At 47.8% G+C, this 130,787-nt stretch overlaps 8 protein-coding genes, 1 long non-coding RNA gene, 1 other non-coding gene and 1 pseudogene across 15 annotated transcripts; 5 read left to right on the top strand and 6 right to left on the bottom strand.

The window, feature by feature from the left end:
- Nucleotides 1-26,636: 26,636 nt before the first annotated feature.
- LOC120706194 (formin-like protein 3) lies at nucleotides 26,637-28,821 on the top strand. Its single transcript, XM_039990779.1, has 3 exons — nucleotides 26,637-26,862; nucleotides 27,790-27,922; nucleotides 28,017-28,821. Exons 2-3 carry the CDS (start codon nucleotides 27,850-27,852, stop codon nucleotides 28,634-28,636), a joined length of 693 nt encoding a protein of 230 aa, XP_039846713.1. The 5' UTR covers nucleotides 26,637-26,862; nucleotides 27,790-27,849; the 3' UTR covers nucleotides 28,637-28,821.
- Nucleotides 28,822-32,255: 3,434 nt separating this feature from the next.
- LOC120709674 (protein FAR1-RELATED SEQUENCE 5-like) lies at nucleotides 32,256-32,833 on the bottom strand. Its single transcript, XM_039995346.1, has 2 exons — nucleotides 32,743-32,833; nucleotides 32,256-32,653 (listed from the first exon to the last, which is right to left on the bottom strand). Exons 1-2 carry the CDS (start codon nucleotides 32,831-32,833, stop codon nucleotides 32,256-32,258), a joined length of 489 nt encoding a protein of 162 aa, XP_039851280.1.
- Nucleotides 32,834-34,932: 2,099 nt separating this feature from the next.
- On the bottom strand, nucleotides 34,933-38,386 carry LOC120709673. Its single transcript, XM_039995345.1, has 6 exons — nucleotides 38,051-38,386; nucleotides 36,654-37,103; nucleotides 36,434-36,557; nucleotides 35,574-36,156; nucleotides 35,189-35,458; nucleotides 34,933-35,063 (listed from the first exon to the last, which is right to left on the bottom strand). Exons 1-5 carry the CDS (start codon nucleotides 38,384-38,386, stop codon nucleotides 35,212-35,214), a joined length of 1,740 nt encoding a protein of 579 aa, XP_039851279.1. The 3' UTR covers nucleotides 34,933-35,063; nucleotides 35,189-35,211.
- LOC120706192 lies at nucleotides 37,698-64,748 on the bottom strand. Its single transcript, XM_039990778.1, has 3 exons — nucleotides 64,361-64,748; nucleotides 39,270-41,148; nucleotides 37,698-39,145 (listed from the first exon to the last, which is right to left on the bottom strand). The coding sequence occupies exons 1-3, from the start codon at nucleotides 64,675-64,677 to the stop codon at nucleotides 38,831-38,833; spliced, it is 2,511 nt and encodes an 836-aa protein (XP_039846712.1). The 5' UTR covers nucleotides 64,678-64,748; the 3' UTR covers nucleotides 37,698-38,830.
- Nucleotides 64,749-65,871: 1,123 nt separating this feature from the next.
- Nucleotides 65,872-69,487, top strand: LOC120706193 (annotated as a pseudogene).
- On the bottom strand, nucleotides 67,518-70,207 carry LOC120706195. The gene is made up of 2 exons (XR_005688222.1): nucleotides 69,819-70,207; nucleotides 67,518-67,715 (listed from the first exon to the last, which is right to left on the bottom strand). It is a non-coding gene; the product is annotated as an uncharacterized LOC120706195 (long non-coding RNA).
- A 1,840-nt stretch (nucleotides 70,208-72,047) lies between these two features.
- On the top strand, nucleotides 72,048-88,983 carry LOC120706190 (formin-like protein 3). 3 transcript variants are annotated; one of them, XM_039990776.1, is made up of 21 exons: nucleotides 72,051-72,339; nucleotides 72,731-72,788; nucleotides 73,254-73,386; nucleotides 73,481-74,181; nucleotides 74,273-74,494; nucleotides 74,568-74,994; nucleotides 75,212-76,295; nucleotides 76,550-76,673; nucleotides 77,738-77,809; nucleotides 78,540-78,638; nucleotides 78,742-78,783; nucleotides 78,854-78,934; nucleotides 79,036-79,086; nucleotides 79,158-79,239; nucleotides 79,468-79,562; nucleotides 86,327-86,398; nucleotides 86,496-86,612; nucleotides 87,207-87,275; nucleotides 87,349-87,415; nucleotides 88,204-88,492; nucleotides 88,663-88,983. In XM_039990776.1, exons 3-20 carry the CDS (start codon nucleotides 73,314-73,316, stop codon nucleotides 88,323-88,325), a joined length of 3,600 nt encoding a protein of 1,199 aa, XP_039846710.1. In that variant the 5' UTR covers nucleotides 72,051-72,339; nucleotides 72,731-72,788; nucleotides 73,254-73,313; the 3' UTR covers nucleotides 88,326-88,492; nucleotides 88,663-88,983. The 3 variants fall into 3 exon arrangements, with proteins under 3 accessions (XP_039846711.1, XP_039846710.1, XP_039846709.1); XM_039990775.1 differs by lacking the exon at nucleotides 72,731-72,788; XM_039990777.1 differs by lacking the exons at nucleotides 72,731-72,788; nucleotides 86,327-86,398; nucleotides 86,496-86,612; ... (2 more) ...; nucleotides 88,204-88,492; nucleotides 88,663-88,983 and having other exon boundaries at nucleotides 72,048-72,339; nucleotides 79,017-79,086; nucleotides 79,468-79,490.
- An 874-nt stretch (nucleotides 88,984-89,857) lies between these two features.
- On the bottom strand, nucleotides 89,858-95,053 carry LOC120706189. 4 transcript variants are annotated; one of them, XM_039990774.1, is made up of 5 exons: nucleotides 94,465-95,041; nucleotides 94,183-94,357; nucleotides 90,631-90,862; nucleotides 90,454-90,525; nucleotides 89,858-90,360 (listed from the first exon to the last, which is right to left on the bottom strand). In XM_039990774.1, the coding sequence occupies exons 1-5, from the start codon at nucleotides 94,924-94,926 to the stop codon at nucleotides 90,201-90,203; spliced, it is 1,101 nt and encodes a 366-aa protein (XP_039846708.1). In that variant the 5' UTR covers nucleotides 94,927-95,041; the 3' UTR covers nucleotides 89,858-90,200. The 4 variants fall into 4 exon arrangements, 2 of the variants coding, with proteins under 2 accessions (XP_039846708.1, XP_039846707.1); XM_039990773.1 differs by having other exon boundaries at nucleotides 94,177-94,357; nucleotides 94,465-95,039; XR_005688221.1 differs by lacking the exons at nucleotides 94,183-94,357; nucleotides 94,465-95,041 and adding an exon at nucleotides 90,977-92,885 and having other exon boundaries at nucleotides 89,871-90,360.
- A 6,071-nt stretch (nucleotides 95,054-101,124) lies between these two features.
- On the bottom strand, nucleotides 101,125-101,263 carry LOC120710884. Its single transcript, XR_005690053.1, has one exon. It is a non-coding gene; the product is annotated as a small nucleolar RNA Z247 (small nucleolar RNA).
- Nucleotides 101,264-111,740: 10,477 nt separating this feature from the next.
- On the top strand, nucleotides 111,741-118,179 carry LOC120706188 (homeobox-leucine zipper protein ROC5-like). Its single transcript, XM_039990772.1, has 9 exons — nucleotides 111,741-112,155; nucleotides 112,305-112,549; nucleotides 112,670-112,787; nucleotides 112,905-113,627; nucleotides 113,733-113,834; nucleotides 113,944-114,171; nucleotides 115,530-115,707; nucleotides 116,272-116,645; nucleotides 117,325-118,179. The coding sequence occupies exons 1-9, from the start codon at nucleotides 112,042-112,044 to the stop codon at nucleotides 117,676-117,678; spliced, it is 2,436 nt and encodes an 811-aa protein (XP_039846706.1). The 5' UTR covers nucleotides 111,741-112,041; the 3' UTR covers nucleotides 117,679-118,179.
- Nucleotides 118,180-124,607: 6,428 nt separating this feature from the next.
- On the top strand, nucleotides 124,608-126,804 carry LOC120706187 (protein WALLS ARE THIN 1-like). The gene is made up of 7 exons (XM_039990771.1): nucleotides 124,608-124,877; nucleotides 124,986-125,048; nucleotides 125,152-125,268; nucleotides 125,386-125,623; nucleotides 125,724-125,882; nucleotides 126,009-126,160; nucleotides 126,326-126,804. The coding sequence occupies exons 1-7, from the start codon at nucleotides 124,693-124,695 to the stop codon at nucleotides 126,522-126,524; spliced, it is 1,113 nt and encodes a 370-aa protein (XP_039846705.1). The 5' UTR covers nucleotides 124,608-124,692; the 3' UTR covers nucleotides 126,525-126,804.
- The last annotated feature ends 3,983 nt before the right edge of the window (nucleotides 126,805-130,787 follow it).

The raw sequence follows: 130,787 nt of genomic DNA, 5'->3' as shown, positions 1-130,787 counted from the left end.
TCAGCAGTCAGTGGTCAGTCGGTCATATCCCAAACTGTCTTTCAAGTTCTTTGGCCCCTTCGAAGTCCTGGAGAAGATTGGTTCGGCAGCTTACCGCTTGGCACTACCTGATCACAGCTTGCTCCATCCGGTATTTCATGTTTCTCAACTTAAACCTTTTACTCCTAACTACTCACCAGTTTACTCTGATTTGCCTAAGCTAGTGGACCTTAGTGTTCACGATCTTCAACCAGAACGAATCCTTAATCGCCGCCTGGTCAAAAAGGGCAATCAAGCGGTTCCACAGGTACTGATCAAGTGGAGTCATCTACCGGAAGCATCAACTACATGGGAAGATCTTTATGTTGTCAAAGAGCATTTTCCAGACGCTGTTGCTTGGGGACAAGCAACTTCTTCGGCCGGGGGAGGTGTAACGCACACGGAGGAAGCGGGAACCTACACTACGCCATCGAATGTGTGATTGGCATTTGTGTTACTTTACCAGTGCTGTCGTCTGTAATGGGACCGGAGTGTCAGTGTCCGGACTCGCGCATATAGGCCGAGCTCCTTGTATCGTGAATGAGCATTGACCTTCTTGAGAAACAAGTTGCTGGGCTCAGGGCTCGCCGCCCGCCCCCTCTCCCACCTCTGTGCCACTACTGGATCTTCTCACGCCACGGCGATCGCCGGCGGCCACGGGTCGTGACATGCAGCCACCGCAGCATGCAGTCGGTGGAGCCGCTCGCGCGAGGAGAGCACCCACAGGATCTTGATTGGATCGAGAGGAAATCATTGGCGCCGTCAAGAGAGAGAGCGAGCAAATCGGAGGGCGGTGGGGAGAGAGGCAGCGTCAGATGGATTGGAATAGAAAAAAGGAGAAACAAGCAACGGGGCTGGGAATCGAGCCATGGCCACGACGACTTCGCGGGGTGCCGAGGGCGGTGCGAGCGCGCGCGTTGAAGGCTCCTGTGGGGCGCGTTGAAGCCTCCTCCGATCCATAGCCATCGGATCATTTGTTAGAGGAAAAAGTCCATTTTTGACCGTCTAATTCTGGCCTCAGTTTGGTTTTGACCATCGAACTCTAAAACCAGATACTTTTGGTCATCCAACTATCAAAACCATTCAAATTTGACCATCGGACTGTTTTGATGGGTGGTTTTAATTTTTTTATCTACAATTAAGTCATTAGATCTTAAAATGATTATTACTTTTTGCCCGTACCTCCGATTTTAGTCATTCTTGCGGTCACGCATTCATAACGATGAGCTTTATCTTTCAAAATGTTCTTCATACTATTTAATCACTATTTGTTATATTATTATTATATTTTTGTGTAAAAACAATAATATAAAAAGAGTAAAATAAACAGTTACAAAATAAAATAAAAAATATTTTAAAAGACAAAACTCATCGTTACGAAGGCATGAGCACAAGAATCACTTAAATCGGAGATACGATAAAAAAATAAATCTTAAAATGATTACTAATTTTTCCTCATATCTCCAATTTAAGTGATTTTCGTGGTCATGAGTTCGTAACAATAAGGTTTATCTTTTAAAATGTTGTTTATATTATTTTGTAATTGTTTGTTTTACTTTTTTTATATTGTTGTCTTTACACAACAATATAAGAATAACATAACAAATAGTGATAAAATAGTATAAAGAATATTTTAAAAGATAAAGCTCACTGTTACAAATGCGTGACCGCAGGAATGACCGAAATCGGAGGTACATGCAAAAAATAATAATTATTTTAAGATCTAAGGACTTAGTTGTAAATAAAAAAATTAAAATCATCCACCAAAACAGTCTGATGGTCAAATTTAAACGGTTTTAAAAGTTGGATGGCTAAAAATACCCGGTTTTGGAGTTCAATGGCCAAAATCAAACCGAGGCCAGAGTTGGATGGTCAAAAATAAACTTTTTTTGTTAGATGGTTGCTAGCCATTGATTTCAATATAGTTGGTTTTCTGGGTACGTATTGCTGGGTACACAAATTTTAGTTGTCTCAACGTGGGCAGTCTGCGAGGTGGGCGCAGCATAATTCGCATCCGTGCTTTAGTGGATGGTTGAAGCCTCCTCTGATCCATAGCCATCGGATCATTTGTTAGATGGTTGCTAGCCATTGATTTCAATATAGTTGGTTTTCTGGGTACGTATTGCTGGGTACACAAATTTTAGTTGTCTCAACGGGGGCAGTCTGCGAGGTGGATGCAGCATAATTCGCATCCGTGCTTTAGTGGATGGAGGAGGATGGATGGATTGAGCTCGTGTTCCTTTCCCTCCCTGTCCGTAAGGTCACGGCCGCGTTGCGAGAACCGTCCAATTTGTACTCGGTTTAGGTGAAAATTATTGATTAATCTATTAAGATAAGAGTTAACACGTGTCCGTCTCTCAACACGTCATGTATTAATCTACATCTTAGAGGCACTTAATCAACACAATTCACCTAAAACAATTGCAAATCTGGTAGTCCCGGTACGTGTTTGCAACATGCTCAGGATTAAACACACATACCGTTTTACAAACACGCACATTGCTGATGATCCACAAAGAGCAGTTTTACATTACCAGAGTTCAACACTCATTATTACAAGTTCAACATAGGAGGGTTCAAAGTTCTATTACAAACCTTAGACTCACAGAAGGCATATTTACAGAAACTTTAAAGTTTATTGATATTGACATGCTCTCACGGGGTTTCACTACGGTACAAACATACTAAGATAATGGTGACTTGCTCAAGGACACCATCACAGCCACAACGATCTACTCCTCCCCCGCATTTGGATCAGCGGAGTAGAAGTGGCCGAACGCCACTTCTGGCTCACCTGCAACTAGGTTTAGAAAGCACCCTGAGTACAAAAGTTATTCGCAAGACTTACGCGATTAAATAAATAAGGATCATGTAAGGGCTCAAGTAGAAACTTTAAGGTTAAGTAGTTATTGCATAAGCATGAACTCTCTACACTATTACCTATCAGAATTAATTAATATTGCCCAAACCCCACTAAATTTTTAGTTGAATAAGTTAAGGATAACATAACTACTCTTAATGGTGCCATAAACCATTTCCAGCCGAACCGAACTTTCTACGAAGAGTTCATGGGATAATGAGCTTGCTCATAATCGAGAGCGCGGTAATTCGAATTGACTAAAACCTTGCAATGGTGTACTACTTTACCCACACGACGCAAGGACCATGCGGCTCACCCAACCGGCCAGAGTTGGATAAGAGGATACTCGGGTCAACCATTCCCAACGAGGCTCGACCATTGAACTTCACGCCTAGCTTACGCGGAGAGTCACTTAGGTCCACCGGGGACACCCCTAAGCCTCTATACATAGCCCCTTGGCCACGTATCTAGGACCGCACATCAATGATCAAGTCAAAAAAGGTAATTGGCTCATCCGTACCATTATATTGGATATGTGGTAGCACAGAAAGTTGCTCAAAACAGATGTCATCCACGGACGGTCCTTAAACGATCCAAGCGGACTATGCCCATGTGACTTCATTCTCTAGGCCCTACCATTCCGCTCGAATCTCGATACTACCAAACCAACACCACCCAGCCAAACCTGTGCAATCAAGGAAAACCGGTAAGTGTGATGACTCCAACCATTCCTATCTAGTGAGCAATATAAGTATTCTAAGTAGGGCTAAGCATCTAGTCAAGTTAAGTAATCGATTGACTACTGGTGGCAAGGACAGGGATAGCAATTCAAGGAAAAATAATGCTTGAAAGTAGGTACAAGAATGCGATACATACATAATATATATATATAACCCAATATTACCCGGTGAGATAACTAACTAACTCAGATTAAATAGGAGCAAGGAATCATGCTTAACTAACTTCAGGCTCGACCACGAACTGGATTTCGGGTTCAGACTCAACGGACTCAGTGCGCTCCACGGGTTCGACCTCCAACAATTCAGTCACTATAATGCATGAAGTGATGCGTATGCATTAGTGTGATGCCATGGATTATGCAAGAGTGATATGACTATCGGTGTTTTACCGTCGGGTTTTCCGAGAGGTATCCCGAGGAGAGTGGTTATGAGTAGGGACTCGCTGAGATCAGAACGCGATGCTGCAAGGAACACAAGGATTTAGACAGGTTCGGGCCGCCGTAGCGTAATAACCTACATCATGTGTGGTGGTTTGTATTCCCCCTGGTATTGTTCGATGTTTTGGAGGGGTCCCTACTCGCCCTTATATAGCTTGGGAGAACAGAGTTACATGGAAAGTCCTAGCCGAGTACGTTTAGAGTCCTACTCCGAGTGGGTCGGGTAGTTTTCTTGTACTTAGGCTAGTTCTACTGCTGTATGAGTAGTCATAGTGGAGGTAGAGCGTATCCATGCAGTACTCCCTACTCTAGAATATTCCGCGCCCGCGAGCAGTCTTGCTGCCCTGGGTCTGACAAGCTCCCGAGCTCTCGTAGTCGAGTCCTGCAGGCGTCAAGTACTTCTGAAGGCGATCATCGAGTGCTTTCGGGTGCTTCTGGATTCCGTTGCTCAGGCTTGGAGTCTTTCTAGCGCTTCGAGTAGTCTTCCGAGTACTTTCCTGGATGTGTCGAGGCTATGAGGTGCCCTTGACCTCGAATCTCTTCTTCTGATATGGTGCGCGATGTACTCGCGCTCCATATGGAGTAGCCCCTGAGCCTTAGGTTGAACCGAAGGATCAGGTTGAGGATCATTTTTGTCTTCGGATTTGTTTTTAAAAAAGTTCACCATTTATGACGCCTATCTTGCAGCCCCTGAGCCTTGACTTGAAATCTCTCGATTTAGGGTTAAGATTCCCAAACCGAGGCATTCTTTGTGACCTTTTGTTTTCCTGATATTCCTAGAAATGCCATTGTCCTATGTATTTAACAGCGGAGATCCGATCTGTAATTTCATCTTCTCTTGCCTCTGGCCGTTTCCTTAGCCTTCTGTGCTAGGCTTCGTCTTCTATGTTCCTTTGATTTCTCAGCCCCCAAGCTTATGCGTGAGAAGAGACTCGTGACCTTCCGGATGGCGCCGAAGAAGTCCAAGCGCCAAATGTCCGAGAAGGAGACGACGATGGCTGATGGGTGGAAGAAGAGTAAGTTGTCTGAAGTTGCGATCTCTTCTCTTGTTACCCACCATCTCTTGCAATCCAGAACTTTGATTCAGTGGCAGTCGGCTGAGGGTCATGGGAGGCCATTTGAAAAAACTTCTGAAATTGTTCTCTTCAAAGCCTTTGTTGAGCGTGGCCTTGTCATCCCTGCTTGCGATTTTTTGTGGGGTCTTCTTTTCTTCTAGGGTATTCAGCTTCGTCACTTAACCCCTGACTCAGTCCTGCACATAGCTATTTTTGTCCAGCTATGTGAGGCATTTTTTGGGGTTCATCCCCATTTTGTTCTTTTCAAAAGTCTCTTTTCCTTGAATCTGTATCCCAATCTTAGGAATATTGCGAGGGTGGGGGTGCTGATCTCCAGGTTCGCCCTGGCATGGCGGAGAAGTATATCCGGTATTCTCTGCGCTGTCAGATTGGGGATTAGAAAACAGAGTGGTTTTATATCGATAACCATACTCCTGCTCTTCCGGAGAGGACTCCTGGACCTCCAAAGTAGCGTCACGAATGGTGTGTGCCTGCTGGTAATGCTGATCAGGTGGGAGAGCTTCTCACGCGGCTTGCGAAGCGGCGAAGCGAGGGAGTGACTGGTGCTACAGTTGTGTCGTCTTGGCTTAGGAGACAAATCCAGCCCTTGCAGAGCCGTATCCACTCTGGGTTCGAGTATACGGGATTGTATGATCCCTCTAGATTTTCGTCGGAGAAGACTGGTCAAGATGAGGCTATGGTGCTCCTTTACATGGTTTATTTTATCGGACGATATCGGCCGAAATTGCCGATATTTCCCTTTTATCTTTAGCGCCCGATAAAATTTGATATCGGTCAATTTTTTCCTTTTTATCCTGCTTCTGTACAGACAACCCAAATTCACCCGCGCGACAATCCCGCATTTATAGTATTCTATTCTTATTTTATCTATGAACAAGTGATGCTTAATAGCTTAGAAATAGTTTCAAGTCAAATTCTACAAAATTTTTTGAAAAAAATTGAATTTTTTTTTGAATTTGGTCCGATATTTCCGATATATCTTGTTTATCCTATTTGTCTACGACCTCCGATAAATTTTAAATTCCGATAACGAAAACCTTGCTCCTTTATAACCTCTTTGAGGGTGTCAGCACAATTCCTGTCCTTCCAGAATTATTCCATGTGAATAATCCTCCGAATCAGCTAGGGTTCTGTGTTATCGAGTACTTTTCTGGGTTGCTCTTCTGGTTTAGTAGCAGATCTTGAGTCTTTTTGTAGGATGACTTGTTGATCTTTCAGAGTGATCCTCCATTGCCAGAGGTTCATCAGCCGAGCCATGTGACGCCTAGCGCTCATTTGCAGCCTCATGAATATCGGCCGGATTTGGATCCAACTATTTTGGAGACTCTGTCGAGTTCTGACTCCGATGATCGTTCTACCCTTGCAGACCTGATGAAGGGTAAGACGGGAGGAGTCGGACCTTTGGCTTGTGAGCGGAGTCCGGGACCTGAAGTCGGCACTAATTGTCCCAAGAAGCCGAGGACGACTGTGCGGAAGAGGAGGGCTAGCGATGATGTCAGGTAACCAGTCGGGTGGTTTTTATCTCACTCTGAGTTCTTGGTGTTTGACATATTCGCCTTTGTTTGTAGCCCTAGTGTTACGCCTAAGCAGAGGCGAGTGGTTGAGGATGAGGTTCCTGCAGCCGCTGCCCCTTCTGATATGGCGGAATCTTCGAGGAGGGTTGGTGGGACGAGGCTGCAATCTCCGGAGGAGATTCCAGTTGGTGAGCCCATTGTTTCTCCTTACAATGGTTCGAAGATTGTCGGTACCCTGAAGCAGGGATACCCACTCTTACTGCAGCGAGGCAGGACCTGCGTAGTTATCCGTAACTGCGTGGAAAGAACAGAGTAGCCAGGCCCCACGGGCCAGGCTCTTCCCTCACCAGGCCAACGGCCCCGGACCCATTCCCCGCCTGGGGATGGGTCCGGAGATGCCACGTGCCTCTAAGCAAGGGAAGATCCGAGCTGACAGCCGAGACCGCGGACCCCATAGGGGTCCGGGACCTCCTGCACCCGGCCGGACCCCCCTTTTACCGCGTAGGGGTCCGGAGCCGCCACGTAGCCCGGAGGAACGGGCATGCGCGCGAGCCTTCCGCTCGAAGACTCGCGCGCCTACCGCATTTAATGCAGATGGACAAGGCGTGCTCTGCCGCCTGGGCACGCGAGACAGCCTTTGTCAGGCCTCGCTGTACACCGCGTATTACCAAGGAGCACAGTGCAGCCGCCTGTGCCGCGGCCGCGCAGAGCACGCCTGCAGCATTAAATGGATACGACAGCACGGCCCTTTTCCATCATGCCGCCTACGCCGCAAGCTACACCGCCCGCTTAAGCAACGTGGCGGGCGATGCCACTAGCTATGTCAGGCTCCGTCCCGACAAGACAGCGCCAGGACATGATGGACGAAGGGCTCCGGGAGCACGCAAGGGAATCCAGAGAGAGATCTCCTTTGCCTACGACGCCATAATGTATGAACAGTATGTTATTTTATACTACAAATGTCGTGGTGCTGCAAACCACAGCCGGGTGGCGGAAGGCACCCGCCCTGGCCCCAGAGGGTGTGTACTCAGGGGTTAGCTAGTCTTAGATCGATCTCACTCAAGAACACGATGAACACAGCAAGATTTAGAGTGGTTCGGGCCGCCGGAGCGTAATACCCTACGTTCACTATGTGTTGTATTGCCTTCCCACGAGAGTGAGTGAGTTGCGAGAGCTTGTGTTCGTCTGTGTTCTAGCGGGCGTGCTCTCCCTTTTATATGTCCAAGGGGAGCACGTACACTGAGCGGGGCCCTGACATGTGGACCCGGCGATGTATTATAAACTACACTTTGGCCTTCAATGCCTCAGATTCGGAGATCTTGTCGTCGGCTTCCGTGCGTAGCTTCTGACCAGGGATGGTCTTGAGTTGTCCTGTAAGAGTAGAGTCTAGCCTCTGCAGCCGCGCGCCGAGGTCATGATGAAGCGCCGAACTACTGACTCAGTCCACTGTAGCAGCGTGCACTGTTGCTCCAGTCAGTAGCTGGTCATCATGACTCGTCGCCCATGGGCGCGGCGCTGCGTCTTTAATGCTTGCCTTGGTAACTGACGAGCTGCCTCGGTAACTGGCGATCCACAGTGTGGACTGACAAAAGTTGCCCCGTGCCCAGCAGCAGTAGAGCCTGCCTCAACCACTCACACTTAATGCGGGTGGGCGAGGGAGCTTCCAGAGGAAGGCTTGCGCCCACATCCGCATCTGCGTGACACGAGGCGGCTTCGGACCCCTCCCGAGCAGCTAGCTGAGCCGAGAGCTCACGGGGGTCCGGATAGGCACGTGGAGGTCCCGGACCCACCTGCGGGGGTCCGGGTCCACGGTCACAAGTGCCGAGCATTTTCACCTCTGGGACACGTGGTGACACCGGACCCGTCCCCGAGCGGGAAGCGGGTCCGGGACCGTTGGTCCGGTGAGATGGAGTCAGACCCCAAGGGTCCGGCTGCTCAACTCCTTAGGGCGTAGTTACGGATAACTATGCGAGTCTTGGCATAGTAGGAGTGGGTACCCCAGCTGCAGGGTACCGACAAAGATTCTTCCAGTTGCTCGACTGCTTTCGTGGATAAGACGACAGGTGTCTCACCAGATGCTGAGGAGGTGGAGGAGTCAAGTGATAGCCTGCTGGAGGAGATTAGGGTATCGCCTCCTCTTTTTGAATGCTATTATGGCGAGCAGCTTGAGGATGACCCGCAGTTGACATCTGAGAACATGAAGAAGTTTCAGTTCGTTGTGCGGGAAATCACCAAGTTTTCTGTGGTAAGTACTGTTTGTCGAGTACTTTTTTCTTTTTGTGGGATTTATCTGTAGACTGACTGTGTTGTTGCAGTAAATGGCCAATAGGTCATATTTGAAGTCACAGAAGTTGAAATCGACTGAGGCGGATCGCCAGAAGATCGCTCTGCTAGAGGCGGAGAATGCTATTTTGAAGAAAGACAAAGCCGCACTCGAGTAGAGGGTCAGGATGCTAAAGGAGGTGATTCAGAAGAACCGTAGTAACCTCTTGATCTGTGTTCTAAGGCTTTCCTTTTAGGTCATATGGGTGCTCATGTCTTTTTTGTTGTGGCTGCAGACGGTACTGAGGAGCACCAGAAGTAGTTGCAGGAACTTCGGGTGGCGGCTCAGACTGTGGTCGAGTCCGTAGGTTCTGTCGAGGAATCTGATGGCAGTTTGGCTGATCGGCTGCAGAAGGTTCCTCAGAAATTTGTCGAGTACTTGGCTGAAGTTTCTAGGAATTGTGTAGCACAGGCTCTTGGTCTTATCAAATCATATTGGCCTTGGGCCAAGATAAGTGTCCTTGGCGATGGCATGTGTTCGACTTGTAACCATGACCAATTTGTCAAGTTTGTAGAGGAGGCGGAACCTGTGGCCGACCAAATTGTAAAGTTGATAGACCAGTATGATGTACTGTATCTTCTCTTTGCCATGTAGATATGACTTTTTGGTCAATGAGTTGGCAAGTTCTTTTTTGTAAGGACTTTTCTTGATTGACCATCTTGTGTGGATGTAGAGATCATGTCTCTTCCTTAATTTCCATCTTGTGGATGAGTAGATCATATTGAGATGTTGTCTCTTTTCAGGTCGGATACCGTAGTAGTCGATTAATTGATGTCTCATGGACGAGTAGGCCTTGTAGGTGGGGGACTTATCCTCCAGAGGTCCAGTACCATAGTAGTCGACTAGATGTTGTATCATGGGTGATAATTTTCTTTTGAGATATAGGGAGCTTGTCCTATCCGAAGATCGAGTACCGAAGAAGTCCATAGTTGTCGTCTCATGGACGTGAAAATCCTCTTGGGAGATAGGGAGCTTGTCCCATCCAAAGATCGAGTACCAGAGTAGTCGATTAATGTCGTCTCGTGGACGATGAAGTCATCTTGGGGGATAGGGAACTTGTCCCGTCCAAAAGTCGAGTACCGGAGTAATCGACAAGTTGATGGAGGTGCGATTTGTTGAAGAAGGTAGAGAGCTTGTCTCTAGGGCCGCAAGGCTCATGGCCCTTAGCCCCGACTACTCGATTCGCCGTGCCTTTGACTTTGAGTGAACAAAGAAAGGTTGGTATTCGAGGTAGCCGATGGAGTTACGACTCCTAAATAGGGTAGAGAACTTGTCTCTAGGGCCGCAAGGTTCATGGCCCTTAGCCCCGATTACTCGATTTGCTATGCCTTTGACTTTGAGTGAACAAATAAAGGTTGGTATTCGAGGTAGCCGATGGAGTTACGACTCCTGAATAGGATAGAGAACTTGTCTCTAGGGACGCAAGGCTCATGGCCCTTAGCCCCGACTACTCGATTCGCCGTGCCTTTGACTTTGAGTAAACAAAGAAAGGTTGGTATTCGAGGTAGCCGATGGAGTTACGACTCCTGAAGAGGGTAGAGAACTTATCTCTAGGGCCACAAGGCTCATGACCCTTAGCCCCAACTACTCGATTCGTCGTGCCTTTGACTTTGAGTGAACAAAGAAAGGTTGGTATTCGAGGTAGCCGATGGAGTTACAACTCTTGAAGTTGTCTTGGATGCTTGAATTGAACTCCGAATGACCATGTTTCTTTATTGAAATTTGAAATCCGGGGGCTGGCCTCTGACAGCTTACGGATAGAACTTCCGAAGATGTTCGATGTTCCAAGAGTTGGGGACTTTCAGTCCATCCGCGTAGACCAGTCGATAGGATCCTGGTCCTGTGAATTTGGTTATGATGAAAGGTCCTTCCCATCTTGAGTTGAGTTTGTGGAGGCCTGTCTCATCTTGGATTCTACGGAGGACCATGTCTCCAACGTTGAAAGATCTTGTCTGGATGTTGCAATCGTGATATCTTCGCATGTTTTGGAGATATCGAGTTGATCGTAGCAGTGCATTGCATCTTATCTCATCCAGTGAGTTTAGTTCTAGTTGACGGCTTCCATCGGTTTCTGCTGAGTCATACATCTCTAGTCGAGGTGACTTCCACATGATGTCTGCCGGCAGTATTGCTTCGGAGCCGTATACCAGGAAGAAAGGTGTTTGACCTGTGGCTTTGCTAGGTTGGGTGCGTAGCCTCCAGATTAACATTGGTAGTTCTGCTAGCCATTTACCTCCCTTTTTGCTTGTAGAATCGAAGATTCTTTTCTTTAAGCCATCAATTATCAGTCCGTTGATGCGTTCCACTTGGCCGTTGGCTCTTGGGTATGCAATAGATACGTACTTGATCTCAATGCTAGAGTTCTCACAGTAATCCCAGAATTCTTGCAAAGTGAAGTTTGATCCAAGATCGGTTATGATTGTATTTGGAAAACCGAATCTGTGGAGTATTTCACTTATGAACTCGACTGCCCGATCTGATAATAATTTCTTGATTGGCTTGACTTCGATCCATTTAGTAAACCTGTCGACTGCTACCAATACGTGTGTGAAACCTCCTGGCGCTGTTGGAAATGGTCCTGTCATGTCAAGGCTCCAGCAAGCGAACGACCACGATGGAGGTATGGTTATCAAGTTGTGAGCAGGCAAGTGACTCTGTTTGGCGAAGTACTGGCATCCTGGGCATCATTTGACGAGTAGTTCTGCGTCTGATAATGCTGTGGGCCAGTAGAATCCTGATCTGAAGACTTTGCCGACCAGCGTGCGTGAAGCCGCGTGGTTTCCACATGTGCCTTTATGAGCTTCTTGTAGGATTCCATTTCCTTTTTCTGTTGTGACGCATTTCATGAGGATTCCTGATCCTGCGCCTCGCTTGTAGAGTTTGTTGTCGACGAGGACATAATTCTTGCTGCGACGCATGATGCGTACTGCTTATGTGTCCTCTTTTTTGATTCCCGGTGGGAGTACTTTGTCCTTGATGTAGTTGATAAACGTAGTGCGCCAATCAGCTTCGATCATCATTACCTCTTGACTGGTTTCTTGGGGAACAGAGTCGACTTTCATTGGGGTGGAAATATTGATTGAGGGGTGATGAAGCTCATGGACAAAAATTCCTGGAGGGACTTCTGCTCGGTCGGAATCGAGTTTTGAAAGGACGTCTGCTGCCACATTGTTGTCACGGACGACATGATGGATCTCCAGTCTTGAAAACTTATTTTCAAATTTCCTAATTTCTGCCACGTAGGCATCCATTGTTTCTTTGTTGATGTCCCACTCCTTGTTTACTTGTTGGACTACAAAGAGGGAGTCTCCGTAGACGAGGAGTCGTTTGATGCTGAGAGATATGGCCAGCTGTAAACCATGTAAGAAGGCTTCGTATTCTACTTCATTGTTGGAGACTTCGAAGAGAATTTGAAAAACGTACTTGAGTTGCTCGCCTTTTGGGGAGATAAAGAGTATGCCTGCTCCTCCTCCACCCAATTTCAGTGAGCCATAGAAGTACATGGTCCAGTGATCTGATATGGATGGTGGGGTAGGTACTTGGTTTTCTCTCCATTCAGCCAAGAAGTCGACTAGAACCTAGGACTTGATTGCTGTTTTTGGCATGAATTTCAGCTTGAGTACTCCTAGTTCGACTGCCCACTTAGAGATGTGACCCGTCGCATCTCGATTGTGTAATATATCTCCCAGTGGGAAGTCTGTGACGATTGATATCTTGTACTCGTCGAAGTAATGTCGCAACTTCCTTGAAGTACTTAAGATTGCTTAGAGGAGTTTCTGAACTGGTGGATATCGCACTTTCGATTCGGAGAGTACTTCCCTGATGAAGTAGACTGGTCTTTGGACGCCATAGGCGTGACCTTCTTCTTTGCGTTCCACCACAATTGCCGTGCTGACGACGTGTGTGGTGGTTGCAATATAGAGGAATAACTCCTCTCCTGGCAATAGAGTTGTGAGGATGGAGGGACTGGAGGTGCTGCTTAAGGTCTTCGAGAGCATCGTCTGCTTCTTGGGACCATCTGAATGTGTCATGTTTCTTGAGCAGCTTAAAAAAAGGAAGGCCTCTTTCTCCGAGTTTAATAAGAATCTGTTTAGGGCAGCCATGCATCCTATGAGCTTCTGAACGTCTTTGATGGACACCGGAGCTTCCATGTTCATGATGGCGTTGATTTTCTCCGGGTTTGCTTCAATTCCTCTGTGGCTGACAATGAAGCCGAGTAGTTTTCCGGATGGTACACCGAAGATGCACTTAGTCGGGTTCAATTTCCACCTGAAGCTTCGCAAACTGTTGAAGGTTTCTTCTAGGTTAGGGATAAAAGAATCGAATTCCTTTGTTTTCACGACCACGTCATCGACGTAAGCTTCGACATTGCGATGAAACTGGTTGGTGAAGCACAACTATATGGCGTGCTGATAAGTTGCTCCAGCGTTCTTTAGTCCGAAGGACATGGTTTTGTAGGCGTATGCACCAAACGGAGTGATGAACACAGTCTTTATCTGATCTTCTTCCTTGATAGCGATTTGATGGTAGCCCGAGTAGCAGTCCAGGAAGGATAACAGAACGCAGTCTGCCATTGAGTCGATGACTTGATTGATTAGAGGGAGTCCGAAAGGATCTTTTGGACAGTGTTTGTTGAGGTCAGTGTAGTCGACGCACATTCTCCACTCGTTGTTGTTCTTTTTAAGAACGAGGACAGGATTTGCCAGCCACTCAGGATGGTAAACTTCCTTTATGAATCCGGCCGCGAGTAGTTTGGCGAGTTCTTTCTTGATGGCTTCTCTCTTCTCTGCTGAGAATCTTCGTAGCCGCTGTTTCTTTGGAGTGGCAGTGGGGTTGACATTTAGGGAGTGCTCGATAAACTCCTTTGGGACACAGGGCATATCGGCTGGTTTCCATGCAAATACGTCGCGGTTGGCCTTAAGGAAGTTGACGAGCGCACTTTCCTATTTGTCAGTAAGCCCTGTTCCAATCAAGGCTGTCCTTGACTCCGATGTTGTCGGGTGGCTTTGGAGCAGAGCGATTTATCTTCTTTGTAGGGATTTCTGATCCCGATGCTGAGTATTGCTAGGCTCTTGCTAGTACTTCTCTTGCGGTGTCCGGGAGTCGATTGGTGGAAGCATAGGTTATAGCTTCCTTTTCACATTCAATGGACTTTTGAAGGTCTCCACGGAAGGTGAGGACTCCTGTTTTTCCTGGCATCTTCAGTAGAAGGTAGACGTAGTGGGGAACTGCTATGAATTTGGCCAAGGCTGGCCGTCCGAGTATGGCGTGATATGAGGACTCGAAGTCTGCTACTTCGAATTAGATGAGTTTCGTTCGGTAGTTATCTGGTGTACCGAAGGTGACTGGGAGTACTACGGTTCCGACTGGGAAGGAAGCGTTTCCCGGGACGATGCCGTAGAAGGGTGTGCTTTGCTTGGTTTCAATTTGTCGCATATATCGAGTCCCATCTTGGTGATTGTACTTATGAAGATGAGGTTTAGGCCACTGCCTCCGTCGATTATTACCCGAGTGAGGATAGAGCCGGCTACCACTGGGTCCAAAACGAGTGGAAATTTTCCGGGTTCCGAAAAGCTGGTCCATTGATCTTTCCTTGAGAAGGTTATGAGTGTTTCACTGTGCCTTAGTGGTTTTTGGATGGCTGGTTCCATCTTCAATATTTCACACCAGACCAGTTTCTGGTTTCTCTTATTGAAAGAAGAGTCTCCTCAGTAGATCATGTTGACCCTGTTAGCGGGTTGCTGGAATCCCATGGTTCTGTCTTTGTCGTCATCTTCGTCGTCTTGTTTATCTTTCTTCTTTGTGTCTTCTTCCAATTGACGTTGTTGGAGAGACTTGCGAAGGTTAATGCACTCGAGGATCGTGCACTTTCCTTTAGGATGTAGGGGGCAAGGTCTTTCGAGTAGTTTTTGGAAATCGTCTTGCTGGTTTCCCTTCTTGCCTTTTTGTCCCCGTTCCATTGTAGCCACTGTATCCTCCGATTTTCGCTTCTTGTCAAATTTGCATTGGCCTTTTTCTGATCGTGGATCTCCATTTCGTTTCTGATTGTTATCTTCACAGTGGGGGAAACGATCGCGTTCTTGCTCTTCTTGGTCGGCCCATGCGAGCATCATGTCCCGTAGTGCTACAACTGAGCGGGGACTGTTTCTCCCGAAGTCTCAATACAGTTGTTGTGCGGCAAGACCATTGTGAAAGCAGTCGATCACATCGTCATCTGCTATGTTGGTAATGGTAGCTCGGGTATCAAAGAATCTTTTTATGTACGATCTCAGGGCTTCGCCTTGCTCCTGTTTGCACAATTGTAGGTCATGGAGAGTGGCTGGGCGATGAATGGAGCCTTGGAAGTTATCGACGAAGATTTTGTTCAAGTCCTCCCATGAGTGGATCGAGTCATGTCTCAAGCTCTCGAGCCATGTCAAGGGGGCGGATTCCAGAGCCATCGGGAAATATATGACTTTAGTGGAGTTTGTGCCTCCTGCTACTTCGATAGCGGTCGAGTAAATCCGTAGCCATTGTCTGGGATCCTGCTTGCCATTATACTTCTTTAGGTTCTGCATGTTTACTGGGTTGAAATCTGTCGGGTACTCGGCGTAATTTATGTTCTGGCTGAAGACCGGGAATCGATCAGTTTCATCTGCAGTTCATCCATGATGTTTGGCGTTGATGATATCCCGTGCGTCGTTAGGGTATCGGTCATAGCTTCTCGAAGGACCAGCATGATAGCTCTCATCCTGGTACCTAGGCCGGGGTTGGCCACGCGGGTGGTTGCCTTGATTTGCTTCCTGATGGCCCTTCTGTTTAGCAGGGGTTCGGCTGTTGTGGAAAATAGATGGAGACGGGTTCTGTCTCCCAATCTGACGTATGGCATCTCTGGTCAAGTGTTGGATTTCATGAATTTGAGGAGTGTCTGCCAAGGCTTGCATCAATATAACTGCTTCAGCCAAGTTGATCAGAGGAATGTCGAATGCGTTGTCGGCTGCTTCATCTAGGTCTTGTTGCAGATTTCGCGGTCCATGTAGAGCTGGAGCGCGCTGAGCTCGAGCAGTCGTGTTTTTTCTGTGAGTAGCGCGGCAGCGGTTGCGTCGTCGCCGACTTTCTCTATCTTGTTGGGATTCATCTTGTGGTGCATTGACTGATAGCTCATCGTCTGATATTTGGTCCAGGTTTTCATTGGCGTATTGGTCAGCCTGAGAGCCAAGTGCACTCTCTTCTCCGTGAAGCAAGACGTACACCTGTCTGTCTGGGGTCAAATGAGTTGTGCTGTAATCGACCAGGGCAGTGTCGCCAACTTCTTCTCTTCTGATCGGGGAAAGAGGTCTGCCGGACTGGAAGGGTAAATCCTGTAGGCAGGCCACGATCCGTGTGTTGTTGGGCTTGTTGGTAAGTTTTGAATCCTTTCAGAAGACAATCCGGCTTTGCGGTGTGGCCAGGATGGTCAAGTTCCGACAGCCGAGTAAATCCGAGTCGAAGCCGAAGTCGTTGTCTGAGTCCGGGTAGGAGTCGAAAAGGGGAGAAGTCCGAATCCTAGTCTGGTCCCTTTGGTGAAGGAGTGCGGAGTACGACGTGGCTGAATTCTTCAGTCCGAAAGGAAAGCGAGTTGGTGTCAGGTCCGATAAGGACAAGTTCTCGATTTCCTTAGCGATTCTGGGGAGAAAGATTTCGGCGGAAGTGATTTCGCCGAGTTGTTCTCGCTGGGGTGTCTCCGTGCTCGTGGGGCTGGTCAGATGGCTTGAAAAACCTCCTAATCCGTTGGCGATGCAGACCCACGAGCCGAAAACAAAAGCGGTTCTGGCATCGATCGCCGGGAAGCTGAATTTGAAGGATGCCATCGAATTCTTCTGTCGATCTTTGGCGAGCGGCCCCACGGTGGGCACCAGCTATTGGTGTTTTACTGTCGGGTTCTCCGAGAGGTATCCCGAGGAGAGTGGTTGTGAGTAGGGACTTGCCGAGATCAGAACGCGATGGTGCAAGGAACACAAGGATTTATAGAGGTTCGAGCCGCCGGAGTGTAATACCCTACGTCCTGTGTGGTGGTTTGTATTCTCTCTGGTATTGTTCGATGTTTTGGAGGGGTCCCTGCTCGCCCTTATATAGCCTGGGGGAACAGGGTTACATGGAAAGTCCTAGCTGAGTACGTTTAGAGTCCTACTCCGAGTGGGTCGGGTAGTTTTCTTGTACTTAGGCTAGTTCTACTGATGTACGAGTAGTCATAGTGGAGGTAGAGCGTACCCATGCAGTACTCCCTACTCTAGAATATTCCACGCCCGCGAGCAGTCCTGCTGTCCCGGGTCTGACAATGACATGAATAATGAATGGCACACATGAGATGATGCACAAACATAACACACGCGATGACAACGATCCCCATTGAACATGCAAGCAACGAACTAATGCGAGAATTAAGAAAATAACTATTACAGCAAGCATAATTCATAAATTTAATTGAGCATGCAGAGAACATTACAAGGAACCTATGAAACTTGGATTTGCGGCAAAATCATTTTTCTAGAATTACTTAAGAAAATCACAAGTGACAGCTGTTTTATACAAGTTAATTCAGCAAAGGCATACAAACTTAACTGAACAAATCTAAGAAAATTATCATAGATACTATGCATGAATACAAAACTAACAAAACTAGTTTCACAATTTTATCATTTTTCAGCAAAGAGTTATGCAATAAATAATATTTTAGACAGCAAGCATGAAAACATACTAAAACTTTAACAAACAGTAGATAAACATTAAAACAAGTTGCACTATCGGAAAGAGCATTTCACAAGATAAACTTTGGTTTGGCATTTTTAGAGTAGTACACAAATAACTAAGCATTTATCTCACTTTTTTAACATTAAAGCGTAAGTAAATCTATAGCAAAGTAACATGCAAAACAACATTTTTCTTGAGTAGATCTAAGCTAGAAGAATCCAACAAATTTTAGTTTGCATTTTTCTGATTTTTCTATGATTTTATATGAATTTTAGAAGCTAACAGCTAATTTATGCATAAAAGAAAAAGATACTTTACACCAAAGCCCCTGGACTTTTCTAGAACTGTGTAGCATTATTTAGACTATTCATATGAGTCACGAACTTTGCAAAAAGGCCCCAAGAATTGTTTCTATTCTTGCGCAGGGTCCCTGGCCCAGTCAACCATGGCCGACCGGTCTTTGACCGGCCATGGCTCGCCGGCGGCTCGCCGGCCGGCGACGGGGCCGTCGCAGGTGGCACCAGCGGGGCCGAGCGCACCCGCAGCGCACCATGGCACGGCACAGAGCCGCGCAGGGGCGGTCCGCGGCAAGCAGAGACATGGCGGCGGCGTCATGGCCCAAAAACGAGCGTGGAAACGATGCGAACGTGATGGAACGTGAAGAGCACGAGCTTTAGAAGATTACTTACATCCGATTTGAGTCGTTGGGTGGGCGAAACGATGGCCGGAGGATGAAGTTTGACGGTGAGGGGTGGAGCTACTGTTCATGGTGGTCTGGAGCTTCGATTCCCGTCGATTGGGCCGAAGAGGAGTTCGGCTGGGGGTTGGGGAAGCTGGAGGAGGTGGTGGGGAACGTCTGGGCACAAGGAATCGAAGCAGGGCGGCCAGAGGGAGGAGATCGATGAGAGGGGCGGCGGCGGGTCTGCTCTGCTCGAGCTCTTGCACGGGAGGAGGAAGAAGAAAAAGGCAAGTCGAGGACGGCGCCAGGAAGGGATAAAGGAGGCGAGGGAGGCGAGCGTGGCACTTCCCGGTGCAGGCAGCTTGCCGGCGCGTCGAAGCTGACGCGCGGACGCCAAGATGCGTGCGTAGTGGTCAGGGGTGTTACACTCATGGTACGCAATCCATGTAAATTCTAATGATGTCCAAACCTACTCCCCGTCACCCCGTCCCAGATATTGGTACTAAGCTGGAGTAGCTTAGAACAAAAACGAAAGACTTTGCTCACTACTAAGACCAACACAGTCAATGGTCAGCGTCAGTTTCAATGAAAATTTCATAAAAAGTTTCATAACATTAAATACTATTATTTTTTATAAGAAAAAATAAAGATGGAGTTTTAGACCAGACTCAGTGGGAGTTTCATGAGCACAGTTACCTAGACTGAGAACTAGATAACTGTGCCAGATGAGTTTTACAGTGATGAACTCCACTCTTCTCCCTCTTTACCATGTGAGCAAAAATGATGATATTTAATGTCATGAAATTCTTCATAAAACTTCCATTGAGACTGGTCTTATGAAATATGAGTAGAGTTTTATCACTATAAAATTTATCTGACACGGTTATCTAATTCTCAATTTAGATAATTGTGCCCATGAAACTTTCACCGAAACCGACTAAAAAACGATGCAGGTTGTTGGGGCTCGCCTCCATGACGCGTTGATGCCAACTTCCGCGCTGACTCGCCGCCGCCGACCTCCATGCTTCCTTTATTTATGGTCAATCAATGATCATCGCCGAACTCGATGCTGAAATCACCAGCAGCCAGCGTCATCGCGCTCGAGCGCTGTTGCAACTTCAATGTTCTTGCTTGGCTGCATTCCTACTTCAATTCAGATCACTGTTGTTATGAAAATTTTCTTGTGGGGTTTTATAACAGGACTTCAGATCAGAACACATCACTCCGTTTTCTCTTGAATAGGAATTTTCCCAACAGCTACAAATATTCATCAGATCACCACCACGGCCATAAAAATCATGTGGATTCCCTTTTTTATATTATTGTTGTCAATACCTTCTCTAAACATAAAAAGAATATGAGATATAAAACACACGTGCTAAGGATAATTGCCACGTTAGCATTTACATTGTAAAAAATTGAAAAACCTTTGTATAGCCGCTTAGGTACTAATTTTTTTAGGACAAGGTAAGAATTTTTTTAGACAACTATCAATATAGCTCACACAACTCAGCAGTCACCCGGAGCATCCGTAGTGTTATTATGTTATCGTGGTTTGAAATGGCAAATTAATAACACATTATAACATGCTTCATCCTATCTTCTATTGCAATGTTCAGAATGTACGCTGAAAGCATCACGGGGCCATCTTATAATAAAACATGAGAGCTTTACTCAACCAAATTTCTTCCACCCCTCATCAGCCCGTGATAAATTATTGTACCAAACCAATATTCTATTCACTTATGGTAACTCAGCATTAAGGAAAGTCTAATCTTTAATTTCTACGGTTTCTATCTCAATATGAGATCAAGCAACGTAACGTGTCTGCTCTCAGCTACCACAATTTGAAACTCCCATTTTCTGCTTTTCATAAAAAAGAGAAACTCTCATTTTTTTCTAGTGCTTTGCCATGTCAACTTCGCGACAGTTTATTTCACCAGCAAGAATGACACAACACGGCCACGTCCCGACATCCGATCGAGCTCGGCCACATCGCCCGCGTCCAACAAACTGAAAAGCACAGTCCGCTCCGACATTCGACCCGATGCCGCTCCACAGCCACCACTCCACCACCCACCCGTCAGTCCGTCACCAGCTGAAAACCCCTCGGCGACGCTGCACCCGCCGCCACGCGGGCCCGCCCGGACGCGCCGCCCTCCACGCTTCCACCCCCATCCACAAGCCCAAAACCGAGACCGACCAAAACACCAAACCCCAGATCCCTTGTCTCGTCCTTGCCCCGATTCAAAGTTGCGGCGCCGCACAACACAACGCCAAGAGAGAAGCGAACCCCCTCAACTCCCGCTGGCTGGGACGCGGCGACTCAGAGGTCCGTCTCTGGTTTGACCAACTCCAGCTGGCTGGGACGCGGCGACTCAGATGTCTGTACCGAACCCTAGGGTTTCGGGTCTGTTTTCTTCCCCAAAATCCCACTACATTTTCCACAAATCGAGTGTGGTGCTGTTCTTCCCTGCTCTACGCCAATGGAGCGGGCTGGGGGTGCTTGGGGGTGGCTCTGTGTGGCGGCGGGTGGAGGTGGTGTTGGGGTGAGTGAGCTTTGGGGCTGGTGTGGGCGGTGGCTGGTGGACGGGGTACGGTCACTGAGTTTTGATGGGGAAGGGGAGGAAGAAGGGGGAGGTGGACCTGGAGGGGCTCATGGGTGGGCTCAAGCTTTCGGAGGAGGAGCGGAGGGCGGTCAAGGGGGCGTGGCAGGCAGGAGCGCGGGAGGCGAGCGGGAATCCTCAAGCTGTTGGTAAGCTGTTCTCAACGAAAGCTGGTTATGCAGAAGGGATGGTGCAAGCTTTGGGCAAAATTTGGTGTCCGGTAAAAGGAATCAGGTGCAAGGAATTGGGGGAGAATTTATTCTTATTTACGTTCCTTCAACCGAGGGGCAAAAGAAGAGCTGTTACTGAGGGACCTTGGGAATTCAGCGGTGACTTACTTATTGTGGTCGATTTTGATGAGACAAAAAGGTTGAAGGACTTGGAGTTCACTCATATTCCGGTGTGGATCCGAGTCTTTAACCTCCCTCTGGGTCTGATGAATGAGGAAACTAGCCGGTTGATAGGAGACAAGGTGGGCAAATCGTTGGAGGTGGACACTGATGAAGATGGGTCAGCTGTGGGGAGTTTCTTGAGAATAAAATCTCTAATTGATGTTCGGAAACCGTTACTAAGGGGAGTGATGATGGAGAATGAAAAAGGGGAGCAGAACTGCTGGTGCAATTTCAGATATGAATTCCTTCCCAATTTTTGTTATTCCTGTGGGTTACTTGGTCACGTTGAGAGGGAGTGTGATGACATTGTCTGGAAGGAGACCGGCCCACAGTTTGGAGACTGGATGAGGGCAACCCCGGCAAAGAAGCGGGACCAGCGAAGCCACTGGTCGGGAGGGAGCAGCGCAGGTGACAGTTTGCAAAAGAAATCGTCGGGATCCTGGAGAAGGGAGGATTCGGGGAAAAAAGCTCAACAGTTGGAGGATAGTAGGAGAGGAAAGAGTGTGGAGGATCTGGAGCTCCGGGATGATGGGTCCAGCCCTTTGAAGCTGATGCCCGGGAGCACTAAAGAAGGTGCAGTTCCGAAAAAATTATCTTTTGGAGATAGTACGAGCACGGGAAAAGAAAGCAGGGTGGAGCCGGTGGTGGGGCAAGGGGACCAGCTTAGTCCAGTGGGGGAGAAGGAGTAGGCTCATAGCATAAGAGATGGGGGAGAAAAAGAGAATAACCAGCAGGTTTGTGGTCAGGTAGAGGACACAGGTTTGGCAGGGATGGAAGTGGATGGGATGGCAGGGTTACAGGCGGGTGATGAGGTGGGTAAAGGGTCTTTTTTGGCCGACCAGTCTAAGGAGGAGGTGCCAGATCAGGTTTTGGAGGAGGGCCAAAAGCCTAAGGGGAAGAGGACTTCAACCTTCAAGAGGCGGCCACGGGACCGGGAGGCAGCAAAGGAAGGGAACATTAGCCTCCCCTCGGGGTTGCGAAAAAGAGTGAATGAGGGAGATAATATAGATGGTGAATCTCAGAAAAGGGCTAAGATCCAGGATGTGATGGTGGGTGTGGAGACGGAGGAAAATCAGTCTTTGATGGCTGGGCTGCCTGGTCAGCCTGGCCGGTCCCAATGAGGATTGTGGCATGGAACTGCCGAGGGTTGGGGAATGGCCCGGCAGTTCGTGGTCTTCTGGATGTCCAGAAGAAGGAGGACCCCGATGTCTTGTTTCTCTCCGAAACAAAGCATGGTAAGAAATGGATGGAGGGCTTTAGGTGGAGGCTGAAGATGACAAATATGGTAGTGAAGGATAGTGAAGGGATGAGAGGCGGTTTGGCACTATTTTGGAAAAAGGAGGTGAATTTGAGGGTGTTGAGCTGGTCCAGATATCATGTTGATACTATAATTAAGGAGGGGGATGGGAGTGCTTGGAGGTTTACTGGAATATATGGCGAGTCCCGTTGTGAAGAGAAGGAGAAAACTTGGAGACTACTACGTATCTTACAGCATCACAGTAAGCTTCCATGGCTGTGTTGTAGTGATTTTAATGAGATCCTATTTAATTGTGAAAAGGAAGGAGGTCCCCCTAGAGCGGAGAGCAGTATGCTGAAATTCAGAGAAGCGCTAGAGGAGTGTGATTTGCATGATTTGGGATTTGTTGGAGGTGGGTTCACATGGAGGAATCATCACCATTGGGCAGCCAGTTATGTCAGGGAAAGGCTGGACAGGGCGGTGGCAAATAGTGTGTGGCGGGCTCGCTTCCCTTTGGTCCGTGTTATTAATGGTGACCCTCGTCATTCAGATCATAGACCCATCATTGTGGAACCAGGTGTGAAGGAAACATCTCACTGGAGGGAACCACTAGAGTTTATGAAGAAATTTGAGGCGAGGTGGTTGGAGGAGGAGGAGTGTAGTGAAAGGGTGAAGGAGGCATGAGAAAATGCTATCAGTAATAGCAGTGTAAGTCTCATGGAAATCCAAGCCCAAGTGCTTGGGGAATTATGGAAGTGGGATCGGGAGGTCCTAGGGGCATTGGACAGAAGAATCAAAAGTGCCAAGAGGGAGTTGGAGAGGTGCGGGAGGGCTGCTATATCCCAAGAGCAAATAAATCGAGAACATTTGCTGCGGTACAAGCTAGAGCGCCTGTTGGATCAACAGCATGTCTATTGGCAGCAGCGAGCTCACTCGTCTTGGCTGATTAAGGGGGACCGTAACACAAAGTTTTTCCATGCTCAAGCATCTGAAAGGAAAAGGAGGAATACAATTATTAAACTGAAGGATGAGGGCGGAGGAGAGGTGGCGGGGAAATACTTGAAATCTTTTATTGCTAACTAGTATCAACAACTTTTTATGTCCTCTGCAGGTAGCCAAATTGAGGAAGTTCTTGACTGTTTGCAACATAAGATTACTCGGGATATGAATGACAACTTGACAGCACCTTTCTCAAGTGATGAAGTTTGGGCAGCGCTAAAGGATATGGGTGAACTCAAAGCGCCAGGGGCTGATGGCATGCCAGTGGTTTTCTATAAGAAACTCTGGTCACTAGTGGGAGAAAAGGTTAAGGAGGAAGTGCTTGCTGTGCTAAACGGGGCTGTCATGCCGAAAGGATGGAATGACACTATCATTGTTCTAGTTCCAAAAACCAAGTCACCAGAGAAATTGAAGGACTTAAGGCCAATTAGCCTGTGCAATGTAGTGTACAAACTCATCTCAAAAGTCTTAGCAAACAGGTTAAAAGTGGTGCTGCCGGAGACCATCTCGCCATCTCAAAGTGCGTTTGTACCAGGGAGACTAATTACTGATAATGTCTTACTAGCTTATGAGCTCACACACTATCTAAATCAAAGGAGGTGGGGCAAAAATGGAGTGGCTGCTATCAAATTGGATATGATTAAAGCTTATGACCGAGTCGAATGGTGCTTCCTAGAGAAAATGATGCTGAAATTGGGATTTGCAGTGCAGTGGGTGGAAAGGGTGATGAAGTGTGTTTCGACAGTGAGCTATCGCATTAAAGTCAATGGGGATTACTCCAACAAAATCTATCCACAGAGAGGGTTGCGCCAAGGGGATCCCTTGTCTCCTTATCTTTTCATCTTGTGTGCAGAGGGTCTTTCAGCATTGCTGCAGAAAGCAGAGGAGCAGGGCCGAATTGAGGGGATAAGAGTGTGCAGGGAAGCCCCGAGAATTAACCACCTTTTCTGTGCAGATGATTCACTGATTTTGATGCGAGCCTATAAGGGGGATGCACAAGAGTTAAAGAGGATTTTACAAGTTTATGAGACTGCCTCGGGACAGGTGATCAATAGAGATAAATCTGCTGTCTTGTTCAGTCCAAATACTAGCTCTGATGACAAGGAGGAGGTGAGACAAGCACTCAATATTGCCCTAGAAGCGAAGAATGAGAAATACCTGGGATTGCCGGTCTCAATTGGGAAATCAAGGAAAAAAGCTTTTGAATACATAAAGAAAAAAGTTTGGTTGCGGATTCAGGGGTGGCAGGAGAAATTGTTGTCCAAGGCAGGAAAGGAAATTTTAGTAAAAGCAGTGGCTTAAGCTATTCCAACCTATGCTATGTCCTGTTTCGAGCTGACTAAAGGGCTTTGTGATGAGCTGAGTTCCATGATTGGTAGATGGTGGTGGAGCCAGAACAAGGAGGATAATAAAATTCATTGGCTGGCATGGGACAAGCTGACCCTCCCAAAAAACAAGGGAGGCCTGGGTTTCCGAGATCTCTATTTGTTTAACCAGGCCATGCTAGCTAGACAAGCATGGAGACTATTGGTTTCCCCAGATACTTTATGTGGTCAGGTGCTAAAGGCCAAATATTTTCCCAATGGTACTATCTTGCAATGTGAGGCACGTGATGGGATCTCTTACACATGGAGAAGTATCTTGAAAGGAGTGGACTTGATTAAGGAGGGGGTCATCTAGCGGATAGGGAATGGTGAATCAGTGAATATTTGGACGGATCCATGGATTCCACATGGCAAAACGAGAAGACCAGCTACTTATAGAGGGGCTGCTGTATTGACAAGGGTAGTGGATTTATTGGACCCAGTTTCCGGGTCATGGGATGAGACCTTAGTGAAGGACACCTTTTCAGAGTTTGATGCTGAAGCTATTCTAAAATTGAGAGTTAATCCAGATATGGAGGACAGGCATGCCTGGCATTTTGATAAAAAGGGGTTGTTCTCGGTAAAATCAGCATATAAACTGGCCGTACAGAGAAGAGAAAATGAGATGGGCAGGAATGCAGCAAGATCTGAGTCATTGCCAGTGGGAAACTCGGGGTTTAGGTGGGACAAAATATGGGGGATGGAGGTCCCAAACAAGGTGAAAATGTTTATTTGGCGCTTAGTGCATAATAGTTTGGCGGTGCGGCGAAATTTGCTCCACAGAGGTATGAAGGTGGACACCCTCTGTCCCATGTGTCAAAGGTTAGATGAGGACCCCGGGCATCTTTTTTTCAAATGCAAAGGAGTGAAGGAGTGCTGGAGGAGGCTAAATCTAGAGGAATACCGGATCATTTTAGCTGCTTGTCACTGTGGAAAAGGATATGATGCAGACAATCTGGTCTCTCCCATCACAGATTCAATTGCAAATTATTGTCCTCTTGTGGAGATGGTGGTCAGCAAGGAATAAGGCAAATGCGGGGGATAAAAGACCCACAGGTCCTGAGGTATGCTCGCTGGTGACTTTTTATGTTGTGAGTTTGAGAAAGGTCGCAAGTCAGACAATATATTTCAGCAAGTCAAACAACAGAGATGGGAGCCGCCTCCCGAAGATGTGTATAAGATCAACACTGATGGGGCTTTTAGAGCAGTTACAAATCAAGGAGGTTGGGGTTTTGTTGTGAGAAACAGAGTGGGTGATTTTCTAGAAGGTGGTTGTGGTAATCTGCGCAGGGTGGCCTCTTCTTTTCAAGCTGAAGCTCTTGCTGTCTTACATAGTGTGGTGAGAGTTTCGCAGCTGGGAATATCAAGAATCATCCTTGAGACTGATGCATCTGACTTGGTCAGGGGTCTGACTTCTACTGATCTTGATCAAAGTGTGGATGGCAGCCTACTCAAGCAAATCAGGGATTTCATTGATTCATCTTTTGATCAGTGTGTCATTCGGCATTGTCCGAGAAATTGCAACAAAGTGGCAGATTGCCTTGCAATGTATGGGGCGAGTGACGTTAGCTCTGGTTCAGCTGTGTTCATGAGCCAAGTCCCCTCTTTTGTTGCCAACTTGGTCCTGGGTGATAGGTTGGATTTGTTGTTTAATGGAAACTAGCTTTCCGAGTCTCAAAAAAAAAAGAGAGAGAGAAGCGAAGCGGAGGGGAAAATCACACTCCCCAGCTCAAAAATTCCCCCCTCCGCTACTGCTCCAAACCCTAGGCTTCTCGGCGCCGTGCGCCCCGGTCCCCTCCCTCTCAGCCGCTTCCGGTCTGCTGCGGCGCGGCGGCGGCGCTCCTCGCTCGACCCAGCGGAGGGGAGAGATCCGCGCGGGCGTGGATTGGTGTCGTCTCATTTTTGCGGGTAAGTAATCCTGGAGCTCGCCTGGATGGAATCCCGTATCCTAAGAGTTGCCTGGGCTCGCGCATCAGTCTCTACCCGCTCCATTCACTTTAGTCGTGGATTCGTGCGCTGCGCAGTGGTTTGGTTGGCGGGTTCGATTCAGTTCTTATTTAGCGCGTGAGATCGACATTGGTTGACGCCATATGACTTATCGGTACCCATTAAGTTGCTGGTGTGTAGTTTATTTTCCGACATGTTTTGGGGGTTCAACTGAATCCCCATGCCCGACCAAGTGCGCCACTGCACTAGAACAAGGCATCAATAGAGGGACTTCGCTGGAACTTCCATTAGTATTTCGTCTAATTCGCTTGGCAGCAACACTGAACACTCATAAGTCATAACTAAGTCTAATTTGCTTGACAGCAACACTGAACACTCATGTGAGAGGGGTGGTTGGTAACAGGTGGACGGATGCCGGAAGGTACAGTTTTAGAATACCTTAGCATACATGTAAACTGGCAGTTCTGGACTCTTTTTCACGTTTGGATTGTGCAGCTCTGGTTCTGGAGTTGGCTTGTACCTAGATGTTTTAAGTTGTCGTCATAATGGAAACCAGCACTATTGACTGACATGGCTACATCCCTGCTTAGAAATGTGTGGTGTCACAATCCATGGTGATGAGACTTGGACTGTGTGGTTTTTTCTGAATCAGTAGCCTGAGTGCTGTTTTAAGTAACATAATGGACCTATAGGAGTTGACTAATTGGACCTCTATTGTCAAGATGACTAACCAGACGTACTCCACTCCAATGTTTAGATATGATCATCATCTTCTACATCTGATAGTTAAAGTGATTAACCAGACATACTTCATTCCAATTTTTAGAAATGATAATCAGATGCTTACACCTTATAGATGGTTCTTCTGAAATTGATTTACTTTTGCAGTGCTGTGAGCAAACACTTAAATCCTGAGCAGTTGTCACAACATTTCTTCATTCCCATGAAATGTCACTGCTTAGTAGATTCTTCTACAAGAGGCCTCCTGATGGACTACTGGAGTTTATTGACAGGATCTATGGTATGCATAGAGAGTTTTCCTATATTGATCACTTCTTAGATCGGTTTATTATTTATGATTGCTTCAACTGATCATATCTTTTGGCATTGTACAGTTTTTTATTCATGCTTCAGCACTGAAGTTTTGCCTCAGGGAATGTATCCAGTCTATTTAAATGAGATTCTCACGGAGTTGCATGAGGAACATGTAGAATCCTCATTCCTGGCGATTAATTTTAGAGATGGAGATAAGAGAAGCCAGTTTGCTGATATACTGCGTGAATATAACATTCCAGTCATTGATTATCCACGTCATTTTGAAGGCTGCCCTGTGCTTCCTTTATCTCTTATTCAGCATTTCCTTCGTGTCTGTGAGCACTGGTTATCTAGTGGGAAAAATAAGAACATTATATTACTCCATTGTGAAAGAGGGACCTGGCCATTGTTGGCTTTTTTGTTATCTTGTCTTCTCATATACAAGGAATTGCACGGAGCTGAGCATAAAATTCCGGACATTATTTACCGTGAGGCACCTAAAGGGTTCCTACCACTCTTTTCTGCACTCAATCCAATTCCATCTCAGCTCCGTTACATGCAGTATGTAGCTAGAAGAAATATCTCTCCAGAGTGGCCTCCAATGGAAAGAGCACTCTTTTTGGATTGCCTGATTCTTCGAGCCATTCCAAGTTTTGATTCTGATAATGGATGCAGGCCATTAGTCCGCATTTTTGGGTGAAATCTTCTTGGGAAGAATGGTAGCATGGCTAACATGCATGATTTTTTTTCATGCCAAAGAAGAAATCTCTGCGGCTATGGATGCAAGTTATATTTATTTTGGGTCAATGGGTGGATCCAAAACTTTGATAAAATGAATTAGGATAGTATATGCGTAATTAATTTAGGAGGAGAAATGAATTAGAATGGCATGCCATCGTAATTATTTAGTTGACCCATAAAACATCTTTGGCTACCCATTTGCATCCTTATCTGCGGCACTATCGGCAGGTAGGTGGTACGTGGAATTCAACATGAACAATTAAGTTGCTTTCTATGACTCTATTTTCGGTTGACATCATTGAGGAATCATATTGTGTAGGAGGATTGTGATGTAATAAAAATTGATATACAGTGTCTAGTCCAGGGAGATATTGTTCTGGAGTGTGTACATCTCGATCTGGATCCAGAGAAGGAAGTTTGATGTTCCGGATAGTGTGCAATACTGCTTTTATACGTTCAAATTGTCGGGCACCCTAATTATGGACTAAAACGCCCCAAAAAAATACAAAACACAAACAAGCACATGGCCACAAATCCTCCCGGTGTAAAAGTCCCAAATGCACACTCGGCCCACGGCCCAACACCACGATACGGCCCTTCCGAGGCCTCACCTGCTGTGGAGCAAACTCCGTCTCGCTTGAGGGCTCCACGCTGAGGCCCCTCAAAGCGCAGGCAATCTCCGCCTCGCCCGAGGCCCCCTCAGCCGAGCCCTCCGCAGAGCCTCGGCGCGGGGAAAACTCCGCCTCATTCGAGACCCCCCTCGGCAGACTGGAGCTGCGTCCCAACCACCTGATGGGACTGGCTCATTTACTGCTAACCACTCCGCGGCATGGAGCGGGGTCAGACGGCGTCAGCCACCACGCCGCACACCGGACGTGACCGGCGTCCCGTCCGCCTGCTCCGATCACTGTGCCGCTATTCCCGGCGCGGTGTGGATCAGCGGAACACTGTGCGGACATGTCTGACACCGCCCCGCCACTGTGCCACCTGCTCCTTGTACTCTTTTCCCCTGCAGGACCCTCGACGGGCATGGGCGGCAACCCTCGAACGCAGTACGGCCTTTGACTGTAATGGAGCCACCCTCGGCAACACCCTCGACGCCTCGCCTCGTCAACGCAGAGCACAGCGCACCTCTACAACAATCGCCACGCCGCCAACTGGCGCCACGGGACAAGGACACGACCCGAGCACAGTCAAAGGGTTCCCAAGGACAACGTCCACACCCGACGCCATGCTCCACAGTGCCCGGCGCCAGGGGCCCTCAACTGTTCTCCCTCGATTCAGGGAGAAGAGAACGAATCTAGAGATCTCCCACACATGTAACCCTTCCCTCCTTGAGTCTATAAAAGGAGGGACGGGAACACGGACGCGGACATACGCAGACAGCCACTCGCACTCGCCTCTCCTCACATATTGGCACTTGCCTCAATCAACTCTAGCGCATCTAGAGGCTTGGGAGCTTCTCTCGCTCTCTCGCTCAAGCTTGTACCCCCTACTACAAGGACCCCGGTGCAAGATAATACAGTGCTCCCCTCTCTACTGGACGTACGGTCTCGTCGGCCGGAACCAGGATAAATCCGGGGTCATTGTGTTTCTTCTTGTATCAACCATCTAAGGACTGGGACACGCAGCATCATTACTAGTTGGTGCTAGACCGCGAGGTCCGGACACCGACACAAATGTATTGATGCTGAATAGCGATGATGTGGATATACTTTGGGGTTGAAAAGAGCGGTACCCAAGGAATTTTAAAGCAGAGGTAAAAATTGATGCACATACTTTGAAATTGCCCTGGACTAAAATGGATCACTAACACGATTTTGAGAATGTAGGTGCTATTTTGTGAAATCCCACAAGAGCTCCAACAGTAACACTGAATGGTGATATGAAGGGTGGTTTACCAATTGAAGCCTTTTCAGCTGTTCAAGAACTCTTCAATGGAGTTGAGGCTAAACCCAGACCCCTTGTCTCGTCCTTCCCTCGGTCATCCACCAGCTGCACATCTCTCGTCAAGTTCCACGAAAAGATAATCCAAGATGACCTGCACGGCTCAGCTCTAAGAATACTGAGACTTTGGGGGCAAGAGGCTCCCCAAATACATATGGCAATAAAATATATGATACGTATATCTGCAACGACCAAATATACTCAAGCACTCCTGACTTCAGCCGACCGATCAGCTCATCGTAAGACACCTCATTTAGTTCGAGGAGTGTCTCGATCAACATTGTGATTTGAGTGTACCTTGCCGGGAGTGCCTGCAGAAACTTGTGGACGATCTCCTCCTCGATCGGTGCACGCGTTGTTGGGGACCTTGAGCTGATGCGCAATCTTGTTGATGCGGATGCCGAAGTCATCCACGGACTTGCTGTCGCAGAACTTCAGCGCGTCGAACTCGCGCTGGAGCATGTTCGCCTTCGCCTTTTGCACACGTCGACGCTGACGTACATGGTTCTGATCGCGTCCCATGCTCGCGATCGTCTCCGCCGTTACAGCTTTTGCGATGACCTCAAGTGCCATACGGTCCTCGACGTAGTCGTAGGGGCCAATGCTCAACGCGATCTAGAGAAGCCGCCGCCGCTGCCGCTGATCTCCTTTGTGGCCCGATGGATCACAAGGCTGCCGCTGTTGCCGCCGGAAAAGCAGACCCGCATGTATATGTGCACACATGGGTCATCCGGGCCGTGAGATCGTGGATTGTGGACCCGGCATGGTTGTGGTTTGGTGGACATTCATTGGGTGGTTTCAGTCCTGCGGGTATTGACCGGTGAGGGCAGTTTGGGAATGGGAAATGTGGCACTGCTGCTCCAATTATTGACCATGCTCGGTGCAGCAGGCTGCAGCTGGCTCTCTCCTTTCTCTAGCTGCTCTCTCTCCTTCCTCTCGCTGCTCTCTTCTTCTCCAGCTCATTTCCCCATTGTTCCTCAGCTTTCCCTTTCCTTCTCTAGTGGTTGGCGCTGCCATGGACGGAAGCCGGAAACAGCCCCCGGTGTCCCCGTGCGCCACGGTGAAGTTCCGCACCGATCTCACATTTTCGCCTTGCAGCTAGTCATCCGCATCTGGTGGCCTGGAGTTACCGGGGGACATGCTGCATGAAGAGATGGTGGGCCTGTGTCTCTCCCCACCGAAACAAGGCATTAACTCCGAGGCTGACCGCGGCTCCCGTGTCTCAAAGGTAATCCCTTCCTTCTAGATTCTCCACCATTTACTTTTATTACTTCAAATTCAGACCTTTTGTACCTCTCCACATATTCAGCAGCTGTGTGCCTCACTGTGAACATTGTGAAGTCACTGTTTGGTAACACATCATAACTTTTAGATTTGTCAATCTCCTCACAGAACAAGTCATACACCTTGCTTGTATATATCTGTAATGCATGCCTTTCTACAGGCCACAACCTTTTCTTAATGCGTGCCTCCTGCAACACAGACCAGCTTAATTTTTTTAGTCCTGAACTGCATAACTAAACCATACAAAAAAGAATGTTTTTCCGCACACTGTAGTGCTAAAAAACTCACCTGTTTTGTGTCGTGCTCTGCCTTCTCCTCCTCCGTGTACATTGTATAGAGTAGCTTGTTCAAATTTCTACAAACCTATTCATTGATGAATTCCTTGGGACAACCCCTTTCAACATATGGTTTGCACTCTCTGACCTTTGTGTGCTTGTCATTCGTGCACAAAACTTCCCTTTGTTATACGCCTTTGCCCACTTTTTCCTCTTGTCATAAGCCTTCACCATGTAGTGATGATCTTTCAGCCCATACTTTTCCACCATCTGACCCCAAGCATTTTCAAATTCATCAACAGTGTACATCTCAGTAATAACCTTGTGGAACTCATCCTGAAAAGCTGCATTCTTCCTGTACAATGGGCCTAGCTCTATCCTTGCATCCTTAAACACATGCCATTTGCACCAAAGATGTGTAATCCCTGGCATTATTGCATTGATAGCAATCTCCATCGCCTTGCATTGATCTAAAAACACATGAATAAATAAAATACAACCGGTGGTTTGCAAAATTAACTGACAAATCAAATACCTAGTGTCCAGCAGCAAAACATACCTGTCAGTATTGTCTGCGGCTGCACCCCACCCATTAGTGCCAAGAACTCCTTGAATACCCATTTGAAGCTCTCAGCCTTTTCATCACGCATCAGTACCCTTGCAAATATGGAGCTTTGGAAGTGGTTGTTTACACCCACAAATAATCCGAATGGCATCTTGTATAGGTTTGTGCTGTTGGTGGTGTCAAATGTTACCACATTACCAAAACAACTGCAATTACTTCGACTCCTTCCTGATGCCCAGATCAATGTTTCAATCTGGTCTTTCTCATCAAGGTCTACACTGAACTGAAATACCGGGTCTTCAGCCCGCATCTTCCTAAATAGCTCCAATGTTTTCCTAATGTCATCATCCCTTTGTTCACGTGCTATTTGTGCACATATAGTCCGCAACAACCTTCTAGTGAAAGGAATGTTATCCATGCTACCAAATAAGCTTCCCATAATGAGGAATGTTGAGTACTCTATCCTGCTTGTGATGAGTGAATTGTCAACCGTGCGGTGTGATCGTGCGCTTGGTCTTTGGATTGCAGGTACACGGGCATCGAGTGTCGACGGGGAGCTGCCGTGGAGGTGCTGTGGCCGATGGACCGTGCGGTGGACGGCGGTGAAGGGTAGCCGGGACCGGAGCTCGGACCGGGCGGCAGCTGTGGCGTCCACTCCTGGATCGAGGGCGCAAGCGGCGACGGAATGCGGGTTTCTTGGTTTGCGCCACAAAACCAAGGAGGCAGACGGCGGTTGAAGACGCCAAGTCGTGGAGGTGACGGGCGTCGGTCTCAGTACTGACGGAGGCGACGGGCGTCGACGGCGTCTAGGGCCTCGCTGCGGGCGAGGAGGTGACGGGCGTCGGGCGGCGTCTAGGGCCGTCAGAAGGCCGAGGCGGGAACGGCGTCTAGGGCCACGACGTGGAGGCGGGAATCTTCCCGCGCGTGAGGTTTTGGCGGTTTTCTCAAAACCGGCCACCTACCCGGGTTTCGCGGACCCTCCAAAACCGCGGACCGGATCTTCGTCGACGTGGCGGCATCGCAGCAAAGACTTCGAGTCGAAGAAAGAAGCTCCGCCGTCGATTGAAGCTGTTCAGCAGGGTGCTGCTGACCCGACCGGTCTGACCGGTCCCCTGGACCGGTCTGACCGGTCTGGCCGCAGCAGCCGGGTATAAATACCCCCCCACCAGCCTGTGGGTGGGTGAGTCTCTTGAGTCTTTTGTTTTCTCTGGGTTTTTCCTTCTCCCTGCCCCTGCTCTAGGTTAGGGCCAAGAACTCCAACGCAAAAGAGGGTTAGGTATAGCTAATCTCTCAAATTTAGAGGGTGGATGATGGGCGGATGGCTCTAGCTTTGTATAGGTGAATTCCTCCGAAATTTATGAATGAAATCCTGTTGAGATTCACCTTGGTGTGCTGAGTACTCGTCCTCTCCCTTCTCCTTTGCGTTTTGGTCTTGATTTCTCCTCTTTTGGGATGTTTCGTGTTTAGAGGAATCAAGCTCGTGGATTCGTGGTTTGATGGACTCGTTGTGACGATTCTAATCTATCTAGCCTAGTGCCAAATCTGCAGGAATCGCGAGTTCTCACGGATTGCGATTTTTGGGTTCTTGATAAAACCCCAATTCTCTTTGATCTTGCCTTAATTTCTCACGATCTGTTAATCTTTTGGGAATATGTTCATGGGGTATATGCGAAGCTTTCCTCCAAGTTTCGTTGGATTTGGACTTCGTTTGCTCGAGATTTGACATTTGGAGCTTTGTTGGCGGGCTGTCTAGGAGCGACCGGTCTGTGCAACCGGTCTGACCGGTCTGCAGTTTGAATTCCCAGCCCGACCGGTCTGACCGGTCTGTGCAACCGGTCTGACCAGTCTCTGCAGTTCAGTTCTGCGATTTGCATCGTGTTGACTTTTTTGCTTCCGCGCAGTTACCTAGGGCTTTTCACTAGGAGATAGCTAGTCCATAGCTACTCTCTCATATCCTAGGTTCAAGGGCTTGCGGTGATTTTGGGATATAGGCCGACAGATCGATTTCGGAAGAAATTTTGATCGGCTCCCATTCACCCCCCCTCTGGTCGCCGGTTTCGGTCCCTCACATAATGCAATGTACCTTGCTTAGTGTGATGTTATTCTCACATAAGTACTTTATCATGTCCCTCACTGTCTGATCTATCTTGCTATGGGAACCCCACTCCCTTTTTTCTGCATCTGTTGCTGAAAGCTGGTGGTTGTGATCTTTCACAACCTTTGATATGAACCAACCATCGTCATCAGTGCGATGGAGACGTATCATTGCCCGACAGTTACATCCATTGGTCTTTGCTTTTGTTCTTATCAAAGCCCTGCACATTTGAAGCAGATCATAGTAAAAAAAAGTTAGTTTAGGTTACTCTAAACTTTGTATATAAGTTTACATCAATGACCATACAATCTTATGGCAACTTAGTTTTGTGGAATAAACATTTACCTGTCTGTGGCAAACAATCTCCCTCATTGTTTGGTAACACTGCCTTTGTTCCTTTCCATGCTTCCTTTTCTAACGCTAAACCCAACTTCCCATGAGTACAGATTGTAGAACTCAAATGCTTCTGCTTCAGAGTCAAATGTGATGCCAACATATGGTTCAAATACATGACCCTCTTTGTTGTCGCAATACTTCCTCATCGCCCTCTCAACTGCACCAATACCAGAAGGTTTCCTAAAATTTGCCCGCATGGCACCATCTTGAACCCTTCTCCTGTAAAACAATGTACATCAAGGTGGGTTTAGTGTTCGAATCACATTTATGTTCAAATGCAAAGAGCATCGGTCTATTTTTGGGAACAAAAAAATTCAATTGCAAAAGCCCAGACCTTTTCTTCCACGCTGTCTGTTCTCCTTGATGTGCCAAGCTACTGGGGTCCATGGTAGTGATTGGAGTTGAAACAATTTCATTGTTCGTTGTTCCAGTTGCATCATTCTCGACTACAACAGCATTTGTTTTCTTCACCAATTCTCCAGTGCTGTAGAACCTATCCCAGTCAATCAGCTTCATATCCTTTTCACTCGGTATAGTTATCATACCTTTTTGAAGACTGTCATCCTCTTCCCCATCCACGTTGGATCCATGTGTTCCATGGCTTGTTTCATCCTCATCTGAATCATCTTCACCACAACCATCACAATCAGTTCCATCCTTTGTCTCATCCTCACATAAATCCTCTTCGCAACTCTGTATGTACCCATCATCAACACTGTCACCTCTCCGATTTCCTTCAGATGAGCTTGAAAGACCATCAGATTCCCCTGTGTTTTCAGACTGTACCACTGTGTATTCAGACTGTACCCCTACATCTACGCTCTCTTGCATCAATATTTCTTGCTGGACTGTGGGCGCAGCTACTGCCCCAGAAGTGACCCCATGAAGCAGGTCTTGAAAAGAGAATGGTAGATGAACTGCCATCAAAATAATTGTTATAGTTGGACACATTTTACATATTTTCGGTCTTTCATGATGTATTTTAAAGACAACCCACATTGGCGCAGTTTATCTAACTGCCCTATACCATTGCCTATAGATTTAGCATGGTAGGGATGCATAATCCAATAAGACTCTGCTATTGAACTTGTTTGACTAATAAGCATGGTACAAAGGTAGTCTTGGTGCCCTTCATCTCTTTTTAAGTGCCTGGAACAAATAATGAGCGCTAGTGTACTAGAAGTTCAGAAGTATCTGCTGACTGTTGCACTCCTAGCAATACTGGAAAGCTTGGCATAACACTCACTGGTGACATTCCATGTTCTTCTTCTGAACCAGAACTTGGTGTACACTTCATGAGCTGTGAGGAGTCGGGCTCCTTTTGGCCGGCAAGCACAAATCGCTCAGTTCATTTGAGCCGAAGATATTGCGGAAACCATTTACAGAATATAAAGATTGCATATCCGAGACGTACCTTCCTTTCAAGATATTGCATCACTGGGTGCAAAATCGGCGTCCCGGGTTCCGTCGCCGGCGGGGACCAATGCGCCTGCGGCGGCACTGGTGGTTGCAGGCTCGGCGTTGGCGAGGTCCCTGGCGCTGGCAGGGATCCGCGCCGGTTGCCCGTGGTGGCGCTGGCAGGGCTCCGCCGCCGGTTGCCCGTGGCGCAATGAACTGCGCACTTGCGAACGGCGACGCAACCGGAACTGCCGGCGGAAATGCTGCCTGGACGGATGCCTGGGCGGGACCTCCTACCGGCGACGGCACTGGATGTGGTGGTGGCGGCAAGATTTCTGGGACATTTTGGTGGCTTCCGCTCCACTCCATTGCTCTGGCTTGTTGCATCTTCCGAGATCTCGGAGTCCCCATGGCTACCAATTAAAATCTGGGCAAGGACCTGCTTTGGACCATACCCCACGCACGCCTCGAGTTTGAACAGGGTTAACAATTTCGTTTTTACTGTTCGGAATTTCGTTTGTTTGATCAAAATTTGACTTTTATATTTTTGAATTTGGAATTTAAATATACAATTTTCCGGACCGAAATTTCTATCCCGGTGAGTAGCGAAAATGGGAAAAATGACCGAAATTTCGGCCTTTCCGACCGAAATTGTTAACCCTGGTTTGAACAGCAGCCGTGTACATTTCCATCTATACCCTTCCTGACGCCGGAGCAGAATGGGCCCACACCTTTGCCACAGCTTGCGCTATGGACCAGACGGTGCACAAATCTTGGAGCACGGATGTGTTCTGGCCGTCCAGATAACCCGTGTGGTCGCATGGGGGTGTGGGAAATCCGCTTTGCTGTTGCCGCTGCTCCCCAATGGCAGTGTGGCCTAGCGGCGACGCTAAGCGATGGCGAGGCATGAGTGCCCACTCGATCGCACGATCAGGCTCCCAGGTCTTATAGGCTCTGATGATGCCCATTGTGGTCGATAAAATTAAAACCCCACTGACGTCTTACCGGAGCCGAGAAAGAACGCAGCCGCAATGCGCGTGCGCACACGAAAACATTGGACTTGTGCTGCTCAACAAGCGCAGCGTTTTCTCACTCTAGCTTGCACAAATAGAAGATCTTACAGCTTATCCGTTGGCCACAACGACCACGAACTCACGCACGCCAAGTCCTCTGAGCTTGCCGCGCCATCCCACGGCCGGACGCCATGCCGTGCGCTACGGACTCTAACAGAACATAAAGACTCGGCCTCTGCATAGACGAAGCATGCATCAGGCGCCTAACAGAACGCGCTCAACATGAGCACAACTTATTTGAACAAAACTCTGACACGACACTGACTTGAACGAGCTGGTATTACTGACAAAGCTTTTGTGCTTTTTCCACGAGAACAGAATAGAGGGGTTCCACCGCTACCCCATAGCAGTCATGTTTCACGCCAGAGAATAGCATGCAGCTCTCAAGCCCAGCCATGGTCTCAGCGGCCTCAGACATTGCATCGATGATCTTTTTCTCCTTAAACTCTTTGAGGTAGTCATGGTGTTGCATCAATAGTATAACCATTTCGCAAGTAATCTTTAGTATTGCCAGGCAGGCTGGCGTGGGATAGCTGTTCTCTTCAATTACCACCTTGATATTCCCCACAAAATCTTTACCGGCAACCATGTGCATGACCACGTTTGCAAAGTCATCCTCATTGGTCCATTTTGCACGAATGGTGGCGTAGAGTGAGAGAAGAGCTGCTTGCAGCATCCTCGCCTCTGGTTGCTGCAGGCTGCCCAGCGATGGTGGGTCCTCTTCATTGTTGCTCGTGGAATTGGTCCATGTTTCACGAATTTCGGCATAGAGTGATCGCGGTTGCCGCGGGCTCTGTCGAGATGACATTGTTTGTGGGTTCTCTTCAGGGCCGTATCTAGGCCCGTGCGGGCCGTGCGACCGCACAGGGCCCCCAAATTTTAGGGGCCCCAAAATATAACGAGTATACTAGGTATAGTTATATAGTAGATTTTGTTTTAGTTATATTTTGATCTAATACGAAGCAAACTGTAGCCCAAATATGTCATAGAAGAGGAAATATGCCGCTTGACCATTGTCTTTCAATCAAATATGCAGATCGCAGTGCAATCTTTTTCGCTTCCACTATAACCGCTCGCCAGGCACGGCACAAGTCATGTCTGCACTTCCACCTTCCGGATTTCACTGGGCACTCGCAGGCGAAACGATGGTACTAGGGTCCAGTTTATAGTTTCGCACAGGGCCTTCAAATTTGCCGGTACGGCCCTGGTTCTCTTCGTCGTTGCTTGTGGTTCTAAAACAGTTCCTTAAGCTTCTGCCTCCCGCTTGTGGGTTCTCTTCGTCGTTGCTTGTGGTTCTAAAACAGTTCCTTAAGCTTCTGCCACCTGCTTGTGGGTTCTCTTTGTCGATGCTTGTGGTTCTAAAACAGTTTCTCAAGCTTCTGCCTCCTGCTTGTGATTCTATTTTTCTGTTGGTGCATAACAGCTCTTCCAGTATCTGCAGTAGTACAAGAATCTTTTCACTATCGTGATTTGGATATATTTCTTCTCAGGAAGTAAATATAGAAAAGAGAGCATGAAAAATATCAAATTAATATGTCGCTCGTGTTGGGTAGGCATACCTTCCTTAACATGGTTTTCTTGAAAGTTTCGTTGACCATAGAATGAGCACACAAGTTCTTCAGGAACTCTGCCGCACTAATCCTGCATCTGATGGTCTTGGTCTTGATATTGATCTTTGTTTTCAAAGCCTCTATGCTGCACTCAATGGTCGTCTCGATCTTCCGGTCAATCATTTCGATTAGAGAATGGACGACACCTCCGCATTCTGTGACTTCCTTTTTTCCCGAAGGACACTCTTTGACTTTCTTAATAACCTCAAAAATATTTTTATTTCCGATGGACAACTTGGCAAGTGCTTGACAAGCCATTTCTTTGTGTCGAATAGCTGTTTCCTGGGCTTCTTTCATCTTCCGATCCACAAATGGTTTTATTCGCTTCTTATTTTTCTTTTCCAACAGGCAGGGACACAGTTTGTGACACAGTTTTTCCCAGGTCGAGGGGCCCTGTTCATCTTTCACAAGTCGGCTCATGGTTTCGTCAAAAACCTTTGTCAAATAATCTTCCATCCATGTGTCAGTAAGCAAGGTATCTAGCACTGCGGCAGTAAAAGTACCTATTCTGCCTCTTGACATATTTGTAGACTCTACTTTTTCTTTTTGGAAGATTATGTTTGTAGTAGACTCATCAGAAAACAGTTTTGCAAGAACCTCTGTGGCTTGCGTCTGTAACTCCAGTATACTGCTGTCATTACCTTGCACTTGCAGACTCAGAACTTCATTCAAGTTATCAATAGTTTGGCTGTTACGTGCAATTTGCTCCCGCACATTCACTCCAGTGTCTCCTGGAGCTTCCATGAGCCTGGCCACCACTCTCAGTGATGCTTCGACAACCTTTAACCATGGAACACTGGTCCGAATATCTTCAGTGAATTCTTTGCAGTTGAAAGGTGCAGTAATCTTCAAGAGCAGGCCCTTAGTGTCGTATATCTGAGTGCAGTTATGTTCGTTCTGAGCCAACTTCTCCAGAATTCTCAGGCCTTGCAAGATCAGGTCTTCATTAGTTCCTATCGAAGAGCTGGGCTTTCCGTTTTCCACTTGCTTCTTGTTGTCTTGCATATTACCATTCTTCCGGGTCCGATTACTCCCTGAAAGTAAATGGAGAACTTCTTGATCTACTGTGTTATGATAAGAAATGTCTAGTAGGGAAGATATGCATTCTAAGGCTCCTTGAAACTGAGAAAGATTGAGGTCCGCGACGAGATGTGCAACAATCCTGGCGGAAAGCCCTCTGGTCTCTCTGTCAACGGGGCTTCTCCAACCGAGAGCATCGATAAGCTTCTGAATTCTGTGCCTCGGAGATCGAATGAGCCATCTTTTTGTTATCTCTTGGTCAATCAGCATGTTTAGGGCCCTTGCGCCCGAGACATAGTCCTCTGGCGATTCCGAATCCAGCAAGCCTGCGCCATATGTGATCAAGTTCCAGCTCTTATTAGCGGACATTGGATCCTTCACACATCTGAGTTCAGTTTCATTTGAGTATTTATGGATGACTTTTTTGGCGGATCCATGAAGCAGCCTGATAGATATAATCATGTATAGATAAAAGTATCCTTGAAGATCAATAAACAATATGAGTAGTCCACCTTGAACCAGCGACAAGAAATAAAATATTCTCAGTGCCGGCGCCTTCAGCTTTCCTTCACTATCGTCACTGCCATAGTCCTGACTTTGACTTCGTAGTCTGAACAGCGAGAGTGAGGATGAAACCAATGGCGGATAAGAAATGAGCGCTCCCAGGGGTATACTTATAATATAAACGGCAAGACGCCTGACAATAATAGACCAAAAGGGAGCGCTACTCCTTTTTGGTATTGGTATAATAGAAAATATCCACTTATTGAAATCCCCAAACTGAGAGTCGCCCGTCACATTGAAAACCCTGTTATATAATTAAAGTTAGAGCCAAATAAGGTGAAAAGGATAATTATGCATAGCTGAAATCTCTATCTCTACTACCACCATGCATAGCTGCAATCTCTATCTCTACTAGACTTCTACTACCACATAAGGTTTCTGCTTCTAATTTTGATTTTATCCGCCCCAATGCAACAGATTGGTCCAACCTATAAACGCATGCGCAGCCCAACTCCGATGCCGCAAGTAATCATTCTTCCCCCACTCCCCCGTTTGCTTGTTCGTCGACAACGATATGTTCATTCCTCTCTCCCTAATCTGCTTGTTTCGCCCCGCCAGCCCCCTTCCCTCGTTATGTCATCCATCACGGACCCGAACAACAAATAGGGGGCACAAATCAAAAAAAAATACAACGTCGTCAGGCGAGGAGGCCAACATCGAGGCGTTCTAGCGCGGAAATTGTCTGCTGTCTCCCACGCCGCTCCGTGGAGCACGACGTTACTTGTAGCCGGGTAGCCGCCCACGTGATAGCCCACTTATTAATTTGCTTTCTTCTTTTCCTTTCCATTTTCTTTACATTACGCTCTGTAATGGAAAGTGTCGTCATTTGTTTTCAGGTTTTCCCTTACCTTCTATTATGTTTTCTCTGGTGAAGTTCTCTTGACATCTATTTTATGGAAATCGGGCTAAACAAACTATATCGAGTAAGTGCTTAGAAGTTGTATAGTTAACTTGTATGAAAAGGTTCTACGAGAAGGCTTCCTGATAACATCTTTATAGAAATTGTGCTAAAAAATTGTCCGCTACAAGCTCTTTTAAAGAGCTATGCATTAGAAATTTTACTTATCATAAAGTTATACCAAAAAATTATCCTTCAAGAAGGTGTTAGGAAAGGGTTATGCGTCAAAATTATGTGCATTGTAAAAGTTATGATGAAAATTTATCCTGTCAAAACTTATGCGCAAAAAGTTATATGTATAATCATATTTATAAGTTATAGCTGTACAATCATAAAAATTAAGGTGTTAGGAAAGAGTTGTGCGTAAAACTTTTGTGCATCGTAAAAATTACGATGAAAATGTATCTTCTTATAAAAGTTATACACAAAAATTATACATATAATTATATTTATAAGTTATAACTGTTGAAATATAGAAATGGAGAAAAAATTTCATAAAAAGGAAGCCACCGCTCGCTCGCAACGAGTGCTTGTCGACCACGGAACCAAAAAGGAAAAGGAAACGACACGGAATCCCAAAATGCCCGGTTCTAGCGCCACGATATGTAAGAAAAATGGTCCCATCAACTATTAATTGTGATTTTGATGATTGAGGGAAATGAAATTTTTTGGAATTAACAAATTTATCAAGTACATATTCGTAGGTTCCATAGATATAGTCCAAGCATTAGCAAAGCAGAAACAAAGATACAACTAAAAAAATTTTAAATTGGATGAGTGGCGGAGAGGAAAGGCACAGGGATAAACCGATAACCCATGAAATATAGTTTCGGAACAATACCGTGAAGGTGAAGAAAAAACTCAATAGTTCCGGTACTAGGGTCGGAGGCAGTAGAGCAAGCATCAGACCGTTATGCAGAGAGGATGTCAAGCAACAAAAGGTTTTGGAAGAAGATGCTTAAGCACCGGATGAACCAACGATGCGTCAGAAGAAGCACCGAATGATCCGGTACTATAGAAGTCGGCTAGAAGCATTCTGGGCATAGGAGCCAACGGTTAAGTGGCTATAAAGGGACAATGGATAAACCGATACCTTCCCTACCAAGCTACCGGATCATCCGGTACCACCACACTTTATCTAGCCGTTGCTCCAACGGCTCTTTAGAGTTGTTGGGCTATTTATACCCCTTCTATTTGTCCATTTAGAGTTGCTAGAGTCTAAAGTAAGCACGCACACTGAGGAAGACATCCGAGCTATAGTGCTGAAGTGATCGTATCCAAGGTATAAGCACATGCTAGAGAGTGTTTAGTGCTAGGTTAGTCCTTGGGAGTGAGAGCCATGTGTGTTGCAGCCTTGTGCATTGGTTTTTGGAGTGAACCAACCTTGTAAGCTTGGTGCATCGGTCCTTGGAGTCTTAGTATCTTGTCGGTAAGTCATCAAGACATCAACCCTCTAGCTTGTTGTGCACGGCGACGATGAACTTGTATGAGGATGAGGACACCCCTTGGTGGAGAAACTCCATAGTCAAGATGGTATCAAGGTGATTGGTGGAAGAGAGTGGTGAGCCTTGTTTTTTTTGGCAAGCTTCTCATCCAGCTTTGCGGGAGTTTTAATGGCGAGCCAAGACCTTGACTAGGAGAGACTTGGTGATCGGGAGCAGTGGCGGAGCTACACCTAATTGTTGGGGTTAGCTGGCCCTAATATATTTGTGAAAAATTAGTAGGAATCATTGTTCATTACTGTTTTCTAAATGCAGAGATCTCAGCATGAGGTAGGAAAGACCATGTCTCCATTTTTAGTTGGCTTTGCTCCTGCTTGCAACTTGTGTGTCTTTACTCTCTTAGAGTAGTCCCTTGTTAAGATTAGCTCTAAGTTGCAAAATTCTTGTGGGGTGGATGGAATCACTAGTTAAACTCTAGTTCCATATTTAAGTAGCATGGTTGTTGATGCCAAAATTTTGCAACTATAGTTTTGGCAAGTAAAATTGAGTCGATGGGGGAATTTTCATGAAGGCCCATGGCCTATTTGGTCCAGGGTTACTGGAGGCCTAGTCAGAGTGTTGACACCAGATTTTGACACGTGTCAAAGAAAATGGCCAATGGAGGCTGGCCGATGCTGGAGCAGAAGAAATGAAAGCAAAGGAGGATCGGATGGCATCGCATCGCGGCAAATGGAGCGAATATGACGGTGATGGGTTACGTCAGTAATGCATCGTATGAAGTCCAAGTCTAGTTGGAGTCAGTTGTTTTTAGAAAGTTTGTTTTCTTTTTGATCAAGTCGTGTAATGTCGTAATCGACTAGGAGTCTTAGCTTAGGCTATAAATAGCAGACCTAAGGGTTTTATAAAAAAATAGTCACACATTTAGTATGAGGACCAATGGTGGTCACCCTTGGATGATGAGTGATTGACAACGTTGAGTAGATTTGATGTATCTCTTGGCTCGTGATGTGCAAGTGTAGGATGCGACATGACGGTCGGCGATATTGCAGTAAAGGGCGAGCTCCAGTTTGGGCGCGATATACCATGCGGTGGTGATGGGCAAGCAGGTGGCTTGGTGCCGATTCATCATGCGGTGGTGAAGGACAAGTGGAGGCTTGGCACCGAGAGTCCCGAAGAGTCCGAGCGGAGTCATGGGCGATCCACATGGTGCACAATCAGAGCAAGAGTACATGGTGATGAAGACAACGTCGACCAAGTCAAGGAGGAAGGCGATGGCGAGTTCGAGTAGGCTGCCCGTGCGACGGGAGCGCGAAAGATCTTGAAGGCGTCGTGGCACTTTGTGGGAAGTCGGACACACATCGACATCAGATGTGGCAGGTTTACCGGTTTGGGCATCAAAATCGGGCCTAGGCAGGTTTACCGGTTTGGTCCTCAAAATCGGGGTGCGTCCGGTGCTGCCGGATGGCGGTGATGGAGGACACGTGGCGTCATCGCGAAGCTTGTGTCAAAGCGAAGCGAAGTTGTGAAGGCGGCGTGTTCGTCTAGTGGTTAGATAAAAATTTAGACGGTTTTACTCCTAAGAGGTATTTATGTTGTGTGCTTCATGTAAGAGTATTTTGGTCATTCTCTGGGTGCCTATATATATATGGAGGGGCTGTGTGGACAGTCTACCTCTCTCATTTGGAGTTTCTCTCTTTTGTTTTGAGAGCTAGGGTTGGAGAGAGATGAGTGGCTCTTTAATTTGAGTTTTTTTCATTCTAGCTTTGATTGTTGCTAGGAGTGGCTTGTAACCGGACTGCGTGAAGTAATAGACTCATCAAATTCGTGTCCATTCGTTTCATCCCGAGCATTTTTTTCGCTATTTTCGGATGAATTTCGGGCGAATTTTCGTTCTTCACTTTTGGCCGCGAATTGAGCAGGATTTATTGAGGGGATTTGTTGCTAGTCATTTGTGAGCATCTTTGATTCAGTCCCTTTCAAATCTCTTGCGAATCGGCTCAGATTTTGGGTTTTCCCTAAATTCGTGTTCTTGCTAGGACGCTTCGGTTTTTCACTCGATTCGTGATGGTTTCTTGACCTTTATGTGAGCTTCTTTATGAATCTGCTAGGTCTCGTAGTTGAGCTTCTACAGTTCAAATTTGATTTGGATCCATAAAGTTTTGAGAGCTAAATTTTGATTTGAAGCCTCGGAGGTTATTTTGTTCTTTCCCTCTTCTTTTCTTGCTCTCTGTTCGTGAGAGTGTCCAGGGCTCCAGGTGGAGTAGCGCACGCACGCGAGGAGCAGCTGCTCCGGAGGCGCGTCGCGGGCCCAAAGCAGCACAGGCGGCGCTGTGCCTGCAGCTGCAGGGCACAGAGGCACGGCGACCAGCAAGCCAGCGGCGACGGCAGCCAGGTCCGAGCGCTGGGCGTGCGCCAGCTTGCAAGGCGAGCGGCCCAGTCGACGCGCAGCGGCCCACGAAGCGCCAGCAGGCCGGCTGCTGCAGTGCGAGCGGCCAGGCCTGGGCCAGCAGCAAGTGACCACCCAAGGTGGGGAGGCGCTGTACGTGGCCCAAGTACTGGGCGTGCGGACCAGCCCACGTTGCAGCTTTGCAAGCAGGAGCAGGCAGCTCGCAAGCAGCCCACGGCGTGGGAGCATAGCAGGCCGGCGGGGTAAGCACATTGACTTTAATTTGCTTGCTTAATGTTTATTCCTGCTAATTCTTGCTAGTCTTTACATGCTTAGCTTAGGGGTCTCTTTTGTGGTGATTAGATAATATTTTTGGTGAGACTTTTGATCAGATTTTCGTTAAGCTTTGCTTCTATTTATTTTGAGCTTTGCTAATCAATGTTAAAGCATCGCATGCTTTGTTAGTGGAATTGTTGGTAGCTTTGCTCGAATAGATTATTGTACATTGGATTCCGCTTTACATCGAGCTTAACATTGGGAATGGTGATATGTAAGCTTAATTGTTGCATAGCATATATATAACACTAATTTGATACTGTTAGTGTATGTGAGCCCATATATAGAGGCTCATGTATAGGAATTATATATCCCACCTTTCTAGGGTTTGAAGGAATACAACATCTCATTATTTTCTCCTACATGGTATCAATAGCCTAGCACTCTCTCTCTCCAGCCGCCGGGTCAATGTGCGCCGCCGCCGCCGCCGGCGGCGTTCTCCTCCTTCCCTCCCTTCTCCTTCCCTCCTCTCCCTGCTTCCGGATCTGCTGCCGCCGCCGTCCTCCCTCCACTGCTTCTCGATCTGGCGCGGCGGGTGCTGGCCGTCGGGGCGCTGGTCCGCCCGCCCTCCCTAGTGTGCCCAGGCCGTGGGGGTCGCAGGCCCTGCTGCAGCAAGCGCTGCCGCCGCTGCGCAGGGCCCCCTGCTGCCGCGCGCTGCCGCAGTGAGCGCTGCCCAGCCCGCAGCGAGCCCCACCGCCGCCGCCACACTGGTCGCCGTCGCGGGCAGCCCTCCCCCCGGCGCACCCGTCCCCGCGTTTGTGCTGCACCAGGCCGCGGCGCCGCCGGTGGGGTAGCACCCGCGCGTGCTGCTGCAGGCGCACTGCGAGGGCGGGCATGGCACGGGCGCGGGTGTCGCCCCTGCCCCTGGCGCCGCCCTTGCCCCTGCTCCCGACGCCCCCGACGCCCCTGCTGCACCCCTGCAGCCGCTCCTCCCGCTGCAGCCTGTGCCCGCGGCCACTCAAGGCGCAGGGGGTGCAGGTGCCGGGGCCGACGCCGCCGCTGCCGCCATCCAGGCCGCAGCCGCCGCCGCGAGTGGCACGGGCGCCCCCGGCGCGTGCGCATGGCCGCCCCAGGCGCCGGCAAGCAGGTGCGCCCCGCCGTGGTCGACGACCTACGCGCCGACTCGCACCTCAAGGCTTACGAGCGCGCGCAGGAGATGCTGCGGGACGCCGCCTCCCTCGCCGCCGCGCAGGCCGTCGCGCCCGCCGCGCATGCCGCCGTCGCGCCCGCCTCCCTCGCCGCTTCGCACACCGCGCAGACCGTCGCGCCGGCCGCGCAGGTCGTCGCGCCCAGGGATCCCGCTCGGGCCGCTGCCTCCCTCGCCGCCGCGCGCGCCGCGCAGGTCGCCGCCCCCGGTGCGTGGCTGGCCCAGGGCGCCGCCGCCGCCCCGGCCGCAGGATCCGCCTTCCCCGGGGCCCCTGGCGCCGCCCCTGTTGCCAGACTTCCCGTGCATGCGCCCGCGCCCGCGACGGTCGCGGTGCCCGCGCCCCTGCACACGCCTGTTGTGCCGCCCCTGCCTGCGCCCGCGACGGCCGCGCTGGCCATGGCGCGCATGCCCGCGCCTGCGCCCGCGTGGCCTGCTTTCGGTATGCCCCCCGCGGTCGCGCTGTTCTGGACCCCGCCTGCTCAGCCCAGCCAGCAGCCGACCTGGCCTGGGGGGTGGGACCAGGCCGCACTGGCGCAGTCCTTCAGCGCCATGGGGCTCAAGCCGCCGGTCAGCACCGAGTGGATCGCCGACTCGGGTGCCTCCTTCCACACCACCCCAGATGCCGGTATCCTCTCTTCTGTCCAGCCCCCACACCCCTCTTGTCCTTCTTCCATCATGGTTGGTGATGGGTCCTGCCTTCCCATCACCACCGTGGGGTCTGCTCCTGGCTCTTTTCTTCTTCCCAATATCCTTGTTGCTCCTCAAATGGTTCATAACCTTCTTTCTATTCGTCAGTTTACCGCTGACAATTCTTGTTCCATCGAATTTGATTCTTCTGGTCTTACTGTAAAGGATTCGGCCTCCCGGCGTTCGCCCCTCCGGTGTGACAGCACAGGGCCCCTTTACACTCTTCGCTTTCCGCCTTCCACTGCACCTCTTTCGCCTTCTTCTTTGCCTTCTTCTTCGTCTGCCGCTTTTGCCGCGACGCCGTCATTCACCACCTGGCACCGCCGTCCCGGTCACCCTGGCCGCGACGTTCTGGCTCAGCTCAGTCGTAGTACCGATGTTCCTGGTACTAGGACTCCTGCTGAGCACCTCTGCCATGCGTGCCAGCTTGGTCGTCATGTTCGACTTCTTTTTTCTTCTTCTTCTTCGCATGCGATGCATGCCTTTGATCTTGTTCACTGTGACCTGTGGACCTCTCCTGTTCTCAGCCTTTCTGGCTATAAGTACTATCTGGTGGTGGTCGATGATTTCTCACACTACTCTTGGACTTTTTCTTTGCGCGCCAAGTCTGAGACCTTCCCCACCCTCCTCCACTTCTTTGCCTGGGTGTCCACTCAGTTTGGCCTCACCATTAAGGCCATTCAGTGTGACAATGGGCGTGAGTTCGATAACTCCACCTCCCGCTCCTTCTTCCTCTCTCGGGGTGTTCGGCTGCGTATGTCTTGTCCGTATACCTCACCTCAGAACGGCAAGGCTGAGCGGATGATTTGCACGACGAACGACGTCATGCGCACCCTTCTGATCCAGGCCTCTCTGCCCCCGCAGTTCTGGGCTGAGAGCCTCCACACCGCCACCTACTTACTCAACCGTATTCCATCCACTGCTTCTCCTGCTCCCACTCCACAACACGCTCTTTTCGGTACTCCTCGCTACGACCACCTTCGGGTCTTCGGGTGTGCGTGTTACACTAACACCTCTGCCACCGCTTCTCACAAGCTGGCGCCCCGCTCGACTCGTTGTGTGTTCCTTGGGTACTCCCCTGACCACAAGAGGTACCGATGTTTTGACCTCACCTCTCGTCGCGTCCTGATCTCCCGACACGTCGTCTTTGACGAGTCGGATTTCCCCTACTCCACCTCCTCCACACCTTCTCCTGACCCCGAGTTGGATTCACTATTTCTGACTGACCTGGTGGTTTAGCCACCTTTACCTGTCTGTCCTTTCCCTGCAGGTTTTCCCGGCACACCGGCACCGCTTCCGGTGATCCCTGCTGCGCCATGCGCGGCCCCGGTGCCCGCTGTCGCGCCACACGCGGCCCCCGGATCTCCGGTCGTGCCACGCACGGACCCGGCGTCTCCTGCTGTGCCACGCGCGGCCCCGATGCCTCCCCCTGCACCTGTGCGGTACGCTCAGCCAGTGCAGGTGTACCGGCATCTTTTGGCGCCGACACCGGCGCCGCCGCGGTACGCTCAGCCGGTGCAGGTGTACCGGCGTCGTTCGGCACCGACACCAGCGCCGCCTCCGGCTCCGGAGGCTCCTGCGGTGCCTACACCGGAGTCATCGCCGCCGCCATCTACACCGGAGCCGCCCCCGCCGCTGACTCGCTCTCGAGTCGAGCTGGCGGTGTACCACCCGCCAGTCATCCATCGGGATCCTCGGCATGTCCATCCCATGGTGACTCGGCGGATGGCGTCTCAGGCCGCGACTCTCTCCGCCACCGAGGGAGAGCCGCGGGTCTCTCCTGTACCCTCCTTTGTCCACGATGCCCTAGCGGATCCTCACTGGCGTCGCGCGATGGAAGAGGAGTACGCGGCTCTTCTTGCCAACCAGACGTGGGACCTCGTGCCGCGTCCGTATGGTTGCAATATGGTCACCGGCAAGTGGATCTGGACGCATAAGCGTCGGGCTGATGGCACACTAGAGCGCTACAAGGTTCGCTGGGTTCTTCGGGGTTTCACTCAGCGGCCTGGAGTGGACTATGATGAGACCTTCAGTCCAGTGGTGAAGCCTGCTACTGTGCGCACGGTCCTCTCGCTTGCGCTCTCTCGCTCTCGGCCTATGCACCAGCTGGATGTGAAGAATGTGTTTCTTCATGGCACTCTGTCAGAGACAGTCTACTGCTCTCAGCCATCGGGATTTGTTGACTCCAGTCGTCCGGACATGGTCTGTCGGCTCAACAAGCCTCTCTATGGTCTGAAGCAGGCTTCTCGGGCTTGGTATTCTCGGTTCGCCACGTTCTTACTGACATTGGGGTTCACCGAGGCCAAGTCTGACACTTCTCTCTTCATCTACCGCCGTGGGGATGAGACTGCCTACCTGCTGCTTTATGTTGATGACATTGTGCTCACAGCCTCCAGTCAGTAGTTGCTTCAGCGCGTCATCTCCTCCCTGCAGCAGGAGTTTGCTATGAAGGATCTTGGTCAGCTCCACCACTTCTTAGGTGTTACTGTTGAGCATCGCCCGTCTGTTCTTCTCCTTCACCAGCGGCAGTATGCTCTCGACATTCTGGAGCGGGCTGGGATGACTGATTGCAAGCCCTGTTCCACTCCTGTCGACACTCAGGCGAAGCTGTCTGCTGATCTGGGTGATCCCGTGGCTGATCCGACTGCCTACTGAAGTTTTGCCGGTGCCTTGCAGTACCTCACCTTCACCAGGCCGGATCTCACATATGCCGTGCAGCAGGTCTGTCTTCACATGCATGATCCCCGGGAGTCACACCTTACTGCTTTGAAGCGTCTCCTCCGCTACGTCCGTAGCACTGTTGGTTTCGGCTTGGTTCTTCACTGCTCGCCCTCTGCTGAGCTAGTTGTCTACACTGACGCTGACTGGGCTGGCTGTCCGGACACTCGACGCTCCACTTCCGGCTACGCCGTCTTTCTTGGCGGCAACCTTGTCTTCTGGTCGTCCAAGCGGCAGCCCGTTGTCTCCCGCTCCAGTGCTGAGGCAGCGTATCGGGCTGTCGCTAACGGCGTGGCGGAGGCGTCCTGGCTCCGACAGCTCTTGGCGGAGCTCTACAGCCCGCTCGCCAAAAGCACACTCGTCTACTGCGACAACGTCAGCGCCGTGTCTCTCTACCAACCCCGTCCAGCATCAGCGGACGAAGCATGTGGAGATCGACTTGCACTTCGTGCGCGACAGGGTCGCAATCGGCGATGTTCGGGTACTCCATGTCCCGACCACCTCCCAGTTTGCCGACATCTTCACCAAGGGACTACCCTCCTCGACCTTCGCGGAGTTTCGCTCCAGCCTCAACGTAGCCGGTGTACTTTCTCTTTGTCCAGTCTTGAACACCGCTGCGCCGGTAGTTCAGACTGCGGGGGGGGGGTGTGTGTTGGCTTTCTTGTTGTCCAGTCTTGAACACCGCTGCGCCGGTAATTCAGACTGCGGGGGGGCGGGGGGTGTTGGTGTATATGTGAGGCCATGTATAGAGGCTCATATATAGGAACTATATATCCCACGCTTTTAGGGTTGGAGGAATACATCTCATTATTCTCTCATACCTTGCTGTTATATTTTTGTAGCAATGCCTGATTATATATTTTCATTTACGAAAATTATTATGTTTGAGATGACATTTTACTGGAGGACTATGCCGTACGTGTAGTAATCTGAATATGCGGAGCATGTATCTATAACTGATTACAATATCTCTTTGTAGACAATGTTTTTGCCTTATTTTCTTGACCGGTCCCTTTTCCAAGTACATACATATGTACACGTTATGGAATATTTTAATACATGTGGTAAGCCAAGTCCGGTTCTTTTGTCATGCGGTAGCTTTAGCTTGAATTGGACTCTTTCGATTAGTTTTGACCATTGCACTTTTTATTGAATTTGCCATGGACTTTTCTAATCAGTTTAGACCACTAGATTTTCATAAAATTTGACGGTGTAAATTATTCTTCTTTTTAGATTAACGTGGGAAATTTTAGATCCTCTCGGCGGACAGGGTGGTTTCTTTCAACGCTCTCTTATTAATCTATATATAAATATAAAGATCTAAAATAATTAAAAATATTTGTTACTCAGATCGGACCCACCTTACCCCTCATGTTGGATCCGTCTGTCAGAGTCTAGGGAGATGGGAGGGGGTGTAGACCTATAAAAACATGTTATTGGAGGATGTTTCTGTCTAAAATCAATTATTTTTTTCACCCATCCCGATTATACCCGCCTACAATGCACCCGGTGCATCAACTCCGGCGACATGTCCTACTCCTACTCGGTGTTCTCGCACAACCCGAGCTGCGCCCTCACGCACAACTCCACCGACATCTACGCCGCCTTGGGGGGCACCAACGGCTCTGTCCACAGCCGCTTCAACTTCCGCCCCATGGGGGACGGCAGCGTCGCCTTCGCCACGACGCCGCTCAAGGAGGGCACGTCCTCCTTCTTCCCAACCGAGCTCCCCGCGAGGATGGTAGCGTCAGCAGCGGCGCTCAGCGCGGGCGGCAGCTTCGACGGTAGCCGTGGCGGGATGCACTCTTCGCGGCCTGATAGGATCCTGCGGGAGATCATGTCCGACTCGGTGGCTACCATGGCGCAGGTGCTGCAGGATTTCCCGAGCGAAACGCTAGAGGTGCTGCGGGAGACAGTGCGGAGCATGATTGATGCTCCAGAGAGGAGAGATGAACTGTCAAGCCTCCAACGGAAGCTGGAGCGTCGATCAGACCTGACAGCCGAGACTTTGGGACGGGCTAACAAGACACAGCTGGAGATCCTACTTGCCATCAAGACTGGCATGGCCGTGTTTGTGACTGGTAAGTGGTAACTGGTAAGAGACGTGTAGCGTCAAGCAGCGAGCTTGTGGAGATGTTCCTACTGACACGATGCCGCAACCTGAACTGTTAGGGATCAACTACGTACCAGAGAATAGGCCAATGATAAGCAAGAGGCCAGGAAGCCCAAGGCAAGATTCAGAGTAACGCTAGTGCCTGCGTGCACGTACTTGGGCCCAGCCCATGTAATAGTGTATAATAGTGTTCCGATCAAGAAGAGAGGACATCAGACAATGTATGAACTAAGCACTTTCTTCTTCCTCCCCAAGTTGAGCGGGTCTCGTGCCATGTCCATCTGACTCTCTCTCTCTCTCTCTGTTCTTGCTGTCTTCCTCAAATTCCATTCTCTCTTCTATTCCCTGCTACCCTGCTGTTAACAATTGGTATTCAGAGCTATTGGAATTCTTGGATTTTTTTTACTACGCTGCCATGTCTCTCGACACCAAGCTCATCCTCGATGCGCTTAGCAAGCACTTTGATGCACTGGACGCCAAATGGGATCGGTGGTTCGGTGCTCAAGATGCTAGGTGGGATCAGCGGTTGCCCTCGCGCGTGGGCACCCTCCCGGCCCAGACCTCCGACGAGCTGACTACTCCGGGGGCCGCCCCGGCACCCACCATGTCCTCGCCAACCACTTCGCCGTCGGCCACAACCACCGCTACACCCACTACTTCACCTGCAGCCGCAGCCACCACTAGGATTCGCAACACCATCTTCGTCGACTGCGGCAGCGAGCGCTCCACTACGCAGCACATCGTCGCTGAGGATGACACCAACCAGCACCATGCCCACAAGGTGTTCGACAAATGTTCCCACTCCTACATCTGCACCTATCATCAACGCGGCAACATTGGCTACATCATATACACCGCCCGCCACCACGACGCTCAACACCACAATCTTCATCAGTGCCATGGACAACAGCACTAGCAGCACGCCTACCAGGTGCTCGATTGATTGCCCCAGTCGCGGCACCAACGAGCTATTGCCCATGCTTATTTTGGCACCGGCCACTTCATCGATGACCACCTCGTCGGCTACTGCACTGGCTTCCCTGAATGTTGAGGCCACACTTATGCATCCTGTGGTTGAGTTCCAGGACATGCGCAAGCCCTTGCCGACAACCTTGATGGGGGTTACAAGCAAGCCTTCATCCACCTCCATGGATTATCAGGTGGTGTTCCATGAAATACAGCAAAGGTATATCACCAGCTTTGCCCCAGCATATTATGTAGGCGTGGCTCAATTGGGTACTGTCACTGAGGTGTTAGAGGGCCTGAGAAGTCAGAGTGCAATAATGTTAGGTCCATTACCTGCTCATGTGTTTGACATAGGACCTGGGTCACCAGCTAAGGAACACTCCTACATTTTGCTTTTGGAAACTGTTTCACTATGCTTCAATTTGTTGCTGCCACTCAGTAGGGATTGGGTCACTGTACATCAAAGGCAAGCCATGGCCAGCTACCGGAGACGACCGGGGATTCAAAGTACCGGTGTACAGCTTAGGCCCACACCTTGGCCCTCCTTTGGTTGTGATACAGTTGTGCAACTAGTGCAAGCTCTATCATATAGTTGGCATATGGATCAGTTTGCAAAATTGCTTCATGATGATATAAGGCTGCTACACTTAGGGCCAGAATCATCACTTGTTCCTATGGATATTGCTATTACACTAGAACTGTACTGGCTAGTACTCACCTATTACCATGAATAAGTGCAGTTTGGGTTTATTCAGCTGCTGCAGGATGATACTTTAGATGAAGTTGAGTGCTATCAGTTGCATGGCAAAGGGCTTAGGGCAGGCCTATTCAGTTGGTCTCCTTGGAATTTCCAGTGTATAGTTGCATTCTTTGCGCATTTCATTACTAATAGATGGACCCTCTTGCAACTTGGAAAAGGGAGTGAAATTTTTAATATTCAGTGGCTATGTGTTGTTTTCTGTTAGCAAGAGCAATATGTCTTGGAAGGGTCAGAATTTGGACCAGATCAGGTTTTGTGCTGAACTCTATGTCATATACAGTCAACAACTTGCCAGAAAGCACTTTCTTCAGAATTCAGTTCAATTGCAATATTGTCATGTGGGGCCAGCAGTACAACCGCCGAAACCGTCGGCCCACATCTGATGCCGCCGCCGCAAGCTTGGAAGCTGCCGACGTCCAAGCCTGAAAGATAAGATTTCCTTCCTAGTTTGTTTCCTAGTTTGTTGGGCAAAGACTCTATTTATTCAGTTGTAATCGTGAGGATCAAATCAAGCAATACAAACACCTTCCCAAACCTTTCTTCTTCCTAATCTCCCTCCTGCTCACCATAGATCGGCCAAAACAACCACCGGGCGACCATACCGGCCGTGTCTACGAGCTTCGTAGTCGAGGGCTAGCTACCCTAGGTGCCAACGCCCTTGACAACCTATTATCACATTCCAGTCGATCCTTGTCCACTGCGCTGCCATTCCACCTGCCCGCCGCCGCTGCACCGCCTTCCCCGACGCCGTCCATCTCATCGCCAATGATGGACCCGACGACGGCCGACCTCGCAGTTCTCATCACCAAGCTGCCCGCGACCGTCGAGACCCTGCAAGCGAAGTTCGACACGCTTGAACAACGCACCTCCGACTCCTCGTCCTCGGGGGGCCGAGGGCCACACGCCGGCGATCACTACATGGATCGGCCGCCGCGATTCCAGAAGATGTACTTTCCTCGCTACGACGGCAAGTCTGACCCCCTTATCTTCATCAACCGTTGCGAGTCGTACTTTCGGCAGCAGCGGATCGCCGAGGAGGAGAAGGTCTAGATGGCATCTTACAACTTGGAAGATGGCGCTCAGTTGTGGTACATCCAGGTGCAGCAAGATGAGGGCACGCCGCCTTGGCGTCGCTTCACCGAGCTCCTCCACCTGCACTTCGGGCCGCCTACACGTTCCAACCCTTTGGGCGAGCTCATGGTGTGTAAGCGCTCTGGCTCCATCGTCGAGTACCAGGACTGTTTCCAGGCCCTGCTCCCGCGCGCCGGCATCCTCTTTGAAGCCCAGCGCATCCAGATCTTCACGGCGGGCCTGCAACCGCCGCTCTCCCTCGACGTCGAGATCCACAACCCCCAGATTCTCGCCCTCGCCATGAGTCTGGCTCGCAAGCTAGAGTTGCGCGAACAGTGTGCGGCGACGACTACACCGAGCCCGGCACCGGCCCGACCGTCGTCATGCGGCATCCTGCCGTCCCCGCCCGCCCGCCTGGCTCTGCTACCGACGCCGGCGGCCGCGCCACCTGCGCCAGCAACGAGCGCCCCACTCTCTGTCGAAGGCCGCCCCGTCAAGCGTCTCTCACAGACTGATATGGAAGAACGCCGCCGATTGGGCCTTTGCTTCAACTGCAACGAAAAGTTTGGCAGATGGCACAACCGGGTGTGCCAGCGCATCTTCTTGGTTGATCTGGCCGAGGCGGACGACGACGACGGCGCTGGCGCCAACACCACAGAGCCGCTGATCTCACTGCACGCCATCGTAGGCGTCCGCACGGGTGAGACGATGCAAGTGCCCCTGCAGCTGGGTACTTCCACGCTCCTGGCCCTCCTCGACTCCGGATCAACACACAACTTCATCGCAGAGGAGACTGCCGGGGCTGTGATCTACGGCTGGAACCCCAGGGTGGCCTGAAGGTGATGGTCGCCAACGGCGAGCGCGTTCCGTGCCTTGGGCTCTTCCGCGCCACGCTCTTCTCCATCGACGGCGAACACTTCTCGGCGGACTTCTTCGCCTTGCCACTGGCAGGGCACGATGTGGTGCTGGGCACACAGTGGTTGGCCACGCTGGGGCCAATCCTGTGGGACTTCGGCGCCCGCACGATGTCCTTCTGGCACCGCGATCACCGTGTGCTCTGGCACGGCGTGACCGGTGCGCCCACGGCGTCCCTGCACGCCTGCAGCGCCGACAACCTACTGGATCCCGTCCTCGCCGAGTTCGCGCCGATCTTCGCCGAGCCCCAGGGCCTCCCGCCGGCCCGCGCCTACGACCACCACATCACGCTCATACCTGGTGCACAGCCAGTAGCGGTCAGACCAAACCGCTACCCCGTCTCCCACAAGGACGAGTTGGAGCGGCAGTGCGCTGCCATGCTCGCACAAGGGCTGATTTGACACAGCTCATCCGCCTTCTCCTCGCCGGTGCTACTCGTCAAGAAGTCGGACGGGTCGTGGCGTTTCTACGTCGACTACAGGGCCCTCAATGCCATCATGGTGAAGGATGCCTTCCCCATCCCGGTGGTGACTGAGTTGATTGATGAACTCCGCGGGGCGCAATTCTTCACAAAGCTTGACCTCCGGTCCGGCTATCACCAGGTACGGATGGCTCCTGCAGATGTGCAAAAGACAACGTTCCGTACACATGAAGGCCTGTACAAGTTACTGGTGATGTTGTTCGGCCTTTGCAATGCGCCGGCGACATTCCAGTCACTCATGAACACGGTGCTGCGGCCCTTCCTCCATCGCTTCGTCCTCGTCTTCTTCGACGACATCTTGATCTTCAGCGACTCATGGGCTGATCACCTGCGCCATCTCCGCGTCGTCCTCAGCACGCTCCAGCAGCACCAGCTCTTCGTCAAGAAATCCAAATGCGCCTTTGGGGTCGCCTCCGTCCAGTACTTGGGCCACATCATCTCGGCGGACGGCATCGCCATGGACCCCGCCAAGGTGCAGGTGGTGCGCGAGTGGCGACAGCCCCACTCTGCGCAGGCAGTACGCGGCTTCACCTCGCGGGATACTACCGCTGGTTCGTGTGCGACTACGGGGCGATCGCGGCGCCTCTCTCGCCTTGCTGCGCAAGGAGGGCTTCCAGTGGTCCGCCGAGGCCACGACGGCGTTCGAGGCCCTCAAGACAGTGGTCACGTCCGCTCCGGTGCGGTGCCTGCCGGACTTCGACCAGCCCTTTGTCGTCGAGTGTGACGCTTCCACTCACGGGTTCGGCGCCGTGCTCCTGCAAGACAAGCACCCGGTGGCATTCTTCAGCCGACTAGTGGCGCCTCGCCATCGTTCCGTCGTGGTTTACGAGTGCGAGCTGATCGGCCTGGTTCACACTATTCGACACTGGCGACCGTACCTTTGGAACCGCTGCTTCCTAGTTCGTACTGATCACTATAGCCTCAAGTACTTGTTGGATCAGCGCCTTGCCACCATTCCACAGCACCACTAGATCGGCAAGCTCCTGGGGTTTGACTTCGCCGTCGACTACAAGCCAGGCGCCGCGAATGTCGCGCCGCGACACCGAGGAGACCTCCGTCCTCGCCATATCAGCCCCGCACTTCGACTTCATCGACAAGCTCCGCCAGGCCCAGGCCACGGACCCAGCCCTGGTCGCGCTTTAGGAGGAGATCGCCGCGGGCCAATGCTTGGCGCCGTGGTCCATCATCAACGGCCTTGTCGCCTACGACGCCCGCCTCTACATTGCGCCGTCATCTCCTCTGTTGGCGAAGATCATCGCCGCGGTCCATGAGGACGGCCACGAGGGCATCCAGCGCACGCTGCATCGGCTGCGCCGTGACTTCCACGCCCTCAACCTCCGACGAGCTGTTCAAGACTTCATCCGCGAATGCTCCTAGACATTGAGGGGCAACACTGATTTCTTTATAAGCAAAGCTCCTGGACTTACTCGAGGACGAGCAAGGTTTAAGCATGGGGGGAATGTTGGCGCTCCTTAAGTACCCCTTTTATCCCTTGTTTATCCTTGATAATGGCATGAATTTAATATCAAAATCACTAACCATTCTAACCCCGGCCTAATTATTGGTCATTTTCACAATTGCACATATATTTTGGAGGAACTTCGTTTTTGCAGGGTTTTGGCCTATTTTGGAGCATGAAATGACGAGGCCCGTGATCGAGCGCTAACACGGAGAAAGACGAAGGCCAAAGCCCAAAGGGAGGACCAAAGCCCATGTTGATTCGAAGCCCATTCACGCACATCCATCCTCCAAGAGAGCCCAAAGGACCGAGCCCACAAAGATGAGATCAAGATACTTCGGGATTAAGCAAAGCAAATGAAGATTTAAGGAAGGATTCCCTATCCTATCCTTTCCTCGAAGATATCTCCAAGATAACGACGTCCAAAGGGGTGCAATCGTGAAGGACATAAACTCTAGAAGATGCGAGGAGTCTACATGCAAAAGATGAGACCGAGGCGAGCCCGAAAGGGGGTAGGCCGGCCGGCCTAGCCCGTTTTCGAGGCGGTTTGGCCTCCCCTTCGACCGGTGGCTTCCTCGGCTTATAAATAGCTCGCACCTTATTCAACTCGGAGCATCCATCCACCTAGAACTCGACGAAAACCTAGGGCTAAGACTGGAGGGAGACGACGACCGCCGCAAGTCTTCGAAGTTGTCTAGGAGATGGCTTAGGCCACCCCTAGCCGCCATGGCCTCCCTGCGTGGTTGTGTCATGGTGGAGTTCATGAGCTAGTTGGAGTCGTCAATGGTGTATACGCGGTGGTGACGATCCAAACGAATCTATTATGTGAGTAATGTCTTCATGTTATCCGATCTATTTAGCGATCATGTCTCTCCTCTTTGATTTCATTCTTGCCTTGGGTGTGCTTATTCCTAGATCTATTCTCGAGATAGATTGCATGGGGTGTTCTTGTAGCTATGGTGGCTAGGAGTTCATACCGGATCTACCCAGGGGGGTTCGACACTAGCGTGCTTCTGGGGGCTTAGTCCCAAAGGGAGTGTCGTGACAGGGCGTGGCCTGAGTAGGGGGGTTCCCGAGGGGTTGGATTGGAGGTTTTGGTTTAAAGAAGCTTTGGATGAGATGCATATTGTGCTTACTCGTTTAGCTAGAACTACAACTAGAATGCGAGCGATCGGTTTAGTCATGCCTTCGGTCATGCTTTATCCTTACCGATGTTCATGGATGAGATCAACCTTTGTACATCACTCATATCTGTCAAAGGTTTACCCTTTATATGCAATCAATGCTTCATGTTAGGATAGATCCGTTAGATTAGATGGAAAACCCTAGTAAGTTCATTGTCGATCCACGGATTGATAAACCTTGGGGGGAATACTCTAAGGGAAAAGCTACCACGATCCGTGCGCTTGCGGTATATAAATTGGGGCGCTAAGGAGCGTTAACACTATCACAAAAGTGAGAAGATGAGGGATTTGTTTCAGCGAATGTACCCGTGACCAGGTGCGGTGGATGAGATCCGAGGATCCCACTGCCAACATCCCGGAGCAACGTCGTGCCCGCTGGGCCGCTCCGAGGACAATGCAGGTGGGCGCATCTCCTGCTGCAGAGCCGAGTTGATATCGAATGGAGTTGTCCATCTCGAGGGGTTGCGGCGGGGCGGTGGATGGCTGCGGTGGAAAAGGCGGTGGCGGTGGTGGTTGTGCAGACTCCAGGCGCTGCAGACGCAACGTCATGCTCTCCGATTGAGTTAGCAACATGTTGATTGCCACCTCCGCAGTCGACCTCCATGCCTCAAGTCCCATCAGCTTGGTCAGCATCTGGTTCAAAAGCATGTCGAATTAGTCGAGCTTCTTGGAGATGTCGTCCATGGCGGTGGTCATTTGAGCTTCAAACTTGGTGGGTTTCCGCGGTGCCAGATCACAATCGCCAGCAAATCAAGAACTCAAGTAGTGGATCACCCGTTCCCCAACTAGACCTAAGCGGCAGGAGGGAGGGAGATGGGCGACGGTGCCGGAGCGGCTAACCGGCGGTTTGCGGTGGCCGCCGCCGACTGGAAGTCGGTGGGCGGGGCGTGGACGCCGGAGTCGGAAGAGAACCGGTGGAGCAGACCTAGAGCACCGTGGAGGGCTCCAAATCAGGAACGGGATCGCGGATGGTTAACTCAGCAGTAGCATGCTGGGGATCGAGGAATCTGATACCAATTGTTAGGGTTCTAGCAGGATGAACCCAAGAATACAGGTAAATTGGGAAGAATCGACAGGAATCAGAGTTACAGGAGGAAGGAAGAAGGAGAAACAAAAATAGGAAGGGGACGTGTTCACCGTTCAACTGCTTGCCATAAACGAAAACCGGTGCCACCTTTTATACTCCAGGTGGCCAGAGTTACAAAGAGATTATACGGGCTCAGCCCGGCCTACTACTACTCACTATGACAGCCTATACGGCCCATGACAGTGCCCAGAGGTGGAGGAGAAGGCACACAAGCTCGGCATAGTCGGCGTTTGCTTTTATTATGTTGCATAAACTGATTTTTTATGTTGCATCAAGTGCTTTTTGATGTTAGGAAAAAAAATCCATCCTACCACCTATGAACTTTGGATGTTGATATTATTTTTTTGAGAACGTGCGTATCTTACTATTACTAATTGGAGGTTCCTTTTGAAGCCTTAAGTGAAGCCATCTAGGATCCTATGTGGACACTCTAAAAAAAATAAAAGAAATCCTAGAAATTCTCTCAAAAATCAGAAACATCTGGCCGTCAATCCGACAACTCTAATCATAATAGTCATTGGATCTGTTATCTTTCCTAATAAATTACCCATCTCTGCCATTATGAAAATAGACTAAAGTAACCCTCTAAATATGTATCTAAATTACCCACCTCTACCATTATAAAACAAAATCTAAAGTAACTCCCTAATTTTCGTGTAAATTACCCACATGTGCCATTATAAAAATAATGCAAATAACCTCCTAAATTTGTATATAAATTATCCAATTATATCATTATTAAAGTTAAAGTAACCCATGAATCCGAATCTAAATTATATAATTATAAAAAAAATATTAATAAAGTGCATCAATAGAAAATTCTAAATTACTATTATATCATTATTAATATATTATTTATGTTATTGCTTATATAAAGATACTGCCCACGATATGTGTCACCATGTAGTCATGTATAATGGATGAGATAAGAAAAAACAATTTACAAATAAATGGTTCAATTAAATGTATACTAAACACATATGGAGGTGTGATGCAAAATAAAATCTATTGCAACTAGATAATGATAAATATGTATTTTAGATTATGTGTTAGAATATTTAATAGATGAAAGAGGGTGTGAGATAAATAATTATAATTATTAGCTATAAACTTTATTTTTATATTATTTTTAATTAGCATGTGTGGTAGCACGGGTTGATAGACTAGTGTCATCAAAAGGGAAACAAGAAATACAACTCTGCAGCCGGTGCAATGGACCAGGCGGAACAGACCCCAAAGTACAAATTAAAACTTAATTACATGTGGAGACATTTTGCGACCTAAGAGCCTGCCAAGGGAAGATAGACCCCGTAGTCACGTTGCCGTTGGGTACCCAACACCCATACCCAAACCCACACCCGTTGTATTTGGGTAGGATACGAAATTACCCATCTAAATTTGGGTACGGGTAGGATATACGCGGGTAATACCCATTTTAACCATATCCATCAGTTTATACATAGCTGACGAACCTGCGATGGCAACGGGTGGTGTTCTTCACGACCTTGAATTGTCGCTTCCGGCGTCACCTAAAACGTATGACTGACAGGAGGTGGAGCGCGCTCGCACTGCCTATCTGCACCGGCGAGGGGAGGCAGCACCTTTTCTCGTCTGGTGGTGGCGGCAGCGCCACCGAAGCTCACGGACAGCGAGGAGGGTCCGAAGCTCGAGCACGACGCCCCTCCCGTGCTCAGCTCCTCCGCGAAGTGCGTCCAAAATCGGCCAGGAGGAACAGATCCCCGCCATATGAGCCTCCGACGTCCTCTACGCGCAGCTGCTGCTGCCCTCTAGCTTATCTACTGGATCCATGCCGAGCACCCTGACGCCATTGACGCCAAGCTCGAGGCTCTGTTACCCGCGCAACTGCACAAGCCTCTATCAGTCCACGCACGAGCACGCCCGAACCTTCACTTCGAGCGACGAATTAACACGAGCGTAGGGGGAGCACGAGCACTAGTTAGTGGTGTTATCAGCTGCTGCGTTACCCGCCGTGTGAGTGCTGAGTTGAGTAGATGTAGGAGCTTACCCATGGATTATTCATGCCTGTTAGATAATTATCCACTTATTTGAGGATGGGTAAATTGGGGATGGGTAATATACGGGCATGGGTGCGGGTCACCCATTCCTTCCCCCAACGGCATCGCTACCCCGTAGCAAAGAAACGGCTGCTGCCCAAAGTCGACCTTCAGACAAAATTGAATCAGCCAGAACCCTGGGCATTGACGCCTCCCTGTCAAACACTACTCGGCCGTTGCGTTCCTTCCAAATCAACCAGACCACGAGCAAAACAAACGTATCAAAAGCTTTTCTATTGTCCTTTGGTAGACGTTTACGAGAGGTAGTTCAAGTGACAAATCCAAGCCCCACTGCATTCAGAGTCAGTGACTGTGAGACCCGCAACACGCAGGGGTCGCAGCCAAACCTCTCCGCTATAAGAGCACGACGAGAAGAGGTGATCAGTAGTCTTGGATTCCTGATCGCACAAAGCACACTTAGGCGATGTCCAACGGTGCCCTGTAAAGGGCCCTCCCCCGCACGTACGGGGAGCTTTGGGGGGAGGAAGCCCTCCAACGGCTCCCCCCACGGCCCCCCTGTATATTGGGGGGAGTTGAAACTCCCCCCACGTATGGGGGGAGTTGAAACTCCCCCTATATCTCTAATCACACCGTTTCTTTGCGATATTAATCCCGTTTGAGCCCCGTAACACGATAATAATGTGTATTATGACAGTATAAATACTGTATGTTTTTTTTAAAATTCAAAAACGTTAAATAAATAGTTAGTTAATGAGTGATAGTATATAGGGGGAATAGATATGGGGGGAATGGTTGGAGAGAAGGAGTTATAGGGGGAGGAATCTTTTGGAGGGAGGTAGTAAAATATAGTAAATAGTACGTTTGGGGGGAGTTGGATGGGGGGAATGGTTGGAGAAAGCCTATTCGCCCTCCTGTAGATTGTGCTTGAAACGCCGGTGGCAGTCCAACAGCGGTCGTGGAGAAGAAGGCAACCAAAGAATTTGCACTTTGGTGGAGCCCTAGTTTTCATGAGAACTTTTACTCCAGGAAAGGCTGTCTGCCCAACGAAGAAGGCCTTGTAAGCAGACGATGCCGAATATTGTTTGATCAGAGGACTACGGCCACATGAACCTGTCTTCCTCGGGCGTGAGATGGTGGTAATATCTTTTTTCTAATGTTGCAGTACGTGAGTTTGCATGTAGAGATTACACTGTTTCCATGTCACGACCGATCAGATTTGATGTTGCAATTACTTGTTATAATGTGTTGTTGCCCCGGTAATCTTTTCAATTAAAATGTTACATGTATATGTTGTGTTTTGATTTTTTATATATTTACAAATTATATTTCTTGAATGTTACAAGCAACACGCAACATGAGGTACATGTTGCAGTGAAATTCTTTTCTCTAAGTTGAAGTTGCGGTGGGGATTTTCTTTACTAATTTTATACTATTGAATGTTGCACGCAACATAAAACACATATTGTAGTGGGAACTTTTTATACTGTTTTAACGTCTGATGTCTAGTGTCTAGATCGGATGTCTAGACGCTAGCAGCGCCGTAAAGAGAAAGGTGAAGATGTACTGAAAGGGCCGTGGCACTGAGCCGCTGAGAGAAGCGGAGCGGCGGCCGCGGTTCTAAATCATGGAAATCCTCGACTTGAGACCCAAAGGCATACGCGGTGTTCCTATGTCAAATCAACGGACCTATCGAACTCGGAGCTTATTTTCTTGTGTCGTTAAGCGACCAGAGAGATCGAGCTGCAGAAAAAAGAGAAGACGAGTACTAACCCGGCAGCCTGCATGAAGACGATAATAGTGAGGTACCAGAAGTCCTTCGCCGTCAGCGCCCCGACGAAGCCACCGAGGAGGACCACCGTCGACCACAGAAGTGCCAAGGACCCGACCATTTTTATCGCCTTCAGAAGATACGCCCGAATGACCGCGTACCTGTTGATGATCCTCACTTGTGCCATCAGCTTCTGTGCAAAGTCTCGCTCGGAAAAAGCATCCACCTCCGGCGCCAGCTTCTCATAACTCCGGCCCCGAAATCCTCCGCTGCTGCCGTCTCCGCCTCGGGCAGCATTTCTTCTCCGTGCAGAGGCCATTCGATCTACTGTGGCGTGTGGGAGCGGGAGGACTCAGAGCTCTGATTTCGTCCTCTCCCGCTACCCTTTTATGGAAGGCAACATATCAAATACAAATTTTTAATCTGAGTCATAGGATCAACATCCAAGAGGGTGCGCAGGGGGAGTGGGATGGGGGATTTACAAAAGTGTGATTAGAGGCAAAGCCAGCCTGCCTGACAGGGTCACGACCAGCGCCAGCCCAACAGATAGTCTTGGGCTCGATTCCCATGAAAGCGAATATTTCATGATTTAATGACGTTGTGCATTAATTGATAGACGACGTTCCGTCGACAGCAAGACGTTTGTGGACCATCTCAATTTGGGCGGACCATCTCAACCCACAGTTGGGATGGACCGAACCCACAGGAGCAAGCAACCAAACGCATATCGAAGTGGGTTGCCCTACCCACCAACTAAACACACTATCTTGCAAGAAAATCAAACATCCTGCAAGTGCTCAAATAGGTCACACTCACACATCTTGCCTGGGGAGGTGCAATTATGACCTGGGCCATTTTGCGTGGCCTAGATGGCTAGACTAGACTTCACCGGTTCATCACTCCATTTGTGAATGTCGTCTTTTAACTTCCACATACGATCAATCCCATAGGCTGCTAGGCAGTAGTTAGTGACCGGACCACTACTTTTTGCCGTGCACTGCCGTCGTGCTTGCGCAGGTGCCGAACCAACTATTGAGGGATGGGTGCTATCCACGTACTCTTAGACCAATCCTAATAGCATTAAGAGTTTCACGGCATTAAATTATATGGCACATCATCAATTTTGTTGATATGGCGAGGAGAGAAGGATGAAATTTCATGAGATGAGAGGGTTACCTAGTTTCAGTCATGGTAACTGTATGTCATAAAACTGTGCACTAAGACTGGCCTTAATTATCAGCTGCTTGGTATAGATGCATTTTTTACTCTTTTTTTAGGGACGGAACTCTTGACTAATATTTTCTAGTCTTTACGGCATGAGAGCTTTGGCTTCTGATGAGTGCCGAGTGCCGTAATAGTTTCGTATGATGTGACAACAAATAAATTAGCACTGGCTTCCTGAAACCTCGTTACCATCACAGTCCCAGCAATAGAAATTCCATTGGCAGCAGGAATTCCAGCAAGCAGGTTAAAGCAAACAGGTGCTCATTCTGAAGCACTTGCAAACCTTCTCTTCGTCCACCTCCATCCCCACATATACTCCATGGATTTGCATAGATTTCTTCTCACAGCACTGCTGCTTTCACTTCTGAACCATGCATCCTATGCTGCCAAATCATGGGAAGAAGAAGACTTCCTCAAAACTTGTCCACCACATAGATGCAGCAAACATCATGGGCCATTGATCCGGTTCCCGTTTCGGCTTTCAACCCAGCCTCGATCATGCGGCGCACCTGGGATGCAGTTGTCATGCTCTGGACATGACACAATCCTAGATCACCCAGTTCTTGGTTCCTGCAAAGTGACTGCAATATATTAACTCCACCATGTTTGGATGAGGCGTGAAAACGTTTTCATGAGAGAGAAATGAATTTTTGACCACCAATTTAGGGTATTAAATAAAGTCTAATTATAAAATTAACTCCACAACTATGGTACTGTAGCACTTGCTCTACCTAATGAGGCCTTTGACCGTACGATTAGTGAATAATTGAGCGCGGTCACTATAGCATCACTGTAGCCAATCATGATGAAACTTGAGTCATTAGATTCGTCTCGAAAAGTTACACTCATCCCTGAAAAGGTTTTGCAAATAGACTTCATTTAGTACTCCATGCGGACATTCGTCTTTTTGTGAAATTGTGATGTGATGTGTATCCAAACATGGCCATTACAGGCATCTTGTCATGAACATCATCCCACTCGTGTACTCATCATCACGCTGCCCGCTTCAGAAGCTCGTCTCAACAAATCAATCAACTGATGTGCCACTTCAGAAGCTCATCTCAACAAATCAATCAACTGATGTGTATTCTGTTCAGCAGGATTTTCATGATTCGGTACTACTAGGTTGCTCAATTGATTCTGTAGCAACAAATCAAGAAGGCATTGTTGGCCCAACCTCTTGCCTAAGCCTCAGTAACAATGCAAGTCAGTTTTGGTATCTGGTGCTACCTGAAACAGATATGTCTACTCTTCCCTCAGGGTGCGAGGTGGTCGCAAAATTCATCCCAATACCCTACACTTACGATAAAAATGGTCCAAAGTTTCACACACCATTCTTTGGCAAGCCACTCTTCAAATAGGGCAAAAGGAGCAATCAACTTTGGTGAAACACCATTAAATTGGAGCCTCACCAGCATTACCAGCATTTGTCAAAGGTGTGAATGGGAAGGGCGACATTGTGGATTCAGTTCAAACCATGGACAAGCATTCTGCCATCATCACGGTATTGTTTACCCAGTCCAGATCCCATACTGTCGTAGTATTCCATTTTAAGTTGTAGCAAACTGCTTCTTCATTTAGCATTTCTTATCCTTAGAATCTTCTATTTTATCAAATACCCATGTCCTCACACTTCCCACAAGGTCACCAACGGCTGAATAGTTTTACAAAGTTATAATGCGAGCCTTTTGTTTCTGCACAGTAAGATCATGTTAACTCTCCTTGTTTATCTATTTTATGTTGTAAGGGAACTTTGCGTTATGTTAACCTACAATACAGATTTTTGCATAATGACATTGTTTTACAAAACTCAACTGCAAATAAGTCCAAATTGGTTCTTCTGGGTCACTGGCTAGTGTTTCGTTGTAGATCTTTGCGGCAGCTTAAAGTAAATGTAGAGTCAGTAGAGACTAGAGACACCCAATGCCCAGTGGCTAGCTTCTGGACACACAATAAGGCTGTAGAGTCATCCAAAGCAACAGATGATAATGTTGAATTATAATGGTGATGGTCGGTGAAACAGGTAAAGAGAAATAAGATACATTTGTACAAGAACATTTGGAATCATCAGTAAATTGGTTAGTGATTTAATTACGAAAGTTTGTGTCTGATGGAGTAATAGCTCTCATATACCTGCATGCACAAGTGAAAATAATGTCATTATTATGTAAAACACTTCTATAATATACATTTTTACTAGTATACAATTATAAAAAGCAATTGTCAAAATCTTGCAATAGATACTGCAAAAGGTTAAGAACCTCAATTCAGTGAGAGCAGCAAGGGTGTACTGTTGCAGGCAATATTTTAGAAGTGCTTTAATTTTTATTTTAAAAACAAACCATGGGAAGACTAATTTTCACTCTTCATGCTTGCAGGTTCGAATGTCAAACTCATTGCAGGTAACACTGCCACTGAAAATTTACCTTTCTGACTGATTTTTTTGTTGCTACACCCTAAATTTTATCATATAATGTTCAACAACAACCACTATATTATTTTCCAAACAAGTAATTTGGCCACTGGGCATAGCTATTCGTGTTCATTGTGCAGTTTGCTCATTTATTTTCTTTTATTTCAGCTACAACATCGGTAGCCACCTTCGTTGTTCTGGTGACCACTGCACTCTATCTTTTACTGAAGAAAAGATATAATGAAGCAATACATTTGAAAGTTGAGATGTTTCTGAAGACATATGGCACCTCCAAACCCACAAGGTACACTTTCTCTGAAGTTAAGAAGATAGCAAGACGGTTCAAGGAAAAAGTAGGCCAGGGTGGATTTGGAAGTGTTTACAAAGGACAGCTACCAAATGGTGTACCAGTGGCAGTCAAGATGTTAGAGAACTCTACAGGCGAGGGAGAAGATTTCATCAACGAAGTAGCAACCATTGGACAAATCCACCATGCAAATATTGTCCGCCTCCTGGGATTTTGCTCTGAAGGAACAAGACGCGCGCTTATTTACGAATTTATGCCTAACGAGTCATTGGAGAGATATATATTCTTGCATGATTCCAGTATTTCCCAAGAGCTTCTAGTACCTCACAAAATGCTAGAGATTGCTAAAGGCATTGCTAGAGGAATGGAGTACCTACATCAAGGATGCAACCAGCGCATCCTCCATTTTGACATCAAACCTCACAACATCTTGCTAGACTACAGCTTCAATCCAAAAATTTCAGATTTTGGCCTTGCAAAGTTGTGCGCAAGGGACCAAAGCATTGTTACCTTGACTGCAGCAAGAGGCACAATGGGCTATATTGCCCCAGAGATATTTTCTCGGAATTTTGGTGGGATATCATACAAGTCAGATGTTTACAGTTTCGGCATGCTGGTGTTAGAGATGGTAAGTGGACGAAGGAACTCAGACCCTGGTATTGAGAACCAAAATGAGGTTTACCTCCCACAGTGGATCTACGAGAGAGTAATCGCTGGGCAAGACCTGGTACTTAATAGGGAAACTACAGAAGAGGATAAAGAAAAGGTGAAGCAGATGGCCATTGTGGCACTCTGGTGCATTCAGTGGAACCCCCAAAACCGTCCATCAATGACAAAGGTGGTAAACATGCTAACAGGAAGGTTGAAGAATCTACATATACCACCTAAGCCGTATATCTAGTTTGAATGCCGTCCTATGCCATAAAACATGGAGGTCTTTTTTTCACGCGTACCGTGATTTAGCAAGCATGGTAAGGAGTTATGCTTAATTTCACATGTGAACAACTGAACATTGTAATGCTTAGACATAGATTGTATTTGGATCATTCCACTGTATCAGCCACATGAGTGTGCCTTTGTCGGTCTTTGCTGTGTACTAACTTAATTTGAAACATATCACATCGAATTTGATTTCCAGTGTCATGGTTCAGTTGTTGAGGTTACCTAGAAAAGCTGTTACTATAATTTCTTTGCACCCTTCAATATTGTGTATTACTCCTCTAATTCCTTCCACACCTCACAGTAACGTGTTCTACTTTACTGGTTCATGGAATGCGTCCGAAATATCAGAAGAGCATCATCATGCAGACCGCAGGGCAGTCAAGGAATCCAACCTCAATAAGGTTTTACTACATGTCCTTCCCACAGGTTGGAATTTCATTAAAATGTGGCGACATGCCAGCATTATCATCATCCCGGGATATGAAATTGTGCGTGCTCATTCCCCACTCCCCAGGTAACGCAACTGTCCTGAGATCTAGCAACGCAGAAGTAAGAGCAAGGGTGCTACTGTTACCTCTGTCAGCACCGAGTAGGAGGCGGATCCGGAGAGGTGCGCCACTTGCCGCACGTATCCCTCGCCGGAGCGGAAGGTGGCAGCGACGAGGTGCGTTGCCGTTCCGGCATTCGGAGGAGGTGGTGGGAAGACGTGAGACTTCCTGATTCGCCGCCAAGCTTCGGTGGGGGCTTACTAGAATTTGTCATTCGGTGGGCTACGACTGCTATCAGCTGGGAGTGGTGGCTCCGTGCAGCGCTTCTCCAGCTCGCCGCAGCGCCGGTTGGCGGGGTGTGGCGACGGAAGCGCTCGGGTTCGATGTCGCGCCGGAGACGGCGGGGGAACAGGTCGCGAGGTGGTGCCGTGGTGGCGACCTGGCGATGAGCGTGAGGAAGTCCATGGCCCATGGGCTCGGTTGGGCCCATGGGCTCAGTGATAAGCCCACTGGGCGTATATGTTGTTTGTTCTGAGCTGAATCATCCATCTCTCGAATTTTGTTTTCTCGAATCATCTTCCTGTCAAAGTGGGCTTTATCACCGGAATGGGCCAAGCTGCAAACATGAAAAGCAAACAGGCTCACTGCTCCCTCACACCCATCCGAATCTCTGTGATGGTTTCCCTCCCTGTCCCGCAAGGTCACTACGGAGTACGCGATAAATTGTAATGATGTCCAAACCTACTACCAGTTCCAGAGTAAGTCTGTGTTTAGTTTTTTAAAAAAAATCTACAGTATTCATCACATCGAATCTTTAAATACATACATAGAGCATTAAATATAATTAAAAAATAATTAATTATATAATTTAACTGATTAGGACGAGATGAATTTTTTAAACATAATTAATTTATGATTGGACATTAGTTACCAAATAACAACGAAATGTGTTACAGTATTCAAATCCAAACTTTTTCACCAACTAAACACACCCTAAGCAAAAACGAAAAACATTGCTGACTTACTAAGACCAACACGACCAATGATCTCCGACGAGGCTACGACTACCAATCCCTTCCCAGTGTTCTTAAGAAAACGATGCTGGTTGCTGGGGCTCGCCCACTGATGTGTTGGTGTCGGTGCCGACCTCCGTGCTTGCTTTACTTATGGCCATGACCGAACTCCATGCTGACATTGCCAGCCGGCGTCATCGCGCTCGAGCCCTGCTGCAACGGCAATGTCCTTGCTTGGCTGCACTTCCTACTTCAATTCGGATCACTATTGACTATTGTTATGCAAATTTTCTTGTGGGGTTTTATAACGGGACTTCAGATCAGAACACATCACTACCGCTTTCTCTTGAATAAGAATTTTCCCAAGAGCTACAAATATTCACCAGATCACCACCACACCACAGCCATAAAAGTCATGAGGAGTATTACTGTTGTCAAAACCTCCTCTAAACATCAAAATAATATGAGATATAAAACACACATGCCAGGAATAATTTCACGTTAGCATTTGCGTAGAAGTCTTTGTATAGCCGCATAGGTAAGAATTTTCTTAGACAACAGTATATATAGTTCACACTAGTTATCAGTCGCCCAGAGCATCCGTAGTGTTATCGCGGTTTGAAATGGCAAGTTAATAACACATCATAACATGCTTCATCCTATCTTTTATCGCAATGTTCAGAACTGACGTTGAAAGTATCATAGGACCATCTTATTATATAATAAAACATGAGAGCTTTTATGCTTCATCCAACCATTTCTTCCACCCCTCATCAGTCCGTGATAAATTCTTCTACCAAATCAATATTCTATTCACTTATGGTAACTTAGCGTTAAGGAAAGTCTAATCTTTAATTCCTATGGTTTCTATCTCAATATGAGATCAAGCATCGAAATGTGGCTGCTCTCAGCTACCGCAAGTCATCACAATTTGAAACTCCTATTTTCTGTTTTTCATAATAAAAAGAGAAACTCCCATTTTTCCTACTGCTTTGTTATGTCAACTTCGCGAGAGTTTATTTCACTGGGAAAAATGACAGGACACGGCCACATCCCGACATCCGATCTGAGCTCGGCCGCATCGCCGGCGTCCATCAAACTGATAAGCACAGTCCGCTCCGACGTTCGACCCGATGCCGCCACACCCACCGCTCCACCACCCACCCGTCAGTCCGTCACCAGCTGAAAAACCCTCGGCGCCGCCGCACCCGCCGCCACGCGGGCCCGCCCGGACGCGCCCTCCACCGCTTCCACCCCCATCCACGAGCCCAAAAACGAAAACGACACCGACCAAACGCCGAACCCCAGATCCCTTGTCTCGTCCTTGCCCCGATTCAAAGTTTGCTGCGCCGCACAACACAACGCCAAGAGAGAAGCGAAGCGGAGGGAAAAATCACACTCCCCAGCTCAAAAATTCCCCCCTCCGCTACTGCTCCAAACCCTAGGCTTCTCGGGCTCTAGGCGCCGCGCCCCGGGCCCCCTCCCTCTCAGCCCGCTTCCGGTCTGCTGCGGCGCGGCGGCGGCGCTCCTCGCTCGACCCAGCGGAGGGGAGAGATCCGCACGGGCGTGGATTGGTTTCGTGTCATTTTTGCGGGTAAGTAATCCTGAAGCTCGCCTGGATGGACTCGCGTATCCTAAGAGTTGCCTTGGCTCGCGCATCAGTCTCTACCCACTCGTTCACTTAGCCGTGGATTCGTGCGCTGCGCCGTGGTTTGGTTGGCGGGTTCGATTCAGTTCTTATTTAGTGCGCGAGATCGACATTGGTTGACGCCATATGACTTATCGGTACCCATTAAGCTGCTGGTGTAGTTTATTTTCCGACATGTTTTGGGGGTTCAACTGAATCCCCATGCCCGACCAAGTGCGCCACTGCACTGGAACAAGGCATCAATAGAGGGACTTCGCTGGAAGTTCCATTAGTATTTCGTCTAATTTGCTTGGCAGCAACACTGAACACTCATAACTAAGTCTAATTTGCTTGACAGCAACACTGAACACTCATGTGAGAGGGGTGGTTGGTAACAGGTGGACGGATGCCGGAAGGTACAGTTTTAGAATACCTTAGCATACATGTAAACTGGCAGTTCTGGACTCTTTTTCACGTTTGGATTGTGCAGCTCTGGTTCTGGAGTTGGCTGGTACCTAGATGTTTTAAGTTGTCGTCATAATGGAAACCAGCACCATTGACTGACATGGCTACATCCCTGCTTAGAAATGCGTGGTGTCACAGTCCATGGTGATGAGACTTGGACTGTGGTTTTTTCTGAATCAGCAGCCTGAGTGCTGTTTTAAGTAACATAATGGACCTATAGGAGTTAACTAATTGGACCTCTATTGTCAAGATGACTAACCAGACATACTCCACTCCAATGTTTAGATATGATCATCATCTTCTACATCTGATAGTTAAAGTGATTAACCAGACATACTTCATTCCAATTTTTAGAAATGATAATCAGATGCTTACACCTTATAGATGGTTCTTCTGAAATTGATTTACTTTTGCAGTGCTGTGAGCAAACACTTAAATCCTGAGCAGTTGTCACAACATTTCTTCATTCCCATGAAATGTCACTGCTTAGTAGATTCTTCTACAAGAGGCCTCCTGATGGACTACTGGAGTTTATTGACAGGATCTATGGTATGCATAGAGAGTTTTCCTATATTGATCACTTCTTAAATCGGTTTATTATTTATGATTGCTTCAACTGATCATATCTTTTGGCATTGTACAGTTTTTGATTCATGCTTCAGCACTGAAGTTTTGCCTCAGGGAATGTATCCAGTCTATTTAAATGAGATTCTCACGGAGTTGCATGAGGAACATGTAGAATCCTCATTCCTGGCGATTAATTTTAGAGATGGAGATAAGAGAAGCCAGTTTGCTGATATACTGCGTGAATATAACATTCCAGTCATTGATTACCCACGTCATTTTGAAGGCTGCCCTGTGCTTCCTTTATCTCTTATTCAGCATTTCCTTCGTGTCTGTGAGCACTGGTTATCTAGTGGGAACAATAAGAACATTATATTACTCCATTGTGAAAGAGGGACCTGGCCATTGTTGGCTTTTTTGTTATCTTGTCTTCTCATATACAAGAAATTGCACGGTGCTGAGCATAAAACTCTGGACATTATTTACCGTGAGGCACCTAAAGGGTTCCTACAACTCTTTTCTGCACTCAATCCAATGCCATCTCAGCTCCGTTACATGCAGTATGTAGCCAGAAGAAATATCTCTCCGGAGTGGCCTCCAATGGAAAGAGCACTCTCTTTGGATTGCCTGATTCTTCGAGCCATTCCAAGTTTTGATTCTGATAATGGATGCAGGCCATTAGTCCGCATTTTTGGGCGAAATCTTCTTGGCAAGAATGGTAGCATGGCTAACATGATTTTTTCTATGCCAAAGAAGAAATCTCTGCGGCACTATCGGCAGGTAGGTGGTACATGGAATTCAACTTGAACAATTCAATTGCTTTCTGCGACTCTATTTTGGGTTGACATCATTGAGGAACCTTATCATGCAGGAGGATTGTGATGTGATAAAAATTGATATACAGTGTTTAGTCCAGGGAGATATTGTTCTTGAGTGCGTACATCTCGATCTTGATCCAGAGAAGGAAGTTATGATGTTCCGGATAGTGTTCAATACTGCTTTTATACGTTCAAATGTATTGATGCTGAATAGCGATGATGTGGATATACTGTGGGGTTCAAAAGAGTGGTACCCAAGGAATTTTAGAGCAGAGGTAAAAGTTGATGCACATACTTTGAAATCTCCCTGGACTAAAATGGATCACTAACACGATTTTGAGAATGTAGGTACTGTTTTGTGAAATTGGGGGCATGTCTCCCACAAGAGCTCCAACAGCAACACTGAATGGTGATATGAAGGGTGGTTTACCAATTGAAGCCTTTTCAGCTGTTCAAGAACTCTTCAATGGAGTTGACTGGATTGAAAGCAGTGATGATGCTGCCTATTGGTTGCTCAAAGAATTCTCAGCAAACTCGCTGCAAGAGAAATTTCAAAAGCTTATACTCAATGACATGAAAGAACTCTCAAAAATGCAAGCTAAAGTTGGTCTACAGATGCCACTGATGTCTCCACTTGATTCTGATGAAGAAAGATATTCTGTGGCTTCTGATTCTGTTTGTTCAGTTGATCATGAGAAGGTTCAACATGGTGGAAACTCATCTGACTCAGAGAACATTGATCGCGATCTTACTACTGAAGATTCTGAATCCAGTGGTATAACTTCTTACACGAACCAATTTCTGCTTTGGAAACTTTGTGAAAATGTTACAGAGTCTATATGTGGTTCCCTTTAGGAGAAAGTTTGCTTTATGTTGCTGTGCATGGTGCCCCATAGATTTCAGGATCCCATAACCGTCATCCTTTCTGTTGTTTGTCTTTTATTAACTTTTTGTTTAATTAAAACTCTGATTCTAAACTATCACTTTTGCAGCTACTCTCACAATGAACAGCTCATCCCCGCCTCTCCAGTCTCAACCACCTCCGCCTCCTCATGGGGTACCTTCTAGCCTTTTGGATTCATCTGTGCTGGCAACTGGGCCAAGTGGACCCCTAACAAAACCACTGCAGGAGCTACCATGTAACAGGCTACCATTTTCACCACCCGCTCCTCCTCCACCACCACCACCACCACACAGTGGTAGGAAACCTACTTCACCGCCACCGCCGCCGCCACCGCCACCACCACCAAGTGGAAGTAAACATGGTTTCTCATCACCACCGCCTCCACCGCCGCCGCCGCCACCTCGGATTAGCAGTGTAGGTCCTCCACAGCCTCCTCCACCTCCTCCTCCTCCACCACCACCGAGTGGAAGCAAACATATTCTGACACCACCGCCGCCGCCTCCGCCTCCGCCGCCACCTCCTCGAGTTAGCAGTGTGGCTCCTTCACAGCCTCCGCCGCCGCCACTGCCAAATTCTGGGGCAGCAAAACAGCAAAATGTTTGTGCAGCTCGACCACCTCCACCACCGGCTCGTGGAATGGCTAATAAAGGCCCTCCACCGCCCCCTCCTCCCCCTCCCTCTTCCAGCAAAGCATCAACTTCTGCTTCTACTTCAAAAGGATCACCTCCTCCACCTCCACCTCCACCTCTACCTTCTACTTCATCAAGAACTGCTGGCCCGGCTGTTCCATCCCCACCCCCACCCCCACCTCCGCCACTGCCTGGTGCTAATAAAAAAACTCCTCCAGCCCCACCGCCACCTCCTCTGATGACAGGAAAGAAAGCCCCTGCACCCCCGCCCCCACCATCTCAAGCACCAAAACCTCCTGGAACTGTACCTCCTCCTCCACCCCCAAGCTCGAAGATATCAAATGCAGCAGTGCCACCACCTCCATTATTGGGAAGGGGACGTGGCAACACAACTGGATTAACTAAAGGCCGTGGCATTGGATTGACACAGCAAAGTAACCCTCCCAAAAAGGCTTCACTAAAGCCTCTGCATTGGGTGAAAGTTACTAGAGCAATGCAAGGAAGTCTCTGGGCTGATGCCCAGAAACAAGGAAATCAGGCTAGGTAGATGTTATTGATATATTATAGCATGGTTTTCTATTCATAATATGTCTCACAAAATTTTGCAGCTGTTGGTTTACTACTTATGAGTTCGGATTTCTCATACAACTAGTTAATTAAGTATGAAATCTGTTATTTGTGATTATTACTAGCTAGTTCTAGTATCTGCTATTTTTCATCATAAAATCTATCTTTTATTCTGGGCTGGAGTTCCTTCTACTCATTTAGTTGTGTTTCTCTTTTGTACTGTTTGTCAGCGCTCCTGATATCGATTTATCCGAGTTGGAGAGCTTGTTCTCCACTGCAAGTGTAACCAACATAAGTGAAAAGGGGGCGACAAGACGTGGTTCAGCTATTAGCAAGCCAGAAATTGTTCACCTGGTATGAAAAATCCGCGTTCATCTTGTCTTACTGTTTTCTCAAAACACGTAAACATTTCCACTTTTAATAGTTTTTTAAAGTTCTCATGCTTCTGCCAAAATCAATTAGTTCCTCTCACATTTATTTCATAACCGTTTCTTTCCTTATTTGATATATCAGAACTTTGGAACTCAGACCGTTTTATTTTTCTTGATAAAACTACTGCATGCTATGATGACCACATTGCATCAGTGAATCTATTTATATTTTTTTTATGTTTGCACGCAGCTGATTGAAACTAGCCCACACGAGTGTTTTTTAGTTTCATTGGTGTTGTATATATTGTACAAACATGTTACCTTTGTTGCCCTCTTTATCTCTTTATGTGGTTACCCTTTTTCCTTGGCAGCTCACTACTTTGTGTTTCGTCTAGTCACGAAAAATTTTTTTGGACCCCCCCCCCCCCCAAAAACCCACACCCACCTTTCCCTAATGCAGGTTTGGCATTAGTTTCTGTTGTAGTGCATTTATGAAATCTGATATAGCCGTGATATAATAAAAATATTTTGTAGTCAAATTTACGCATACGATTGTCACATGCGGACATGCCCCATCTGAACATTTATAAAGATATCAACAGCTGGAGTTTCAATTGTTTGAATACATGTGATCCAAAATGTCTCTTTCGTTATTAATGGATTGTGCTGGTTATTTAGCCCTTTTTGGTTGTTACTAGAACATAATTTTGGACGCCCTCAAACAAAAAAAGAACATAATTTTGGACATGGCACGGCCCCCCAAACACACAGTGACCATTGGTTTATGCTACCATTATGTTCAAAAACCAAATAAAACTGTCATATTAATTTTGAAGGGGAATATATGCAACTGTGACCATTCATGACATTAATATCTGAATTATGAAGATATTAAGGGTCAAACTTGGTCTCCAAAATGTCACCTTTTGTGTTTTGGATGGAGTATATGTGATGATTCCAATTATCTGCAATTTTCCTTCTATGGTTGTATGTTCAGTAAATATTCCACTGTTCGATAGATAACTGACTAATTGTTTATTATTTCAGGTTGACATGCGACGAGCAAACAATTGCGAGATAATGCTTACTAAAATTAAAATGCCCCTGCCTGATATGATTGTGAGTTTACTTTCTGGTTCAACCTATCTCTATCCATAATAAAAGAAGTGGGCACTCCAGTTCCTTTTTGTGACACATTGAGGACTCTTAGTGACTGCTTTTATTCAGTGTACTCGCCACGTTAACCATATACTTTTTCATAATCAATTGATTTTGTTGTATACATAAAGTCATAGTGACACTGACGCTAACTCCCTACATTATATCATCGTTTCATAGAGCAGGCCATTTTTTTTTTTTGAAACTTGGTGAGCAGACCATTTTTTGATGCATGGTAAATTTGTGGGTACCCAAATATGAATGTTATAAAATGTTTAGGAAGATGTGTATTTTTGGCCTCTGGACTATCACGGAACTCTAATTTTGGCCCTCAAATGTTAAAGCCGGACCTCCATGATAGTTCAAGGGACAAAATGCATTAGGCATACTATTTATAGTACTTATTTCTTGATTTGAAATTCACAATATTATCAGCTTGTTTTGCTAATAATGTTGATTAATCAGCATTTTGAATGTTTGTTGTTTCTCTTTGCTAATACAAGCATATGTGATCATCGTGTGTTAAAGCTACTGCTGAACTGTATTAGATTTTTAGATGCGTGTTTTTGTTGGTTAGGTAATTTATCACACCATAACATTGCTCATTCTTTTGTGTTGGCATTTCCAATAAATCCTTGAACAGTCCGGTACTTATTTTTGTATTCCACATATTTGTGATTCTGTGTGGCAGAGTGCAATATTGACTTTGGATACGTCTGTTCTTGATAATGACCAAGTGGAAAATCTCATTAAATTTTGCCCTACAAAGGAAGAGATTGAGATGTTAAAGGTATTCTTCTCACTTGTGATTTGACTTGCCATCCTAATCATTATTTGCCATCTAATGTTGTTTCTATCTTAAATGGGCTCTATTTTTTCTTGTCTCATTTCAGGGTTATAGTGGCAACAAAGAAATGCTTGGGAAATGCGAACAGGTAAGTTCAGCATTTTGGTTTCACAGTGCCTCCTTTTGTGTACTGATGGAAGCTTTAAACTACACTGTAGTTCTTCCTGGAGCTAATGAAAGTTCCACGTGTGGAAGCCAAGCTAAGAGTTTTTGCTTTTAGAATTACTTTCTCAACACAGGTTTGGTGACCCCTTTCCCCAAGCCAATTTACCTGGAATATGTCTTCTCCATAACTTTGCATTATGTATTTATGTGATTTAGATAACTGACCTTTTGGCAGGTAGATGATCTAAGAACTAACCTAACCACCATAAATGATGCAACAAAGGAGGTATGTGATACCCCATTACAAAGTGAGACATATTATAAACGTGTGCTGGCTCAATGGCTCAACGTATGCAGGTCAAAGAGTCTTTGAAGTTAAGGCAGATAATGCAGACAATTCTCACATTAGGAAATGCATTGAATCAAGGGACAGCACGAGGTACCTTAGGAAGGGTCTTCTATGCTTCACCCCTTGAGACCTGACAGTTCCACTAACCCAAGAGTGAATTTGAACCATTTACCCCTTGGAGGGCTTCAAGATTTGTTTAACTTGCACTAAGGGGTGAAGCATGGAAGCAAAGTTCCAGTCAAATAATTGTAGAGAAGTCATATTCAATCATTTTCTCTGACAAGTTTGAACGCCCTGATCAGTTGATTGATTAAACAGGATCTGCTGTTGGCTTCAGATTAGACAGCCTTCTTAAACTTTCGGATACTCGAGCTAGAAATAATAAGATGACGCTGATGCATTATTTATGCAAGGTATTCACTTGTCACTGAGATCTGTTATAAATGTACTATGTTAAAATGCTATTTATCTTTATTACATATGACACGACCAGCTTTTGTTCGAGATGTCCAAAACAGTAGTATGCCCCTACCCTCGTGTAATAGACCAGCCCGTGTACTGTTGGGCCGGGCCCAACACGCATACTAGTGCTGGGTGCACTAGTGGCAGCCAAGGTTGCCAGGCCCAACATGCTTAAATAGGTGGCTTGAGGAAGCTATTAACTCTGGTTGCAACCTTTTGCAACCAGTCCTGGGGAGGTGGTATTCAAGGATTGCACTGCTTACAGACAAGTTAATCTGGCCCTGATTAACTGCAACTCATTGTTTTTGGTCAGAAATGTGGGTGGTTCCTGTTGGACTGAGGATAAAAGCCCACACCCCTCCCACTATAACGGCTAGGTGGGGCGTTCTAACTTGGTATCAGAGCCGAGGTCCTGGGTTCGATCCCTCCCGGCCACGCATTTCCGCTGCGCGATTTCCCTGGCTGTGTTTGCTGAGACCGAAGCGCTGAGACCGGACAGGTGGCACAGCCCCGCGGCTCGCCCGGCTCGCACGCAGTAGGGGGAATGTTGGACTGAGGATAAAAGACCACACCCCTCCCACTATAACACCTGGGTTTTATGGTCGGGTTGGCTAGGTGGGGCGTTCTAACTGTTCCTAGTAAACTGGTTTGTCCAGGTACTGGCCTTAGTCCTAGTTTTCCAAACACAGGTGCTATACACGTGGGCAACTGGGCAGTTTTAAAGCATGCCTGATCTTCTAAATTTGCTTTACATCATAAAAATTGCTCATTGATGGAGAGAATAATTGCTCTATTCCTCCAACCCTAGAAGGGTGGGTATATATAATAGCTACACATGGGCCTCTAGATGGGCCTCTATAAACATGGGCTCAATATACTCCAACACCCCCCCCCCCCCCCCCGCAGTTTGAACTACCGGCGCAGCGGTGTTCAAGACTGGATAACAAGAAAGCTAACACCCCCCGCAGTCTGAACAACCGACGCAGCGGTGTTCAAGACTGGACAAGATGAGAGTACAAGAAGAGCACAAAAGGGCTAACACCCCCCCCCCCCCCCCCGCAGCCACAACTAGCCACCGGCTACGTTGAGGCTGGATCAAAACTCCGAGAAGGTCGACGAGGGCAGCCCCTTGGTGAAGATGTCAGCAAACTGGGAGGTAGTCGGGACATGGAGTACCCGAATATCGCCGATGGCGACTCTGTCGCGCACGAAGTGTAGGTCGATCTCCACGTGCTTCGTCCGCTGATGCTGGACAGGGTTGGTGGAGAGATACACGGCACTGACGTTGTCGCAGTAGACGAGCGTGCTTTTGGCGAGCGGGCTGTGGAGCTCTGCCAAGAGCTGTCGTAGCCAGGACGCCTCCGCCACGCCATTAGCAACAGCCCGGTACTCCGCCTCGGCACTGGAGCGGGAGACAACCGGCTGCCGCTTGGACGACCAGGAGACTAGGTTGCCGCCCAGGAAGATGGCGTAGCCGGAGGTGGAGCGACGAGTGTCCGGGCAGCCGGCCCAGTCAGCGTCAGTGTAGACTACCAGCTCAGCAGAGGGCGAGCGGTGAAGTACCAGGCCGAGGTCCACAGTGCCACGGACATACCGGAGGAGACGCTTCAGCGCAGCAAGGTGTGACTCCCGGGGATCATGCATATGGAGACAGACCTGCTGAACAACGTAGGTGAGATCTGGCCTGGTGAAGGTTAGGTACTGCAAAGCGCCAGCCAGACTCCGGTAGGCAGTAGGATCATCCACCGGATCACCCAGATCAGCTGACAGCTTCGCCTGAGTGTCGACTGGAGTGGAGCAGGGCTTGCAATCAGTCATCCCAGCCCGCTCCAGAATATCGAGGGCGTACTGCCGCTGGTGAAGGAGAAGACCAGACGGGCGAGGCTCAACAGTGACGCCCAAGAAGTGGTGGAGCTGACCGAGATCCTTCATAGCAAACTCCTGCTGCAGAGAGGAGATGACACTCTGAAGTAACTGCTGACTGGAAGCTGTGAGCACAATGTCGTCGACATATAGCAGCAGATATGCCGTCTCATCCCCTCGGCGGTAGATGAAGAGAGACGTTTCAGACTTGGCCTCGGTGAACCCCAGTGTCATCATGAACGTGGCGAACCGAGAGTACCAAGCCCGAGGAGCCTGCTTCAATCCATAGAGACTTGTTGAGCCGGCAGACCATATCCGGATGACTCGAGTCCACAAATCCCGCAGGCTGAGTGCAGTAAACAGTCTCCGACAAGGTGCCGTGAAGAAACACATTCTTCACGTCCAGCTGGTGCACAGGCCAAGTGCGCTAGAGCGCAAGCGAGAGGACCGTGCGCACCATAGCGGGCTTCACGACCGGGCTGAAGGTCTCGTCATAGTCCACACCAGGCCGTTGAGTGAACCCCCGGAGAACCCAGCGAGCCTTGTAGCGCTCCAGTGTGCCGTCAGTCCGACGCTTATGCGTCCAGATCCACTTGCCAGTCACCACATTGCAACCAGACGGACGCGGCACGAGGTCCCACGTCTGGTTGGCAAGAAGAGCCGCGTACTCCTCTTCCATCGCGCGACGCCAGTGAGGATCCGCCAAGGCGTCACGGACAGAGGAGGGTACCGGAGAGACCCGTGGCTCTCCCTCGGTGGCGGTGAGAGTCGCGGCCTGGGACGCCATCCGCCAAGTCACCATGGGATGGATATGCCGAGGATCCCGATGGATGACTGGCGGGTGGTACACCTCCGGCTCGGCTCGAGAAGGAGCCGGAGGAGGCGGCGGCTCCGGAGCAGGAGGCGGCGCCGGTGTCGACGTCGAACGACGCTGGTACACCTGCACCGGCTCAGCGTACCGCTGCGGTGCCGGGTTCGGCGCCGAGCGACGCCGGTACACCTGCACCGGCTGAGCGTACCGCGCAGGTGCAGGGAAAGGCACCGGGGCCGCGCGTGGCGCAGCGGGAGTTACCGGGTCCTTGTGCGGCACAACCGGAGGTCCGGGGGCCGCGCGTGGCGCGACCGCGGGCACCGGGCCCGCGCTCGGCGCAGCAGGGATCACCGGAAGCGGTGCCGGTGCTCCGTGAAAACCTGCAGGAAAAGGACAGACCGGTAACAGTGGCTGAACCACCGGGTCAGTCGGAAACAGAGACGCCAGCTCGGGATCAGAAGAATGTGTGGAGGAGGTGGAGTAGGGGAAATCCGACTCGTCGAAGACGACGTGTCGGGAGATCAGAACACGGCGAGAGGTGAGGTCAAAGCATCGGTACCCCTTGTGGTCAGGGGAGTCCCCGAGGAACACACGAGTCGAACGGGGCGCCAGCTTGTGAGAAGCGGTGGCGGAGGTGTTAGGGTAACAGGCACACCCGAAGACCCGAAGGTGGTCGTAGCGAGGAGGGGTACCGAAAAGAGCGTGGTGTGGAGTGGGAGCAGGAGAAGCAGTAGACGGAAGGCGGTTGAGCAGGTAGGTGGCGGTGTGGAGGCTCTCATCCCAGAAGCGCGGGGGGAGAGAAGCCTGGATCAGAAGGGTGCGCACGACGTCGTTCGTCGTGCGAATCATCCGCTCAGCCTTGCCGTTCTGAGGGGAGGTATACGGACAAGACATACGCAGCTGAACACTCCGAGACAGGAAGAAAGACCGGGAGGTGGTGTTATCGAACTCCCGCCCGTTGTCACACTGGACGGCCTTAACGGTGAGGCCAAACTGATTGGACACCCAGGCAAAGAAGTGGAGGAGGGTGGGGAAGGTCTCAGACTTGGCGCGCAAAGGGAAAGTCCAAGAGTAATGAGAAAAATCATCAACAATGACCAGATAATATTTGTAGCCAGACATGCTGAGTACATGAGATGTCCATAGGTCACAGTGAATGAGATCAAAAGCATGCGCAGCATGCGAAGAAGAAAAAGAAAACGGAAGTCTAACATGACGACCTAACTGGCACGCATGACAGAGGTGCTCAGCAGGAGCCCTAGTACATGGAACATCGGTACTACGGCGGAGCTGAGCCAAAACGTCGCGGCCGGGGTGACCAAGCCGGCGGTGCCAGGTGGTGGAAGAGGGCGTCACGGCAAAAGCAGAAGACGAATAAGCCGAAGGTGAGGCAGCGGAAGCAGGAAGCCGAAGAGTGTAAAGGGGCCCCGGGCTGTCACATCGGAGGAGCGGACGCCGGGAAGCCGAATCCTTCACAGTAAGACCAGAGGAGTCAAATTCGATAGAACAAGAGTTGTTAGCAGTAAACTGGCGAATAGAAAGAAGGTTGTGAACCATTTGAGGAGCAACAAGAACATTAGGAAGACGAGGAGCAGAATCCACGGCGGTGACAGGAAGGCAAGACCCATCACCAACCATGATAGAAGAAGGACAAGAGGGGTGTGGGGGTCGGACAGAAGATAGGATACCAGCATCGGGAGTGGTGTGGAACGAGGCACCCGAGTCCGCGATCCACTCGGTGCTGGTCGGCGGCGTCAGTCCCATGGTGCTGAAGGACTGCGCCAGAGCGGCCTGATCCCACCCCCCAGGCCAGGTCGGCTGCTGGCTGGGCTGAGCGGGTGGGGTCCAGGACGGCGCGAAGAGTGGAGCAGTGCCAGTGAACATGGCCGCCGGCTGGAGCTGAGAACGAGGCCCCCCTCCAGGACCCAGGAACGGCCACATCGAGATGCGCCCTGACCATGGGTTGCTGAAGGATGGCCAGGGCGTACCTCCAGCGGCAGGGACTGGAGCGGGAGCCGAAGCCGGAGTCGGTGCGCCCCGGCGGCCCCCACCGGTACCGGTGCTCCCAGAAGCAGGGCCACCAGTGCCGCCACGGCCCCCCTCCTCCGGTCTGCCCAGCGGTAGCAGCACCAAGGAGGGAGGTGGCAGGAGCAGCGGAGGAGGCCGGTGGAGTAGTAACAAGCGCGGCCGGGGTGGGCGAGGACGATCCGGGTGCGAGACCCCTGGTGATCTCCTCGAGGGCGAGGTCGTCCCGAACCTGCAAGAAGGTGGGGAAGGGCCTCTGGCGAGCGATCCAGCCCTTCAGGTGGTCGTAGGTGCTGCTCAGTCCCCGTAGGACATTGAGCACCAAGACCCGATCGGACACCGGATCCCCGAGGTCGTGAAGAGCATCGGCCATACTCTTCATCCGCCGGCAGTACTCACCGACGGAGAGGTCCCCCTGCACGAAGGTGCGGAAGGTGGCGTCGAGCTGGAGGGCGCGGTACTCGGCGTTGCCGAGGAACTGCCCCTCGAGCGCCACCCAAGCCTGTCGCGCGGTGCCGCCGTGGGTCCTGACGAGGTCCTGCAGATCTAGGGAGATGGTCCCGAAGATCCAGGACAGGGCGACGCTGTCGAGGCGCAGCCACGTCACGTCCCGCGCCTCGATCGGCGGGTCGACGAGGACGTGGTCGTCGAGGGCGTAGCGGCGGAGGGTGAGGACCTGGTCCCGCCAGCCGCCGTAGGAGGAGGACGGAGACCAGGGCCCTGATGTTCTGGACACCGGCGGCCTGGAGGTGGAGCTGGGCGACCATGGGGTCGGTCGGGTCGTACCGGGCTCCAGATCCAGCAGGCGGGGCACGGCGGGAGGAGGAGCTGCCGGGCTCGGGGTCGACGGGCAACTGGCCGGAGGAGATGCGGAGAAAGCGCTCCGCCTCGGCGACCCGGAGGGCGAGGGCGTCGGCCGTGGCACGCTCGCGCTCCCAGGCGAGGGCAGCTACACGGACCCGCTCCTGGGCCGCCGAAGCCTCGGACTTGGCGGCGAGGAGGGCCGCGGCGAGAGCGGCGTCGGCCTGATGCCCGCGGAGGGCGGCGGCGGAGATCGGCGCGTCCGCTGGCGACATCCCGAGGCCAGGCCACGCGGGATCTGGCGCGGCGTCGGTGGCGGGCAGCTTCCCGGCGGCGACGGCGACGCGGTGGGCGGCCTGCGCGGCTGCAGCTGCGGTAGCAGCAATCCCAGGCGTCTCAGGCAGCAGCAGGGGCGCAGGCTGCAGGTCGGGCGTCCCTGGCGGCGGCGCCTGTGGTCCAGGCGGCCCCGGCGGCCCCTGGATCCGCGGCCCCCACGGTCCCCTCCACCTCCGGGCCGGCGCCAGCCGCAGCGGCCGGATCGGGTGGGGGGGGGGGGGGCTCGCGCTGCCAGGGCGGCGGCGGTGGCTCTGGGCCAGGCGACCAGCGACGCGCGAGCAGGGGAGGTGCCGGGCCAGGCGGCGGCGGCTGGAGCAGAGGGCTGGGCCCAGGCGGCGGCGGCGGCGGCTGCCGCACCACGGGGAAGCAGGGGCCACGCATCCACGGCGCCTGCAGCCGGAGCAGAGGAGGCGGAAGGGAGGGGAGGGAAAGAGGAGAGGGATAGGGAGGAGGAGGCCGGCGGCCGGCCGGCCATGAGCCGGCGGCGGCGGGCACCAGAGGGGCCGGCGCTGGAAACAGAGTAGAGGTGAAAACCTAAACCTAAGCTAGTGATACCATGATGGAGAGAATAATCGCTCTATTCCTCCAACCCTAGAAGGGTGGGTATATATAATAGCTACACATGGGCCTCTATACACATGGGCTCAATATACTCCCAACACTCATAAAAGTGGTATGCCAAAATTCCACTTCATTTAATGCCAATTAATGCATAGTAGTAGTAGCTATTTTTAACCCAGTGTCCTGTTAAGGCTACTTTTTTCTATGTATGCCAAATTCGTTCAGCTGCCTTATGCCTGTTAAGTCTGGCGCCTTTTTTTTTCTTAATTTGCAGCATTACTTAATTTAGCTAACTTCTTCCCATCGATTATATGCTAGCTTCTTGCTGAGAAAATGCCTGAACTTCTTGATTTTGACAAAGACCTAATTCATTTGGAAGCAGCTTCTAAGGTATTTCAGTTAGCTTATCTTTGCACTTCTGGAATGGAAATGAGCTTTCTACATATCAAATATGTTACGGAACAACTGAATTTGTTAATTCCCTCAGATCCAACTGAAGTTGCTTGCGGAAGAAATGCAAGCGATAAACAAAGGTCTTGAGAAGGTGGAACAGGAGTTAGCTGCTTCAGAAAATGATGGTGCAATTTCAATTGGCTTTCGAAAGGTGCGAAAGAGTTAATATCTCTTCTTTTTGGACATGCTGGATGGCCGAAATTAAATCAGTTTACATCTGTCCATCATATTAAGATGCTTTCATGTCAACTCGTTTAAGGCAAAAATGGCAGATTACTTCTCCCCTGATCGTGCATTCACTAGATTTCCTATATTCTGCTTCCTCTTCTTACCATGCCACCTCAAAGGCTCTAAATCTGGTGGACCTCTCCACCACTGGTGATCTGTGAGCATTTGTTTATGTATTCCTCTGATCTGTAGTTCTATATATAGAGCAGTAAAAGTACATTTTAGATGTACATACTGTTAGAGTATATTTGGTAGGTTAGGATATGTAATCCCGGACTGCCATATGTATTGAGGAGGTGCCTTACCCCCCAAGTCTCTGTACTTTATATATACCGCCCAAGGGGCTCAATGCAATACAATCCCACTCATTATACCCAATCTTACACATATTGGAATTTACATGTCCAGTAGGTGAATTATGCGCTTTTCAAGTGTATCATATTGGAATTTACATGTCCAGTAGGTGAATTATAATGATGATCTTTTACAACTGAACTGAGATTGATTGGTTCTACAGGCATTGAAAAGCTTTCTTGACGCAGCAGAAGCTGAGGTTAGGTCCCTCATTTCCTTGTATGCTGAAGTGGTGAGTCCCTGCTATAAGTACTTATCCCATTGTCCTGTTTTTATTATAGATTCTGATAGTTATATACTTGCAGGGAAGAAATGCTGATTCCTTAGCTCAGTATTTTGGTGAGGATCCTGCACGCTGCCCTTTCGAGCAAGGTATATTTTAGCCTTTGTATTATTTCAACATTTTACCAGTTGTTGACTCATCGGTCATTATTCATGCTATCCTATCTGAAGTCTTAACATGTAGTGATGGAAGTCAATGCCAAATTGCCAATGAAATTTTATTTGAAAAGCAGATTGAATCTAAAATTCACCTTTGAGTAATCATGATTACATCATGTCAAAACATATTAATAATCAATAACTAATTGGTGTCCTAGGGTTCGGGCATCCCCTTTAGCAAAATTATAGTATATTTAAAATATATTAGCTTGTCCTAAATGTCGTATATTTAAAATCAGAGGTAGTATGTAGTACACGCAAAGTTAAATAAACCTGCAGAAATTCAATCCCAAATTCATCTTTGATTTGATTCAAAAAGCACAAGTGTTACTGTCAGCACATGATGAAAAGTACCATATTGACTCCTATTTTGATTCTTGACATTTACGATGAACTTGAAACCGATTTATTGCAGTTATACTTAAACTTTGTGTGTAGTAAAAACATGATCTCTTGACACTGCAAAATGATAAATTCACTAGTGGGGATGCCCACACCCCTGGATATGAAATTTGCACCAATTAGTACTCCCTCTGTTCAAAAATGTATGTCGTTTGATTTTGTTCTAAGTCAAACTTCTCTACTTGAAGTGACCTGACTGCCTGAGGCCCTGAAGTTCCACTTGGAACTGAACTTTAATTTGCACTAACCTATTTTCTTTCACCGCCATTCGTAATTCCTATGTTTATCTGACCAGTTATTGTTCATTTCATTTTCAGTGACATCGATTTTGGTTATTTTTGTGAATATGTTCAAAAAATCACGTGATGAAAATGCTCGAAATGCTGAGGCTGAGAAAAAGAAACTGGAAAAGGAAAAGGCAACTGTATCTGCTAAATAAGGCTAGGAATGAGACTGCTGCTATGCCAAAGTTCCATCTTTGTGAAGCTGGACTGTTTTGCGGACCTGCTGCTTAATTTGCAGTACTGCAGGACCTGCATCAAAATATTCAGTATGTGAGAGGTGTGGTGTCAGGAATCTCGCTATCTGGTTGGCATACATTAAATGGTAGGCTCTTAACTACAGTGCTTACATATCTATACTTACGTTTTAACAATGGCTGTTTGCATGATTTCGGGTTTGAATTTTATGCCCAAGAACATTATATCTTGGGAGTTGCCTTATCTTTTATACTGAATTGGGATATTTCACTCATGTCCGTTTTCCTTTTTGTGCAGGTTGCCTCTGCTAATGACAAGATTTTGGAACTCTTTGTGCTCACCTCCTGTAGAGATCTATGGACATCAGATGACTGAACAAACGTACGGACGCCACGGCTGCTGTAATTTTTGTGTAAATATAGCAGTTACTGGGGTATAGCTTCTTACTTGTACATAAATTTAGCCCGAGGCCCCTTGCGGGAATGCAGCAGACAAAACTAGTGTTCTTTTTTTTCGTAGAATAAACACTAGTGTTGTACAATGTTACTGTATTACCAAGGAACAAACAAACCAGAGACATTTTAGTTCAGATCCTTTGCACTTGTGTGCAGTGTTATCGATCGTATCTGACCAATGCGCCGCTAAACATTGCAAGGCATTTTTTACTGTTCGTCTCGCTACAAGCAATCATAGGTCGGGTGTGCTGGTAAGCCGTAGCAAGTTCTACTAGCTCTTTACAACTGTTACTGCAGTCAACCATTGGAGTAACGCGATTGTGCCCTGGAGCTTGTCGAGTAGTCATCCAGAGATAGCGTTCCAGTTCACCGGAATAAAGGGATGCCAGATTCGACAGCGTTTGTGAATGTGCCGTGACGATGTGGAAGCAATCATGATCGCTGGAGTACGGCAGCAGTATCTGTCGTGGGATCAATGCACCTGGGACAGTTTCGTTCGCCAGGATATGATCACCTTGTCTGCTGCTCAGAGCTACCGCAGTGTTACAGAATCTTTGAATGTTGAGAAGCGTCGTGCAGGATGGACGGAGCCGCGGACTAGTCCTTCACAAATGACAAAGTAGCTCAGGCCCTGTTTGGATCCTAACTTTTTTCAAAAGTCCCTATCACATTAAAAGAAATCTTACTATTTTATAGTATTAAATAAAATCTGTTTATAAATGTTTTTTGACAGCTGAGTGTTTTTTCGCGAGACGAATCTAATGAGCCTAATTAATTCATAATTTGCTACAGCGATGCTACAGTAACCATTCGCTAATCATGAATTAAGATACCTCATTAGATTCGTCTCACAGTTTAGCCCCAGGATTCTGCAGTTAGTTTTATAATTAATATTTATTTAATACTTCTAAATACTAAAAAGTCTCTGAGACTTTTTTTAAATCCCTATTCCAAAACACCCCCTCAGTCCCTCCGACATAGGTGCACAAACAATCTGATTGGAGTTGAATAGCAGAGCAGCATAAATTGCTTCCAAGTTTCCAACCCACAGACAGTACGAGCTCATGTACTCTAAATTTAGAAAACTGAGAGCTGCTTACATGATCAGTATTTCCAGGAGTGGAAGTCGAGCACTCGTGTGAACAGCACAATCAGCAATATGTGATTGCAGTGAATGGCAATCTGGGCTGACACACTGACAACTAACGGCTAAAGAGAACCTACAGCGAAAATAAGTTTACATAAATAACAGGACACCTCACTACCTCAGTTGCATCAGCAAATCAAGGCGCTAACTTTGCACAACACAGGATGGCCACATTTACACCATACATCAAGCTGCGAAAAAACACACTGATTACAACATATATGAGAGCTTCATCATGAGCGTGGTGATGCAAGCCGTCCTGCTGCCCTTCTCCTGGTTGTAGGCCCTGGGCTACGAGATGTGTCTGGAGCTCTTGGAGTGGATGCAGCCTTCCTTTTCATTGTCGATCCTGGAGTGCGTGAGGGAGTAGATTTGCTCCTTGGTGCCTTCTGCCTGTCAGGAAAAGAAGTTCTTGTTGAAGGCATTCTGCACTGTGAATTGTGCACGGGAAAGTGAAAAGGATTTGGAAATGATTATTTGTTAAACCTCTTTGGTTTGTCAGGGGCTTGTGCTGCAACACTATTGGAGCTTGAAGGGCTCGCTGCCACTTTCCTCTTCCTGCATTTCAGTGATGAGTATAGCTAGTGGGGGAAAATATTAGCAGTATGAGCAATTGTTGCAGTAAGTGACCAAATTTTTAGCCCTAAATAAGTTTTAAATTACCTGTTCTCAGTGAGAACGGGTGAAGGAAGCTCATCGCCTAGTTCAGCATGGGTTTCACAGCAAGTCTTCCCAGTACAGCCGAATTGGAGGCATCTTTTGCATTGGGAGGGGTTCTGTATCTGTTTATCGCCACTAAGTTTTACCCTTTCAACTGCTGAAACCACTCCAATAGGTCTTCTGCCCTGTTGGCTATCCAAACTTTGGAAGCCTCCATTACCTTCAATCATGCCACCTAAATACAGAACAAGTATTTGTCAAAAAAAGATACATCATGTATGACAAGAAAACTACAGGTGACCATTGCAAATTGCGCAAAAAATCAAAACAAAAAAAAGCCTATGTTCACCATGGATGTGCTGCACCACATAGTTTCTTTGCACAAATTTTCCAATCACGTTCCTTGTGCACAGATTTTGCCCTGTACCAATCTGTCACTGCAATACTTTGGACGCAAACTCTGTTTTGACAGCACGTTGCCTTATGGATAGCACCAAATATCAGCAAATGTGGAGCCACCCTTCTCTATTTCTGGACGTCTCTCTTAAACAATGGCTTAGCATCTGAACAATTTCAGATCAAACACTACAACCTCATCATCCTGCTTTTCCCTTTGGTGATGCTGCTCTTCCACATCATACTCCACATTTGCTCTAGAGGGACCAAATGGTGTGTGTATCAAATAAACCCCGGTTCCTCAGGCCAGACATATCACAAGACCACAATCTGCTGCATGTATGTCATGGTTCTCATTTACCGATTAAACAAGGAGATCATTCCCCTAAACAATGTCTCAAACTTGCAGCCCATTTTCCTCATTTATCGGTTGTTTCTTAGTTTGATTCACATGCTGACACCTATCAATAGTCCTCACAAACTTCACATGCTTTGAAGCCCTCTGCAAAGTTAGAAGCTCTTGATGAGTGGCAAAAATTTCTCTGTGATTGCATTTGCCATCATACCATAAATATAGCTCTTAGTAGCTTGCCCAGCAACAGTATGCAAATTTCCCAACGTTTCAACTTTGCCTCAAATACCAAAAAAGCAGAAAAGAAAGGGAATTCTCATATGAACAGGTTGGCATCAACACCCCCACCCCCCTCCCCGAACCACCACCACCTCTGTAAAAATTGATTAGTGCAGACCTGCCACTTATGAGTGTAGTCGTCTAGTCGACCAACTCACTCCGATGACAAAGTTAATTAACCAAGGTAAACAACCTAAGTAGCAGTTTCTGAAGTGCCACCTCTCCAGGCGAACACCAGAGGGTGAATCATTTGCTACTGTCCACAAAACTGCTGGGACACTGGGCCTAGCACCATTGAATACATAATCACTCTTATGCTTTCAAATTTCCCAGGCTTCTAATATGATGAGAAAGTCGAGCACTTTCTGGAGCTTTCTGGGTACTCCTTTGAGAGCACTGCACCACCAACTTGAGAAACAGCTTGCTGTTTGCTGTGGGGCAATGGTAATCAGAACCCACTTCTGAAGAATCCGTGACCAAACTCGCCCTAGAGAAGACACACAATGTAAGAACATGCTGTATTGTGTCCTCAGCCTGGTCACACGAGGGTCAAGCAGCAGGGTGTGGCAACCCCCTCTTGGCCAGGCGATCCACAGTCCAACATCAATTATTGATGGCAAGCCAGACAAAGAACTTGCATCATGCAATGGAGCCCAGGTGTTGCAAATTCTCTTCCAGCAAAAATGATTGTTCCAAGGAAATAGGCATTGTAGGCTGATTTGCTAGTATAGGTGCCAGACAGTGAGGGCCTCCACTGGTGTTGATCAGGGACCTGCTGCTGCAGGTGCAGCTCTTCCACCAGATCCCAAACTGAAGGTACTCCGTTAGGACTTGGAGAGTGAGGGCTATATTGATGGCATTAACCCATCTTCAAGCAGTTAAGACTTGAGACAAAGTGTGCTGCTTAATTGCTCTTTTGGGGATCAGATTGTTAAAATTTGGAGCCAACACTGATAGTTTTTCCCTGTAACCAACTGTCTCTCCCAACTCCATAACATGGCGGACTCCCCATTTCCGACAATAGGCTCAACTGCGACATTAAACGAGACCTAAGAGTTTTGTGGAACTTGAAAAGGTAAATGTTACGGATGGAGAAGGAAGAGGATGAGTAAACTGTGTTGTTGTATTGAGATATGCCCAAAGGGCTATATGTTAAGGGTATTATAGTCATTGTACTCTAGTCTAGGGTTTGGGGTCTCTCATCTCTATTGTACTCTATATATAGCCCTTTGGGCATACCTCAATATATCAAGCCTCCAATTGTGACAAAAAAAAACTCAAAAAAAAAGATATGCCCAAAGGGCTATATATACAAGAGACCCCCAAACCCTAGACTAGTACAATGACACTTATACCCTTAACAGTAAACAAGCCCAAGGGCGATCAGCATCAGTTTTCTGCAGCCATAACCATCTGCTGCGAAGTGCCCAGCCCAGAGTTCCAAGGTTAAGAATATCAAGGTTCCCATACTGGATTTGCTGAACTCATTCCTAAGAAATAAGGCAGTTGCAGCCATTGGCCTCCTCCTGACCCTTCCAAAGAAACCCCATGCACCGCTTGCCAAAGGCCTTTATCACCCACTTGGGCAAGTCCATAGCAATCATGAGGTAAATAGGAATGATGGTGAACACCACGTACTGTAATGAGTTGACCAGCACGATTCATGAGGGAAGCATTCCACCAAATGAGGATATCAGCAACCACGTCAACTAGGTAGTGTAGTTCCGCTTGCTAGGTTTTCTTACTGTCAGAGGAAGGCCCAGATATGAATAGGCATCTTTCAGTTTAAAGTCCTTGCTATTTGATTTTTGAGAGGTAAATAACTGAAATTTCTAATTTCAGAACTTCATCAGTTCAAGTCACAACTCATTACTCTAGACCTTCAGGGACTTTCAATTCCTCAAGAGAATATCAACCAAAAACAGATTTGATTGCCTCGGCAGGATTTTCCAAACAGATCATAGGCACAACTGAGATGGCACTACCTTAATATCTAGATCCAGTGGTACTAGAAACCAAAACGAAAAGACTGTGGAAATGGAAAAGCTAGGAATTTCCCAATCTCAGTTGTAAATAGTGGAAATTCAAACTTCTTTCAGCAGAATGTGCCCTCTAAGCAGTGATAATAACTTGATAAGTCAAATTCTGAAAGTGCAATGTGACAGATCATCAACTCACTTATGTTGATAGGTGCTGAATTCAAAATCCCAATGTTCACTAATCTCGTTGAGAAAGCAACCATGAAAATACTTCCATACATTGCTATGTTTCAAATACTTGTGATAAGTGATAAGTGATAACATACCAAATAAGCTTACCATATTCCAAAATCCAAAAGTTAAGCTAACTACTCGAGGTCAATTTCCCAACTTTGGGGTGTGCATCAGCAGAATTGCAGAAATATCCGCTATCCTACAAGCACACATGCTATGAGCGTTTCATCCACGACAACTAACATAAACTATCTAGACAAGTACCAAACAATCAAATGAACTAATAGGTTGTGAAGTGCGGTGCCTAACTGGTACCAGGGTCATTCTGCCCGTCGGGGCTGTACAACGACGTCATAAGCTCCCGCGGGTTGCCCCATACCGGTAGCGTGGCGAGGTCATCCACGATGGCCGCTTCGTGCGCGTCGCAGAGCGCGTTGATCTCGTCGCACAGCTGAGATGCCTTCCTGAGCAGCTCCGCCTGCAAATCGGCCTGCACAGCCACCCGTAGAAGAGGAGGGTCACTAATCCGAAGTAGTAAAGGGGGAAGAAGAGGAGACGGCTGAGCAAGGCCAGGCGGACTGCGAGGCGAAGGTTTACCTGCGCGATGAGGTCGTCCAGGACCGAAGCCGAGGCGGCGGTGGCGGTGGCCGCGACGGTGTTAGGAGAGGCGGGAGGAGTTTCGGAAGCCGGTGGTCGTGGGGCGGGGGGCGGGGCGAGGAGCTCGGAGGCGAGGGCCTCCCAGCGGGAGAGGTCGCGGAGGCGCTTGGCGCGGAGGCGGAGGAGCGCGCGGCGGCGGCGGCGCAGGCCGGCGATCTCGGGGTCGGGCCCCGCCGCCGCCTGCGTGGAGGAGGGCGCCGCGTCGGGGTAGAGCCCGCTAGGCACCTTGTAGACGAAGCCCTCGTCGTTGCAGATGTCAAACTCCTGCTCCTGCTCCTGCTCCTGCTCCTCGCCGCCGCAGCCGCCAGCGACGGCGGCGGGCGCGACCATGGCCTGCGACGGCGCGGGCGCGGGAGGGGGCGTGGGAGGAGGAGTGGGCCTCGGCCGTGGAGATCTGCGCATCCGGTGGTGCCCGGGCGCGCGGCGGCCGGCGGGCGTGGGGGGAGTCGGAATTTCGAATTTCGAATTGGGGTTTGGTAGGCTGTAGAGAGGAGGAGCGCGGCTGGGCGAAAATGCGGAGGCCGAGCCCCAAGTCTGGCCGTGTTTGGTTAGGGGGAGAAAATTTTCGGCATGTTTTTCGAGAGGAGAATTTAGTATGCATAAAGTACTAAATTAAGTCTATTTGTAAAAAATTTTCAGGGACGGGTGTAACTTTTCGCGATGAATCTAATGACGGTAATTAATTAATGATTTGCAACATTGATGCTACAGTAATCATCCTCTAATCACGCGGTCAAAGATCTCATTAGATTCGTCTCCCGATTTACACGGGGGTTGTAGAGGTAGTTTTGTAATTAAACTTCGCTTGTTACTCTAAATTTTTGGTCAAAAGTGCTACAGTAAATCCATGCAATGTACTGTAACCAAACACGGGCCAGACGACGACGACGGCGGACGGGCACACGCGCACTAGTACGGCAACAGTTGTAGCTACCTGCCCACTCCAGCAAACTAGGTATGTTGGATCTGCAATGAAAATATTTACTTTTTTTAGAATCACACAGTACAACGAAGACGCCCACAACACGCATGCACACTCACATCCTATGAATATATGTACGCAAACACTACTCCTATGAGCACCTCCGAAGGACTGAGCACCGGCAGATCTGAAAATTCCCGAAGTCACCACTGGCGCCTCGTCGTCGACGGGAACGTCGCTTACCACTTAATGTGTAACACCGGTAAATCTAAGGAAAAAATGCGAACACCAAAATTTGAACCCTAGTGAGTAGCGTCTCACTGGACCGTCCTACCATTGGACTACAAGCCAACCAAAGTTCTAAAATTGGATGAAAAGAAAAAGAACGGGCGTCTAGCTGAACTGCTATGATAGCTTTAGTATCATTTCTCATATCCTAAATTCGACTATCGGTGAATTGAATTTTAGGCTAGGTTTAAAAAAATCTACTGACGCGGCCAGAGTTTGGGAGGTTTTTTTAATTGGAAAGTCGGTTGCCTCCTCCTAATAAAAAAGTAGGAACCATTAGTTTTCAAAAAAAAAAGAAAGAAAGTAGTAGTTTGTTCTAGCATCTTAAAGATTTGTGGGTGTTCAATAACAGTACTGCAATTACCCATATAAGTTTATCAGGCCAACCAAAATTCACTCGTTTGAAGTTATTTCATGAATAGATGTGTGTGTGTATAAGGAAAACTATAAAACCTGGTATACACAGTTTACTTGGTTATCTTGTCGCGAGTGTTCACTCCTAATTGATCCGATTGCAAAACCATTTCCACTTTTGTCAATGTAGAGCCACTGCAAATCACGTAGCTTGATTTGTAGTTATGGTATCCCCAATAAAAAAAAGATTTGTAGTTATGGTAGAATGCTTGCTCGGCCCTCCTCTTAGGTTATGGTAGCCCAGGAAAAGGATGTGGGCTAGTGGGCAGTCAAGGTTGTGGCGAACCCTTCTTTGTTGGGCCTTTTCTCTTCAACGGGCTGTTATTTTAGGCTTTCATGGCCCAATCAGAGCTCTGGTTTCTAATCGAGGAACCAGCTCATCCTCGACTGAGATCAAACTGTACGTCCCAAAATAGAGAGAGTTTTACAAATTTACACTTGAAAAGCAGGTGAGCACTGTCCTCATTATGGCGATTGCACATCAGCACATGACACTTATGGAGGGAGCTGGGTACGGAGGAGAAGCGTCTGCAGCTGGCTGAAAAACAAAATGCTGCAGAAACAATAAGGGGAGTTCTAGCTTTGGGCAGGGGCGAAGCCAAAAAATTTTGGCGTCGGGTCCGATGCATTCGGCGCCGGGGTCCACCACACATATGAACAGTACTAAATAGTGATTTCCCCTTGATTTTGACGAAATCTGTCGGGATCCGACCACCCCGGTGCCTCCATGCAGCTCCGCCCCTGGCTTTGGGGAAGCGTGATCAAACATATGTCTCTGACTTTGTATCAGCGGTGGAAAGAGAGAAATAATGTCCGCGAAGGGGAAAGGAGGAGAAGTCCTGCAGAACTAGCGTCGTTCATAATTCAGGCGCAGTCTGAGGAGTTCCTGAAGATCTCTGAACCGGCTGTTCATGCCAACAGAGAGGAAGTGAAGAGATGGAGTGTAAAAAATCAGAGGAGCGGAAGTGTATAATGGATGAAGCGCTCGAGCCCTAGCTTGGGTCTCGGCGTGTTCGTGTTAACTGAGCACGGAAGAGCCCCGTGCGTGGCAATACATAGGCGAGGGCACAGCGACATCTTGGGGATAGAGTCAGTTTGTTACAACAGACATCTCCTAGGTATTCTCTAGATCTAAAACTGATCTTATCCCTCAAGTATGTCACCGGCCCTTCTCAACACGTTACACATTACACACACATGACCGTGACGACATATTCTAATAGCCTCCCTCAATCATAACCGAGTTAGGTTAAGATTGGACTTGAAATTCTCCAATAGTCGCACAGATAGTGCCTTTGTGAATCCATTAGCAACCTGGTCACCCGCTGGTACATATTCGATCTCTAATAGCTTCTGCAGAACTCGTTCTCTAACAAAATGAAAGTCCACTTCTATATGCTTTGTCCTAGCATGGAAGACAGGATTGCTAGACAAATATTTTGCTCCAAGATTGTCACACCAAAGCCTGGCAGCATTCGGACTATTTACACCTAATTCACGTAGTAGAGTTTGAACCCACATCATTTCTGCTGTAGCATTTGCAACAGCCTTATATTCAGACTCAGTGCTTGACCTTGACACCGTGTTTTGCTTGCGCGAGCTCCATGAGACAAGGTTTGACCCCAGAAACACAGCAAAACCTCTTGTAGATTTTCTGTCGTCAACACTACTAGCCCAATCAGCATCCGAGAAGCCACTAACAAGGGTGGAAGTAGACCGATGTATTTTGATTCCTACTTGTGTACACTGTTTTATATATTTGAGGATTCTCTTTACTACAGCCCAGTGAACAGTAGTAGGTGCATGGAGGAATTGACAAACTTTGTTGACACAGAAAGCAATATCTGGTCTTGTCAAGGTTAAATATTGTAATACACCAACTATGCTTCTATACCTTGTAGCATCTTTAAGTAAGTCGATTCAGATTAGCCAACAAGCTAATCCATTAACTCAGTCAACTCTTTCTGGTAAAAGTGCTCCCTAAGGAAGGCCCATCATGCAAAGATAATTTTTCGCTGGTAGAGAGAGGAGTACTGACCAGCTTGCATTGTGTCATTCTGACTCTCTGCAGCAATTCATTCGCATACTTGCCTTGGCTCAGGACTATCCCTTCACGCACCTTGCTCACTTCAATCCCAAGGAAGTAATGTAAGTCCCCTAGATCCTTAAGGGCAAATTCTTCCCTGAGATCTTGTAATAGTGCTGCGGTTGCCTTTTCTGTTGAACTAGCAACAATTATATCATCAACATAAACAAGAATAAACATAGTCACATTTCCTTTATTGTAAATAAATAGTGAGGTGTCAGCCTTAGACGACTTGAACCCAAGAGAAATTAGCTTAGCACTGAGCCGAGAATACCAGGCTCTAGGGGCCTGTTTTAAACCATACAAAGCCTTGTCCAACTTGCAGACATAGTTACTCTTGGATTTTACCTCAAAACCAGGAGGCTGCTGCATGTAAACTTCTTCTTCTAGAAGACCATGCAGAAAAGCATTTTGAACATCCAGTTGCCTGAGACTCCATTCTTTGGAAACATCTAATGACAAGATTATTCTAATAGTGGCTGCTTTCACAACAGGACTGAATGTATCCTCATAGTCAATGCCATACCTTTGCTTAAACCCTTTTGCTACCAATCGGGCTTTATACATGTCTAGGCTGCCATCTTGTTTCCTTTTGATCTTATATACCCATTTGCATCCAATAACATTCCTACCTTTTTGTGGTGGAACAAGATGCTAGGTGTTGTTTTTCATCAAGGCTTCATACTCCAAATCCATTGCAGCTTTCCAATTTTTATCACCTAAAGCTTCATCAACATTGCATGGTTCACCTGTAGATGTTAGGAAACCATACTTTACTATACCATCAGTGTATACCTTTTCTTTCTGAATACCATCTTGCAGACGTGTTCTGGGTCGGTCTGAAGCCACAGGCTGGTTTGTAGCTGAGTTGTGCGCAGAGGAATCTGATGCGGTGACTGGAGCCGGCTCAGCCGCCTGGTGCGTGTCATCGGTGGATGTACCGTGCGTGTGTCTCCCCGTACCAGATGGCGACATGGCAGGCGGCACTTGGATCGGCACTCCCGCCGATGGAGCTTCTGCAGTTGTCGGCGCTGATCCCGACGCTGATCCGCCTGCACCTCCGGACGAATCAGCTTCGTGTTCCGCGCCAGGAGGCCCATCTGATATCACATGGTCCTGATCATTTTGTTCTGTACTTTGTTCTGTATCTGCGACAGTATCATTAGCAAGCTCACGGGGACAATTAGTGGATTGATCTCCTACTGCTATACCCCCAGGCTCGAAAGAAAATAGGGATGGAAGAGATTTTACTTCTGTTCGAAGACGTGCACCAGCATTCTCGTGAAGTTCAGAAAATGGAAAAATTTTCTCATCAAACACCACATCTCGAGATATATATATATCCGCCCAGAGGAAACATCTAAGCACTTGTATCCTTTGTGAAGAGTGCTGTAGCCAAGGAAGACACACCTTTTGGATCGAAATTGTAATTTATGTGTGTTGTATGGGCGCAGATGAGGCCAACAAGCACACCCAAATACTCGCAAGGCTGAGTATTCAGGTTTTCGATTTTACAAGCGTTCAAGAGGTGTAGTGTGTCCTATAACTTTACTAGGAACACGATTTATGAGATATGCTGCAGAAATAAAAGCTTCATCCCAGTATTTAAGAGGCATGCTTGCATGGGACAGAAGGGAGACACCGACTTCTACAAGATGGCGATGTTTTCGCTCAGCAGAGCTGTTTTACTGGTGCGCATAGGGGCATGAAACATGATGCTCAATTCCAAGTTTAGTAAAGAAAGAATTAAGAGATTGATACTCACCACCCCAGTCAGTTTGCATGGCTAGAATTTTTCTCCCAAACTGACGTTCGACTAGAGCTTGGAATTCTTGGAATTTCTGAAATACTTCAGACTTGAATCTTAACAAATAGACCCAAGTAAATTTACTGAAATCGTCAATAAAGCTAACATAAAACTTCTTTCTTCCAACTGACTCTAGAGCAGGACCCCAGACATCGGAGAAAATGAGTTGTAAGGGAAATTCAGAATTACTAGAAGAGTTAGGGTAAGGCAACTGATGGCTCTTCCCTTGCTGACACGCATCACAAACTGTCCTGTTACTAGATTCATCTAGACAGGGAAGATTATTTTTGCTAACAACTTGCTTAACAATAGACACCGATGGATGACCAAGACGGCTATGCCATTGAGACATGGAGGTTCTTGTGGCACCGTAGGCATGCTTTATTGGTGGAGATGGAAGCGGATAGAGACCGTTGCGACACCACCCTTCAATAAGAATATTCTGATCCTTAATGAAGAAGACATCAGGGTGAAACTCAAGAAAAGCAGAATTATCGGTAGCAAGACGATGAACAGATGCAAGATTTTTCTTGGCTTGTGGAACATAGAGGACATTTTTTAGATGAATATCTCGACTAGGGGTACGAACAGTAGTATGACCAATGTGACTAATGTCCATACCTGAGCCGCTTGCAGTGTGGATCTGGTCATTCCCATGATACTTGTTCTTGACGGTCGGCTTGTCCAACTCGCCAGTTACATGGTCTGTAGCACCGGTATCAGTGTACCATTTGGTGTCCACGCCATAGGAGTATGAGGCAGCTGCAACTAAACGCTAGTCAGGGACATAATCTTCATCAAACCTGTGCCAACATTCTGCAGCTGTGTGGTTCTTCTTGAAGCAGACTTGACAGCGATTGCCGTTGTCGACGTCGCGGTTGTTGAAGTTGTTAGCGCCGCGCAAGTTTACTGGGCGCGACCCCCCTCCATTGCCACGGCTCTGTGGTGCACGACCACTGGATCCTCCATGAGTGGAGCCCCGGCCACGCGATCCATTCCTGCTGCTACCACGAGAGAACCCGCGCCCTCTGCTTGCAGAGTTCACGGATCCCTGATTGTTGCCATAAACCAGATCCATCCGGCTTTCAAAGCTGAGGAGCTGTGAGTACAACTCCCCAACCGAGATGGGTTCCGCCTTTGTACACAAAGCGGCTACCAGTGGTTGAAATTCTTCTCCTAAACCGGTGATGATGTACTCCACCAGTTCTTCATCTTCAAGTGGCCTCCCAGCAGCCGCCATATCATTGCCAAGAGCCTTCATCTTCTCGAAGTACTCGGCTGCAGATGCACTGCCCTTCTTGGTGTTGGCCAGTGCGATCCGGGTGTTCACAGTGTGTGCACGCATCTGTGAGGAAAACATGCTGCTTATGACGGCCCATACCTCAGCAGCAGTCTTGCAGGTGGTCACTTGGGGTAAGGATCTCCTTGGTGATCGACGAGAGGAGGTAGCTGAGGACCTGTTGATCCGTCACCTCCCAATCTTCAAGCGCCAGGTTCGGCACTGTCTCCTCCTTGCCGTCGGTGCCCTTGCGGACGATCGTCGTCGATGGTGCTTTGTTTTCACCAGTGAGGTAGCCCATCAAGCGAGCACCACGAATGGCCGCGCGAACTTGCGCATGCCACAGGGCGTGATTCTTCTTCGTGAGCTTTTTTGTGACAGGTTGCCCAAGAAGAGGATTCGTCGGAGTGGAGGATGAACTTGCCATGGTGATCGCTCTACTGAGATGCAGATCACTCGTGGAAGAGTATGGCTCTGATTACCATGTAAAAATCAGAGGAGCGGAAGTGTATAATGGATGAAGCGCTCGAGCCCTAGCTTGGGTCTCGGCGTGTTCGTGTTAACTGAGCACAGAAGAGCCCCGTGCGTGGCAATACATAGGCGAGGGCACAGCGACATCTTGGGGATAGAGTCAGTTTGTTACAACAGACATCTCCTAGATATTCTCTAGATCTAAAACTGATCTTATCCCTCAAGTATGTCACCGGCCCTTCTCAACATGTTACACATTACACACACATGACCGTGACAACATATTCTAATATGGAGAACCCCAGCTGAGAATGTGCTAAAAATAAACTCGGATGGGTCTTTTAATCCGCAGTTGGGCCAAGGAGGATGGGGAGTCGTCATCAGGAATTCTTTGGAGCAAATGGTGCAGGCTGGTGCAGGGCACATCCAACATGCGCTCGATGCTTTCCATACCGAGGTGATCGCAGCGCTTGAAGGCATCAAGATGGCAGAGATGGCCGGCATGGCAAAGGTGGAATTGGGGACTGATGCTCTCCTCCTGAAATTGGATTTGCTACATGACAGCTTCAGACTCTCTTCGGTGGGGGGTCTAATACACGTCATCAAAGAGACGGCGGTTGCATGCTTTAGTTCCTTCTCACGTCATCAAAGAGACGGCGGTTGCATGCTTTAGTTCCTTCTCGGTTTCTCATTGTAATAGAAGTTGTAATCAGATAGCTCATGCTTTAGCTGCTATTGGTAGCAATGGCCCTCGGGGAACGAACCAGTTCCGGGAGTCTTCTCCGATAGGAGTTGAGGTTCTGGTGGCCAGCGATTGTGCTGTGTCCACGGTTTAAAGGAATGAAGCAATTCCTTTTCAAAAAAAACAGAGAGAGAGAGAGAGAGAGATCAAGTTGGCGGGACCAACCTCTTCTCAACCTGCTATCCAACCATCTTTGCTACAGTAGATAGGGGAGAACAGGCGATTCGCTTGGTCCGCCGCCGCCGTTCTCGCCGGCTCCCCGCCTCTGTAGGCCGCTCCGGCGGAGGAGGAGGTGAGGAGCCAGCGAATCGACATGCGGATCCACCTGTATAGCTACGTTTAGGCTTTAGCTCTCTTTTCCACGGCGTCTAGTTGGCGTCGGTGGCATATTTTGGCGCTCTGCTCCGTCTCGGTCGAGCTCGCCGGCGATGGCACGCGGGACGGAGCTGTGCAGTGGCAAATAAGGTGCTTCGGGGCCTTCTCCGACGTTGATGGTGGCGGATCCGGCATCGGCTTCGGCGAGGCAGTTGTGAAGCTGTCGTTTCTCCTTGGTGGGTCCAGTGAGGTAGCTGCCGGGGTGCGCCCTTTGAGATCTGCTCCGCCCTCTTCTTCTGCGGTGACGGCGCCGGCTTCAGCTCGGGCTCTAACAGTGGGGGCCTCCAGTGCTGTTCCACTGATTGCGAGGAAGAGGTGCGCGTCCTTTCCCCTATGTGCGGTCGGGGTGGAGGCAAATCTTCTCCCCTGGGTAGGGTTTTGTTTCCTCGGGGTCTCTGGCATTCTTTGGTTTGCTTGCGGCTTCGGAGGCTTCGCTGGCTCGTCGGCGTCGTCAATGATGCCTCTGCTGCTCAGCCAAATCCACATCGTTGACTGCCGATGCTCCACAACGTCCACGTCATGCGGCTCACAAAAGCTGGAGGTTGTGCCTTTGGGTTTGGTTACGGAGCTTGTGTCCCGGCTACGGCGTTCCTTCACCGGCTCCAGCGGTTCGGAAGGCAGCGTGAGCTCGGGATCGAGGACGACGACGGCGAAGGGCTTCAGTGCAATTCTGTTGTTCCTTAGGGTCGTCTCTGTAAATCTTTCCGCCTGGAGATGGGGTTAGTTGTAATTTTATCTTTCTCCAGGGGGTTCAATGTAATGTGGGGATGAATACATGGGCTTCCAGCCCCTTCCGAAAGAGAGAGAGCGCGCGAGAGAGAGATCAAACTATCTGTTTGTCAGGAACTACAACTACTGCAATCACGAGCACGGAGCACACACAGTTCACACCGGAAGAGTAAAAAATACGTAGAATCGACAGTCCGAAAGTAACCGGATGCAACGAAAGCGATCACAGCCAATCCAACGGAAGCCGACGGCTAAAATCTTTTCGAAACTTTTATCACGTCAATGTCAATCCAAGGAATCTCGTCGTTATCCACGTCCAGTCTCTGCTCCGATAGTCTCGCGTTCCCAATGATTTCGTCAAGTTTCCGTCGAAAGCTTGCGCCGGTTCACATCCCCATCACCAGTGCTCGACAAAACCCCACGTCGCTCTCCTGCTGAATTGTGTCTTCCTTTCTCGCGTAACTGGAACTGCGATGCAAACCGGCATCCCTGTACACATTAATTTGATGGGGAGAGCTGATTTTGCTTTCCAGTCCCGGTTATGAAAAATCAACACTCTTTAAACACGGCCAGCTAGGTGTAATCAGTTAGTCAGCCTAGGATCGTGTCAGTTCAGGCTTGGGAGGGGGGGTCCGTACAAAAAAAACAGTACTACTTGTTTTTCCCAGCAATGTGGAACTACTAATTAGAGTAGTAATGAAGTAACAAAAGGGACTTGTATGAATACAGCCACACTTCATTACATTTTCGACCTCTCTTTTTTTGTATTAATTGAACATTGATTGTGTACGGTGTACTCCAGTACGTGAAAATTAATCCACTTGATCAAGACCAGTATTCACTTTTGTGTGCTCTCCTCCTATGGCACTGCTACTAGCAGTCTGCTAGTGCTAGTGAGTTGAACATTGGTCATCATAGGCTCAAATATCACCTGCTAAATTTTTTTCAACACTAAATCACGCACCTGCTCTGTTTTTAGTGAGTTATCTTGCTACTCCGTATTATCCTTGAGTCACCTATGAGGTCAGTCGTGCCAACGAGAGTCCGAAAATTGGGTGTCCCCATCTAGGAGAACCACAGAGAAAGAGAGCAAAGATGGAATTGAGATGGAGACTTCAACTCGATCAACGGCCATTTTAATCTTCCCTGTTACCATGTGTAATCTTTGTTTGCATGATTTAAACATTATGAAATACTCCTCCACCATCCTAGGATGTCCCTCCAACCAAAGAATTTTTCAAGGCAGTAGATCAACTTCTTGTGGCGCTCACTCGCATGGATGAAATGTACAGTTTGACAGCAAGTTGATGCCTACTAAATTGAATGCATGTACATATTTTCAACAAAAAAAAAGAATGCAGGTCCATTTTACTCCACTCATCAATTCACTGTCTGCTTAATCCCCTGAGCAAAATTTGGGTTCAATTTACTCCCCCAATAATTTCAATTAGGTAGTCTAATCTATCCCCTGATAGTATTTCTTTTTTTTTGTTTGTAGCAAATTGAATTTTAAGTTCAAATTTTGCGAGTAGATATAGAACATGATGCCCTATGATAAAAAAAGTATATTAAGGATTTTTCATGGTTATTTTCATAGGTTGAAAACATTTAACACGAAATTGATCACAAAGATACAATTCTACATGAAAATAATCATAATGTGTTTTTCTAGCATAGGGCATCATATTGTAAGTTAAATTGCAAAATTTAAGTTCAAATTCCACTTGTACGCATAGAAATAAAAAGGAGAAACTTCAGTAGGGCGTAGATTGGACCAATTTGAAATAGTTTGGGAAAGTGAATTGGGCCTAAATTTTGTTCAAGGGTTAAGTGGACATTGTGAATTGTTGAGGGGAGTAACATGGATTTTTTCCTTTAAAAAATTACACTTTCATTCACCTTGATTCACGAATCATGAGTATCGATGTTTTACTGTGAAAAAAATATCTTAATGAACACAAGCATGCCATGTATTCATATAGAGTACACGCTCTAATCCCAAATATAAACCATTTCCTAATTTATATGCTCTGTAAGCAATTATTACCATGCACCCAGGTAAGATTATCGTAAATTTTTTCAAAAAGATATGCCATTATTTAGAGGTTTATTTAGATGCATCACAGTAGAATTGGGACTCGGCTATGCTGTGCCAGTGCAGCAAGCCAGCAAGGCCCTCTGCTCGTGTCTCGTGTCACTTTAGCTGGCACAGTGTTCCTGTCATGTAGTGCCATCCTAGTCCTGCAGGTATCAAGCTAAAACTAGTACAGGTAAGCCGTGTTATCGATCAAAATTTCTCCAAACAAGTCGTGTGCGCATTAGTTTGTAGTAAGAGAGGAGAAATAAACAGAAAATAATGAGAAATATAAAAAATATCATGCTATCCCGTAGGAGTCATGTCATGTTGCATACAATGGCAAGATCCTAACTCTGGCGTCTGTGTTGTGCCGTACTTTATTAGATTGTGCTAAAAGGAAGATGTGGATGGCCCAAAAATAACACAACCTAGTCCCAGCTCTACATCACATATTCACATTAGTGAACCAGACAACCAGGACATGCACATCCATCCACCATTCCTGTAAAGTTTCAAACTTGGGACTAGCTAGCTGGCTGTGGTTGCTTCTTAAAACGAAACAGATACAAAAGCAGGCCACATCCTTATAATAGCCTAGTTAAGCCCTATGGATAAATTCAGCTCATGACTGAACATCAAAGTTTGAATATGCATGCCGGCTGTAGAGCACTAGAGCGGTGCAGTCATCTAGTCATCATCCTTCAGGTTCAGGGTAGAAAGAGAGAGCAAGGTGAAAGCGAGATGAAGACTTAAACGGTGAGTAATCTTCTCTTGTTACCGTGTGTAATCTTTCAGTTTTAATTTGCTCTACGTGTATGCGCAAATTTGTTCGATGCAACATCGTACCCTCTATGTCTAGAACTTAATGTTTGGGAGAGCTCTGCTCCACCAAAAACAGCTCCACTCCATTAAAAAATATCCAAACATGCCAACCAGCCCTACTCCACTTAAGAAAAAATTAGCACCACTCCTGGTTTTTTAATTTTGAGCTCCTCAAAGATGCTCCACCAATTTTGGGAGCTGATGGAGTTGAGAATAATTACCCACCTACCACTGATTAAACACATTTTCCATATCCTTTCACACAAAAAATAAATAAAGTCAACAGATGAGGCCGTGCAGTGCAGCCAATGCCGCCCGTTGTCGGGGCTCGCCGCCGCCTGTTGCCGGTCTCGCCGGAGCTCGCCGCCGCCGCACCACCTCTCGTTGCTACTACTTGCACATTGGGCTGGCGAGGCAAAGGGAAGTGGGCCTCCAGAATTTGTGGAGTGGAGCTCTCTCAAATATGATGGAGTAAAATTGCTAGAGTGGAGTCCAAAAGTGGAGTGAAGTTTGTGGAACAGACCTGTCTTTTTTTCTCTTTAAGGTGGAGCTTTAGCGCAGTCCCAATGCAGACTCCACTCGTAGAGTCTTAAGCCTCAAAGACTCCATCACAAGAAACTATATTTCTCAATGCAAAATGTGTAATAGTAGTTTCTATACATAAAATCATTTATTGTTTTTCTTCCATCACAAGATCCAGGGACTCCACGCCCCCTCTACAACGCAAGTCTCCCTGGTTTCTTGGGCATTGAAGGGCACGTAGACTTGAGGTCTTATCTAGAAACCTAGTCTTGTTTTTTTCCTTCTCTCTTCAATAATTAGGATGCCACATCAGTAAAAAAACTATAAATAAAAGACTATAAATATACTTAGACTCTATGGTAGAGTCTGGACCGAGACTGCTCTTACATTCCTCGAGACGCTACATCACTCTTGTGGTGCGCCCTAGCTAGCAACCAGCAACCAATGTTATTACTCCCATTAAATGTATAGTTCGAGAAGAAGTTGATGTTGTTATTACTTACATTGAATGTGTACACTATAGCAGTAATGAAAAGGTTGTAATGAAAAGGTTATTCAATTGGCTTCAGGGTGATGGACATAAGAAATTTATTTAGGAGAAACGTACTCAATCAAAATGCTATAATTAATTGATAGTTCAAATTTATTGCAAAAATATATCCATGTTGCTCAAATCGATTTACACTATCATACATCTTAATTCACGAATCCATGCATGTTTTACCATGAAAAGCATCTTACATGGCGCGTATCAATAGTAGTAGTCACTCTAAGATGTACAACTTGAACTGTTGATCCATATACAAATATATTATTTCAAATAGAAAAGACTGTGATATTAATTTTCTATAATGAGTATGCTGCAGCCTGCAGGACTACATGTTCTTTTTCTTTTTGCTATTGGCAGTCCAAACTTAAAAGGTCTGACTTAATACAAACCTAAACTTAGAATAATCTGCCTTTTGCTAGAATGTATCCCGTACTGACGCAATCTGGATTACCAAACAACGCAGTCTGGCTTAAATTGTGTGACACTCCTTTAAGGAAAAAAAAGAAAATCCGTAGGTTATTATTATAGATGCATTACATTAAAGGCAAGAATTAGGCTACGGAGTATTGTGCTAGCACAGCCTGGTCCTCTCGTGTTAATGCGTTACATGATAGCGTGCTTTAATTTAGTTGGCACACTGCTCTTGCTATGTCATTATAGATGGCCATTCGGGCCGCCTGGCCCGGCCCTGGCACGGGCCCGCCCTGGCCTGTTCTTTATCGGGTCGTGCCTAGCCTGCCCCAATATCCCACCGGGCCGTGCCGTGCTAGCCCGCGGGCTCTCCCGACGGCCCAAGCACGGGCCCGCGGGCCTGTTTCGTGACGGGCCGGCCCGGCAGAGCTCGGCACTACAATAGAGTTTGGGCCGCCCGAAGCCCATCCGAGGTGAGGAGGCGACGGCTGGCGCTGCGGAGACGAGGAGGCGGCGGGGGTCGGCGGGGCCGAGACGGGGAGGGGGCGGCGGCCGGCGGGGAGGAGACGAGGCGGCGGCGCCTGCCGGGATCTGGTGGATGCGCCAGTCGCCGGGATCTGGTGGAGGCGCCGGCTGCTCCTGCCGGTCCCGCCTGTCGCCGATGCCGCACCCGCGGCCCACCCGTCCTGCTCGCGCCGCACCCGCCTGCCCTGCCCGCCGACGCCGCACCCCACGCCGCCGCACCCGCCGATGCCGCAGCCCGCACCGCGCGCACCCGCCGACGTCGTGCCCCCCTCCCCGCCGCACCCACTAGCCACTCCCGCTGCAAAGAGCCGAGACAAGGAGGCGGCGGGGTAGGACGAGGAGGCGAAGGGGCGGAGCCGCGGGCGAGGAGACGAAGAGGCGCCGAGGTGGAGACGAGCGGCGTGCGGCGAGGTGACTGGGTGAGTGGGAAATATGGGCTAGCCGGTTAGGGTTAGGGGAGGGGGAGCAGGGGGAGGGGCGCCCAGGATTAGCAGCTATGGGTTGGGCTAGCTTGGCCATTGGAGTTAGCTGGCTGCCATCAGGCTGGCCTACTAACTCCGTGCCGGGCCGTGCCAGCCCACGAGCTGGGGTGCCGGCCCAAGCCTGGGCACGGTTGACGGGCCGGGCCAGCCCGAGCACGACGGGGAGTGGGCCGGGCCGTGCTTGGGCCGGGCCAAATTGGCCGTGCTTCGGGTGGGCCAACGTGTTGCGGGCTGCATGGACAACTATATATGTCATGTGTGTCGTCTAGCTAGTCTGACAAGTCTCCACACAGCTAGATCCAAATAAACATAGGCCGTGTTTAGTTCCGTTGCAAAAAAAAAAATTCAAAGGAATTTTACTAATTTGAAGTACTAAATGAAGTCTATTTACAAAACTTTTTGCACAGATGAGTTGTAAATCGCGAGACGAATCTAATGATACTAATTAATCCAGAATTAATCAATAATTAGCAGATGGTTACTGTAACATCAATGTTGCAAATCATGGATTAAGTAGGCTCATTAGATTCGTCTCGCGATTTATAGCACATCCATGCAAAAAGTTTTGTAAATAGACTTTATTTAGTACTCCATGCATATGTCGAAACATTCGATGTGACGTTTTTTTTTTATGTTTACGGGGTTTATGGGGGTCGGATCTAAACAGGGCCATAGCCCATTGCACTCGGTACCGGCATCGTGTCGTGTCAACCTAATACCCACCCCTAATAAAATTTAATCTTGTCATCGATAAAGATTTCTCTAAATAAGTCGCGACATTCTTAGTAAGGCGAGGAGGAATAAACACAAAAGAATGATAAAGGCAAAAGAACGTTGTGCTACCGTCTGTTGTGCTGCCTAGTGCGCCAAGATCCTAGCCATGGTACGGTATGTTCCTCGTTTTCGTGTTGTGCAAGCACGACCCAAAATCTAATATCATATTGTGATGTGCTTTGGGCTGTGGCGGACAGTTCTAAAATAGCACAACCAAATTCGAATTTTACATCACAGCTTCATATTAGCAAACCGAACAATCAGAACACATCCGGCCACCATTCATCATGTTTGTTAAGTTGCAAACTTGAGACTTCTTAAGGCGAAACAAATACGAAAGTATTGCCTACTAAGGGTGTTGAAGGCAAAACACTCAAGTTTGCATGACATGCCTTGGCTGTTACAATGTGGTACAGAGAGTTATCTACCCGTCACCCTTTCTCGGGTAGAAATTAATTCGTGCCTTTGATATTTTATTTATTCCTCATTTATTATGCCCAACTGTCTTTATCATTATGTCTTTTATGTCCCTAAATTAAATATTAACCTCTTTTACATACCATTCCTAAAAAGGTACCATTTAAATCGGTGACAAGCACAGACCATCATTTTTCTGTGAAAATATTTTCGTAACCGGTAGTATTATAATTTTCTAACGGACTTTGAATAAATATGTATTGATTATAGTTGCATATTGACATCGTATCAATGTACAACACACCACATCTTTCAGCAGAGCTAATAATTCAAATCTTAAAATTTGCCAATCTAGCCTTTCGGATTTGCCAGCCTCTTATAGATGCTCATTTAGAGTGCAGCGCGATTGATTTTATTTTATTTTATTTTTAAATGGAGTGTTTGCAAATATTACTCTGCTCGGTGGGATGACCACGCGCAGTAATTCCAGATAAGAGACACCAACCCCGTGCCGTTCCTACGCAGATCTTATTCTGTCAATCCTCTCCACAAGGGGAGTGAGGGGAATTTTGCCTTGTTGGGGATTTAATCCTTCCCAAACTCCCTCTAATCCTCCTGCAACCGAGCAAGGCCGCGGTGTGCCACGCTGGCACGACAGCGTGACGCCCGTGTCCTACGTGAAACGTGAGAGCGTCCATCCTCGTGGCGCTCGTTCTCAACCACGAGAACGGATAAACAGCAGCAGGCGGCGGTGCTCGACTCGTGGTCGGCGAGTGCACCTCCACACCACAGGTCTCCCTCTCTCTGGAGCAGCCTTGACCACAGCGGACGGTCCGCCAGCCAGCCCGATCGCATTAAGAGCCCTCCAAAAACGGCCGCGCGCGGAGTCTCGCAACAACACAAGGGGAGGCCATTTAATTAGCCAACCTGGTGGACCGCGCGGACCGGCCGCGGCCGGAACCCGAGAGCGGCCGGCCGCCGCCGCCGCCGCCCCCGGTCCGGTCCGGTCCAAGCCGAGACGCACCCCCCCCCCCCCCCGGTACTCAGTACTTGCGCGATCGGCGACCACGCGTCCGCCACGGCGCCCCACCGCCGTCGGATCGGCATTGAATCGCCGGGTCAGCGGCCCCAACGGCCCGGCGCGTCCGCTTGCCCCCGCCCAACCCCCCCGGCGTCGCCCTCCCGCCCCTCCTCGCCCGTCGCGCCCACCCGCGTCATCCATCCATCCCGGCCAGCGCACACGAGGTCAGGGCAGGGGCCCCACGGCGGGCAAGAGCAACGCAACAAAACAAGCGGCCTTTGACTGCGCTGCCCTGCCTGCGCGCATCAGGGGGAGCGCGTCAGGGTCGTCGTCGTCTCCTCCTCCTCTCTCTCTCTGTGTCCGCCAGTCTCCGATCCACTCCCCATCGGCCAATCCCCCGGGCCTTTTCCATGCGTCCACACACGACGGGACGGGGCCTCGACAAGACGCTTCGCTAACCACCGCCCCCCCCCCCCCCCCCCCGCGGCGCCGCGCGCCGTCTCTCGTCTCCTCCACTTGCTATTTTGACCTCTCCCCGTCCCTTTTTTCTCTCTCTTTAAGAAATCAAATCCGCCGCTGCTGCGCTCCTCTCCTGCTCGCTATCCCTCCCTGCCCAGCGGAGGGTTTGGGCTTTTGGCGGAGCGGGAGCGGAGCTCGATCTCGCGCGCCGGGCACGAGACGGGCGGTCCGGAGCGGAGCGGAGCCGAGGCTTCTCTTCTCGCTCGCTCCTGATGCGCGGCTAGGATTCGGAGCGCGGATCCGGTGCTAGCCCTCTCGGGAGGCGGGAGGGACACGGCGGCGGCATGAGCTTCGGGAGCCTGTTCGACGGCGGGGCGGGCGGAGGCGGCGGCAGTGGCGGGATGCAGTTCCCGTTCTCCGCCGGGTTCTCGTCCTCGCCGGGGCTCTCCCTCGGCCTGGTACGTGCGCGCCTGCCTGCCTGCCCGTTCGGCTTCGACCAGCGCGCAAGTTTCGCGACGCGCCGCCGCTGCTGCTGGTGCGAGTGATTTGATAGTTTTTCGTGTTTGTCTGAAACGAAATGCGGTGTCTGCCATCTCATGTCTCGCAGGACAACAGCGCCGGCGGCGGCATGGGCGGCGGGCGGGCGCTTCCCGGTGGCCCCGGCGCGGGCGGCGGGAGCGGGGCGGCGGCGAGGGACGCGGACGCCGAGAACGACAGCCGCTCGGGGAGCGACCACCTCGACGCCATGTCCGGCGGCGGGGAGGACGAGGACGACGCCGAGCCCGGCAACCCGCGCAAGCGCAAGAAGCGCTACCACCGCCACACGCCGCAGCAGATCCAGGAGCTCGAGGCGTAAGACCCCTCCACCTCTGCCATTCGCGTCATCCTCCTGCTCCACCCTCCAGCTTTTTTTTTTCTCCCCTTCTTCTTGTCACCTAATGCATGGATTCGCGCCCGTGTTTTGTTGCGTAGGCTCTTCAAGGAGTGCCCTCACCCGGACGAGAAGCAGCGCGGCGAGCTCAGCAGGAGGCTCGGCCTCGACCCGCGCCAGGTCAAGTTCTGGTTCCAGAACCGCCGCACGCAGATGAAGGTATGTATTTCCCTGCCATGCCGATTCCTTCTTTTTCTTCTTCTTCGCTACCCTCATTTCAGCGGCTCCTGAATCCTGCCTGACACGGTTCCGGGTCCCGTGATTTCGCTTGCCAAGACGCAACTGGAGCGGCACGAGAACGCGCTGCTCAAGCAGGAGAACGACAAGCTGCGCGCCGAGAACATGACGATCCGGGAGGCCATGCGCAGCCCGATGTGCGGCAGCTGCGGGAGCCCCGCCATGCTCGGGGAGGTGTCCCTCGAGGAGCAGCACCTGTGCATCGAGAACGCGCGGCTCAAGGACGAGCTCAGCCGCGTCTACGCCCTCGCCACCAAGTTCCTCGGCAAGCCCATGTCCATGCTCGCGGGGCCTCTGATGCAGCCACACCTGTCGTCCCTGCCCATGCCGAGCTCGTCGCTGGAGCTCGCAGTCGGTGGCTTCCGTGGCCTAGGGTCTATCCCCTCTGCTACCATGCCTGGTTCCATGGGCGAATTCGCTGGGGGCGTGTCTAGCCCTTTGGGCACGGTGATCACACCAGCGCGGGCAACTGGATCCGCTCCATCAGCTATGGTGCGCATTGACGACAGGTCCATGCTGTTGGAGCTTGCGATCAGCGCGATGGATGAACTAGTCAAGCTGGCACAGATTGACGAGCCTTTGTGGCTTCCGAGCCTCAATGGTTCTCCCAACAAGGAGACACTGAACTTTGAGGAGTATGCCCACACCTTCCTGCCGTGCATTGGGGTGAAGCCCATGGGGTATGTATCTGAGGCCTCTAGGGAGTCTGGCCTCGTCATCATCGACGACAGTGTTGCCCTTGTTGAGACCCTCATGGATGAGGTTCGTGCTCCTGTCTGCCATTTCTGTTCATGCCATTGTTTCCTTTGTATCATGAGTTCATGACTTGTGCTGATGTTGCATGGTGCTCTTCCATCCATGTTGCAGAGAAGGTGGTCTGACATGTTCTCGAGCATGATTGCTAAGGCCACAGTCATAGAGGAGGTGACCTCCGGCATTGCAGGAAGTAGAAATGGTGCGCTGCTGCTGGTGAGTGTCTAACAGTTCCCCGGGCTTGATCATATGCAAACGTATTATTGTGACCATGGGTGCCTTCTAAATAAGCTAACTTCATTTTTCTTTTGCTTTGGTGAAACAGATGAAGGCTGAGCTACAGGTGCTCTCACCTTTAGTCCCCATTAGGGAGGTCACATTTCTCAGGTTTTGTAAGCAGCTGGCTGAGGGTGCATGGGCAGTAGTGGATGTGTCTATTGATGGATTGGTGAGAGATCAGAACTCGGCAACAACATCCAACGCTGCAAATATAAGGTGCAGGAGGTTACCTTCTGGATGTGTGATGCAAGACACTCCCAATGGCTTCTGCAAGGTACTAGCATCCAAACGTCATTACTTCTTTTCTGTCTGTAGCGTTCGCATGTCGAGGAGTAGTGTAAAATGGGATTCTTTGGACCACCATACTTCGCAGCAGTGCTGGGCTAATGCACATGATTGTTACTCTGTAAAGTTTATGAACTTTTACATCAATTAACTGGTCAGAAGTAACCCTGAGCTCAAAAGTAACCCTGAATTCCACTTCCTCTCCACTACCTCCACACCACCCTCACTCTCAGAGCATGGGACTACGTAGACGTTTCTTTATTAGCGCTGTATTAATTTAATAGCGTGATTTGGTGATGCCCATGCAGCATAGTGTTCACAAGTCAAGGCCTAATAATTTAATTAGGGTCATGAGCCCACAACCCAAATAAATAAACTGCTTGGTCAACGAGGAGGGGGCCTAAACAAGTTGTTTAGGAATAATCAAGTGTTTTGTGGATCCAACACTATTCCCCAAGCGTGTTTCCTTGTGGTTGTTTAATCTCAGCACCGGCATTTTTAGGGGATTAGATGCTTCCACCCCTCGGTTGGAGCACCTTGGGTAACTTCTTGCCCGCAATTTAATCAATCTGTCCCTGCTTGTACGTTGAAATTTGGACCACTGGCTCATATATCGGCGTTATAAGATGTCAATATTTGTGTCCTCGAGTTCTGCACAAGTCTTGACATGACCTTGATCTGGGCCACTGATGAAGGAATTAAAATATGCTATAAAATTTTATGCCAAACACTGGGGAGAGTTCTGAGTGAAATATGTGATGAAGTAAAGTGGTTTTGTGAACTTGCTTGGAGGTGTTTGAAGCGATATTGCCTAATCCAAGAACTTTGAGGAAAATAATTAAATCAAACTATTCTTTCGGCATCTCAGTTGCATCTTTCTTATGATGCACATCAGTATGAACATATATGGGTTATTTGAAAGGCTAAATGGGATATCTCTGGAACTGTTTGCTAATTTAATTTGAAAGCTGGGAGTTGGGGCATGCAAGCGCGGCATAAGGCAAGGAGTACAAAGTCTTGTCAGAATAATGCTAATTTGTTATCTAATCCATGTGCGAAGAAATCTTGATTTATATTATCACTTTGTGATATGCTCTTAGCTAGATCGAAGTAACATATATGATCTCATCAGTTGATTCATGTGGTTTCACATCCCGAGATGCTTAACAGTCAAACGGCCCCCTGTTCCCCCTTAAGTTTTTACCTTTGATCTATGGGGAAAAAATTCACAAGTTACAAAGAGGTACTGTGTAGCCACAGAAGTGCTGTATTGCTCTGCAGAGCCCCCTTGTGGACAATTGCATGTGGGCGTGCATTTATGGACTAACGGATGCATTTACCCTGTAGGTCACATGGGTCGAGCATACGGAATACGATGAGGCATCAGTACACCAGCTCTATAGACCACTTATCCGGTCCGGGCTCGCCTTTGGAGCCAGGCGGTGGCTTGCGATGCTGCAGCGTCAGTGTGAATGCCTGGCCATACTCATGTCCCCTGATACAGTTTCAGCTAATGACTCGTCAGGTAAAGAAAAGACTGAACTTTTTCTTGCCATTTTCCGCTGAGGTATGGTCGTTCCCACGAGGTCGCGAGTTCGAATTCTAGTTGGGACGAATTTCCGCCCGTGGGTAAAAAAATCCTCTCGCTGTGCTCGCCGTAAGTCTTGGCCCTCACGGGCATGGGCCAGGGTTCGAGGATTTTTCCGCGGCCGGGGGAAGTCGTGTTGCTTCCTCTTAATGAAAAACGGTGGGGTCCGTTCACCCCTCCGGCAGCGTTTTTTTTTTGCCATTTTCCATGTACACCTGTAAAGAACTGTGTGCATATTAGAGTAACATGTGCTATAGTTCAATAACTGCATTGCTCATATATTTAAAAACTGCATTGCTCATGCATCAATCATTTCTGTCGATATCAAAGCAAAGGGATATTGTGTTTTTTTTCCCTTTTCGCCACAGTAAAAAAACAAGGTCTACGGGTCAAAACATATAGGTGCTAGCTTTAACTTCGAAGCATGCATGACTGGTCAGACATAATAATAATGTTGCACTTCTTACTTAAAAAAATTAATAATGTTCCACTTCGATGCAGTTATAACACAAGAGGGCAAACGAAGCATGCTGAAGCTGGCACGGCGGATGACGGAGAACTTCTGCGCTGGGGTCAGCGCGTCATCTGCGCGTGAATGGAGCAAGCTGGACGGTGCGACAGGCAGCATTGGAGAGAATGTGCGTGTCATGGCACGAAAGAGCGTGGATGAACCGGGGGAACCACCCGGCGTGGTGCTGAGCGCTGCAACATCGGTGTGGGTGCCCGTGGCCCCGGAGAAGCTGTTCAACTTCCTCCGTGATGAGCAGCTGCGTGCTGAGTGGGATATCCTCAGCAACGGAGGCCCAATGCAGGAGATGGCTAACATTGCCAAGGGGCAGGAGCACGGGAACTCAGTGTCCCTCCTCAGGGCCAGTGTGAGTATTGTTCGCTTACTAGTTACTATTACTGTTCTGTTCCTTTTTAAGAGCTACGCGGGTTACTAAAATCACTAGTAATTTATCGGAACTCACATAGAATAATGCTTTCTCGATCTTTAGAACTAGCAATGTCTTTTAAGTGATTTATTTTGTAATCCGATAGCGACATGGAGAAAACTACAAGAAAAAAAATCTGGCAGCTTTCTATCAGATACTGCTGGGAGATGAAAAAAGGCCGTCCCAAAAGCTAAAAAGCCCACTAGTATGAGAACTGAGAAGCACCTAACTTTTCACAAGTTCAGTGGAAAAGGACAAACTGGGACCAGACAGGGTAGGAAGCGCAGATCTGCCTGGAAAGGTGTCAGGTTGACAACTTTGTTGCTACTGTTTAGTACGTACAAATTGTTAGGATTCAAAACTATTGCTGGTCCAGATCTAGTGAACAGTTTTCTTCTTTTCTGAATCTCTCCCTGTCATGATTATTTTGTCATGAGAAACCATTATATTGGCCATCCTAAAAACAATAATAGCCCATGCCGGGCCCATGCTATGCTTTGAATGTTAGCACATCAAGCATCAATTACTGGCATTTATCATCATCACACAGTAGCCGAGTGGGCTCACACCATCTCAACATTTATTCTTGATACGGGCTCACATGCTTTCCTCACTGCAGGCCATGAGTGCCAACCAGAGCAGCATGTTGATCCTCCAGGAGACCCGCACTGATGCGTCGGGCTCCATGGTGGTGTACGCTCCGGTGGACATCCCGGCGATGCAGCTCGTCATGAACGGCGGGGACTCCACCTATGTTGCTCTGCTGCCGTCTGGGTTCGCCATCCTGCCCGATGGTCCCAGCGCCACCACGGGGCACAAGACAGGTGGCTCTTTGCTCACCGTGGCGTTCCAGATCCTCGTCAACAGCCAGCCGACCGCCAAGCTCACCGTGGAATCAGTAGAGACGGTGAACAACCTCATCACATGCACCATCAAGAAGATCAAAACTGCGCTGCAGTGCGACGCCACCTGATCGCCGCAGGGGACGTCGCCGCAGGGGGATTGGCCGTCGACGAGGAGCCCGAGTCAAGAACGAACCGCGCGCTGGAAAGAAACCTTTGCTGGGTGATAAGGATCTGGCTTGGGCAGGTCCTTAGCACAGAGCAATGGTGGTGGTTCGGGCATTGACTCGGCCTCTACAGTCTGCTGTCCTCCCTGGCAACCGGTGGTTGGATACAGTGCCATGCATACGGGACAATATGGTAGATGGGCTAATCTTATGCTTCGGTCCCATCGTTTCGGGGGCCAATCAAACATTGAGGTGTTTTGGCTGGCTCTTTGTTAGTTACTAATACTATTCTCAGTTGTGAGGTGAGCTATGTCATATGTAAACTTGCGAGCTCAGAAATGTTGGGTTGCTGCATAGAGGTTATGGTAGCACAAGTGTAGCTAGCATCAAACTACCAGCCAATAATAATGTTTGGTTAGGTCATGAAAAAGTTTTCATCAAAACTTTTCGTTCTTTGACCACTAATTAGAGGTATTAAATGAAGTCTAATTACAAAATAATCTTTATAATTATGGTATTGTAGCATGTGCCGTAACTAATAAGGCTTTTGACCGTATGATTGGAGGATAATTAGGGGTGGTTATTGTATCATCAATGTAGCTAATTATGGTGGAACTTGACTCATTAGATTTATCTCGAAATGTTATACCCATCCGTACAAAAATTTCGCAAATAAATTTCGTTTAGTACTCTATGCATATATTCGACTTTTTGTGAAAAAAATTTCGCGAGGAAACCAAACATGGCCTGTAACAGGCCGGTGCGTCAATATGGTCAGAAGGCGACAGGCTGAAGAGATGGTCCCCACAACGTCATTGAGGCTTTGGATCACGGAACTTCTGTAAACTCAGGGACATTGTGACACTCATGTGTACTAGTACTATCCACGTGCTCTAGAATTGGTTTAGGTTGTGTTTAGTTTGAAAAAAGTTTGTGTTTTTACACTTTAGCATATTTCATTATTACTTGGCAAATAATGTCCAATTATGAACTAATTAGACTTAAAAGATTCATCTCGTGCTAATTAATTAGACTGTGTAATTATTTATTTTTTCAACTGCATTTAATACTCCATGCATGTGTTAAAAAATTCAATGTGATGGACTACTGTAGAATTTTTTTTGGGAAGGGCCTTAATGTCTAAACACCAACATTTTTTCGTCATTTTTTTATCATAGGTCGAAGTCAAACAGAGCCTAGTACTGAACAGTCGTGTTTGGTTAGCTATCACGTCAACTTTACACAAAAAGATGAATGTATGTATGAAGTACTAAATAAAGTCTATTTTTAAACTTTTTCATTGATGAGTGTAATTTTTCGAGACAATCTAATGACGGTAATTAAATAATAATTTACTATAGATGCTACAGTAACCATCCTCTAATCACGCGGTCAAATATCTCATTAGATTCGTCTCACGATTTACACGAGGAGTTGTGGAGTTGGTTTTATAATTAGACTTCATTTAATACTCTCAATTAATAGTCAAAAGAGAAAAAAAATTCCATGAAAATTTTCCACACCAAACCAAACACGGTGGTCAAGGAACAAACAGTTTTAATGCAGTACAAGGATAGACCATCCCTGGCATGATCGTACGCCGTCAAATCATGTCTGCCTGTTTTGTTACAGGTCTTGTCAAGATTTCACAAAACAATGAATTTTCGCATGGAGTACTAAATGAAGTCTATTTACAAAACCTTTTTTAGAAATGAGTGTAAATTTTCGAGACGAATCTAATGAGCCAAGTTTCATCATGATTGGTTACAATGATGCTACAGTAACCGCGCTCAATCATCCTCTAATCGTGCGGTCAAAAGCTTCATTAGCTAGAGCAACTGCTACAGTACCATAGTTGTGGAGGTAATTTTATAATTAGACTTTATTTAATACCCCTAATTAGTGGTCAAAACATCGTTTCTCTCTCATCAAAATATTTTCACCCCTCATCCAAACATGGCCTTTGTTCAGTTCGGGTATGCGTGCCCGTTCATTTCACATCCGCACGCCGCTGCAATCATCAGATCTGCTGCATAGCCCTATCAAATGGGGCAGGTAAGAAATCAAGAAACGACCAGTTGCTAAACTGCGTCGTGTGAACCGGATGTGATGTTGATACACCGTGCAATGCCAATTCTTTTAGCACTCATGGGCTGCTGTCAGTGAGTAGCATAAACCTGAAAGCATCTATTCATCTCTCACTGAAGATTGCGTTGATGTAATGTAATATTGAAATGAAAGGAGCTTTATGTGCTGAATGATGTTTTCTGAATCTTATGAACAGGGGGCAGAACCTAAGTGCTACTCATTTCAGTGTAGCTTTGCCTAGTCAAGCTTAAATTCAGAGGCACGGTGCTTTGGGTTATACTAGACGTTTTCTGAAAAACTTCACCGTTGGCCTTACCATAAAGCAGAAGCTAGCCGCAGGTACTTACTTTATCTTATGCATTTAGAGCACGCAGACACAAATTTCAGAACGCGAGAGTCGCATGGGTTAGCACAATTATTCTGAATTTAGCAACGCAGAAGATAGATTACAAGGGTTTACCTCTGTTGCTGCCGAGCAGAAGCCGGATCCGGAACACAGCGAGACTGAGCGAGCTGCCGCATGACGTCGACGGCATGAGGTCCTCATCGGAACTGAGGGCGGCGGCAAGGAGGGGCTCGCGGCCTCATGGCGGTCGGGGGCGGTGCGCGCATGAGATATCCTACCAAGTTAGGCGTTTTTTGTTTCTCATGGACTTTTTTCTAATTCCTGTCACATCAAAAGGAATTTTACTATTTTGGAGTATCAAATAAAATCTGTTTATAAATGTTTCTTGATAGCTGAGTGCTAATTCGCGAGACGAATCTAATGAGCCTAATTAATCCATAATTTGCTATAGTGATGCTACAGTAACCATTCGCTAATTATAGATTAATATACCTCATTAGATTCGTCTCGCAGTTTAATTCTAGGGTTCTGCAATTAGTTTTATAATTAATTTTTATTTAATATTTTAAAATACTAAGATTTTTTTTGATGTGACATGGACTAAAATTTAGCTCCTGGAACCAAACAACCCCTTAGGTATGGATCTGGCTGCAGTGCATTTGATCGGCCGGTGGTCAACGGCGAGCGGCGAGCCGGCGCCAGCTGTAGCGGCAGACGGCTACGCGCCGCATTCCCCGGGTGGCCGGAACTTTTTCTTTTTTATATTTAAAAAAACAAAATTTCAAAAATATATGCCGTTTTTGGAAAATTTCAGAAATGGTTGCCTGCCGCCCCCTATTGGGCGACAGGCCCATGCAAGGGGCCTGTCGCCCATCCAGAGGGCGACAGGGACCTATTTATAATAAAAATATTTACGACTAGATTTTTGGAGACCTATTTGTAATAAAAATATTTACCTCTAGACTCGGGGGGCTGGTCGTCCGTTCCACGAGCGACAGGGGAGGCCGGTCGCCCCGCGTGTTGTTGTTTCCTGGTGTTCGTGTTTGGTCCGGTCGCTGGCTCGTTGCTCCAGTTCGGTTTAAGTAAAAAAAATGGCTTGGGAGCTTTGGATGGCTGCATGCGTCTTCTTTGACTTTGTGAAAGGGCGTGCATGCTCGTGGGTCCCACCTATTGCTGCTGTACTCTAGCCTGCCCTGCTGCTATGAGGCCGCTCGTGGACAGGCCTTGTTTGGTTGAGCTAGTTTTCTAGCACGCACACTTTCCGAAAAAAGAATCTCGCATGCATGAAGTACTAAATGAAGTCTGTTTGCAAAACCTTTTTAGGGATGAGCGTAACTTTTCGCGACGAATCTAATGATGGCAATTAATCCATGATTTACTACAGTGATGCTACAGTAATCATCCTCTAATCGCGCGGTCAAAGGCCTCATTAGATTATTCAGGGTCACTAGCGCGGGGTTCTGAAGTTAGTTTTGTAAACTGACTTTGTTTGACACCATAATTAGTGGTCAAAGTTGTTTACTATTCACAAGTGCGCGTGAGGCCGGTCTGCCACGGCCTGAGGCCTGTCGCATATGTGGGACCCACGAGCATGCATGCCCTTTCACAAAGTCAAAGAAGACGCATGCAACCATCCAAAGCTCCCTCGGCATTTTTTTACTTAAACCGAACTGGAGCAACGAGCCAGCGACCGGACCAAACATGAAGACCAGGAAACAACAACGCGGGAGGCCTGTCGACTGATGGGGGGGCGACCGGCCTCCCCTGTCGCACGTGGAACGGGCGACCGGCCCCCCGCGTCTAGACGTAAATATTTTTATTACAAATAGGTCTCCAGAAGTCTGGTCGTAAATATTTTTATTACAAACGGGTCCCTGTCGCCCTCTGGATGGGCGACAGGCCCATGCAAGGAGCCTGTCGCCCAATTGGGGGCGGCAGGCACCCATTTCTAAAAATTTCCAAAAACGGCATATATTTTTGAAATTTTGTTTTTTTTAATATAAAAAAGAAAAAGCCGCCGGGTGGCCGACGAAGAAATGCCAGCACATGCCCATGGGCCTTGTTGGGCCTAGAGGAATTTTGGCCCGCGTTCAGACTCGCGTGGGCAAAATTCAGTCAGAGTGAAGAGTTTCATTCAGAGATGTAACAGGCTAAATAGCTCTCCAGTTTCCTTCAGTTTTTTTTTCCATCGAAAAAAAAGGTATCCTTCAGTTTTTTTGGAGTTCTCCAATTTTCTTCAGGCCTGTTTAGTTTTCAAAAAAATTTCTACAGTACCCGCAACGAATCTTTGGACACATACATGGAGCTTTAAATGCAAATGAAAAAATAATTAATTACACAGTTTAACTGATTAGCACGAGATGAATTTTTTAAGCCTAATTAGTCCATAATTGGACATTATTTGTCAAGTAACAACGAAATGTGCTACAATACCAAAATTCAAACTTTTTCACCAACTAAACATACCTCAGTTGGTATTTTCATCAGGCTTCATGATCAGCAACTGACAATTTCTTCTTCTTCCTTTTTTCCCCCGTTTTCCATGCTAAACAACAGTGACATTGATTCCTCCAGAGTCCAAGATCCAACCATGGCTAGTTGGCTACGGACACGCACGCACCGCTCCATTGATTATTCCAGCCATGGCTGCACAACGGCCTGGTACTCTTGCGGACGAACAGGAGCAAGGAACAGACCGTTTAAATGCAGTACAAGGATGGGTCACCAAATCGCCCCCGCGCGACCGTACGCGCGCCGTCAAATCATGCCCTGCCATGCTTGCACCATAAGCACACCATGATTACTGATTAGTACTGACAGTGGGCCTGCACTGAGCGAGTGAGCTGAATCGATCCTGATTCCGAGCCTGAGCTTAAACTTAAAGTAGCTTGGTCTAAGGACTTCGTGTGTGTTCAGACGAATGTGTCTGTGCTGGTGTTCAGTCAGTGCAGGTCCACACGCCGGCGCCATGTGCAGCACCAACCCTATCAGGTCGGGGAGTTAACAAGATGTCCTGCTTGCGCCCTCTCAACAACCACTGATCACTCCCTAATCAGTCCACCTTGCTAATGCTAAACCTGACGAGATGCAGGAGGAGAGAGAGGACGGTGAAGAGAGAAGGGAGAAGATGGAAGGAGAAGGGAGGGAAGTTGTGGTTGTTGCACTGGCTCTGGCTGGCTGCTGGGTAGGGTAGACTTTGTCGTACTGTAGGTGATCGGCAGCGGATTCGCCATGTCGGCGTGCACACGTGTGCCTGCTTGTCCAGTGCACGCATGGCGTGTCCAGGATGTCATGTTGATACACCATGCGAATTCTTTTGGAACTGATTGATCTGGTGTTAAGGAGGAGCATTAATTCAGAGTACCACTGAAGATGGCCGGATCCAAGGTTGAAAAACGGAGATGTCGTCATGTGCTGACTGCTGATTGCTGGATGGTGTTTTCTAATTCAGAGATTTTCTGAAGAAGGGCAGCACCTAAGGAGCGTTCACTGGTTTCAGTGGAGCGTGGCAACTGAAGCCGGAAATTCAGAGCCACTGTGCTGTATGGAGAAACTCAGCTCATCTTGCCTCATATTTCTTAGAAGTTTCATCAGAAAAACAAGCAGTAAGAAGCTCATCCGTACGAATTTGTCACTACTGAAAGAACATGCAAAAGGCTTTGCCTATTATTGTTAGAGAAGAGGAATACGAATTGGTCTAAACTGAATGATCACAGTATGATCATCAGGAGAAATGGAAATAAAATAAAAAAAGAGAAAGGCGTAAGAAGCATCGCATTTAGTTGGATGTTGATAGAACGGGATACATGGGAGCCCTCCTCACTGATTGCTGTATGCCGAAAGCCCAGGCACTCCAGCCAGCAGCCTTATCTGTCATGAACCCACTGCCCTGCCCGGCTTCCCGTATATGAGACCAACGGCTTGTATCCAAACTCCACCCATACTATACTGTATAAACGAGAAAAAAAATCAGACCAATCTGCCCAAAAAATTCCACAGTGAAAAGCAATTAATATAGAAGCAAAACAGGATAACATGATCATTCAGTAGGAACCACTGGGATCATATCGATGCTCCATGATCAGATTGAGCTTTTGGTGTTCATTACTTCCTGTTGGGGAACAGCTCAGTTCAAAGACCACACTATATCAAACATTTGGATTTCAAATAGTTTCTGAAAACAAAATAGAAGTATGTTGCATGAACAAGTAAGAAGCATGTACATTTCACATTCTGCTCAAACTGCTACTGCAAAAATGTCGTAAACATGACGTAAAGCAACTCTGCAACTGCAATCAAGGGGTTGTTCTCAAACTACTATAGCAGTGTTGCATTCGTGCACTTGTCATGTCTCTTTAGGACCATCCACTCACATCCATGTGCCAGGCTAGGACATCCAAAGATAGGGGATTAGAGATGTAGTATGCAGCGGCACGGCCCTATATATACGCGCCTTGCAAGCATCTCGAAAACACAAGCAAAAAAACTAGCACACTGCGAGCACAAGACAGTAGTGAACTAGAGAAGGAGAGAGAAAGAGAGAGATGGTGATGGCTCCCGAGAAGCTGAAGCTGTTCATGGGAGTGCTGGCCCTGCAGTTCCTGCTCGCAGGGTTCCACATTGTCACCAGGGCGGCACTCAACATGGGCATCAGCAAGATCGTGTTCATCGTATACAGGAACATCATCTCCCTCGCCTTGCTCGCCCCGTTCGCTTACTTCCTCGAGAAGTGCGTAAACCGCCCTTTCCTTCAACATAACAGCCACCCACTTCGCTCCATGTTTTTTTTTCTGAACTTATCAGAGTGTTTCTGATCATCTGCGGTGATTTGTTTCAGGAAAGACAGGCCACCACTCACCTTCTCTTTGCTGGTGGAGTTTTTTCTGCTAGCGTTGTGTGGGTTAGTGAAACAGATGTTCCATGCCATATTTGTTAATTTCAATTTTAATTGTTAGATCCCTAAACTAAGCGTTTGTGCTACATATGGAACGACTGTTCTTCAGGATAACTGCAAACCAGGGCTTCTACCTCCTGGGTCTGTATCACCTGTCACCAACCTACGCCTCTGCGATACAGAACACCGTTCCTGCGATCACCTTCGCAATGGCCGCTGTCCTCAGGTGCTAACCTGTCCGCACACAAGCGTGACAAGTCATGCTGCCTTCAATTTTCAGCATAATCAGACAGTCTAGTATGCTAGCAGTGTTCACTGAAGAACATGCCTTTATGTTGTGCAGGCTCGAGCAGGTCGACCTGAGCAGGAGGCATGGGGTGGCCAAGGTGGTGGGCATGGTGGTGAGCATCGGAGGGGCGACCGTGATCACACTCTACAAGGGCCTCCCGCTGTTCCATTACAATCTGACCATCAAGTCTCTCCTGACACTGTCCTCCTCGAGCCCCATCCTCAACTGGACCCTCGGCTGCGTCTTCATCCTCGGGCACTGCCTCTCCTGGTCAGGATGGATGGTTCTTCAGGTAACATATTACTAGTTCAGGTGCATGATCAGCAAATACACTCAGGATTGCTACACGGCGATTCAGTGCACTGAACTTTATGATTTTTTTTCTGAATCAGGTGCCGGTGCTGAAGAGGTACCCAGCCAGGCTCTCGGTTCTGTCACTGACCTGCATCTTCGGGCTCCTCCAGTTCCTGGCCATTGCGGTGTTCACCGAGGAGGACCTGAGCAGGTGGAAGGTCCACTCCGGAGGGGAGCTGTTCACCATCCTATACGCTGTAAAAGCCCCCAGCAACTTTAATTTACTAGCTTGCCAAAAAGAAAAGAAAACAAAGAACATGTGCAGCGTGTAGCTCCTGTTCGAGCTCAGATTGATGAAAACGACGTGTTCTTCTTTTGTGTAGGGCCTGGTGGCGTCTGGCGTCGCGTTTGCTCTGCAGATCTGGTGCATCGACAGGGGAGGCCCGCTCTTCACCGCCGTCTTCCAGCCGGTGCAGACCGTCGCCGTCGCCGTCATGGCTGCTGCCATTCTCGGAGACCAGCTCTACACGGGAGGGTAAGGGCACACGTGCGCGCGTACAGATACAAACACGGCAAGGATGGTAGAGCCGTAGAGGAGTCACATGGATCTCGTCACCGGCCATGGGATCGGAAGAACACATGAGTCATGCATCCAGCATCCGTCTCTGACGACAGATATGCCTACCTGTACTTTTGGCAGGATCATCGGAGCTGTGCTGATCGTCATCGGCCTGTACTTCGTGCTGTGGGGCAAGAGCGCGGAGAAGAAGGCGGCCACCAGGAACCAGCAGGATGATCAGCTGGCCCAGGGAGGAGGGGACATGGCGAGGCACCTGCTCGGGGGAGGGGATGCTTCGGCGAAAGACGAAGAGGCGCCGGCCATCGACCTGCTGGCTTGACCTCGGCGAGCGATCAGTCGATCGAGGGCGTTCGTAACCGTAATGGTGTTGCATTTGGGATTGTAACTGTTGTGATTTCAACTGTTCCAGTCCGGCAACCAATAACAAAGTGTGCATGGGTTGCCGGTGTGGAACAGTAGTCATGTTGCTCTGGGTCTGTAGTAGTGTTACTATGCATGTATAGGTAAGAAGGTGTGTATTGCCCAGGGTTTCAAGTCACTTCTGCATGGTTCGAATCAATCTAAGCTTGATCACACTAAGATAGGTCATTTTTTCCCAACTTTGATTAGCACAGTATAAAGATTCGTCTTAAAAAGTGCTTTCGTACCGTATAATTGCTCCAGACTGATTAAGTCAAAACTAGGCTATCAACTTGTGCCCCACCTGGACTAATTAGAACTAGAAAGGCCACCCGCGCATTTGCGCGGCTAGATGTTACCATCCATAATGTTATATTTTAAATTATTTAATTATTTATATTTATTATTTGTGCGGCTAAGTATAAGTATATTTAAGGTTACACTTCTTTAATCGCCTTTCATAAAGCAATTTCTTTTACAAAAATCAAGATCTATTAAAGCTATTTTGAGGATCAATAATTTGATTTTATTTTCATACTCCTTCTAGGTTTGAATTGGATACCATTTTGAAGTAGTTCTAAGTTTGTTGCTGTATACGTTGATTAAAAATATTTAGTTTTACTAAAGTGTAAATTTTTTAATAGTACTTAAGTTGTGTTTTGAGGATCGCATCAATGGCAAACAGATTATTATTCATTTGGAGATAGTTTTATTTTTTACATAAGAAATTTTTTGAGTATTTTTTTAGTTTATGTGTTACAGTTAATGTTGTAGCGTAATGTTTTTATTTATTTAATTTGGATTCTGAGTCATGGTTTGCGGCAGCTTCTTGGCGTCTTGCTGGTACTCAACTGCTGGTGCTGCTGCTTCTTGTTGCTGTTATCTTGGTTGCTCAAGGGGAGAGACAAAAAGGAGAGGTTTACTCTCTCATTCCTAGCTTAATTCGTAGAATAGAGCGTGTGAATCATATCCCCAACCATTCATTTCTTCGTTATTGCCCCTAATCCAATAATAGTCCCTTCACACTCCACACTCCACTCCTCCGCGTCGTCCACTCCGTATCCGCACTGGCTTATGGCCTTTCCTTTTTCTCATTTCCTTTTCCTTTTTTCTTATTTTTTCTCATCCTCCTTATCGTTTTCAATGGAATCTACACCTATTTTGTTCCTCTCTTAGCCTTAGGTACTCACTTAATCAATTCAAATATACAGCAACTGATTTGACTGAGACAATGAGATAAATAATGGTTGACATAAGGTTGTTTCTGATTTTTTTCAATGCCATTTATTAGTTTCAACATGACTTTTGACTGAAATGTTATTAAATAGAATACATATTAACTTTGTCTGTACCTGTTTCGATTATATGCTAAAAATAATATTATAATTATTCAACTAAAATGATAGTATTTCTCAGTAAACTGTGAGGCTATAACTTTTCTACTTTTTCCAGCATTGTGCTGTGGTGTGCAAATACTTTTTTTGAAGCTTGTCTGGATTTTTTTTATCAATGTGTTACGTTTGTAGAAAAAATGAATTAAAAATTATGATAGTAATTTTTAAGAATCTCCTAACTTACCCAACGCTAGTTGTTTGGAGTCTTATTACTATGTTACATATTGAATTAGTTTCTTTGTAGTGGCATGGTGGGCTATATTTAGTTGAACACAGTGGTATTTTGAGCCAATTTTTATCGTAATGGCAGTGGTGGGTATTTCAATTTATCCTATTTTCTCCTATTAACGTGGGAATTTTTAGGCCTTGAGATTGAATGTGGAGGCTTCGTTTGTTGGCCAAATAATAAGATATCTCAGTACACTGTGAGACTACAACTTTTCTACTTTTTCCAGCGTGGTGCTATAGTGTGCAAATATTTTTTCTGAAGCTTGTCTACAATTTTTTTATCAGTGTTTATGCCCGTAGAAAAAATGAATTAAAAATCATGATCGTAATTTTTAAGAATCTCCTAGCTTACCCAATGCTAGTTGTTTGGAGTCTCAATACTATGTTAAATATTAGATTAATTTCTTTATAATAGTGTCGTAGGCTATATTTAGTTAGACGCAGGGGTTTTTTGGGTCGATTTTTTATCATAATGACAGTGGTTAGATTAATATTTTTATAATGGCGTGGTGGGCTATATTTAGTTGGACACAGAGGTATTTTGGGTCGATTTTTATCATAATGGCAGTGGTGGGTAATTTTAGTTTCTCTTATTTTTATCCGATTAATGTGAAAATTTCTATGTCTTGAGAGCGAATGTGGAGGCTCCGTTTGTTGGCCAAATAATAAGATAATAGATTAATATAAAATAAGATTTATAGCTAATAATTATAATTGTATATCTCATGCCCTCCTTCATCTGTTAAATATTTTAACACATACTCCATAATATACATTTATTATTATCTAGTTGCAATAGATTTTATTTTGCATTACACCTCTATATGTGTTTGATATATATTAATTGAATTATTTGTTTGTGAATTTTTTTCTTATCTCTTCCATTATACAATACACGGCGACACATATCGTGAGTAATATTTTTATATAAACAATAATATAAATAATATATTAATATCAGTATAAATAGTAATTTAGAATTTTGTATTGGTGCACTTTAATGTTTTGTTATAATTATATAATTAGATTTAAATTTAGGGCTTATTTTAACTTTTGATATTGATATAACTGGATAATTTATATGCAAATTTAGTGGGTTGTTTGTATTAGTTTTATAACGGGATATGTGAGTAATTTACACGATGATTAGGGGTTTACTTTAGATCTTTTTTTGTAATGGCAGAGGTGAGAGGTGGGTAATTTAGATACATGTTTAGAGAGTTATTTTAGTCTATTTTTATGATAGTAAAGATGAGTAATTTATTAGGAAAGATAACAGATCTAATGACTATTATAATTAAAGTTGTCGGATTGATGGTCGGATATTTGTGTTTTTTGTGAGAATTTCTAGAATATCTCTATTTTTTAGTGTCCAACCAAGATCCTAAATGGCTTCGCGTGGAGGTTTCAAAAGGAGACTCCAATTATTAGTAACTAGCCTATCAACTCGTGCTCACGCACGTGCTAGTTAGAGATATCTAATAATTATCTATCTCACGCTCTTTTAAACCAAGTAAATATTCTAATCCAATATTATAAAGATACATATTTATTATTATGTAATTTTAATAAATGTGATAGGTTTAGTTACTTACAATTTTTTTCTCACTTTACATCATACCTCCATATATGTTCAATATGTATTTAATTGAACACTTTGTTTGAGCTATGTGAACAACATGAAAATTGGTATTCTTATCTCTTCTCTTATACATGAATATATGGTGATACACACATTATAGTTAGTATTTTATATAAATAATAACATAAATAATGTACTAATGACGATAAAAATAGTAATTTAGAATTTTATATTGATGAACTTTAAGATTTTATTATAATAATATAATATTGATTCAAATTTGGGGATTATTTTATTTTTTTATAATAATATTACTGGATAATATATACAAAAATTTAGGGGGTTATTAGATATTATTTTATAATGACATAAGTGGGTAATTTAAATGAAGATTAGGGGGTTACTTTAGATTATTTTATAATGGCAGATGTGGATAATTTAGATACATGTGTAGGGGGTTACTTTAGTTTATTTTTATAATGGCAAAGGTGTGTAATTTATTAGAAAAAGATAATAGATCCAATGGCTATCTATCTATTATCTTATTATTTGGCAACAAACGGAGCCTTAACGTTCGCTCTCAAGGACTAGAAATTCCCACATTAATCGAAAAAAATAAAAAAAATAAAAATTAACCATCACTGCCATTATGATAAAAATTAGCCTAAAATACCCCTATGCCTAATTAAAAATCACCTACCAATGCCATTATGAAAAATTAAATATAAAATATCATTTAGCTATGTATCGGTTACAAATATATACTATTAATAAAAACTAAAGCTAACAACAATCAATCAAAATAAATTGAAAATAAGAATAGTTATCTGCATAATAATATTATTAAAGCTCAACAAATCAAATTGTTATTATAGGTAGTTCATAGTTGAATTGTTTTAATCAACAATAAGACATAATTTACGATAATGAATAGGATGATATATGGTAAAAAATAGTATAACCTTTAAGTAAGGATACA

The sequence above is a fragment of the Panicum virgatum genome, chromosome 5K (assembly GCF_016808335.1).
Source record: "Panicum virgatum strain AP13 chromosome 5K, P.virgatum_v5, whole genome shotgun sequence".
NCBI lineage: Eukaryota > Viridiplantae > Streptophyta > Magnoliopsida > Poales > Poaceae > Panicum > Panicum virgatum.
Note: the sequence above shows the minus strand (reverse complement) of the source record. Positions and strands in the feature narration are given on the sequence as shown.

What these genes read in the sequence shown, in the direction of transcription:
- LOC120709673 (XM_039995345.1), bottom strand. Translation starts at nt 38,386, where the DNA reads ATGCTGCAAGCAGCTCTTCTCTCACTCTACGCCACCATTCGTGCAAAA. An exon ending in TGAAACATGACTGCTATGGG is followed by an intron (nt 37,104 to 38,050) that starts GTAGCGGTGGAA and finishes TTCAAACTCGAG; the next exon opens with GCGTGCGTGGGGTATGGTCC. An exon ending in TGCAATATCTTGAAAGGAAG is followed by an intron (nt 36,558 to 36,653) that starts GTACGTCTCGGA and finishes GCCGGCCAAAAG; the next exon opens with GAGCCCGACTCCTCACAGCT.
- LOC120706188 (XM_039990772.1), top strand. Translation starts at nt 112,042, where the DNA reads ATGAGCTTCGGGAGCCTGTTCGACGGCGGGGCGGGCGGAGGCGGCGGC. An exon ending in CGGGGCTCTCCCTCGGCCTG is followed by an intron (nt 112,156 to 112,304) that starts GTACGTGCGCGC and finishes CATGTCTCGCAG; the next exon opens with GACAACAGCGCCGGCGGCGG. An exon ending in TGTCCCTCCTCAGGGCCAGT is followed by an intron (nt 116,646 to 117,324) that starts GTGAGTATTGTT and finishes TCCTCACTGCAG; the next exon opens with GCCATGAGTGCCAACCAGAG.
- LOC120706192 (XM_039990778.1), bottom strand. Translation starts at nt 64,677, where the DNA reads ATGGCCTCTGCACGGAGAAGAAATGCTGCCCGAGGCGGAGACGGCAGC. An exon ending in GTCTTCATGCAGGCTGCCGG is followed by an intron (nt 41,149 to 64,360) that starts GTTAGTACTCGT and finishes ATTATATAACAG; the next exon opens with GGTTTTCAATGTGACGGGCG. An exon ending in AGAAAACCATGTTAAGGAAG is followed by an intron (nt 39,146 to 39,269) that starts GTATGCCTACCC and finishes GTACTACTGCAG; the next exon opens with ATACTGGAAGAGCTGTTATG.
- LOC120709674 (XM_039995346.1), bottom strand. Translation starts at nt 32,833, where the DNA reads ATGCGTGATGAAAAGGCTGAGAGCTTCAAATGGGTATTCAAGGAGTTC. An exon ending in GCCGCAGACAATACTGACAG is followed by an intron (nt 32,654 to 32,742) that starts GTATGTTTTGCT and finishes ATGTGTTTTTAG; the next exon opens with ATCAATGCAAGGCGATGGAG.
- LOC120706190 (XM_039990775.1), top strand. Translation starts at nt 73,314, where the DNA reads ATGTCACTGCTTAGTAGATTCTTCTACAAGAGGCCTCCTGATGGACTA. An exon ending in TAAATGATGCAACAAAGGAG is followed by an intron (nt 79,087 to 79,157) that starts GTATGTGATACC and finishes CAACGTATGCAG; the next exon opens with GTCAAAGAGTCTTTGAAGTT. An exon ending in ACGCTGCCCTTTCGAGCAAG is followed by an intron (nt 87,416 to 88,203) that starts GTATATTTTAGC and finishes TTTCATTTTCAG; the next exon opens with TGACATCGATTTTGGTTATT.
- LOC120706187 (XM_039990771.1), top strand. Translation starts at nt 124,693, where the DNA reads ATGGTGATGGCTCCCGAGAAGCTGAAGCTGTTCATGGGAGTGCTGGCC. An exon ending in GCAATGGCCGCTGTCCTCAG is followed by an intron (nt 125,269 to 125,385) that starts GTGCTAACCTGT and finishes TATGTTGTGCAG; the next exon opens with GCTCGAGCAGGTCGACCTGA. An exon ending in TGTTCACCATCCTATACGCT is followed by an intron (nt 125,883 to 126,008) that starts GTAAAAGCCCCC and finishes TCTTTTGTGTAG; the next exon opens with GGCCTGGTGGCGTCTGGCGT.
- LOC120706194 (XM_039990779.1), top strand. Translation starts at nt 27,850, where the DNA reads ATGTCACTGCTTAGTAGATTCTTCTACAAGAGGCCTCCTGATGGACTA. An exon ending in GTTTATTGACAGGATCTATG is followed by an intron (nt 27,923 to 28,016) that starts GTATGCATAGAG and finishes GGCATTGTACAG; the next exon opens with TTTTTTATTCATGCTTCAGC.
- LOC120706189 (XM_039990773.1), bottom strand. Translation starts at nt 94,926, where the DNA reads ATGCGCAGATCTCCACGGCCGAGGCCCACTCCTCCTCCCACGCCCCCT. An exon ending in GCAGAATGACCCTGGTACCA is followed by an intron (nt 90,863 to 94,176) that starts GTTAGGCACCGC and finishes TTCTGTATTTAG; the next exon opens with GTGGCATGATTGAAGGTAAT. An exon ending in CCCGTTCTCACTGAGAACAG is followed by an intron (nt 90,526 to 90,630) that starts GTAATTTAAAAC and finishes ACTGAAATGCAG; the next exon opens with GAAGAGGAAAGTGGCAGCGA.